This window comes from Plodia interpunctella, chromosome 26, assembly GCF_027563975.2.
Source record: "Plodia interpunctella isolate USDA-ARS_2022_Savannah chromosome 26, ilPloInte3.2, whole genome shotgun sequence".
Lineage (NCBI taxonomy): Eukaryota > Metazoa > Arthropoda > Insecta > Lepidoptera > Pyralidae > Plodia > Plodia interpunctella.
Genome location: NC_071319.1, coordinates 5,199,812 through 5,343,990, shown reverse-complemented (window position 1 = coordinate 5,343,990; position 144,179 = coordinate 5,199,812). Strand labels below are relative to the sequence as shown.

The following is a 144,179-nucleotide window of genomic DNA, read 5'->3' as shown; positions in this document are numbered from 1 at the left end:
TAGCTTTTGCCCGCGGCTTCGCACGCGTGTTTTTCAGTTCTTAAAAGGAATCTAAGTAAAATTTCAGTTATTCTTTTATCGCGTATTCTAATACTGGTAAAATTTATTTATGAATATGATCCTAATTCGTATTTTTTGTCATGTTTAGTTCAATTCCCCGTTACCCGTTACGATTTCCGCTACGTGTATTGTTCCGAAACTTGTCCTGTCCCGTTTCCTGCAAATTGTCCTATGTCGTTTCCCGTAACGTGTCCAATCCATGTCTCGTTACGTGTCCCCTCTCCCGTTTCCCGTAACGCGTGCCGAACATGTCATGGACCTGAACCTCTTTTCAAAAATAGTAAAGTTTCGCATATACTTCCACCCCAACATCATTCCTCATGAGAAGCAATTTTCAAAATCTAGTTATTGCGATATTAGTCTTTCAATTATCTTACGGGAACCTGACCATTTACCGGGATGAAATGTATCTAAGACGTTAACCCGATATATAAGGTACCTACATACCAAATTTCAAGCAAATCGGTCCAGTACATTTCGAGTGATGCGCGTTCAGACAGACAGACAGAAATTTCCAAAACTATATATTCGTCATCTATATCACTAACTAAGTATATTCCATGAAGAATTAAAAAAATATATCCAATGTACAAATTTGGCGTTTCTTCAATTTTATTATATGTATTGATGATGATGATATTGATAATGAAGTATGTTCTGTAGGTTTGTACTTATACGATGCGATCTGTTTATGGAACACATAAAATTTAAATGGAATAAATATGTATTTGTTATAAAATATAGTATCGTTGAGTTAGTATCCCATAACACAAGTCTCGAACTTACTTTGGGGCTAGCTCAATCTGTGTGATTTGTCCTAATATATATATTTATTTATTTATATTTATTTTAATACACATGAGCAAAGTCGCGGGCAAAAGCCAGATGCCCATAGGATGTAGACGTTAACCTTTGCAACCTTATGATTACCAATTTACACACTAAACACGTTAACCATTTGTAGTAATTTGAGGAATGTATATTGGTCTTTGCTAATTTCTACAAAATACATATATATATAAATCCCTTCAGTTGCCGTCGACATTAAGTAGATAATGTTTGCCGTGGGTCGAGCCGTGTGTACAACACCTTATATGTGTTATTTTAAAAAAAGATCACTTTCTGTTTAATGCTTTCTATGTTATTCTAAACGACCGGAAATATTTTTTTTTTTTTGAAATATATTAAATGTACAGACACACTTTTACTGTTTCAAATGTATTGATTAATTAATTTTGGTCTTTAATAATATGAAGGATTCCTTTAGAAATTAAATTTGCATTCCTAAATGGGTGGTTCGCAGAGCGTTTCGACCGCTGCGGCTGCGCGGTCATTACAATTCGTCAATTTTCTTGACGAAGGAATCAGTTCCAAAATCAGTCATTCATAAAATTGACATTACTACAGTATTAATGTACAGTCATATAGTAAAACTCATTCTTGTCTTTGTTAAACTTTGAAAAATTGTAATGACAGCGCGATCGCAGCAATCGAAACGCTCTGCGATCCATCCAAATGCGCGTTACCCTAATTAATAGTACCTACCTATCATGTTACTTGAGAGCAGTTCGTGAGAAAATTAACTCGATTCACATACAAGTAGAATACACAGACGCATATGATCCATCAAAACGGAATGTACTAGAAAGGTCAAGGCCATTGTAGTGCAGCAATTGACATGAAGATATGTATCCGTAGACGAGAGCACAAAATAATATGGTTACAGAAGAGAGGCGGTGTTCTGAACTTCCTTTCGACTAAGATTTTTGATAAAAGTATGGACAAATTATATAAACACATGTATATTTTTATATGTATATTTTTGTTATATATGTGTTTCGAATTTTTGTATATTTTGGTGTTTTGTCGCAGAAGGCTGATGATCAGTGCTAGGTATATTGTTCAGCATAACACTGAGCCTTCACGTTTTGCACGCACATTCCAGTTTTATTTGTGTTAAGTTAGTGTAGTAAAATGTCTTAGGGCGTGTGTATGCAATAGACTGTTCTATTGTATTCTATCAAACTCTTACTGCGAAATTTTTGCATGTTTATCAAAAATGAATGACCAAACAAAACATATGTGTATAAGTTCGCCTTTGAGTCAAGAAAATATGTTTAAGTAAACAAAATATATCCAAATGGTGATACATAATGTAAACTGCTTGCCTTTGTGGTACCTACCTCTCCTAAAAACATAGCACATATGCTGTCTTGCCTCCGTGTCCTACCACCTGCACGCTTGAGTATCTTCATGACGTCACAGGTACTACTTAATCGGTGGCGTCTCATTGGTCTTCACAAATATGATTCGCTGAGCACGCATTTACATTTGAGCAAATAAAGAAATTGAATTTGAGTCGATACGCGAAGAAGAAGAAGCAGTATACGTTTTAGTTCTATATTTTCGTTAATTTGAGTGCAAAGGATGGCACAGTAGGCGGGTCTCTTGTCAGAATCTCTCGAGGTTGAAGAACGATTCGATTCCGGTTCGTGCCAAAACATTTTTACAATTTTTACGACTACTTGGTTCATGACACAGATGTAACAAGAAAACGCTTCAAATAATATTTTAGACTATTCAGTTCTACCAATTTTCTCAAATTGTAACAATTCACGAAAGTTTTGTAAAATTTGGTAGGTAAATTCATTTCAAATTCAAAATTCTTTATTCAATTTAGGATGATATACATCACTTATTGACGTCAAAAAATTACTTAAACTAAGTCTACTGCCAGCTTCCAAAGCGCAGGTGAAGAAGAAGCGGCAGCAAAATTCATCACAACCTTTTCTCCAAGGACATTAACAAAAATAGGTCTTTAAATTAAAAATTAGGAGGACAGTTTACATCAGTATTAAAATGCCAAAATTTGAATGAATAAATAAAATAAAAGTTGTATTTCCAATAAAATTATTGAATATTATTGAATATATATATATGCTTGGGCCAAACATTATTGTCGTTCACATAATCATCAGACTTGTAATATGCCTTTTTACAAAGTGCTTCTTTTATATAATTTCTAAGTTTTTTGTCCGGTAAATCAATAATCTATTTAGGCAATTTATTATAAAAACGGATAAAGTTCCCAACAAAAGACGTTCTAACTTTGGCCAACCGATGCCCGGGGACAAGCAATTTATCTTTGTTAATCAATAATCACCAACTTTTTTAAATAAGTTTCCGGACATGCACATAGTGCAATCGAAAGCACCAACCATGGGCAGGTTGGTGTGCTTTTGACTCTTGATATGTGTTCGTTTGTACTACGGTACAGTCGACAACATATAAACTGTTTGTGTGTCTGAATATCTTTACTAAGTATCTGGGGGCACGGCAGTACTCCAGCAACTCGAGCAAAAAAAGGCACGCCCGTACCATCCTTTTCTCGAAGCAATTCAGGCCAATTTCGAACCCCAATAACTTCGTTGTGGATAAAACAGGAATTTTGTGCATTTTCAGTAACAAAGCAGGTAATGTAATAAACACTGTAAATTTCAAATTTCATTCAATTTGAACCAGTAGTTTAAGAATTTTAACTTTTTAAAGTTTTGTTTTTTACTTGGAATAATAAAGTTTAGTAAATAAATATCAACTTATATCGGTACCTATAGTCTTTTAACTCGAAGATTAACGTGTAACGAACACACAAATTGCACAAATCGTTTTACACATACCATTTTGGGACGCGTAGGAAACATAATGGCTATTTCTGCAATGCAGCCCTTTGATGCGCACATTAATAGTAATAGCACAGCGTGGATTGTCTATAATGTTTATAGAAATAAAATTTTAAACTGACATTGCACAAGGCGAATTCTTCACAGTTATTTATTTGTACAATTTCCATGTTGTAAGACGTGTACACAGTGGACATATCTTTATTATAAACATACATGTACATCAAAAACATTTAAAATACCGAAGAGGGGTTCCTCTTCGGTACTTTCAATGTTTTTGATATACACATCATACAAGATTTTTAACTAATTTCGAAAATAATAGAGATGAAAAAATTAAATCCGAAATCGAGCGGAAATTAAACCAACGCCTCAGTAAAATTGCTAAATTGACCCACTGCTGGGTATAGGCCTTCCGTCTACGCCAACCATCTCTGTCCTGGGCTAACCTTATCCGCTTGTTGCCAGCAATTTCCTTTACATCGCCGACCCACGTAAGTGCTGTATGTCTTACGCTTGAGAATCACAATCAATGAAAAGTGAAAGTATAATTTCTGAATTCACTTTTGTTTTTCCTTAACAATCCATGGCACATAGTCCGGTCTTTTAAGAGGCTTGCGTGGAGGTCGTGGTCTCCCGCCAAAACATCGTTATTATATTTGAAAGGGCAGTTGTCAAAAATGATAGGCGATAACCATGCAAAGTGTAGTAGAAGGAATTGGTCCCGGGTTTTGGCTTTGATAGTTGAGAAAGGAACTGAGAAATTACTCAGATGGTTTCTTCAGCTCATATCTTCCATCAGAATTTCTAGTTACAAAACTTATTCGTTTTTACCGAAAATATGCAAGAACTTAATTATTAAGAACGATCTCCGAGACGTGCTGCATTCACCTGCATTTGCAATGAACTAAATTTAATCGTAGGGTTGTCACATTGGTTAATGTCAGAGAGAACTTATTGCATTCAGTGCGTGAAAAAAATCATGTTTGTGCAGTAAACCTCTGTTGAGGAGCTCTCTAGTCTGGCGCCGTTCCCAGGTGCACCATCAGGCCATGCTTATCATAATAATGCCATCTAAACTAAACGTGTGTACAAAAACAACAATTACAGCTCAATCGGTTGAAGAAGTTAAAATTGAGTTATAATAATGAGGGAAAATCTTAAAATTTTATACATTGATACGAGTAGTATCTCGAGTTAACCCTATTCAGCGCTACTTTTTCGCGTCACGAATCCAGGTGCCGCAATATTAATTTAGGAAAGTCATCATCTTGCAATTTGTTGCTTGTTTGTGATCTCACCGCGTTTATTTTGTGTTTTAATTAATTTATTAACCTAAATAAATAGAGGTTCTCTTTTTAGACAGATAGATGAAGTTATGACAAATAGATAGTGAGCTCTTTAATGCACGATTTATCGAAGAATCGAAGTTAAAAATAGGAATTTAAAAATATATGAGCGCAAATGTTTACCCAGCCTGCCTTTGGGTGGTTAATAAAATGGATTATAGGATACTAGCTTCGGCCTTGTAATTTTTTCCGCGGGAACAGTTGTTTTTCCGTGATGAAAGGTAGGTAACCTATATCCCACACATCAAACTACATACGTATGTAAAACTAGCTTTTGCCTGCGAAAATTACCCACGGGAACAATAATTTATCCGGGACAAAATGAATTTTACATGTATACATATATATTTTATATAAAAAGTAAATTATATACATTCTACTAATATTATTAATACGAAAAGTTTGTGAGGATGAGGATTTGTGTATGTGTGTATGTATGTAGGTATGCGTAATTTGTTACTGTTGCTGGCAACACAAAGTAGAATTATTATTTGTTAATTTTTATAAGGTTGTTTACTCTGAAGTTTTTCGGCTACGAACGAAGTCTGTCATGTGTGTATCCCAAATAGTATATAAAAAAAAAAACATTTATACAGCAATCGAGTCTTTGGAGTTAAACAGTAAGATCATAAATAACATCTTTCACGCAAAATCTACTTAACTTCTTGTAATGAAATTTGGTACACGGGTAGAATGTAAACTGAAGTAACACATAGGGTACCTTTTATTTCGGAATTAGTAAGCTAGTATTGTATATATATCAAAAAAGAAACACGTTTACTAACTGCATTAATACAAATTTCAATTGTAGAAACATGTGTAAATAATTCACGTAGGCAGTAAAGGCGATTGTGGTTGGTGGAAATAAATAGGACTTAATTTGATTGAGTCAAGATATTAATATTATTGTCTGTAGATTATTTAAGGTGTATTAAACATTACGACATCGAGATAGAAGAAACTTTCTCTCTCTCTCTCTCTCTCTCTCTTATATTTGCTTGTTCCATTCGGGACTGTGGCCGCGAAGTCCAAAGTCAGCGTAAAAAATTAACATCACAATTTTAAAGAGTGATTTTACAACCGGCCGCCTGCCTGTCATGTCAACCCTCATTGGGAATACTATAACTGCCGATCGGCGCATTCTGATGAAACCACTGAAGTGCCTCGGATCTGATAAGAAAGGATTTAATAGTGGTGTAATGTTTTCGGTACATCGACAAGCAAAAAGGAGAAATCAATTTTGAAACATTATTATGACTTGAGTTTCCTGTCAGACATTCTAAGTGAGACACAGATATATAAAACCCCTTCTGAACGTATCGGAGGTTAAAAATAAACGTAATATCCGTCTATTTATCCACCATAAAATAATATAAATGATAGATTTAGTATAAGCTTTTCAAGGTCCCATAATCGGTGCATCATTATTGAAGCCATGGTCCAAGGGGGATGAATAAAATTGCTATCCTACCAATAATGACGTAGCTAGGTAACCACATACTCCGGGGCAAAAAATACCTGGCGACCCAGGTCCTACTAATGTTACTGTCCTACCGGGGCGCAGCTAGTATTATAAATGCGATTGTTTGTGAGGATGTGTGTATGTTGTTACTCTTTAATATAATGCATAGGGTAATTTTTTTGGAATAACACAGGGTAATTTTTTATTACAATAAAATGATCAAGAAGTCATCTTCTCTTGCATGTCATACTAAGGGATATACTTGGCAGCTGATAAGAAACAATAGCATTCTACAGAAAGGTCGACGTCACTCGGGTAAAATTAAAGTCCAGGTGGGCTCGAGGCCCCTTAATTTACAGGCCCCGCGCACAACACCGTCTAGTCCATTGATAGTTACGCCGTAACAACTGCAACCAATTCCAAAAGGAGGTCAGAACTAAGGTGCTTCATTTAATGTGATTCCGTCACCATTTATGGGCTGTTCACTATTAATCTTATAAGGTATTGGTCCGGATCCTTAGAATCATCAACAAAAAAAAAAGCAATGAATTACTATTTGATGTCCTCCAATAAATTTGACATTTATTTTACTTCGAATTAGGTCGTCATTAAAATGAGATGAGAAACAATTAAGCGGTAAAATTTAATTAGGCAACATTTACCCGTATGCCAAGAATCAATTTACCTTAAACTTATTATGCCAAGTCCGGTATGCCAAGGAACTAGTAGGACAAAATAAATTTTGCGAAAATAAGCGACTTCCATTAAAAGATATGAAACTCCAAAATTTACTTTCGATTATATCTACTGTCGACTAACCTTAACGTAACTAAAGAAGAAGCGGCGCAACCAACTACAGCTCAGCCTTTTCTTAATATGTACTATTTACTATACTCATGACCAGAAATAAAAGAAATATATAAAAAACCATTAATAAATGAGCTGCTGCCGCGGCAAAAATCCCATGTCTCTCTTTAGCTTCCAATTATAACCACACTACAAATTCAAATTCAAAATTCTTTATTCAATTTAGGATGATATACATACACTTATATTGTCGTCAAAAAATCACTTAAGTCTACTGCCGACTTCCAAAGCGCAGGTGAAGTCTTCTTCACCGAAGCCTTTTCTCCAAAGACGTCAATTTACAAAATGTAGGTATTATATAATCTGTGACAATACTTTAATCACCTTTGACCTGAAACAAACCAAGGAAGATGACCATGTCCAAAATATAGGACATACCCGTAAGGTACCTTTCATCCCTGAAAAATAACTGCGCGCGAAGCCGATGGCAAATGCTAGTTAATAATACTTGTACTCTTTATTATACATACTATAAGGACTTAACCACGACTTAATTGCGGCTAACGAGCTCCTGTATTTATAATTTATGTTACACTAAAACATCCTATGTTATTTTGTAATGCCAACTCAATACGGCTGATTGATATTTTCCGTTTCAAAATCGTGACTTAAATTAAGACAATTAACAAAATATACTTAAAATATTTGTAAATTGTTTATCTTTGATGAAGGTTTTTGCGAGTTTACATTTCGATACCAAATTTGTACAAATGGAGGACTTAAAAACATTATCTACCAAGATAATATTAATAATTATGTATTTTTTTATAAAAATTACAATTTTGACACAAGATTTTATTGTTGTCAGAGAGATCTTATTGCATTCAATGCGTTACATAAAAAACATGCCCTGTACGTATACCGTTGAGAAGTCCCCTTGCCGATCCTAGGTACACCAACAGTTCATGGTTATCATAATAATGCATTATCATCCAAACTAAACGAGTGTACAAAATTTTAGCTCAATCGGTTGGAGATATTTACTTCCAAATTTTGTTGCAAGATTCCACTCGAGACATAGCGACATACATACCTGCATAGTCACATTGCAAGTTAAATAAATGCTACAAGCATTATGAGTCATGTGGTATTATAACAATGTTACTAACGAATAACTATTTATTAAACAAACAATTGAACCCCAAATACAGCCGTCTGACCTCAAGCAATAATTGTATCGGATTTTAATAAATAATTATATCTTTTTCGACCTTTTGTATTCACTTCCGAACCTCATCAATTTACACATCAAAACTGACAGTTGATAATTTTATATATTTATTTTAATTTTATTGTACTGCTTAAAATATTCTGCCGTCTTAAGCAGGGGTGCATCTAGCTTTATTTTTAACTCCCGACGCAAAAAAAGGGGTGTAGTATAAGTTTGACCGCTAAGTGTGTCTTTCTACCTGTCTGTCTGTCTACGTAGCTCATCAACGGGTGAACCGATTTGAATGCGGTTTTTTTTATTTGATAGAATTTTTTTTTGATCAAACGTAGATTTATTTGATCAAAAAAGAACCACCTTAGTTATGTTTGATCAAAATCGGTTCAGCCGTTCAAAAGTTGTAGCGAAATTAATATTGAAAATCCGGGGGTTTTTAAATTTGTCTAACAAATAAACTTGTTCATAATCGAGTTACAATCGTTATCAGGGCAAACTACAGCAATTTTGTTCACGATTCAGAAAAAAGCCTGGCTTGAGATGAATACACAACACATAAAATATTTTTATAACTCCATTCAATTTACGTCCGGGATTAATACAAACATCGCAAATCTTTATTCAAATTTATCGATTTTAATATAACAATCACTTTATTTTATGTTGGTTATAAAAAGGTTTATTTCTCAACTAGGTACTATTATCATAGTGAAAATTTGTTTGTTTGTTACAATCTTCTGGAAAAGAGTGCTATATAATTAAGCATTTTATTCAGAAATTAGACTTTTTTAGTGTTTCTAAAAGCCACAAATTAGGTACTGGCATTTCGGAACGACCAATGCTGAGAACACATGTCGAAAGACGCTCAACTCTGAAGCTATAACTGTGTAAAAACCTATCATACCAGGTGGGCTATTGGAGGGATGGATATAGGAGTACTGTTAGAAGTAGGTATATGTATACCTACTTCCTATACCTATATATGTATATAGGCTACCTTTTATCCCGGAAAAAATAATGTACTTGTTCGCTCACGTGAATATATTGAATCTACGGACAAAAGCTAGTGACTTATAAAAACGCACCATTAAATAAGGCAGATGCAATTATTTGCCATATACTACGCGTTGACAACTCAATGATATTTATGACAAATGCATTAATATTCATATATCTCCTGTGTGTTTATGCGATATTTTTATGATTTTCCAATGAATTGCCTATTTAAATAACTATAAAAGATATTTAATCATATCCTGATTTGATTAAACTCGACTATAACATGTCTATCTAATGACTACACAAGTATAAACAATAAACATTTATAATAGACAATAAGAGTGCGTTTCACCGCTTGCTGCACTGATAAAGAAGTCCATATGTAACATATGTAAAAGTTAGCATCAAACATTGTGTTTCACAGTTGTGTTGGATACGGCTAACTGGCCAATCACTTCACGCCGATTTATCTGGCAGTAAGTTTTTTAAACTTTAGTCAGATTACAATAAGTTATTTTCTAAAAAAAAGTGGTAAGATAGGATAGAGCCAATGTTGCCATCTTCTTTTCCATCCTTTGGAAAGGAAACGTATAATTTACTCTCAAAGCCCTAACTATTAAACTGTCTTAGCTATTTGCATGTTCCTGGTTTCGTTCGGGGTTACGACACCGCGAAGCCTTTCCGGGCCAACTTAAAAATTTTGAAGATTTGGCTGTAATTTGACAACCAGTCTCCTTTATCAACCCTCCTTGGGAATGATATTTTTGCCTATTAACTATCTAGGCTATGTGGCCTTTAGTTACCTCGTGTAATATCCACGGGAACATATGGAGTGGTCCTATTTTATGGCGGAATAACACGCCCTTACTATGAAAACACGGATTTGATTGATATTAACATTGTGAAAAGTAAGTATCGTATTCATCTACTTAATTATATTTTTAATATCGTAATTAAAAGTATATACTCTTTGATAAATGAATTTATGGTGCGTGAGATATCTTCCTAAAGTTAGGTAACAAAATAGTTTCTTATGACATTCAGATATTACATAGTATATTATTTTTTATATTATACCGAGCAAGCAAACAGGCATGCGGCCCACCTGATGGGAAGTGGTCACCGCAGCCTACAGACGCCTGCAACACCAGCGATGTCACACGCGCGTTACCTGCCCTAAATGAAATGAAATGAAATTTTGAAATTTTGCATACATGTATACATGGAGAAGGACATAGGATACCTTTCGTCCCGGAAAAATAAATAATGTTCCTGTGGGCAATTTACGCGGGCGAAACCGCGGGTAAACTGCTAGTTTTTTATACCGCAGTTATAGGAGTTTGAATTTACATACACATTTAGCGAAGTGTCACAAATACACGACAAATAATTGCATGAATTTGCAATTATATGCCCATCCAGTATGATTGAAATAAGTAGTCGTATATTCCAAACTACAAAGTATAAGCTACGGAACCCGCTTAACTTGATAACCACCAATTAACTTAAGCCCAGTCCCAGAACAGTCCATCTTTATGTAACCGTTACATAAACTTACATTTAATTAAACTCGTGTCACGTTGACCTTTGATGAAATAGACAATCAGTGCTATAAAGCAGTGGTGGTTTAGTGGTAAGACGCTCGTGATCTAAAGGTCCCAGATTCGAAACCTACGCTACCATATAAGTTTGTATACGAATGTGTAATTTTCATAGACCACCGCTTGCGGTGAAGACTAATTGTCAGTTGATGATATTATCTTCATAGTCGTATTCCTCATGGCTGAGGGTCGTGGTCATTACGTGGAATGAAACACACACAACGACTTTCTTGGCATTATAATGGAGTGGTTTGCCATTGCCTTCTCCATTTCACACACAAGTTAATAAGAATCAACCAGTGTGCAGGTTTCCTCACGATGTTTTCCTTCACCGGAAGCAAGTGGTGGTCGATGAAAACTACTATACATGAGTCAGATTGGTATACAAACTCATGTGGCACGGGTAGGATTCGAACCTGGCACCTCTTGATCCACAGACGTGCGTCTTAACCATTACACCACAGCCGCTTCAATGATATTAAGATGATATTAATCATGTAATGCTTCGATGATATTAAACAATAGTAAAAGTGATGTCAGTTAACTTTAGGCGGCTTGAATATAATCTGATAATAGTTATAGCAGTGACACATTATTTAGTTTTTTTCTTTATTGACAGTTGTAATAATTAGGTAAGTTGACTTATTGTAATTCTGACTAGCTCACGGATGTTTTTGATGTGTATGTAAATCTGTATGTGATGAATGTTTAGCAATGTATATGGTACTGCTACATCCCGTCCTTTCGCTCGGGTAAAACTATATAAAAATTATAAACATAAACCTACCGCAGAAATCGCACTGTATGCTACAAAACTCCGTTGCGTAGTTTTAAAGATCCAAGCAGACAGCGAGAGGCAACTTTGTTTTAAACTATGTAGTGATTTAAAATTTATAATTTTTGTGTTGTCTATTTATGATATAGTCTAGTGGACGCCGACCTCTCTCACGCACATTGATTTACGATTTTGATCCTTATAGTGTTATAGTATTAGAATGCTCGTGATCAGCCTGCTCGGCTGTGAATCGGCCAAGTCCGACTGCTTTTTATCACTAACACTAAAATGAAGATGAAAACTTTTTTTACAAGTTTTTAATGTGCAATGTATGTCCCGATGTCGCTTTGACCCAATCTCTCGGGTGGAACCTTGTAACTCGAGTTAGATGCGGATATATTCAACTCATTGAGCTGAAATTTAATGTGTGATTAATGTATATATACATATATATACGTACTGAAAATCAGTGTTTCTGTACCTACTAATATACAGAAAATTTCACTGAGATAGCTGAGAGCCTTTTTGTCTTGCTTCAGCACACCAATTTGTTTAATTATATAATATTATTATAGTTAATACTTGTCTGTTATTTCTTTGGTGTCGGTGAAAAATTAAATAAACGAACTATCTATCTATCTATTTACCCAAGATTATATTAAATTGTTATTGTTGTAATTGTTAAAACGCCGCTTGTGTAAAAATTACACAATACTCAATACTTCATATGCATCCTTAATGTAAGTGACAGATCTTTCTTTCTTATATATAATAGAGAAAATTAAGGACCCTTACGGGTGCAGTAATCGAAGAGGAGCTGACTTGTCCATAAAATTACAATATATTGATTCAATTTATTTTAGTAAATCAATTACTCATTCATCATAATTACTATTCATCAAAATCGCATGTAAAAATGTCTAGACTTTGCGTTCTAATACTAACTACTTGAAACGTTAAACAAAATATAGGTTAACTCGTCTACTTTTAAACTCAATGTCTGACGGTAATTGATACACTAAAAACTTAACTGTCATGCCAGATTTAATGCACGATGCTGTTAAATAGGTTTGAGAACTAACAAGAAAATTGCGAGCATTCATTTTAGTGGTCCAAAGACAAAAAAAGTGTTGTCTGTCTGTCCATCCCTCAGTCATCAGTTTAGTATTAGTGTTAGAAAACTTTAATGTTATAGAGATATATACTATTATTGAAGCAGACATACTTATAGAATACATTAGGGATGACGCTCAGACGAGAAAAAGAAAAAAAACTGCACTCCGGGAGTCCCGGCAGAAGTGAAAATTTTAATATTACGTTGTGTACTTTTCATGTCTTATGAATTTTCGATCAGGTCATGTGTCTTGACGCGAGTTTAAAATTTTTTACCCATCGCAAAAAGTGTACAACGCCGCTGAAGTAGTTTTCACTTCAAAAACTCATACAAACAATAACCGAGTATTCAAGATAACAGTTATTAAGAGATACATGAAATGAAATCAGATGGAAACAATTCAGTTACGACACGTAACAAATCCATAGTGAATCTCGATGTGCCATTAAAAATTACTAAAAATACGTGCCAAGGTGAGACTGGGGAAAGGTGCATTGTTTTTTTTAACATCCACTCTATTGTGGCGATGTTTCGACCCCATTGTTGTCGTTTTGTAATTATTGTAATTGACTCAGGGTTAAAAGGTTAGTAGATCAATTCATTAGACGGTTAACTCCGTTGTGCGACTGTGCTTCGTTTGAATAATAATGCAGAAATATAAATGCATAATAAAACAAAAAAAAAAAGATAATTTTATGTGAGGTTTCAATTTTATTATGTTCTCATCAAATTAAATAAGTTTTGTTACAGAAACGATTTTTTTTTTGACACAAAATTTTATTGTCAATGCGTGACAAATAATGTCCGTGCATAAATCGTTGGGGAGTTTCATTGTTGAAGAAATTTCTAGATGCGCCATTAAATCATGCTTATCGTAATATTGAATTGTCATCCAAACTAAACGTTTGAATAAAATTTCAGCTCAATCGGTGATACTTGGAAAAATTACCTTAACGCAATGCTTCGTTTCCTTTGTTTGATTTAACTTTAAAGCATAAAAACACATTTTAAAAACGGTGATAAAAACAGCGGATATGTATAACTCATGTCTTATCTAATTTGATGTAAAAGAAGAACCATATCACATTGATGTGAAAGAAGAACCAGTTCACATTTAAGTAACGTAGGCAGGTTCATATATATATTTTTAAATTGGCACAAAATATCTATGTCTGATAATTTTGATAGAACTGTAATATTTAAGAATATTGTAGACACATGCTACTCTTCCGCTATTGTATACAGTAACAGCATGTGACTGTCTCATTTAAAATTTGATACGAAAACGTGCCTGTAATGGTCTGTCATTTCTGAATAAATCTAAATGACTATAGATGGGTTACAACTTTAACGTGCGCAGAAAAACGAAAAGTCTCTTTTGTCTAAATGTCAGCGGCGCGCGCCAATTGAAATATCAACGTCAAATTTGACGGTGCAACTCACCCTTATTCTACTGAACCACTTCAAAAGTTATTGCCATTCTCAAAATACTTATTATAACATTAAATTTACTTTTCTGCAAACAGTCAATCCATACACATATAGTGTGAATTAGATTGGCATTCCATTCCCGCAATACACACAGCAAGTAACAAGATGTTTCAAGACCATCTCCTTGCATTAACATTAATATTATGTACTCGTTTCCTATATGTATTATATACTTTTAACGTTGCGTTGGTCTAGTGGTTAAGATAGCCTGTCATGGAAAGGTCCCAGGTTCGACTTCTATTACATGAGTGTCAAAACTATCTGACTCATGTAGTCTATATGGACCTCTAATTTGCGACGATCTAAAAAAAATCATGAGGAAATGTAATACATTGTTAGGTTCACCTGGTGGTAGGTGTGTTGAAATTCTGCCACTAGATGTCGGTATTCGTAAAAGTCATGTCGACTTTGAATGAAATCTGACACCAGTGTTAGCAATCCAGAAAAAATCCGAATATATTGGTAGCAGCAGATTGGGAATTCATCATATTTTCTGGATGTTGCGGTGAAATGTCCTTACTCTCTCTTCTGAGCTCGCTTTTCCAGTTGCATCCGCAGCCACGATGCGTCGGAGCCAAGGAGCTGTTTTCCTAATTTTTCTTTTACACTTCGCACGGTATTCAACATCCTCGATTACGTATTTGCGAAGGAAGCAATTAAGAATAATAAATTTTATCCGCTATCAAAATCTTCCATAATTACTTACGTATCATTTGGCATGACGTTTATCATCATATATCAACATCGATAATGAAATAGGCTGAAGCAAGTACTATACCAAATTAATTGCCGTGTAACTACCTACCTACTTGCATATCAGTAGCCTTGTCAAATTGATGTGTAATAATAATAATAATAACCGAACTTTATTGCCCATAAACACATTAGGTACACAAAGAATAGAGTTTAGGTACATATGGAGCAAAGGCGGACTTATTGCTCAGCAATCCCTTCCAGCCAACCTGTGTGATGTGTAATGACGAATCCCTACTAGCGCGTTTGAGCTTATATACCAATCTGACTCATGTATAGTTTACATAGACCATGATGATTCCGATGAAGGAAACGACCTTGAAGAAACCTGCACTATAATTGATAATCATCTAACGTGTGAAGTGGAGAAGGCAATCAATCGTAAACCAGTTAACGCCAAGATTTCTGGAAATGCTGTTAATTCTATTTAATGACCTTGACCCTCGCCCTCAGCCTGAGGAATACGGCTGAATGCACATTTAGTGGCGTAGATAAGATGCGTAACTACGCACTAGTGAACTCAAGTTAACATGTTTACAGGTTTCTTCAACTAGAATGTAAGTTGCCTCACGATCTTAATCAAAAGCAAGTGGAGGTCGATGGAAACTACTATACATGTGACACAAGTTTGATTCAAACGTGGGGCCTGTTCGGACTGGACCACCATCTGTACATCTGTACATACATGTAACAATTTAAAGCCGGAATATAAATGAGTCTTATCACGCAATGGTCTATGCATGTCAAAAGTCCATTGGCAGTCATGGTCAGAATCATAAAAAAACAAGCCGCGCCCCGGGGCTCCGCTCCCGTGAGAATTTCGGGACAAAAGGTACCCTATGTCCTTCTCCGTACTTCAAAGAAGATTCGTAAAGCAGATAAAGCATGAAGAGGTAACAAACAAACTGACATACTTTCGCATTTTTATTAGTTAGGATTAGGATATTCGTGGACTTACATCAAGCTAGATCTTTTCTGGTGGATTCGGCATACATTGCTCGTCAAAAATCGCAATGTACGAATCCGCCCAAGGCGAGCTCTTCGATGATAGTGTACAGCCGGCATGATACAGATGTTACAGTATTATACAATACAAGCTTAAGGCTTGGTTATTAGACCATGTGTTTTATAATTTGGATGAATACTATGAGTATAATACTCGTAACTTACGAGAATAAATTGATATGTATTCCATAAATAATTATATCGTGTGTAACTTACTTATAAGTTGTTCAAACAGTTTAATTTGTAAGTACTGCACGTACTTATCCATATATAGAAATATAGTATGTGTTATAAGTGTAACATAACGCTAATATTGCATGCCTGAAAGGGTAAACTGTTGAAACTATATGTATTGTATGTGCCACACCTTGTACTACACAGTTACTGCAATAAAGATATTTGAGTTTGAGTTTAAGTTTGAGACATGTTGATGTTAGAGTATTGTAGTGAGTCGTTGTGTTGTTCATCAATATAACAAATGATTTTTGTTTTCTCAAAATCGAACTAAAATAAAAAGCATAGTACCTACTTAAATGAAAGGATGGAGTACCTGACATTAATTTGACTATCAAGAATAAGTTTTGTTGCTGTCGATATTGTGGCACGCGGTATCTATTCTATTATACATCTCTGTTCTAACTTAACTCCAAAATGATGTAAATCAATTATCTCGACAAGTTAATATAATAATTGGGTATATCATCATCATTATCATCAAATAGGAGGCCTGAATTGTCGCGGGAAGACCACGGCATGATTAGAACTGATCTATGTGGAAATTTAAATAGGTACGTTTTAAAAAATATATATTTAAATGCTTTTATTGCCATCAGAGAGATCACACTGTATTCAACGCGTGACGAAACAATATGTCAGTGCAGTAAACCATTACGGAAGTTCTTCGGGAGCCGATCTTGGGTGCATCATGAACTTAATTAGATACGAATGTATTGTCATGGAAATTGATGTAAAAAATTTCATCTCTGTGGGAGATTGGAAGGAAAAAATGTGTCTTACAAGATTTGATTACAGAGAAGGACAAGGGAAAATAAATGCTTGTAAAACATGTCCACCATTAGTTGCTTAAAACTCTTAGTAGTGATCAATATATCGTCAAATTAAACAAGTTTCAATGCAAGTAATGTAATAGGTATTTCCTTGCAGACAGATTTGTGGATTCTAAAGCCACAAAACCATAATGTACTTGAATGAGATAAACGACAGAGCGATTAGCGTGGCCGCACATTTCGAATATCGTATGAATAAATATTTGTAACTCAACAAGAAGGATCAAAATTAACCGTAACTTGTCGATAAAAGGCAACGTCTCGGATCCGAACCTTGTGTCTGCCCATTAGTGTAATAGGTTGGCAGCTAGCAATTTGAACCTTAGAGGTCGTTCCAAATTATATGTGTAATAGGTCATGGGCTACGTGTGGCTTTTTGTTCTAGTGCACAGGCTTTATAGTATATTAGGGCCACTGCCATTAAGTATATCTTAATTTGTACATAGTCAAATATAAATCTATATGCATTTAAAATTTTTTTTTCAAATTTTATTTGTTTGTTTGATTTAAATTTCATTGCTTAAGCAATAAAAACAAAAAGGAACAGGAATTCTGATAGCAACGGCGGATTTTTCCCATGAAAGCGTGATCATAAAGGTTTGACTTCTGAACGATTTCGCGGTTATTTCCACAGCCATAGACCGTATACGGTTCGCTTTGCTACCGTTTCTTCTCCCCTTTGTCTTCCGCATTCTTTGTTAACGTCAGACCATTGGCACACATTAAGCTTTGGCACCATTCGGCTTGACGCTATCAATACTTTTTGGCTATCCACAACAGCGCTTAAAAATTGTTTATTATCAGATTTCGATGCGTGTGCGAAGTGAGAGGAAAAAGTAGAAAATCCGATGTTTAAACATCTAACAAAGTAACCATTTACCCGTTGCTTCCGCATCTATTAAACATCGGAGATCCATGAGAAAATTTGGATACATAAATTTGGCCTACAGCTTCTTCAACTTCACATTGATAAATACACACCATAAAAGAAGTCCCGCAGTAACATGTGGAATTACCAATAACATATCGGCCATATTTTTATTGTGAGCGACAGTAGCATCTGAGTGTATTTTTTCGTGACGTGGTCTCTAAATAAGTTATTGTGACTGCTCCGAATTAGTTCTGACAAGGGCATCACGCGAATCGTGTGATAAAACATAGCCGTGAACTATGAAGACCAAGCTGCGAACTTAGCAGATGCTTGATTGCTCCATACTCCAATTTACGGTGCGCAGTGTCGACTATTTTCATATTAAATTTGAATGATTAGGTGAAAAAAAAGGACTCGGGTGACAATTGAATCCACAGTACTGTCTATTCAGGACAGTGCTTTTAAACTAAGCTTTAGAGCATCCCATTTCGTCTTTATTTCATCTCCTTATATGATGGGAAAATCTTAGTAAATGTAATAACATTATTATATTCGTTTTTGATATTAGTATTAGCAACAACACACATAAATCATACTATTATTATAAAAAGCGATATGTAAGCGTTTGTGAGTTTGTATGTTTGAGGCGGGTTCCGAAACTACCGAACCGATTTCAAAAAATATTTCACCATTTGATAATGTACCTTACATTATCCAAGACTGCTATAAGCTACATTTTACCCTAAAATTCCCACGGGAGCGAAGCCCCGGGCAACATCTAGTAACCTATAAAATAGCAGGTAGGTAAGTTCATTTTTAAAATATCTATTTGTCGCACTTACATGAAAATGGGATTCGTTGATTAGTACAGTTAAGTTTTACCTAAATCTATTAAGTATAGGGCACATAAATTAGGTTAGGCTTAAATTTTAATGCCAAAGTGATATGTCAATTTCAAATTATATCAAATCGCACTATACTTTAACGAATGTTTCGTAAAATCTGTGATCAGTGATGATCTAAATTTGACAACTCAACGCGTTGAAGGTTTAACCTATCACGACAAACGGATGGACAAAATGTATGTTCAGTCATTATATCGAACTAGGCTGTGACTACTGATTTGAATTGCAAAGACACAATTTGCTCACCTCTCCGATTTATGATTACGTTTGTCAAGTATTTCTAACTTGGTTATCACAGACGTAGGTTTCTAAAATGAATAGTTTACAGACTTTTGCCCAGCAGTGGGACTTTGATAGCTAGAAAAAATAGGTTAAATATTAGTTAACAAAACTACTGGTTTTCATCCGTCACCTTCTGCGGCCTTTATTCCATAATGTTAGTAGAAAATAACGGGCAAGTGCGAATCGGATCTGTTGTTGTTATGTATTTACATGGTAAGATGTTACAATGAGAAAATAAATGCCTCTTTTATCAACTTTTCTTTTGCTAGTCTACTGGAAATAATAATTCCATAGAAATAAGTACCTTTGTATTTAGTTTTTTATTAGTAAGTTTTATATCTAAGTAGTTTGGTAATGTACCAATAATGTATAAACATGAATTCACGAACATGATTATGGATAATAATTAAAAAAGTAAACAGTTCTAGTAGGTATCAAATTTTACGTTTAAAAAATGTGATAACCGATCAAATAAACACCCTCTAGGGATGTACTAAAAGCATCAATAAAAGGCAAACGTAAGCCAAAACGAAAACGGGCATAGTTTAAACATTTAATTATTTTTTTATAACCTTAAATTACTTTTAAAAATCAGTTACGATTTAATTTAAGATAATAGAGACGCAAGGTTCGGCATATCACGAGCCGAAAATTATATACAGTCGATTAGATATCAAGTTACGGTAATAAAGGCGAATTTGCAAAGGCGATGTTGATGTGATTACGACTGTACTTTACCGGTTACGTGCGTGGCGGAAACCGTAAAGGATGTTACATTTATTTATGTTTTGATTATTAAATTAAAAAAAATATTAATACGATTATCTAATTTTGTATATACATGAGACTGGAGTGGTAAGTACAGGCTTTAAAAAAATCACATATTATTGTATATCATAAATATATAAGTACTAGAGATTTTCGTATTAACATTGAGGTTGAAATTAAATTTATGTTATTCTCCACTGAAATTATTAGGTGAGTACTCGAGACGAGCGCCTCTCCAGTAACTAACATAACTTTAGTGAAAATATACAATACCTACTTTCTTCTAAATAAATTATCTGTTACCTAAATATATATTTTTTTAATTTTCGCTGAAGAATATTGTTGAAATATAGAACGCACCCTATTCTGACAATAGATAAACGTCAAGTCGTGTATTTTTTTCCCGCCTTCTGCGTCTCTCTTCCCGCGCTGCTCTGTCTGTAATGTGCTGGTTCTATTATCACTAATAAACTAAACTTAATTAATTATCAGTTTCTTTAAATATAAGGCAATAATAAAATTGTGTGGTGGCGCTAGTGTGCAGGGTAATCGCCATAAAACTTATTTTTTTCTTAATATAGTCAATTGACATTAGCTGTGACCTTCGATGTATGATTTTGTTACACGAGAAATAATTATTTCCGGCGATTATGCAATGAAAAAATATTTTATAAACTAAAAAATGTTAAATGTGCAGTTTTAATTTAAAACATAGTTTTATGGGCAATTATTACGAAAACACCTTTTTATTTTTTGCCCAATGAACTGCGGAATTTAGATCTTCGTTCACAGACGTATCGAATTTGTCGAAATCCTTGGAAAAACATTCGAGAAAATTTGTAAAATGAACTTTAGCCTGAAAACCGAATTCCAGCCCAGCCAACATTGCTATGGTCCTATAGAAATCGACGTTTACGAAAACACGCTGCAAAGCCTTATGTATTTATACCACTGTTCAATGCATTAACCCATCATCATCTGCAGCCCTCTGTGTCCACTGCTGGGCAAACGCCTCTTTCCGTCTCCGCACACCATCTCTGTCCTGGGCCATCCCCATCCAGTTGTCGCCAGCAATTTCCTTTACATCATCGACCCATCTAGCTGCCGGATGTCCTACGCCCCGTTTTTCCAGTTCTGGGGTACCACTCAGTTACAGCTTTACTCCACCTTCCATCATTCCTTCTAGCCAGGTGTCCCGCCCAATTCCATTTTAATGTCGCGACTCTGGAGACCACGTCTTGAACTTTCGTTCGACGACGTATCTCCGGGTTGCGGTTCGATCTTGTAATTTGATATCGAGCATATACCCATACATTTTATACATATATATAGTATGTATACATCTGCGAAACTAGTTCATTATCTTTTCAACATACATGTCGAATATATTTTTATTGCGACTCGTATACATGTGAATTATTAGATACGGTTTGCATAACATGATTTACAATGATTATTGTGTCGAAAGGTTAGAACAACCAAGTATATGATTATTTCGAAAAAGAAGCTACGCTCAATGCTTGTTTGAATTATGTTTGTTGATCTAATTACGCTAATGTTATTGTGAAATAGTCAGTTAGATTTTGTATGGAAGATACATCGTTAAAGCTAAGTAATAAACAATGACGACAGATAGATAATATTTGACTCAAATTACAGACAAAGAAGTACAAAAAGTGAGAATACTTAAAACTAACAAAAACATACGTAAAAACGAAATCTACCCATTCATGAAAAAATACATATAGCACACTTTAAACGATAGATATGTTTAGTCTAGTTCTGTCAATGTGTGACAAAACATACTTTAGCTTATAGTATGCTTTATTTTTTTATGAAAAACAGGATTAGCCTAGACTTTCTTAAAATAGACCTTATGACCATCTTCTAGATTCGTATCGTAGTGCTTCTGCAAGTGAGCTTGAATACACATGACCAAGCCTACAGTTGATGAGCCAGTGAAATAAGGTTTATTGTGATATGTACCTACTAGGTATACTAAATTTACTACTAATTTTATATTCATTATATCAATTCATATAATAAATGAATAAATAAAAATAAATAAACATATTAGGACAAATCACGCAGATTGAGCTCGCCCCAAAGTAAGTTCGAGACTTGTGTTATGGTACTATATTTTATAACAAATACATATATAGATAAACATCCAAGACCCGTGCCAATCAGAAAAAGATCGTTTTCCATCATGACCCGACCGGAAATCGAACCCGGGACCTCTCGGTTCAGTGGCAAGAACTTTACCACTGCGCCACCGAGGTCGTCAAAACAGTAGAAAAAAAATCCTGTACATTGAATATATTTACATAAAAATAAAATTAGGCGATATAGATATATTAACAGAAAAAGAATTTGAAAAAAGAACCCTGTCTGTTTATCTGTATGTCTGTCTGTTTGTTCTTTGTACACGCTAATCTTCGGAACTACTGGACGGATTCGAATGAAACATGTTTTGTTATATAGCTATTAAGCCTGGGCATAATATAGGGTATAAATTATTTTGAAAACGGGAACACCAGATGAAGAACAATGATGGTACAGCTAAACTATGGGAAATATAGAAATTACGCCTTAACAAAAGTTGTTCAGCCTGATGAGCATTTTCGAAGAAGAGTCACAATGGTCCAGGTAAACTATAGGAAATATATATTTCAGTCGTATAAGCATCTTCTGTATAGGTATCGTTACGTTATGTCTGTACAGTTAAATTTATCTAATCATTTTGACTGCTTAACAAAAATTGTTCGGCCACGCGAACGAAGTCGAGGGCATCAGCTGGTTCTAAATATAAACCAAGCCACGCTTCTAATGAGGTCAGCCATTCGGTTTCGTGATACACCTTTCTAATGGATGGATCATTATAAAGATATATAACACCATATATAGACATCACTATCCATACAAATAAATTCTTAGGTAAAGATATGAACAAAAATTTATTTGCATGAGTAATGAATGTTAAAAGAAATAGCAAAGCCTACATGTTTCGCCAATTGTTGGTGTGCAAAAACCAATAAATGAGAAGCGTAATATAAAATAAGATAAACATTAATAGGACAGTAATAGGTAAATAATATTAACTCCTAAAATTACAACAATTTGTGATTTCATCTAAATATAAATATTAATTAGGACAAATCACTCAGATTGAGCTAGCCCCAAAGTAAGTTCGAAACTTGTGTTACGGGATACTAACTCAACGATACTATATTTTATAACAAAAACATATATAGATAAACATCCAAGACCCGGGCCAATCAGAAAAAGATCATTTTCCATCATGACCCGACCGGGGATCGAACCCAAGACCTCTCGGTTAAGTGGCAAGAACTTTACCACTGCGCCACCGAGGTCGTCATCTAAGTCTATGGCCAAAGAAATAATTTATCGTATAGTAACATTTATCCTTACAATTATAAAACAAAGTCCACTGCCGCGTCTGTCTGTCTGTTCGCGATAAATTCAAAAACTGATGCATAGAGTTTCATGCGGTTTTCACCAATAGATATTGTGATTATGAAGGCTAGGTGTTTATTAATTTATTATGTTTTTACACGAAACCGGAACCGGCCGCTAATCAATCAATAAAGTGTTGAGCTGCTGACTGCAAAACCAAAAAAGCGGGACTGTAAATTTTGGAATCTAAATGGAGACGTCCCGCCGAATTCGGGACGTCTCGGGACGTCTGGCAACGCTGCTAGTAAGTAATCCAATATTTAACCTTTACGTAATATTGCGGTGGATAGCGTAATCTTTCTGTAATTAAACCATCACCGTTATCTAGCGATCCATAGACTGACGGACAGAACATACATGACTTTGACTGACAGAAGTTACGCCCGTCTAGTGAAGATCACCTTCAGTAGTTCTTCGACACTTCGAGTGTGCAACGTATTACATATTTGTACCAACTTTTGTATATTGCAATGTATGTAATTATGAATTGGATAGGTGACCAAAATTATCTTGAGCTATAGGTACTCCGTGCTTAGGAAGCCGCAAGTCCCAGTTGTTTTTGCAATCGTAAATGCAAATGTTTGTAGGAAGGCCAATTCAGTATCAAAATTATCGAAAATGAGTTCTTGAGTTCTTGCTGATCAATTTATTCATAAAAAGCATGCTTTAAGCCAAAGATTTTTTGTCTTGCTCTGTCAATGTCAAATATTGTAAAGTACGATAGTGACCAAATATATACTTTAGATAAAGTATGCTTTCACTTTTTTATGAACTACCATCTAGTTACAAGAAATTATAAGAAAGAAAATTAATTGTAACATTTCTGTTCACAACACTAATCTCTTGTATTAAGCCTCGTTCACACGCGAAAAGGTCTTCAATACGTTACATAAATAAGTATAAAGTGGGAAAAAATATGATTAACAATTAATAAGAGTGTGGCAACACTTGTGTGAACTTTACCAAGGTTGGTGTGTACTAATTTATTGTGGGTTTTCATTGTGAAATTTTGGTACCTACTCAATTTATGAAGAAGACATGTCAACCAAAAATGCGCTGGTTTGATTTGATGACGTCAAGGTTGATACGCGCACTATTGGGTGATCTGATACATTTTTTAACCCCCGACGCAAAAAAAGGGGTGTTATGAGTTTAACGTGTCTGTCTGTGGCATCGTAGCTCCCAAACGGATGAACCGATTTTCGTTTTGTTTTTTTTTTTCGTGTTATAGATAATTTTATCCCGAGCGTTCTGATTTCATTATTCACGAAAATCGGTTCAGCCGTTCAAAGTTGTAGCGAAATGAATATTGAAAGTCGGGGGTTTGCTAAAGTTTGGGTTTGATAAAGTATCTGATAGTCTCTCTTTCTCATCCTAGCGTGTTCTAGTTTACATTCGGAGCTGTGACGCGGGCTTCGTGTTAATCAATTAATTAATTGACGTCCTTGGAGAAAAGGCTGCGGTGAAGTTTGTTGCGTCGCTTCTTCTTCACCTGCGTTTTAGAAGTCGGCAGTAGACTTAGTTTAAGTAATTTTTTGACGTCAATCAGTGACGTATATCCTAAATTGAATAAAGAATTATGAATTTGAATTTTTTTTAAAGATTTGTCTGTGGTTTTACAACCGGCTGCCTGTCTTACGTCAAGTATCCGATAGATATGTTACATATATAGACAGACTATCAGATACTTGACGTATCGAACAGTGGTTAAAAATTGTGTTTTACAAGTATTGGATACGGCTAACTGGCAATCACATCAAGCTGATTTATCTAACATTAGGTAGGTTAGGTTATTTTATCTGTCAGGTTACAATATAGTATTTTATCAGTGTAAAAGCTGATACTAGTCTCACTCCATTGTGTTTTCCATCTTTCAAGTAACTATTAATATATGTAAAAGCTAAAATTACTCACTCATCACAAGAGCGGTCCGCTAAGAAAGGAATTTTGGAAATTTCAAACCTATATGGAGTTAAATAGGTTGTGTTTTTTTTTTGATGGCAAATTAACGCCAGCAAAGCCAGTAACTTATGACCGTCACTATTATTCTCTTTCATTTTGTCATCATCACTCTTTTTCTGTATTCTCTTACCACCTCATATCGTGTAAACAAGCTACGTTAATTCTTCTAAATGGTTCCCTATTTTTATGCATACAATTTTGTCATAATTTGACATGGAATACTTTTACTTATCATAATAATAGTTACGCCCAATATTAATTTGGCATAATGTTTTAGACACAATTTTTTTACGCATACCCACTATTCTAAAGCATGTTGGCGGCGTATGGGTGGCCCAAGGGCCGCCCCGCCGCACTATAGCTTTATGCGAATCAAAATTATGGTAAAATACATTAGCCTAGACTATAATTATGCTTATTGAAAAAACAAGTATGAGAAAATATTATTATGTCAAAAAAATATATGCTAAATTAAATTAGGATAAACAAATTATGTAATAAGGGATCCCCCTTTTGTGACATAATTTTTTTATCCTAATTTAATTATAAATAAACAAAGCTAATCTGGTTTCAACTCATTAACTATAACTGATAGTTAGTTTCTATCGTTGGCTGTTACCTGTTAGTGAAGTGCACCGAACTGCAGTTATATGCTGCAAGTTAAACTTAACCTTTGTCAAATGTTACCCGGTCAGACGCAAGCCGCATGTTTCAATCACAGAGAAATGCGTGGAGCTGTCGCGTTATTTATTTTGGTTTATTATTTGTAATTATTTTTAAAAATAATTCATATTGCAAAGTCACATGATAAAATACAAAGGAAAATGTATTGAAATTTAAAATAATGAATATAATAATTGTTAGACATGTTAATTTTTTTTTATTGACAAAAATTTACATGTGTAATTTGTAGATTTACATATAGAAACGTACTGAATTCCCTAAATTCATATTCTTCTACGCAAAAGAAGAGCTATTCTTTATCAAATACCTACATATCTGTATTAATACAGATGGGTAATTAATATTATACCTAGGTACCTACTGTACTTGATAAAGAGAATACAATACCTACATCTAAATAATAAATTGTATTAAGCTATACTTGTGTACTAATATTGTAAATGCGAAAGTCTGTCTGTCTTTCTATTTCGGTCATGCTTTCACGGCTGAAACGCGACCGATTGTCATGAAATATAGTATAGTATATATAGTTAATGATCCGAGGTCAGACATCGGCCGCCGAGGATAGGATTTGCACATATTTTCCCTTGTATTATATTTACTAACTACTACATTTTACTCAGCGCCCACAACCTTTTAACTAAAGACAAATAATTTCAAAAATATATAATTTGTATCGTCTCCACAGATTCCCTGTGCAATGAATCGTAGCATTCGCCAGAATGTGAGCGTCACCTTGGTCCTGTCTCCGGGCGCTCCTTTCTTCCTCTGTTTATTAACATCGATATCCGTTTTTAACCCCCAACTACAGAAGGAGGGGTGTTATGAGTTAAACGTACCTATGTATCTGTAAGTCTGCCCGTGGCATGGTAACAGCCAAACGACTGAACAGATTTTGATCTAGTTTTATTTGTCAAAGAATTTAATAGAATTTTCTTAGTATTTTTTTGGAAATGTGGGTTCAGCAGTTTGGTAATCACCTACTTTTATAGTTGGACTTCCAAATTTAAACTCTCTCCTTTCTCTACCATATTTTCGTTTCCGCTGATGCATTCCAGACAGATAGGTACGTTGCAAAGATCGGGTTCAGCATAAAATTAAGGATCGGCTTCCAATGAGGAAACTCCTCAACGATTTATTGCATGGGCATAATTTTTTGTTACGCCTTGAATGTAACACGATCGAAAGAATAAAAGCTTGTATCAATAATGATTTGTAAAAAAACGGATTAATTAATTTATTTATACATCAAAATTACCTTGTCTTTAGTGCAAATATTTTTAGACATGTTCAAATTTTAATTATTGATAAAAACAATTATGTTAAACTTTTTTTGAAGTGAAAACTTCTTTAACGGCGTTATACACTTTTTGTGATCGGTAAAAAATGTTAAACTCGCGTCAGGACACGCGCATTACCTGATCGATAACTTGGAAGACGTCAAAATGCACAACGTTAATATTCAAGTTTTCACTTCTGCCGGCACTCCCGGAGTGCAATACGTTTTTTTTCTTTACTGCTATTACTGTTTGCAAAAAAGCCGTTTATTCAAGAACACTAGTGTGATTTTATGATTTTGTCTATAAATCGGTGTCTTAAGTTTAGGCTAATTTATGCAATCTCTTGATTGTGACTATACCATAAACCAGCTACCATTCCCACGGCTACTGAACAAATAGCATCGGTGGTAATATAATCGGCAGATTGGGTCGATGGTCGATTGGGACTGCAGTCCCAAATACCCATGCATATACACTATCCCATCTCATCCCACTAATATAAAGGCGAAAGTTTGTGAGTAACTTGTTACTTCTCACTTGAAATGGCTGGGTCAAATTTTTATTTTTACTATACAATTTGACATTGATAACACATAGTGTACTTTTTATTCCGAATGCGATAGAGCCGAAGAGCTGAATCTTAGCTCTGATTTTTTGATCTATCGCCTGCCTAATGTCAACCCTCTTTGGGAATACTTTTATTGCCTATCAGATTTCAAGACATGTTGTTCATTTGATTAGTCACCTCGGACATACAGGACACCTAGGACATGCACAAAATTATATGGACTGCTCCTATTCTAGGGCGGAACCACACGCCACAAATGCCCAAGTAGGTACAAGATATACTCGTATTTTATATTAATGTATGGTGTGTATCCTATAGACTGGGATATAAACATGAGTTTCTTTCTTTCTTTAGATACATATGAGTTTCTTTCGATATTTCTTCTCAGCAGTGGTCGTTCCGAAATGCTAGTAGTTTGTAGCTTTGATAAACATAATTTAATTTAGAATATGACGTGAAAAAGTGCCTGTGAAGGCCTAATTGTCTGTATAAATGATTTGATTTTAATTTTGATTGTACACGGCTATTTAAAAAAGTTATGTGATCATCCAAGATAATTATTGAAATTGGTCGATCGCGACCGAATTATTAGAGCAAACATGCAATTGCATAACAGTATGTATTTAATATTTTTATAAGTACTTATTTAAGCAGTAAAAAAATACCCCTATGGTAAAATTGTTTTCCTCGTTTTCAAAATATATAGTATTACGAAAAAGTAAATTGGTCCATTCGGAACTCTTCAACCACACGAATCCAGAGACTACTTTGCCGATTGGGACCGAATATCTATCGCGATCCTAATCGCCTCACGACCCCGCAGATTACAGGTGACATTTAAGTTTATCACTTAGCAAATAACATAGCAGAAGTTATTGATTGTCCATCTCTCATTCCTTTGATTTGTAGAGGTATATTAAATTATATCCATTAGCAATCTGGAAATAATAGGACAATGGGCTCCGACGCTCAACGGCAGAGAAGGAACCGGAAACGCTCAGATAAGAGAAAGAGAGAATCAGCTACGATATATTTACAATAATATTTTTAACACAAGCTTTTACTGTCGTCAGAGTGATCTTGTGGCATTCAACGCGTGATAAAAAACCATGTGTAAGAGCCGTTGAGGAGTTTCCTCGACGGGAGTTATGCACTGCGGGACTAGATTCACTATCAGGTCATGCATATCGTAATCATTAATTATCATCCAAATCAAAATTTCAACTTAATCGGTTGAAATAATATTTGCTTCCAAATTGATTTGCAATATTCCACCTCTTTACATATTATTAAAAAGTCGCGATAAATGCAAAAGCTATTGAACGGATTTAAATGCAGTTTTCACTAATAGATAGTGTGATTCCGGAGGAAGGTTTTGATGTTATAAGCCGAAACAGACCGCCTTTAATTAAATAAATATAGTGTATATACTATCTATCAAATTTAGAAGTATGATTAAGAATAAAATATGTTATATTCCATTGTATAATAAAACATTTATTAATTCAAATCACAGAAGACCGTATAATGTACTTACGTTTATATAACACTAATACTCACTTTAACATATATTAAATACACAAATTATATAATAACTTAAAATAATTAAGTACAAAATAATTATAAAATAAATAGTTAAAATAATTTTAAATTAAATGCATTCTATTCTTAAAATTAGATCAAAAGTCAATCTGTACATAAAAATGAAGCTCGTTTTTTGGTTAAATTTATGCAAAAGATATATAATGATATTGATGCTAAAAATATTAAACTGGATGTTGTCATTCAAAAAAAATCGGTTCTTTATACAAATTTATGAAAGGAAATATATTTTTTTTATAATCTTTAAGTTATAAATAAGTTAGACGAATTAAACATTTGTTAATGTATTGGTGATATATATATATAAGAAACTTCATGATAAAAAGCTGTCTTCAAATACTCAAGTTACAACTTAAGTACTTAAAATATATCACACCTTACATACATCTTCACAACTTAAATCTAAAGGTGCGCAAAGACTCATAACATTCCCATCACCAAAAGGGTACAGTTTCGAATGTTAAATGTCTACACAACAGGAAGATTAATAACAGAGGAGGGATTTTAGTTTTAATGTTAAGACTATCGAAAATAAAATTTTCTAGTGGTCTACAAGTCTATTGGGAATAAATTTCCCAATAAAACAACTCAGTATGAATACTAGGACTAAACAATAATATAGACGTCACACATTTGAAACTATCAAGAAGCAAAAGTATTTTCATACCTGAAATTACAACTAGAATTGATCATGCATAGTTTAACGATTGCTACTATTTTAATTATTTATTTATTTTCTCTACACTAATATACATTATAGGATTAAAATAAAACACCGCGACAAATTGAGAACCTCCACTTTTTTGAAGTCGATTAAGAAAGAAAAGGTGTTTGTGTGTATAATATAAACATTGGAATTGCTCAACAAATGTTTGTCATTTAACGAATAGTTGTAAGGAATATGATAGAATTTGTCCAACATAACTGTCCCAAATTCTTCATGCGAACGCTCCAAGTCTTCGCGCACCTTAACAATAAGTTAAGTATTTATTAAGTCAATATACACTTAAGTATAGGAACATCGATCTTGTATCGGCGGGTCACTGTTGGTCGGCGGAACTATGCACCACTGGAAAGAGTGAAATGTATTTGTTAAACCATTTTTGGGTGCAAGCTAACTCTTGTAATAAAACGAAAGTAAGTTTGTTGCCTCTTCACGCTTTATTTACTTAACCAATTTAATTTAAATTTTGCATGAATATTTACATAATGTATCTAGTTATATAGTGACAAAAAGAATCATGACCGTCCAGTAAACCATCGAGATAATAACGCATTGTCATCCAAACTAAAAATGTGTAAAACATTTCAGTTCAATTCGCGTTGAAGATATCTGCTTCAAAATTGAGTTACAAGATTCCACCCGAACATATATTCAAGAAATTCAATTCACGTCACCGTCAGAACATTAAGAAAATGACTGAGCCGCAACGTGCCCCGCTACACTGTCCTAGGAATCTACACACCAAATTTCAGCTTTCTATGCCCAGTAGTTTCGGCTGTGCGTTGTCTGTCATTCAGTAACGCAAAAGTTTATAATAGATGTAGGCTTCTTCGATTCAGGCTTGCCCAGTGAGGAAGTCACCAGGTATTTCTAGATTGTAAGCTCTCTGCAGTATATGTATTCAATTGCAGATTTTGTAAAAATGTTCCTACTATATGTTGCAGCAAATAAACAATTTTTTATTTACGTTTTCATGTATACCTGTTTAATCCTTGCTCATCGGGTACACAAAAGTGTTAGTGGTACTCTCTCCATACATATTCTTCACCGTGCAGCTGTACCCGCCCATGTCCTTGAAGTCCAGAGACGTGATGAGCAGGTCTCCTGACGGTAACACCTGGAACAAATTGGAAATTTTATATTGTACATATTGATTGATCCATACATCCATACTATCCATACTAATATTATGCAAGCACTGTCGCCGAACTCACGACACATTTCAGACACTTGTTTATGAATCCGCCAAAGTTTGGCAAACTGTTAGGCGACAGTGTGGAGCTGGCATTATAAAGAGGAATTTTTTAACGACCTCGGTGGCGCAGTGGTAAAGTGCTTGCCTCTGAACCGAGAGGTCTCGGGTTCAATTCCCCGGTCGAGTCATGATGGAAAATGAACTTGTAAAAAGAAACTTACCCTCATTTTCGGACTGGCCTGCGTGACCTCCTCTCCGTTGAAAGTCCACAGCACCCTGGTCTTCCCGTAGCTGTACGCCCTGCACGGCAGCACGAGACTGGTGCCCATTTCCTGGAATACCTCCAGGTAGGAATATGTTGGGATTGGTCCGGTTGCCCTCTGAAGTAAGGCTTCGAGGGCTGTGATTTCATCATTTGCGTCTGTAATAAACAAGCGTGTTATAAAATATATCGTCTTATAATGCTGCGTCTATATATGCGAATGCGCGAGCAATGAATAGTATTGTATGAGTGCTTTGTTTACCGCAATAAAAGATCAGCAATGTATATCGAATTCGCTAAGTTCGGTGAACTCTTAGACGACAGTGTGGAGCCGGCATTAAACAACTCTCTATCGAGTGTACTAAGAGACATAATATGTATATTGCTGGTTTACATAAACGCACGTCATTGTCAAAACCTATAGAGAACAAAGGGCACGACGGAGCTGCAACATGCTGCGCGGCAATGGGGCATGGCTCCAACTTGACATACATAAAAGTACAAAAACTCCTAGGAAATTATAATCGGCAACAAAATAACTTGGTGTCAATTTGCTTTAATATACTTATAAGCATATATTTCCTAAGTTACTGTTCTTGACATAATTAAAATAAAGTTTTAATTATATTGGTAAAGTGTGTTGTGTTTGAAAGATAATCAGCAAATGCTGATCCCTTACCTTTTAAATAAATGAAATGTTTAAATTGTAACAAAAATCAATAAGCTAAAGATATAAAAACTCATGAAAGTTTAAAATAAAAAATAAAAAATGGTTGCCTGTAAAGTCGGTTTTACGGGCGAAGATTTTACGTGACAACGTCTTTTTACGCGCGCGGCAGACCGATCATAATTGAGTGGGAGAGAGACGCAAGGCATTCGGCGGGCCTCTCTCTCGTTCGGTGACTCATCGTAACGTTACCGGGCGTTACACTTTTTCATAAGTGACTCCCAGCCGCAACCTAATTTAAGACGTTGTCACGTCAATAGATGAAATTGCTTTGCTGTAACGTATTCAATGAAAAATTAGGTACTTCGTACGGAGTACCTACTAACTCTATAGTCTATAGCGACAGTGTACCTATAGCGTGCTCCCATTGCTCAATTGCACTGCGACGTCCTCCATCATGGACGGACCAACGAAGAACAACGTAGAAATTCTTTGAAGTTTCGTAATAATAAACGTATAGCAACGCTCGTCAATGTCAAAACAACGGGACACGATGGAGCTACAACGTACTTACTACGCGTCGCAACGCAACGGAACAATGGGAACACCCCATTTTCTATTGCGGGTTTGTCACTGACATGAGTTGACGTACGTCGAACCTTCATACAATTTGCACAGTTTTTCTGTTTTCTGCGTTGATCTAGAAGCATATAATAATGCTTTTAGGCTTTGTTCCATGGACTGATGTCAACATTTAACGACCTCGGTGTTAAAGTACTTCCTTCTGAATCGAGAGGTCCCGGGTTCGATCCCCGGTCGGGTCATGATGGAAAATGATCTTTTTCTGATTGGCCCGGGTCTTAGATGTTTCTATAATATGTATATGTTATAAAATATAGTATCGTTGAGTTAGTATCCCATAACACAAGTCTCGAACTTACTTTGGGGCTAGCTCAATCTGTGTTATTTGTCCTAATATATTTATTACTAGATGTTGCCCGGTGCTTCGCTCCCGTGGGAATTTTCAGATAAAATATAGTCTGTAGCAATCTTGGATAATGTATCTTTCTAGTGATGAAAGAATTTTGGAAATCGGTTTGGTAGTTTCGGAGATTACCCACCTCAAACATACAAACTCACAAACGCTTACCTCTTTATTATAATAGCATAGATACTATTATTGTAACAGTGGATGTGGCAAGGTCGTCAAAACATTGATTAAAAAATGTACCCTCAACAAACACAGTAGTTGAAGCCATCCTCTCAATCCCGTCAGATGTCGCGACACACGTGTAGATGTCGCCACTCGCGGCCTCGGTCACAATGTATAACGACTTGACTCCTGTGATGCTCGACGGGTGGACGCTCATGATCTCATTTGCGCTTTCTTCATACTGGAATCAGGTGAAAAACTTATTTAATCTAGTGTATAAGTAATGGTCGTTGTACGAAACTTGATACACCAGGTCTTCGTCATCTCTTTGGTTCAAGGCCATCAAGGGGTGGGTCTCAGCTCAGAGAGTTTCGACCGCTGCGGCCAAGATGTCATTATAATTTTTCAAATTTAAAAAACGACAAGATTTATTTTGTACTATTCGACTTTAAAATAATTCATCTGTACTAATAGTAATGTCAATTTTATGAACGACTAGATGTTGTCCAGGGCTTCGCTCCCGTGGGAATTTTGAAATGGAATATAGCCTATAGCAATCTTGGATAGTGTACCTTTCTAATGGTGAAAGCCTCACTCATAAGCCACGAAGTGCCTCAAACAAACAAACTCACAAACTCTTACCTTTTATAATAATAGTATAGATTGATTTTGAAATATTGCTTCCTCAAGAAATTGAACGGATCATAATGACAGCACGGCCGCAGCGGTCGATACGTTCTGAGATCCACGTCAATACACTTACATCAACAATAGGTTCGCCATTCTTCAGCCACTGCAGTGTTGGGGTCGGGTGCCCCATCGCCTCGCACGGCAGCTCAATGCGTGACCCTCGCACCAGCCTGGCCCTCTCAGGTGGAGCTCCAAGTATGGACACAAAGGATTTTAACATCTTCTTCTTAGGAGTTGTGATTACTGAAATATAAAATAATGAAATACATTAAAAATGGTAGCTGAAAAAAATGTCCGTACAGTAAACCGTTGAGAAATCGTCGGGAGCCGATTAATAATTCATTGTCATATTCATGGGTCATATTCATATTTTTTATTCGGTAACCGAGTGCTCAAACTAAATGTGTGTAAAAAATTCCATCTCAATCCCCGAACATACATACTTACATACATTGCAAGTTAAATAAAAGTTTGTACAAAATTGTTGGTGTTATGATAGATAAGTAGTTATGTATTAATAGTATTGGCAGTATCACAAATCGCTCGGAAACTCAATCTGTGTGATTTGTCCTCATTTTGACCTTGCTAACCACTTGGTAAGCAAAAGCCGTACAGCGCACCACATATAATATACCTAATGGTTACCATACACAATCCTACCACTCCGAATCATGTATTTATGTATCAGATCGATCACAATTTAAAATAGGTACCTATTTCGCAGACTGGTGACTTTGCAAGTCAATACAAATCTGAGCGTTGTGAATACAAAATGAGGTTCTGTATCGAATTCTTTACGGTGATTTTGTTTAATATCAGCAAATTTCCCATTTTGATTGCCACAAATGAATGATTTATTACCAATTTTAAATTTAAGATTTTGTGCGTCTAATTTCGAAAATTTAATTAGTGATAAGTTGGACTGACATATTTTTTTGTCACTGGGTATTAGATAGGTGGGTATGTATATTCCAAGGTCCAGAAAAAAGTATCCGTGAATCTTCATCTTCACCCATCCAACTATCACAAAACAATCTTTACTCATATTGATGTGCAAAAGGACAAACAAACACACACTTTTACATTAATTTATTATAATACTCATAAGTACCTACTTAGTATGAATGGACTAACATCCGTCTACAACAGTACTACAATAGTCTGGACACATCCTGTGCAAAATAAAATCGGTTTTATTAAATTTTAATTTTGATTTTTAATTTCGTCAAAAAAATATATATACGTAGCTCAGCTAAGTTACCTATATACTACCTATATACTTTATTGTCAATAATTTAAGAAAACCTTTATGTAAACCAAATGTTAATTTTGTTAACATTTGTAATTCTTAATACCTTTCTATACAATTCAATATTCAATAAGGAAATTGTAATAAAATAATTTAAACATAAAATTCTTTTACCCCTTCGTCCGTCGTTATTTTGAGCAATACTTGATATTTCATATAGTATTCAAATATTCATACTTACTTCAGTTTTGAATTTCATGACTTCCTTTTACGTATATACTCTATTGTATGTTTTGTCACGATGTTTAATGTACATATGCATATGGAATTATGAGGAATATACTTATTTAACTTTTTATATGGATCAATTACCAAAATTCTCGGCAATTCGTGGGAAATTCTCTTGTGAATGTAAGTTCCCTCCTTCTTTACACTTTGTGGGGTTAAATAAGCAATAACTTTTTTATGCTATATTTTTGTCGAATAAACATATTTACATTATTTCTATAGGCATATAGAATGAAATGAAATACGCTTATTCGACAAAAAATATTATTAGTAAACTAATAATAACACAACTATTCGAGTTAAATTGAGATTAATTAACTTTTAGACAAGATATTGTTGAAAAAGCGACCAGACCAGCATATTGCTGTGGAAGAATATTAACTATAGTGCTGATTTTAAGCTGGCTATACAAGCTCTCAGCGTTTTCCCGGGTTCTTCCATAGCCAGGGAGCGTCGGACCTCAGGGTTTAAATAGACTAAATTCGTCTAACAATGGTAAACAAAACCTATTCGTTTTTCAACGCTTTTGACGGGTTTTTCGACAGAAAAATAATAGAATAAATTAAATGGACTCACCATTTGGCTGTAAAGTGTTGTCCAATAAGTTTTTACTGCCAATCAATGCAGCGCTACTATGCGCGCACTGTAGCGACATTAGCGCGGCGGCGAGTAGCGAAACTAAACTGATCATTTCGGCTATTCGATTGTAGATGTCGCTAGTAGTTGAGTATTCAGATGATCTGTAAGGTGAAAAATAAGGGTTATAATAAATAGTCGAGGAGTTCCCTCGTCGGGAGTCGATCCCAGCCGGTTCTGGCTTATCACATTAAAATGCATTTTGCCATCAGAGCTAAAGCCACGTGTACAATTATAACTGACATTATTCTCAAGGAGAGGTTGACTTTAGGCAGCGTCAAAGCTCCAAATGCAGATGCATCTCTCTCTCTCTTGCCACTAGATGGCGGGGTAAGTAGTCGTAAGGTAATGTCAGATGCCTTTAGGCGACTTGAATAAAATCTGACACCAGTGTTAGCAGATAATTATCTCTCTTTCTTTTTGATGAAAGATTTTTTATTGTCTTTTCGCATCTGTATATATATATATACTTAAAAGGTTTTTTTACGAGAACTCCGGTTTTTGGGGCATCACAGCCTAGAATGCAACTTAAAAAAGAGAGAAAGAGATACGGCTCAAGTTTAAAAAAGGCTTTTGTGAGAAGGGTTGATCCTCGAAACTCGACACACTCAAGTTAACATTCTACTCATATAAAGTCATACATACTAATTGTATGTGTTATCCCTTGTATTTGTCCTATGTAGTTTATGATTAAGTAGGTACCTATATATTTTTATTTCTTTTAAATTTGTTTTTTTTTTTCAACAGTTTGTCTAGTTTGTTTTACATTCAATCACAAGCACTGTAATTGCCCTTGTTTTGTAAATTTATTATTTAACATGTGGAATAACGAAGTGGGTTATGTAAGTACTAACACTTAATATAAGACCATTTTGTTAATCTTTATTATATAACTGTTTGTTATTCTTGTATAAATAAAAATAAAACAAAATCATTAACCTATTTATAATGTTTAAGCCCCGACGCACAAAGACGAGTGTTTAACGTTTAACGTGCCTGTCTGTGTCTGTGGCATCTTAGATCCCAAACGGATTTTTGGACAGAACGGATTTTTTGTGTCATAGATAATTTTCTCCCGAGTGTTCTTAGCCATGTTTTATGAAAATCGGTTCAGCCGTTCAAAAGTTGTAGCGAAATGAATGTTGGAAGTCGGGTTTTTTTTTTTAATTTGTCTAACAAATAAACTTATAAAGACAAACAAAACTACGATATAACAAGCTACGGTGCCACGTACACAGACAGACAGACAGATACACCAGCGGTCAAACTTATAACACCCCTCTTTTTGCGTCGGTGATTAATAAAACAATGTTAAATAAGTATCTAAATTTTATCGCACAAAGCTAAATACAATTTAATAAAAAGCAAATATTATTTCCGATAAGATTACTCAAGGCCCATTCAATTCATATCGTCTTGTATCATTATATGAGTCACCATCATTGATGTCCACGAATTCCAGAGTGCTTTTGTGTTATGCAATCAAAATCTGGTTGTATGCGATTCGACAAGTGACTGGTGAATTTATTAAATAACAAGGCATTCCGTTTTGCGCACCAATTCGGACGGCGCCGATGCGATTCACACTAGTTTCTTTGGGTGTATTTCGGTACAGAGATACTCTAGACGAATAGTTAAAGTTTCATATTAATTTTATTGTTCCTTGAATCGTATGAGGCGACTTTCTTTATTGTATACGAAAACTAAACTATACCCCTACTAATATTTATAAATGTGAAAGTTTAAAGTATTCACGAAAAAAATATATACGTAAATGTTTTTTTTTTTTCTTTACAATCTGTTCTTCCTTCCTTCCGTTTAATATTATTATATAAACAATACCATGTCTTTTGAAGATTTTGCGTCAATTTAAATTAAAATAGACTTTTTATGAAATTACTTTCGGTACTGTGAAGATTTGTTAACCTGTTAGCACTCCTAAGAAGAAATAGAGTGTACGCGGATTTGGATGGCCACCGTTTTTAGTTTAAGAAATTGTGGCAACTATGTACGAGAAATAAAACTTACTAATCAAATCTTTTATCTAGATTTAGCATAATTTGTATTAAATCACTTTTGTCGTCAATAAAAAATTGTATTTGATAAAAATGTGACGGTGGCGCTAGTGTGCCAGTTTGCGCCCTCTGGTGGTGTTCTTCGATTCGGCGTTCTGAATGGAATACCACGAAATAATAAGCAACTCATAGAAGTTCAGTGGTGTAGTGCATGCAACTTCCACAATTATCTGTGACCGAAACGGTCACGGATGGGTGACCGAAAAATGATACGACATAAGAGTGTGTTCGGTAACATTCTTGGCAGTGACGTCCCGAAACCAGCTCCTAGGCCTGTACCTATACCCGGAGAGAGACTCCAGCTCTCCTAATGTTTCCATATCAAAAATAGCTTCAATCCAATATTCCTTTTGACGAAAGAAGGACAATTAAACAAACAGATATTCACATTTATTATACGAGTACCTATTATTAGCATAGATTATGTAATAATTCCAATAATATTAGTACGGATAGTATTCTACTTATACTTCTGCTGATGATACTAAAACAAAGGTATTCGGCGATTAGTCATTTTAGACTAAACACAATTTTCAATATGCTACCGTCTCGATCCGCAATATATGTTTATATTATAAGGCGAAGTCCTCACATGCGTCTGTCTGTCTGTTCGCTAATAAACTCTAAAAGTACTGCACGGATTTTGATGCGGTTTTCACAAATAGATAGCGTGATTCCTGAGGAAGCTTTAGGTGTACAATTCATTATGTTTTTACCCGAGCGAAGCCGGGACGGGCAACTAATGCAATATAATGCCATTACAATTACATATCAAAGACGTGATAATATCTCCGTAAACAAGTTTATTTGTTAGACAAATGGAAAAACTTCCGACTATCAATATTCATTTAGCTACAACTTTTGAACGGCTGAACCGATTGTGATCAAACATATCTAAGAACTACCGCATAAAAATTAGCTATCAAATAAAAAAAAAAACTCATCCAAATCGGCTCACCCGTTGATGAACTACGGTGCCACGTACACAGAGGGACAGACACACTTAGCGGTCAATCTTATAACATTCCTCTTTTTGCGTTAGGGGTTAAAAATCTACAAAAAATGAAATAAGTAAATTTGTTTCTAAATTCTGTATTTTTTTAACGATAATTTTAAATTTCCAAAAACAAAAGATGGCACAAACACATTTAATTAATATTGACTTCAATTTCTCGACTTAACTAATTGATTTATTTGTAAATAATAAAAAGGTGACATGTAATGTGTAATTTGTAAGTAAGTTGACAACTAGCTGCCCTCATGTTCTCTGTGCCCTTGCAGGGCGTCATTTGTACGTTACATATAAAAAACATCTTTTGACGACCTCGGTGGCGCAGTGGTAAAGTGCTTGCCTCTGAACCGAGAGGTCCCGGGTTCAATCCCCGGTCGGGTCATGATGGAAAATGATCTTTTTCCGATTGCCCCAGGTCTTGGATGTTTATATTTTAATGTATGTTATAAAATATAGTATCGTGTTGAGTTAGTATCCAATAAGTAAGTCTAGAACTTACTTTGGGGCTAGCTCAATCTGTGTGATTTGTCCTAATATATTTATACGTATTTATATTTACATATAAGTAAAAACTTGAAACTTGTGACTTGCAATAGATAAATCTGGATCTGAATCTAGACAAATGGTTACTGTGCAACCTACCACCATTTCAACAGCCATCTGGTGGCCGTTATGCACTAACTATGTAAACGCCGTTACCCGTTAGATTAAAACGTTATTTTTATAGCGTTATATTAAATTTTTACGAGTTTTAGAAGCGATGGCGGTGTAATGGTTAAGACGCCCGTCTATGGGTCGAAAGGTCCCAGGTTCGAATCATGAGTTTGTATACCAATCTGACTCACGTATAGTTGTTTTCATCGACCACCACTTGCTTCCGGTGAAGGAATACATCGTGAGGAAACCTGCACACTGGTTGATTCTTAACTTGTGTGTGAAATGGAGAAGGCAGAGGCAAACCACTCCATTAATAACCAAGAAAGTTGTTGTGTGTGTTTCATTCCACGTAATGACCACGACCATCAGCCCTCATGAAGGATAAAGTTTTTACTAATTCTTTCTCCATGCTGTGACGCCTTGTAGCCAGGCGTTTAAAAATTGATTCAATTTTGGTTTTAAGACTGGCCGCATATCTGACGTGAATCCTCTTTGGGAATACTGTTATTCATTCTGTTCTTTTTTGTTTTTTTTTTCTTTTATTGTTTCTGTTGTCTTATTATTTAATTATATCTCGGGTTCTAAGTGATATATCGCAATTAAACCTATACCCGATAATTTATACCATAATTTAACCATAATTTTTATATATCAGAATTTATGTTATCTTTCTGTAGACTATATAATATATATCAGTAGACTATCCGCTATGAAACTATAAAAACCACATCAAATTCCATCCAGTAGTTTTTGCGTGATGCGCGAACAGACAGACAAAAACTCTAAAAAATATTATTTCACCTTCTAATATGCATAGATACTTATACCATAAAGATAGCCCGTGACTATTTTTCTTTATTATCTCCTATGTATACATATCCCACTTAGAGTTTTATTATATTATGTATAATAGACTAGCTGATGCCCGCTTTTGTTAAGTCGTCATTTCTATATTATTCCTATAGTTTAGCGGTACCATCACAGTTCTCCTTCATGTGTTCCAGTTATCTAAATCTTTTATACCCTATATGTTGCCCAGGCTTAATAACAAAAAAAATTTATTCGAATCTGTCCAGTAGTACCGGACATTAGCGTGTACAACCAAAAAAAATTTTTTTTTCAATATCTTATTGTGACTCTATCGCCTAATTTTGTTTTTATGTATTTACATACATTGAATACATTTGTATTCGATGTACATAAATGTTTTATTCTACTGTTTATTTAAATATGCATTGATAACAAAATTTAAACAGTAACTTAAAGGCAACGGCGAACTTATCCCATGAGTGGATCTCTTCCAGTCAACCAGGATTTGATAGATATAAAAGATAATTTGTTTGGATGTGTGTTGTATTTCAGAGGTATTGGTTTTTATGACATCAAGAAATATTTTAAATTCCAATCCAGCCAATTATGTCTTTATCCAAATCAAACTGTTTCACACTAATAAAACTAAACAAGTCAAAAGTTCAACACACGTTCAGTAAAATCAATTTTCTAAAATCGCTGGAGAGCGACGCATGAAAAAGAACGTAAATTGAAAAATAATACTAATATTCAGATTGCTTATAAAATATTTAAATTGGTCGATAAAGTAATCAGATCTATGTAATCTAGCTGCATTTTTTTTAAATGACAGATAGTTTTCTGTCATTTAAAAAATGCAGCTTGCAAATGGAAGATATCTTTAACTGGCACATTAGAGAAAATAATTCAAAAAAGTGGACAGACTGAAATTAATTAGACTCGACTACAACATATTCTTAGTAGGTACATTTGACATCACGCAGCTGTGTGATCAAATTAAATTGTTTTATGAATATAGTTCCAAAATTGGAATATTTAAAAAGCCTTCGAAAAATCTTACGCACCTTACACTGAATTCCCGTAGTGTCGAACGAAAATCCGAATTAAAATACGTACCGCGTATAATACACTATCACAAAACACCAAATTACTAACAACAGGGTGTGGACGTCTTTGCCTCACGTTTGAGTATGAAGGAAGAAATGTAGGAGACTCGTATATATACTGTCGGGACACATGGCTACAGATTCCCTGTGGTGGGGGCCGGCCCTACGCGGTTTGGCACGGGATAAAAACTATAAAAGGCGCCCCCCTTTTTTTGGAATAAATATTGTGCGATTGTAAGTTGTTATCAGCAATTTTATCGAAACAAATTAGAAATTTAACATTGAAATTACTAATTTGTAAACATATTATAAGACAAAGTCCTCTGCCGCGTCTGTCTGTTCGCGATAAACTCAAAAACTACTGCATGGATTTTCATGCGGTTTTCACCAGTAGACAGTGTGATTCCTGAGGAAGGTTTAGATGTTTAATTTATTATGTTATTACCCGAGCGAAGTCGGGACGGGGCGTTAATTAATTTATAAATAGAATTAAACAACTCAAATAGCAGTTTTTTGATGATCTTAAAAAATCCTAAAAAAAACATTGTTTGGCAATTTAAATATAGCTATTCCAAAGGTATTAGTAAAGGTAAAGGTTTTGGAAATCACTTTATGACGCCTTCATAAAGTACCCTATGGTGATATTATCGCATTAAAAGTAAATATTGGGATTTTGGTGCCCCCAGTAACCTTCGCCCAGGGTAACAGCCGTGTGCTAGGGCCGGCGCCGTCTGCAGTGAGTGGTGACGTGATGTGAGACAGGGATTTGTAGATAAGACTTTGTGACATTAATTCTGATGCGTGTGATACCTTCATGTTTGTAGGGTGAACTTTTGAACTAAGCTTTAACTCAATTAATCTATGCCGGTTTCAAAAATGGGTTTATTTATTTAACTCGTCTATCATCTCTGTGTAATTTTATCATAATCTGTCTAGTTATTATCGGTTGATTATAAACAACAAGTTTGTTAGACAAATTAAAAAATCCCCCAAATTTCAACATTAATTTCAATACAACTTTTGAATGGCTGAGCAGATTTTCATGAAACATGGCTTTAGAACACTCAGGATAAAATTAACTATGGCACAAAAAAAAAATAAACGAAAATCGGTTAGTCCGTTTGAGAGCTACGATGCCACGATACACAGATACACAGGCAGGCACGTTAAACTTTTAACACCCGTCTTTTTGCGTCGGGGATTAAAACATACGTTTTATATACAATTATATTCACTTCTAATTGAGAAGATTTAAAAAAAATCAATTGTATACTGTACAGACACTACCATATTTAGCATGATAATTTTGTTTTAAATCTTAAATTTAATAAAATTTCTTTTCAATGTACATACATTTCTTTTTAATTATTATACCCGTTTAAATGTAAATGATATATTTTAAACTACCTAAATTCATCAAATTAATTCAGGTATTGATTAGATACGAATAATGAAAACAATTTATAAACTGATCGATAGAAGAGTTCACCATTTGATCAAAATATCAATGAATATATTAAGTACAGTCGCCGACATGTTAAAAACTTCACCCGTGGAACGTCACAATATTATGATGACGCGACTGTACTCGTACTTCTAAGAGGTGTGGTCCAATCGTGATAATATTTTTTTCTCAGTTTCTCCATTTGACCAGACGCACACACGCACAGTGGTTCCATTATACATTTTTCTTATATAATTTATTTTTATAATTTATTTAAGTTACAATACATGCGCAGCATGGTGCACTATGTATTCTAATATAAGACCTATTATAGGTATGTATACACATGTCTGACAAAAATAAACATTATTAATATTTTTTATATGAAAAACACAAGCAATACCAACAAAAATCTATATAGGTTTATACGTGGTAAGGCGAGTCACTACTCATTACAATTTTACACAGTTAATATATTAAGAAAGCATTAATTTACATTTGGCATTGGTTTCTAAATTATTTTCTCACATATAATGTTAGGGTATTAATTCAATATGGATGGCAGAAAATACCCCCACATTCTTTTGCCGTGAACATTGTTTTTTTTTTCATTCATTCATTCATTCATTCATTCATTCTATACGTATAATAAAACTGTAAGTTTCCTAACGGTTAACGCACATTCTCCGAAGACATGAACACTTTCGATTAAATTCTCTTTCAAATAAAAAAAATACAGATTAAAATCGGTTCAGTCGTTTGGCTGCTACGATGTCACGGACAGACATACAGATACACAGACACGTTGAATTTATAACTCGCCAATCGTCATCTACCCCTACTCCTCTTTATATCGTCGGGGGTTAAAGAAAAGGATCGCGCCGTTAATCCATAGCCACACAAATATTGTAAAGAGAAAATATTTATATGTTATTTTTTTTTGTAATGATAAACTTAACATTTGCTGGGCCAATTTTGATGATATTTTACACAGAGATAGACGAACATTTGAGAAGTAATATAGGCTATTTTTATTAGGGTTTTAACCAAGCGAAACCGGGTCGGGCCGCTACTATACTACATGTGATTATATTATGGAAACCTTCACCTTGTATTGGACGTCATTACGTCGTAGACACCGCCCATTAACAATGCAACGGATATACAAAGTTGCATCATTATGTACGGCATCAGCGTGCAAGGGATGCTAAATAGTGGGGTTAGGGTTGTTTGCTTAGTTAAAATTTACAAAAGATAAAGTTGATTTTTTAAAGTGAAAACTTCTTTAGCGGCGTTATACACTTTTTGTGATCGGTAAAAAATGTTAAACTCGCGTCAGGACACGCGCATTACCTGATCGATAACTTGTAAGACGTTAAAATGCGCAACGTTAATATTCAAGTTTTCACTTCTGCCAGCACTCCCGGATTGCAACACGTTTTTTTTACTAGTTTATATTAAGTGTTTATCCTGGCGTTGATTAGTGATTTTATGAAAACTATATATAGGCTATGTCTGCACATAGTAGACAATAGCTGCGCCCCGGGGCTTCGCTCCCGTGGGAATTTCGGAATAAAAAGTGCCCTATGTGTTATTCCAGGTTATATTCTACCCGTGTACCAAATTTGATAACAATCCGGTATAGTAATCCAGTAGATTTTGCGTGAAAGAGTAGAAACATACATTCTCACAAACTTTCGCATTAATAATATTAGTAGGAAGGATTAATGAAAAATAATTATGGGGGGATTCGATTCGAAGTGAGACGCAGCGAACCAATCACATAGCGCTATTGTGACGCAACGACAACCACACCGCATTGTGATTGGTTCGTTGCGTCAGACTAACTCTTATCTCACTTCGAATCGACTCCACAGCAATACGTGAAATGCAAACCCGCACCAATCCCTCAGCTATTAATTATCAACTACTGAAACTGATAGATAGGTAATTTGTTAAATCCATACTAATATTATACAGAGAAAAGATTTGTTCGTGATAATTTTATGGAAACCCACATGATAAAATCCATTATATATAACTAGATGTTTCCCGGGGCTTTGCTCCCGTGGGAATTTTGAGATAGAATATAGCCTATAGCAATCTTGGATAATGTAACCTATATCACTCCAGTAGGTTTCGTCAATCTCTGTGCCAAATTTAATCAAAATCGGCAAAAGTAGTTTTTGTGTTTATTCATTACAAACAAAAATACGTAAATCTTTCTTCTTTAACGTCAACTTAGAGGTAATATGACGACTATAATAAAGGGGATATGGCAACTGTTTTCGTTGTTCATGAAAATATGTGAATTTTCGAAAAAAAAAGAAAGGAAAGAATATTATTTGAAAAATAATGTTTGCGAATACAAATAACGTATTAATTTCTATTAATATTAATATATGGGACTGTTATGTTTATTTATTAAGCCTTTTAAAAATATACGTTTACATACGAATACAAAAAGAATATTTTTATCCCAAGTTGATTTGACCGATCGACCAATTAAACCGCAAAAGTGCGCAGTAACATACAAAAAGGTTTTACTTACGTGCAAATAACTTGTACGCTGATTTGTTGTAGTTGAGCACTTTACTTCCATAACACTTAAAATACCACACATCCAAAATCCATATTCATTGCAATATCACCTCTAATACCACAACTTAAAGGTTAGTTTACTGCACAACTCAAATTACTTGTTTCTGTTCTTTTTTTTTTCAATTATGGTTTCAATCGAATTTCGAACCAAAATCTAAATTTGATTAAAGGATAAATATGTTCAAATAGAAGGAATTGTTATATTATTTCATTACAAAAATTATGTCTTCTCTAGGATGTAATGAAAATTAAAAAATAAACTTGCATCGTCGACACTGGCTGAAAAATTCGGCTGAAACTTTATTTTTAAATCTTGCTTAACCCAATATGAATATTTTGGTCAATCTCTATACGGTGGAATTTATTAATATCACGTGATTAAAATGAATCAGAATTTGGCGCCTCGCTTCTGAGAATTTACGTGCGTAATAGTTTTAAAATTCCGAGTAAGTATAACTTGGAAGAATTTTTGAGTGATCAAATTTAACACACTTATTTTTAAGGGCTTAAGGTTGATAATTGTAAGGTTTTATATTTTTTTAATAGTAAGAACTATGTACACGTGTAGCTTATCTGTATGAATAAACTTGATTAGTTGAATGAATGGACAGAATATGTATTTATGCGATGTAATTTACGACTTGTGATGACATAGTGGCATTCGTAGACAAGCATTGTTTGTGTGTTTGAATGATTTTAAACAGGCAGTTATTGTAGCGTGTGGTTCGCGCCCTAGAATACTAGCGTTCGATATCATTCAGTGGAGGTCTTGGGAGGCGACTAAGAAAAACAAAGCATGATTAGATAAAATAACAACAAAGACATTTCAATATTACAAAATTAAGATTTGGGTTAACAACTACCTCTAAAATATAAATATTCTATTCATATTAAGTATATACCCTCCCGTGGCCATTTCATGGGATGAAAAGTACCCTATGGTTATATTCTACGCGTGTACCAAATTTCTTAATAATCTGTCCAGTAAGGTTTTGCGTATAAGAGTAACAAATATACACACATACATCCTCACAAACTTTCGTATTCATAATATTAGTAGGTTGTCCACAGATATCGATCAAGGTTCTGTGATCATATTTTACTCGTATCAATAAAAAAAAGTTTTGCACTTCGGGAGTGCCGGATGAGTGAGAACTTGAATATTAACGTCGTGCACTTTTGACGTCTTAAGAATTTTCAATCAGGGTCACGTGTCCTGACGCGAGTTAAACATTTTTTACCCATCACAAAAAGTGCACAACGCCGCTAAAGAATAATTTCACTTCAAAAAATACTTTCCAGTGTGGTTATAAGTAACAATTGGTAGCAACTATTAAATTCTTGATAAGTACATTTTCGTGACACAATTAGTAGTATATGAGTCATATACACATGGTATCACAAATTGTGTAATTATGGGCTGGGAATTCCTTATATCTTTCCTGTTAAAATTCATTCATGAAATTCATAGATCTTTATGTCCCGACAATAGCGGGGTAAAGTGCAATGACTTTGATAGGTTGATGTGCAGTCGACTGTACAAATAGGTAAATTTCATGAAGTATATTAACAAGGTTTATCCTTTTAGCAAGAAAAATACCGTTCTGTGAACCAATTTGAATAGCACCTTGGCGTTTCGTTCATTCAAAAAAAAATTCAAAATTCCTTTATTTCGGATAACAGAATCAATTTGTTAGTAAATGAACATTTGGTACTTAAACATATGTTAGTAAATAATAATAAAATAAACAAAAAATAAATAAATAAATATTACATATACTTGCGAGACACTCCGTGCGGATGAGACTATCAGGTCAGTTCAGCTCTACATCACCGCGGAATAAAGTGATCCCTGCGGAGGATTTGTTTAATAACTTACTAGCGGCCCGTCCCCGCTTCGCTCGGGTAAAAACATAATAAATTATACACCTAAACCTTCCTCAGGAACCACACTATCTATTGGTGAAAACCGCATGAAAATCCGTGCAGTCGTTTTTGATTTTATCAGACAGACAAACGCGGTAGAGGACTTTGTTTTATAATATGTAAGGATTATGACTTTACCTGAGCGAAGCCGGGATGGGTCGCTAGTAACATAATTATATACAATGATAACGAAATTTTCAGTACCTACTCGAATTTTAAACACCAGATCATCCTGTTTACAGCCGTCTAATAGATGGCGCCACATTATCGTTATAAATCAACGCTCACTTGATTTGTGTGACGCATTCGTTCAGTATCATCATTTTATTGAACTTCTCAATCTTGTAATAGACTCTTTAATAGTTCACCATTTTTTAGCCTTCGCTTGCGCATCTGCCTAGCAGCGATATACGATTTGTAGGTTCCGTACAATATATGAAATTAAACAAACGAAAAAATTCTTGTGGTATATACTATTCAACATTTATATATATATATATATATAGATACCTACCAGCTGCCCGTCCCGGCTTAAGCCATTAAGGCTTTTAAAACCATATAAAACTCGGCAGATAAAACCATAACAATACATGTAAACCTTCGTCTGATTCAATTTATACTGTTTTAAAAAGCCCGCATCAAACTTCGTTGGTTAGTAGTTTTAAAGAACTAAGCATACATAAGGACAGTCTTCCTTTGTGCAAAAACTTATATTGTTTCTCACTGAGAACGGTACATTTTTTTTGGGTAAAAAGTATCTTTCAAAGGATCTGTTTTATAAGATCATTTTGACACCTAACTACAATCCTAAAAATAAAAATATTGCTTACATTTTTCCGTTTGTGTGACTTTGTGTTTGTGTGCAATATTCATAAGGATGTACAGAAAGACAGCACGCCAATTTTCCGATCTATATTTTAATACAATGTATACATAAATGCGTTATTTTAAAAATCTGTTCCGCTTTCGCGCCTGACAATTATTACCTCTTTCTTTGCTTTCTAACTATACCATAGCCCGTTTCTAAGTAATGCAGAAAAATACGACGACCTCGCAGTGGCGCGGTGGTAAAGTGCTTGCCCCTGAACCGAGAGGTCCCGGGTTCGATCCCCGGTCGGGTCATGATGGAAAATGATCTTTTTCTGATTGGCACGGGTCTTGGATGTTTATCTATATATGTATTTGTTATAAAATATAGTATCGTTGAGTTAGTATCCCATAACACAAGTCTCGAACTTACTTTGGGGCTAGCTCAATCTGTGCGATTTGCCCTAATATATTTATTTATTTAATTGCAAACAAGTGATGGGTTTCTATACCTCGTTCGCATTTTGTAATGTGTTAAGTGCGAGTGTTTAGTTCTGCTGTTAAGTGCTCAATCAGTACATGCTCTGATTAGTGATTCGAGTAGGTACCCTGTGCCAAATTCCATCTAAATGGGTTCAATAGTTTAGGAGTTATTTCTTTACAAACAAATACGTATCTTTTCTGATTATAATATTATTATGACAATATATAGATATTTCAACTATAGACTTAAATACATATAGGATGAGCTTAGTAGAACGCAGAATATTATTAGGTTACCAATTAATATGGAGTAGAAACTAATTTACCAACTTTTAGTGCTAATTCGAAAGTTTGTGAGGATGTATGTGTGTATGTTTGTTACTCTTTCACCCGAAATCTACTGGACGGATTATTACTTAATTTAGTACACGAGTAGAATATAATAGGAATAATATATAGAATACTTTTTATCCCGAAATTCCCACGAGGAGCGAAGCCCCGGGGCACAGCTGGTAATTAAAATAAACACTAAAACCAAAATAATACGCTAAATTAATATCATTAGGTAGTAAAAATATTAGCAAGTACAAGAAAAAGAAGAAGCGGTGGTGGTGTAATGGTTAAGTTCACAGGTCCAAAAAAGGTCCCAGGTTCGAAGCCTACACGTGCCACATGAGTTAGTATAATAATCTGACTCATGTATAGTTTTCATTGACCAACACTCGCTTCCGGTGAAGGAAAACATCGTGAGGAAACCTGCACACTGGTTGATTATTAACTTGTGTGTGAAATGGAGAAGGCAATGGCAAAACACTCCAATAATAATGCCAAGAAAGTTGTTGTGTGTGTTTCATTCCATGTAATGACCACGACCCTCAGCCATGAGGAATACGACTATGAAGAAGAAGTACAAGAATTGAATTAGTACAGAAAATATCCAGATAGGGTAAAAAATGCTAGAATAATAAAAAATTTACGATACCCTAAACCATTTCAAAGTCCAATTTTTCCAGTAACCATACCGAATGATGTTCTAGACTGCGAATACATTTGAATATTTGTTTTTTTATCGCGGCAACTGATTTTCATTTAGAGGTTACTTTGCTTATAAATTTTCCTTTAAACCGAATTAAGATTTAACTAATTTATTTGCGAGATCAAAGGCACCAACCAGCTTTTGATCTCGTTAATCGTCTGATACGGTTAATCTGTTACATAATTTAATTTCTTAATTTTCTTAGTTGCTTAACTTTAGGACTGTCAAAATTTTAGATGTGACACTCAAAATTTTAAAATTTTCAAGATCTTAGTTATTTAATAAAAATAAAAGAAGTCGCGGTATAGATGAACTGCCCCCAAATTTGTTTAGGGAATGCGCGGAAGAATTAACTTTACCATTTACTATTCTAATCAATCAGTCATTAAACGAAGGAATATTTCCCGACCTTCTGAAAATCAGTGTCATCAAACCCGTTCACAAGAAGAACAAAAAGACTGACCTTAACAATTACCGCCCCATCGCACTTCTACCGACGGCTTCTAAGATCTTTGAAAAAGCTGTAGCTGATCGCGTATATAGTTTCTGCGAAAAATACAAACTCTTTGATGAGTGTCAGAATGGCTTCCGAAAAAACCGCTCGACCATTTTGGCAGTGTTTAAATACGTCCAAGAAATATTAAAAACGCTAGACGAGGGTAGATATGGCATTGGAATATTGTTGGATATGACCAAAGCATACGACAAGGTTCAGTATGATGTCCTACTGGACAAACTGTATGGCATAGGTATACGAGGAATCGCCCACAAATGGTTTCATTCTTACCTCAAAGATAGGAAACAGTACGTGGAAATTGAGTATTTTAACCACCAAACAAGCACGGTCCAAATTATCCGATCAAAATGTAAACCAGTCAATTTCTCAATACCACAAGGTAGCGTTCTCGGGTGTTTATTGTTCCTCGTATATATAAACGATCTTCCAAAAATAATCAAAGAGCACTGTGTCCTATTTGCCGATGATGTTTCGATCCTAACATCTGCTCAAGATAATACAAATCTACACGAACAACTTATTAACATTCTTACAAAAACGTCAAACTGGTTGAATGAGCACAACTTAGAAATAAATTATTTGAAAACAAAATTAATGGTCTTCCATCCATACCAAAAACAATCATTAAATGTTAAAATAAGTTTCAATGGGATGAACTTGGAGGTAGTAAATGAATTTACTCTACTGGGTTTAAACATAGATAGCCATATAAACTGGAAGTCGCATATCCAAAAGCTATGTGCTAAACTATCTAAGTTCGCGTATGCTCTCAGAGAGGTAAAAAAATCCACTGACGCTGAAACGGCAATTATCACGTACTACGCCTATGCCTACTCATGGCTTAGTTATGGTACATTTTTGTGGGGCAACGGAACCGACTGTGATAGAATATTTACCCTACAAAAGAAACTTGTGCGCATAATTACAAATACACAACAAACGGACAGCTGCAAACCTTATTTTAAAAAGCACAAACTCCTAACTCTGCCGTGTATATACATCCTACAAGCATGCAAATTTACCCGAAAATATCCCGAGTTTTTCAAATCGCGGAAAGATATGGTAACCAAATACACACTCAGACATCAAAATAAGTTGCAGCTGCCTATTTCACGCCTCCGACTCCACTCAACTAGCCCCCTAGTAATGTCTATAAAAATCTATAATCAACTCCCAAACGCCGTTAAAGAAATAGAAAATATCAAAACGTTTTTACAAAAAGTTAAGGAAATCTTGATTAATAAATGTTATTACACAATTAATGAATATTTAGAAGATAAATTTACACAATAAAAATTAATTCAAATAATTAAAATACTTACTTGAGGATGAACTTTTGACATTAATTTTATTAATATTATTATTATTATTGACTTATCAAAAATGTATGACTGATAATAGATTATGCCTAAAGATGAAACATGAAGTAATTTATACTTATCAAAAATGATTAAATTTAATAGATAAAATTTATTCATGTTAATAATGTCACTTTACACTGACAAAGGTTCTCTAACATCGACAAATGTGGCCCTTCTCCCATTGCAGCGCCCGTCAGGGTCCTTAATTGCTACTATTTTTATAATGAAGACCTGTATTTGACATTAAGGAAGCAATAAACAATTTGAATTTGAATTTGAATTAATCAGTCCACATTTCGATAACAATTTTAGCTTAAGAACAACAATTCCTGTTTACATAATTTATTGTGAAATTTTGCAAATTCTATAGGCAAATTTTCAATTTGCGTGTAGTTCCCTGTTCCTGAATACGATAACTCTATTATCCTACCGCGAATTACATACGAGGCGACTAAGGGATAAACACGGGATAAAATACCTTGACAGCTGATAGGCGACAACAACAATCCCAAAAAAATAATTTATTTTATTTATTTATTAAATACATAAATATTATATTTTATTTATTTATTTATTGAATAATAAATTGACGTCACATAGGATGCCGATCGCAAAATCACCGCTGAAAATCCGCTACAAAAATTTAAGCCTTATTTGTAACGTGGTTTCCGGGTTTTGGGGCGTCACAGCCGCTAAAATAAAAGGGAAAAACGCGCGAATGAGACAGAGGAATGCTAAGGGCCTCGAAGGATGTAGCTAGTTACGTTCAATTAAATATAACATATTTGGGGTTAACTTTGACGTTAATTTTAACCGGCGCGCCGCCGTCGTTTAGATAAAACGGCGTATTTTATACGCAGGTTAAAATTAACGTCAAAGTTGACTGGTGCAACGCTCTCTTGTAAAATCCATATTTGATACTTGACGTCTTTACGGAGAAATCAGCGGTGAATTTGTTTCACCTGCGCTTTGGAAGTCGGTAGTAGTCTAGTTTTGAGTACATTTTGACATCAACAAATGATAACTGGTGGCAAAAATAGGTACATTTTTTGTATGTATGTTTGTAACGCGATAACTTTCGAACCGTTGGTCCGATTTTCATGAAATTTAAAAGGTATGTAGGATCTGCCAATGGAATTTACGGGCAATAAAGTCGGTTAAGCCGTTTTTGAAATATTCACAATTTTGTAAAATAATATTGTGTTCGCGTGGTCTAAGTTCGCGGCGAACAATTAATATTTTTGAATATTTTTGAATATTTTTGAATTTGAGAATGTACGTCACGGCCACAACTATTATAGCTATAAAAGGGAAGGAAAAGGACGGGCAGGATGCGCAAAGGACGCAAAATATATATTGTTATTGTAGGTTAGGGTCCTGCGCAATATCTAACAAGATTAAGTCGTCAACATGTCAATTTGATTCTATTAGTAATTGAACAACAAAGTTGCTTCATTCATACTACAGTTGTGGGAATCGTATGGACCATAGGTCCCTGACTTTCCATTGATCCGTCTCATCTTCGCGTGTTCCCTGCATTTGGGATAAGTTACATTAATTACAATTTATAAAAAAATAAAAAGGGAAACTATTTTAATAGGAAGAAATAATATTATATTAGTACATATTTATAAAAAAAAAAACATTTTACAATCTTCATTAAAATGCTGTTTTCATCAAAATGGACATGCTCAACATTGTGTCCTGGCATGAACCAGGATGCTGGTGTTTCGCGAATACCAAAATATGTATACCTAAACTATATTTATAAGTATGCATACTCAACGTAAGTGAATATACAATTTTAAAGACTGTGCTGTGATTTCATAACCTCTTGCCTGTCTGAACTCAACCTTCCTTGGGAATGTTATTGCTGTCTCTCAGCTGTCAAGGCTATATGTCCCTTAATCGCCTCTAACGATATCCACGGGAGGATATAGAGTGATTCTATTCTAAGGTAGAACCACACGCCACAATGCAGAACATTTATTAGTGACTAAATGGGATTTTGGATTATTACCAATTATATTGTGTATTTGTGCATAATTGGCTTTTGTGTACAGAGCAAATGTCTGTCAAATCAGTATTAACAACAGCTGTATGCATCAGTATTGCAACGCCCAGGGGCTTCGCTCCCTTGGAAATTTTGGGATAAAAAGTTCCCTATATGTTATTCCAGGTTATATTTTACTAGTATACCAATTTTCATAACAATCTGTCCAGTAGATTTCGCGTGAAATATAACAAACAGATACACAGACATTTCCTCACAAACTTTCACATTTATGTTATCAGTAGGTTTAACTAGTAGGATATTTAGTTGCTATTATCAAAATAACATGGTAAATTTTAGCCTGCAATCCGTATTTCAAGCCTTTGTCTTAACAGAGAAGTGAGTTTTAGTATTTATGTTAGGTAATTCAGTTAGGAAATATGTTCAGCCTCGTTCCGTAAAATTCGATCTACCATTCCCATCACAAATCGTTATTCACTCTCAATTCGGCTAGGTCGGCTGACCATTCGATTTAACTTTCTGAACAAAAACAATGCAAGTTTTATTAAACTTGCATTGCATTACTGTTGCTAGGAAAAATTTGGTTAAGTTTTTCGTAATGTTAATTGTCAGATACCTTTAGGCGACTTGCGTAAACAAATCTGATACCAGTATTAGCAATTAACACAATAGAAAAGATGAAGTCTTCCAGTTCCCATGAAATTTTCCACTTCGTTTCCGTTATCATAACATGCATTATTATGAAAATATATTATGGTGCCAGGATCCACTCCCAACGAGAGAACTCTTCAACGGTTTAGTCACGCGTAGAATGCACTAAGACCTACCGACAATAAAAACATATGTCAAATATGACTTCTTTTTCGTAAAAACTTATTGTCATTTTACTCCAGTGGTCTTATTTGCCAGTTTTGCGTGGGCTAACTCAGATCGACCATTAGTTAATAGGTACATTTGTTAACAAATTAATAACAATAATGTTAAATATGGCGCCCCGCAGTGGGTGCTACAGCTCGTTTGAGCTTGTTGCTACTCTGTGGGGAGTAATCATTAAGCACAATTGGTTGTTTTGATAACTAAGTGCCCAATTCAATATAAAATGAATTAAACTTTTTTTTATAGTTAATTGATTTGGTGTCTTCATTTCATAAATGGTTTGTTTGTTCAATTTGACTCAATTTATTCTGTAAACAACTTAATTTCCAAAAAAAATAAATCTTCTCCTTAGAAATATTAAAAAAAAAATCCTCTGCCGCGTCTTTGAAGTCTTGAACTAATATTAGGAAACTTATTTTTCAAGTTTTCACTTCAAAAATAAGACTGATATGCCGTTGACCGTACGCACAATCTACACGTGTTTAGACTCTCCAACGAAGAAGTAGTTCCTTCTCAATGATTCGTCATACATTGCTTGTTCTTATCTTGTGTCAACGCATAGCTTGCATTAATACAAAGCAGTCTACGTCGAACTTTGTCATCAACTCAGGCATCACAAGCCGGATATATGCCTAAATAATTTGACGCGATGTGATAATTATTGCCATATGAAATAATTGTATGTTTTCATATGACAAGAATTTAAGTTATAGTTTAGATAAACAACAGATGATACACGTGTACAATTTAAGATGATAAGTGCCAGCACGAGTTTTTGAGAACACTTACCTTAGTGTTATTGAGATGTAGTACAAACTTTTATGTACAAAACTTTTAACACTTCAAAAACAATCACGCAAAGTCTTCCTTGACGGATTTCGATAGAATTGGCTACATTGGGTAGAATATAATCTGGAACAGCTAGAATACTAAATAATATAATAGATAAATTAAGATAAGCTATTTTTTTTAGCGCATTTTTTGTTCAATAGCTGTGAGTTTTTTTTTCTAAATAAATACTGTACTGGGTATATTTAGCCGATGTGTTTTATACGGAAATTGCGACGGGAGCTAAGCCACAGGCCGCTGTTAGCATAAAATATATTCGGAAAACACCACGAAGATACAATATCACCGCTAGAATTTTATAAGTATATAGAATAGACCGTTTCATGGGAATCGCAGAAAAATAGTATAATGAGTTCTAAGCATTTCTTAACAATAGATGCGAACCTGTGTTGCTATGTGGTTACGTCGCCCAGAGTTAGGAATTTATAGAGCTGGCAATACAATTTCTCCCATGTTATGATATACTTACTTCAATACGAAGATTTCGTCAAGAATGAATCAAAACACACTAGTGTTTTGAACGCCGCCGTGGTCTCTCATTTGTGTTTATTAAATTGTTCCGTAAACAGTAATCAATTTGATTATCCTGTTTTATAAATAAGTAAAGTACTAGTACAATGTTAATTTTATAAATGTATATTGAAAAAAAATAAATTCTTTATTATTAAAAAATATATGCGACACTAATGAAACGCTACACGCCGCTTTCAAACAGTCGTGAAATTCACCCGCCAATGGTTTGACAACTAGGGATACCGATGACAGTTCGAAGTGGAGACTAAAATGTTGAAAACCGGACCTTGGGCTCCGACGCTCAACGGCGGCGGGAAAACACTCAGATGAGAGTAAAAAAGAGAGAGTTATACTGAGAGTGAGAGAGATATGTATGTATTACCTGACTTTGTGTTCTAGAGATTGTTGTTACAATGAATGAGAAATTTCAGAGAGTACTCTTCAAACTTTATTACATCAAGTATTTAGCGTTAGTACTACATTATAAAATAAAGGCCTCTGCCGCATCTGTCTATCTATTCGCGTTAAACTCAAAAACGACTGTACGAATTATCATGCGGTTTCACCAATAAATGTGATTCCTTAGACAGTTTTATATTCATTAGATAGTGTATAATTTTACTATTTTTTGTTGGTTTTAACCCAACGTTTAATGTTTGTCCTTTTAAAAATTCACGGCACTCAGTCCGGTCCTTTGAGAGGCTCTTTGGAGAGTTTTCACGTTGTGTAGGTCTCCCGCCAAAACCCGCGTTATCATTATAGATTAGGGGATTAGGGTTTAGGTAAGCGATTAGGGTTCGTTACCGCACAAATGAAATTAAAATATATATGAACCTTAAGCCCACAGGAAACCCTAAAAGTTACCAGAAGACTACGCGGACACATTCCCCATAATTATCTCTAACTACGTCACCAACTAGCAGTTTATCATGTCACCAGGAGTTGACACACCCACTCGGCCCAAACGGCTAGTGAGGGGGGGAGTTGATTGACTCGTCACTTTATAAATGTTGTCGATAAATACGTATTAGTGATGTCCAAACGCGCGAACTTAAATAGCTCTTACAATTTGATTGAACAGACAGACAGACGCGACATTGGGACTTCTTTTAAATTTGTATAGCTATCAATAATATTGTTGATAATAATTTGTTCAACCGTTGAAAATCTTTAAATATTTATCCCAGCTCCCAGTACATAAACTTTGCAAAAATCGAATTCGCGCCGTTTCTAAATCTATGTCAAAAATGTTGTAATGGATTTACGCCTGCACCTTAAACCATGCCTAGGCCTGTTTGATATAATTTATAAAATTGTACCGCCCTCAAATATGACCACATCATATCCTCCCATAGATTACTTAGAAAAGATAAGAACAGCATTAATAGCTGATAGACAATAACAGAATTCCTAAATAGGGTAGACGTTAACGGCAACCAGCCGTACTACATAAATACAGCTGAATCTTTAAAAAATAAAAATTCTTCGTGGACTCTGGGCTTCATAGCCGAGAACGAAACCAGATACGCGAAGATGAAAGAGAGAGCTGAGCATTCAATGAGCGAGACTTGTGATGTGTCACTTTCGATAACATCTGACCTGACTTTTATCACCGCGCGTGCTCACTGATAAAATCAAATAGCGTGTGCCTTGCAAGCTTCCTGATACACTCTTCTGTTTCTTTTCACGAAATTACAATACAAATATTAAACGTAAGAATTTAAAGTTTATTAAAATTTTACAACCGAATAGAAAACAGTTCATTCGCCACTCAATTAAAAACAAAAAGTTTTGTTAAAATAATATACCTAAATATAAAATTAATTAAATAATCATTAAACCCACGACATTAGAAAAATGTTGACAACAATATTGAGATGAAAAAAATCTGGAATCGAACGAGAATTGAACCCACTTCTCTGCCTTATGGGACAGTGCGTATTTGTTGTACATCAAGTTTTCTAAACGTAAACTACTTGTTATATAAAAAAATCAATTAAAATGTTAAGAAATCCCAGACTCTGAAGTTGTTGGTATCCTCTCATCTGCTCGAAAAGAGGTGACGACAAATGGCCGAGCATACATTATACACACAGACACGTTAAACTTATAACTGTCGTTTGTCGTTGTGGGTTAAAAATCTTTTACTAAAACTAATTTGAACTTTTAACCAGTCTATCAGCGTGCGTAATAACGTTTTATTACACTTGATACAACAATTAAGTATTATAAGTACTATAATCCCTTGCGATAATTGACATGCTCACACTTTCACAAGTGCGCAGATTTAGTCCTTATTGTCTATCAGAAGCATGAGTGTATTAGGTGTGAGGTTCCCGCACTATAACATGCAGTGGATGTCGTACGAGACTATTAAGTCATATAAGCCTTGACAGGTGTATACAACGACTGCATTCCCAAAGAGAGTTGGCGTCAAGTAGGCCACAAAATTAATAAAAAAACCCGAATTATCTGAGAGAGCTAAGTCTTATTTCTCAAGATTCAAACCAATAACCTATAGCCGATTCATTTTTAGGAAAATTTGAAATTCTTTATTCATGTAATGATTTAAACACATAGTAGATATTTAAATTAGAAAATTTCTAAAACTAGTTAACATTACAGCATAAGCACAATTTAACACGCATTTCTATCAGAATCGATGTAGAAAATCGCGATCGCGAAATCACGCGCAATCTGCAAATAACTATGTATGTAAAGTCACATTATTTACTGCAAAACTGATAATACATATAGGTACCTAAGCAACGGGGCAAGAAGCGAAGGCATTCCTCGGACTTCGCTCGCGTATTATACACGTCTCGTTTGCGATAAATTATATTTATCGATAACCCATTCGCATCACTAGTGCGCGCTCGATTTTGATTGACATTGTGATGTTGTGATTTTGCCACGTGCAAGCCTAGAAAAAAAAGTTGTCCGTGTAAAAAAAAATGACACATGCTTATGGAATACAGTATTTTATGTATTTCACTATAAAGTAAATATCGTGGTTGTGCTTATCCTGTCATCGCGGTTAGGTAAGTTTTTATTTATTTAACTACATAACACTATAGGTTTTTCATCATAAATATTCATTCGTTTCAAAGTAGGTACCATTAATTTTATATTAGTTTTATAAAAATGCTTCATAAAAATACTTATAAATACCTACCTATTTTGCTCATGGAATCATTATATGAATATATACGTAGGTACATAATTAGGTCTTATAAATTAAGTATTTAATTCAATTTTAAGTATTGTATGCAGGTATCCTCGCGATGTTTTTCCTTCACCGGAAGCAAGTGGTGGTCGATGAAACTACTATACAAGAGTCAGATTGGTATACAAACTCATGTGGTACGAGTAGGATTCGAACCTGGGACCTTTCGATCCACATGCGTCTTAACCATTACACCACCACCGCTTCTTACTAACTTGAACTAACTACTTAGTATTTCCGTAACCACGTGGTTTAAACATGATGTAACATACACATTATTTAACTAATTGATAAAACTTAACTGTCTCTATCGAAGTTACTATCGTAACTTTTTTATCTTGGCGGATCATAGAAGGCGTAGCTAGATAACCTTAAGCCTTTGTGCACAAAAAATACTGGGGCCCCGACCAAATCAATCTGTTCAAGTTCTAGTGAAAATGAATACTGATTATCTATACTATTATTATAAAGCGATTGTGAGTTTGTATGTTTGAAGCGGGTAATCTCCGAAACTACCGAACCGATTACAAAAATTCTTTCCCCATTAGAAAGGTACATTATCCAAAATTGCTACAGGCTATATTTTATCTCAAAATTCTCACGGGAGCGAAGCCCCGGGCAACATCTAGTAATATTACTATAAATAAGTAATATTGTGAATGGTAATTATTATAATCAGTATTAAATTAGTACCTAGTAAATTCTGAACTTGTCACTGGTATTCTTTATATTGGTTTAATTTCACGGTTTTGAGTGTTAGAACTATATTAGTCTGTTTATTTTTTTGATAAAGAGCACATAAAATATGTAAGAGTGATTATAGTTCTTTGCACTTAGATACATCTGATTCGTAACCTCAGCCAGATTTCCGAAAGAATAGACCTGTTTCACATGTTCTCTGAGCGTAATTAATAAGAACGACTTCGTATATCAAATAATATATAATAAATATAAAAAAAAAACTGTCAAATTGCAAGAAATTAACGTACAGATTGTTTGATTAAAAAGAAATATATTAAATCTGTTTAGACTCTGTCGATATTTAGTTGCATTTTTATTTTATGTTATTTATTAGTTATCACAAACTTTCGCCCGCGCCTTTGCACGTCCGCTCGCGAATCATTTGTCAATATTTCGGATTCCAAGTAACGTGGAGATGAATGAAACTACGCCAGATTTTTAAATTAGACTAGTTTTTGCGACACAATAAACACAAACATAAAAAAAAAACGACCACATATATTTTTTTTCTTTAATATCTCCTATGTCCAGACATAGCCAACATACATTTTTATTATATGTATAGATATTAATTATTATTGTACTTTTCCTATAAACCTATGTAGTTACAGGGTAAATTCTAGGGTAGTCCAAAGTAGTCCTCACACGTGGAATGTGCCCTACATTCAATTACAGGTCTATATTTGCCTATGCTTTCGTCTAATTTCATCCTACTTCCTACTAATATTATAAATGCGAAAGTTTGTGAAGATGTGTGTATATTTCTTGCTCTTTCACGCAAAATTTACTGGATCGATTGTTATTAAATTTGGTACATAAACGGACAGAATATAACCTGAAATAACACATAGGGTATTTTTTGTCCCGAAATTCCCACGGGAGCGAAGGCCCGGGGCGCAGCTAGTCTTTTATATTTCATAGACGAAGGGCATTTTACAAGATTTTAATTAACTTGTCATTATTTCTTTATTTTTATGTTTATGTTATTTTAAAATAGCAGAATAAAATTGTTTGTTCGCATGGAATCTTGTAAATCAATTTTGAAGCTGTGTTTCGTTTCTGTAAGAGATGTCAAAAAACTGAAGTCGGATTCCGTGCGGATATGGCTAATTTGTATTCTGTAAAACTCACTCGAACACTAGCGCTACAATTGCGGGTGCGTCGGCGAGTTGAACTAAACTCACACCAGAATTTTGACAAATATGTATGAGAGGACGTGCAAATTTGCATTCTGTAAGAAAAAACGTCAAAGAAGTGAGTTTTTTGAAAGATCCACTAGCGCTGGCCAAGTGATTGCGGTGCGTAGTGGAACTCCCATGACAATGTCGAAATTCCGCTGCTTCATATATCTTCAAGCGATTGGCCTGAAATTTGATATAATTTTATTTTGGTTGACAATGCATATTTTTATGAATGCAAATCCTGATGATTGACTAAAATTGACTCCCAACAAGGCGATTTTCCATCTGTTTAATTCACGGACATGATGTCACGCGTTTGATGAGACATTATTTCCCAGTAAAACATAAAAATCTTATGTGAAAAACGACATTGTATAAAACTTGTTTTAGACACGCTTGTTTTGGAATATGCTACGCAGAAACTATGAATTTAACTACATAAAATTACTTTATGTTACTGACACTTTCGAATCCTTCGGTATAAGAATTACGGTATAAAAGTTTTGAACGAATTCTTCTTCTAATTTTTAACTAGCTGTCCCGATCCGTCTTCACGCGGATAGAAACATCCTAAACTTTCCTCAGGAATTACACTATCTATAGTCCGCTGCCGCGTCTGTCTGTCTGTTCTTGACAAATCCAAAAAACACTGCACGGATTTTTATGCGGGTGTCACCAATAAGTGGTGTAATTCCTGGGGAAGGTTTTAGGTGTATAATTTATTATAATTTTTCCCGAGCGAAGCCGGGACGGGCCGCTAGTAAACTTCTAAGTTACAATTGCAAATCGATTGCCGATAAGATATTACTTCTATGCTCTCATTAATTTGTAGTTTGAAGGTAACTTCACGACCCTGAACTGAATATGCGGCGGTCATTGACCCTCATTCCATGCTGGTCTAGAGAAATACTCAATCACAGAATATATCAGCAACTTCTCCCCCGTACTGATTGTAAATGTTAAATAAGGGAACGGGCTATCAACTAAAGATTTTGTTAAGAGTGAGAACTTGCTACTTGAACTACTTGTTTTGAATGGACTACCCAAAATATCTGCAGTTATATAGGCTCGTAATGATGACCATCAAGGAAATACTACTCTCATTTATTAATACCAAACTAGCTGTGAAGGTTGGACATATAGATGCACGACTGATTTTATAAGGGTTTTACATTAAATGAGGATTTTCAAATTGTGTAACTACTTGGAATGTTTATTCCAAGTAGTTACACAATTTGAAAATAGATATGTTTATATCTACTACTCTATAATCTATCTAGTAAATATATAAAAGAACAAACTGAATGACTGACTAACTGACTGACAAATCAACGTACAGCCTAAACCGCTGGGTCTAGAAATTTCAAATTTGACACGTAGGTTCCTTATGTGGCCTAGGGGTGCACTAAGAAAGGATTTTTCAAATTTCACCCTCCAAGGGGGTGAAAGGGGGGTTCAAAGTTCGTATGGGGAAACCAGATTAGTTAATTTGTTTTGTTTGAAACTTTACAGGATTACTTCTATCAATAAATGAATAAATACGGGTCTCCGGATTTTTCAAAAAATTACCCCTAAATGGGGGAAAAGGGGCTAATAAAGTCAAATATCAACATGGGTATTGTTTGTACGGTTTTTCGGCTCGCTGATTACGAATAACACAACGTATTTGAAATCTAACGTGGTGGAAGTGAAATACCATCATCCCTATTAGGGTGGAATGGGGTTGTTGTGATTATATCAAAGCCTGGGTGTCGTCAGTGCAAACGTCGCGCGCATTACGTCGTCCATTTTACAGCAGACGAGGTGGCGTGTGGTTCCGCCTTAGAATAGCCACTAACCACTCCAAATCCTCCCGTGGATATCGCACGAGGCGACTAAGAGACACAAAGCCTAAACAGCTGATAAGTAACAATAGCATTCCCAAGGAGAGTTGACGTCAGGCAACCAGCCGGATTTAAAATCACAGCCGAATCTTTTGAGGTTTCTTTTTACTGATCTCGGACTTCGCGGCTACACAACCCCGAATACAACAGGGAACTAGCAGATATGCGTGGAAACATTACGCCCGTGGGGACCTCTTACCCATAGACTTTTTAGTTTATTTGGTAAAAAGCTGGTCATGTTATTGAGTGACCTGGTGGATTCTTCGCGCAAAGAATGGTCCCCAAGTCCTGGATTCGATTCCTAGCGCGGAATATTTCACAGATATTTGACTGCTTTTCAACGTGCGTGTTGTTAGTGTATCTGTGTTTTTGTCGATCGCACCCGCGATATAAGCTTAGTGCTTAGTGTGCGCGTTTGAATGTTATTCTTATAAAATATAACTAGGCTACTTTAAACTAGAGAATTTCCAAAATCACAAGAAAGGTACAAAGAACGTGATATGTCGTTCTGTTTCGACAACGTTTCGACCTAAATTACTGTCACATGACCATTATAATATCATTTTTCATTAACTTAATATAAATTGCTGACTGTAATACGTAGTACTATGTTGGAGTCGGTATGGCTGGCCTGAGTCGCGGCTAGGGTTGCCAACTATACGATTTTTATATAGCTTTGTTCGATATTTTAGTGAATTGTTATAACAACAGCCATTTAAACGTCCTGCTGAGGGACTGGCCTTCTTTACGTCCCATAATCCACCACTCGGGCCCATTGCGGATTGACGGGTTTTTACGATTGCAAATACAACCGGGACCAACGGCTTTACGTGGCTTCCGAAACACGTTATTGTTATAATAGGTAGGAAAATAATTATGTTTTTACACTTTTATCTCTAAACTATTATACAAAAAAAAAAGGAAACCGTATCACTCATGCGTCTGTCTATCCTTCCGTCCGACACAGCTAATTTGCTCCGAATCTACTGGATCGAATCAGGTGAAATTTGGTAAGATGGTGTAATCCTATGACCCGAACACTAAGCCCGAACACAAATAAACAGAATATATATTTTTTTTCAAATAAGAATAATTTTTGGTTGGCAAATTATATTTTTATTGCAAAAAAAACAGTTTCGATGTTATTCATGGAAAAGACGTCTGACTACTTTGGTTACGGTAAATAATAATTAATTTCAGAAAAAAAAAATTGATTGATGCAACTAATTGTTTCAAAGTTGAAAATAATTTCGAGCGTCACATCCCCGAATATAACCAGTTATACGGGAAGATATTATAAGAGAGAGAGAGAGAGAGAAAGAGAGGACTATTTTCCTCCAAAACAATGTGACGACAACCCTAGTCGCGACCTATATGAAATCAATACTCGATTGAGTTCTCAAGAATGATTGTAATAACATACCGCAAAATGATTATTAGGTAATAAGCAATGAGGTATTGACCTTACTGATGTGGCTACTGATGAATACAAAATGTGGAATGCGCTAAATAGGACTACTCATAACTAGCTTTCGCCCGCGACTCCGCTCGCGTTATAGTCGATCCCTCGAGAACAGTACTTTTTCCGGGATGAAAGGTGGTGAGGACCCTATGAGGCCTGATACTAGTAGAAGGGACAAATCCAACAAGTGCAAATTTGTTAGCAATTATTACCTATTTTTTTAATATATATTTACATTATAAGTAATTAGTTTTTAGAGATTTTATAATATTTCAAAATGAAAATACTTACCAATCAAGTTTCAACAGTATAGTTCTTATAGTTCGGAACAAAGTGACGACGGACAAACAGACAGACATGACGAATCTATAAGGGTTCCGTTTTTGCCATTTGACTACTTACGGAACCCTAAAAATGAGACGGAACACATGACACCGACACCGCAACGCTTTCAGCGCAGAGCAGTTTAAGATATTACAAGCCTTTATTTAATGTATGTCCGTATGTCTTATTCCTAATGGGGTGGAATCTTTCTCAACGGTTTACAGCACGAATATCATGTTTTTGTCACACATTGAAAACAATCAGATCTCTTTTAACGATAAAAACCTATCAGATCTTTCGGTGATATTAACAAAACACGCCGCCGATCTATTTTTAGATCTTAATATCTTAATTAACTCATTATTTGAGTTGATATATAATAAGTAAGTATATATATTTTTATCCTAATATTATCCTTAATCTAGGGAAAACTTAAACGAGCACGTACGATGTTCTAATAGCTCTACAAATGAAGAGGAAAAATGAGATTCTTAATTATATCTATTACGTATATAAAATACTATTTTACAAGCTTGCAATGGATTATCGGGTGAAATTTTGTAACTCAATTTTGAAGCAGCTACATCTTCAACCGACTGAGTTAAATTCTTGATGACAATGCATTATATTGTATTTGTAAACGTAACCTGATGATGCACCTAGGAATGGTCTCCGACGAGGGAACTCCTCAATGTTTACTGAACGGGCAAGATTTTTTTGTCACGCATTGACTGCATTAAGTTGTCTCTGACAACAATGAAAGCTTGTGTCAAAAATGACAGTTTTGTAAAAAAAAAATATTTCTTTCCGCGTTGAAAGTATTCTCACCTACCGCCGTTACTATACTTTCTAAGAATCGTGAGTTATTATTGTGTCCATTACTCCAGTAAGCAGTATTTTCTTCGGAATTCATTATCTGACCACATTTGAAGAAAGCTAGATTGCTTCTTAGAATAGATAACATGTTAATCTTAATGTTAGTTTAATGATCGCAAGACTTTTTTTCTTTATTCTCCCCTTTCCGCACTTTTACTGTACAAATACAAAATTAAAAAACCAAATTAAAATTTTCAGAAACGCACGGCTGCAAAATTGATTTCTATCTTTCTCGGTGGCGCAGTGGTAAGGTTCTAGCCACTGAACCGAGAGGTCCCGGGTTCGATCCCCGGTCGGGTCATGATGGAAAATGATCTTTTTCTGATTGGCCCGGGTCTTGGATGTTTATCTATATATGTATTTGTTATAAAAATATAGTATCGTTGAGTTAGTATCCCATAACACAAGTCTCGAACTTACTTTGGGGCTAGCTCAATCTGTGTGATTTGTCCTAATATAAGTATTATATATTATTATATAAGTATTATATATTATTATATAAGTATTATATCTAATTTGCTGCAAGAGCTGACGACGGTTTCCGAACAACTGAATACACATTTTACAAGCATAGATCGGTTTTTGGGAAAAATCGATTCAGCCGTTTGTCACGGACAGACATACATATAAACTCCTCGTTTTCTGTAGACGGTGATTAAAAATCGTAAAATGACAAAATCGAATTCCAACTTATTAAGTGTTAACTTATCAACTTAACAAACATATCAAGTTCACTTATCAAATTAAGTGGGTCCTGATACCACACGTATATAATACTAACTGCGCCTCGGGGCTTCGCTCCCGTGGGAATTTCGGGATAAAACCCAATGCGTTATTCTGGGTTATATTCTACTTATATTCCAAGTTTCATAACAATCCGTCCAGTGGATTTCGCGTGAAAGAGTAACAAACATGCATCATACCAAACTTTCGAATTTATAATATCAGTAGGATATTCTTAGTTTTTGCTACTAGATAAAAGGAAATGATACAAATGTGGTACTCAATTTGCACCCTCTTAAGAACCCCGACTTTCATCGTTCACATGCCATTTGGCATGCTTGTGCATTTCCTTCCGACTATTTGCACACAAGTTGTGCTTTCCAGCTTATTTATACTTACGATGCGACCGGCATTCGAACTTGACGCCCTCGGAGCAAATCAACGGTCACAGAGTCATCAACAAAGACGTAAAATGGAATTGAAATGACGGTTTTTCCCTATTTTTAAAGTCTTGCTACATTTTAGGGTACTGTAGTAATGGTTTTACTGTATCCATTTGATTGTATACCCACTTACATTTTGTTTAGCTCAACTATTCTTAGTTCTAACCAGATCGGGACACCGTGTGAATATAATTCGAATCGAAAGAATTTCATATTTTTTTTTACAAAAATGCGTATATGTGTATGTGAAGTCTAAGCTTTAGAGTTAGAACTAAACTCGACTAGTGCTATCCTATGATGTACTAACGTTGGTATAGCACGCCCCAGCTGGGGCATGCGAATTAAACCAATAGAATTTCGCAAGTTTTGTTCGAAACTTCAGTTAGGACAATTTCGATTTCTTTTTCGAACTTTTTCATCTCATTATTATTTTCAAAAATTAAAATTACATTAAAATAATCTTATTTTCAAAAATATAGTTATCAGTTAGCATAGTTTAGCACAGCTCCTGTCGAGGCTGGCCCTTAGAGTCTTAGTAGTCGTAACTAGGTTTATCGCGTGACTACAGTGTGATATACATCATATACTATAAGGTCTTTTTGACCCTGTCAATCTCGAGTCAGTGTCCTATGCGTCACACTTCCGTCGGATTTAGGGTAACCAAGCTTCAGATTTCAGATAAAAACTCTCACACTGTCTCACTTAACTATTCATTTATCCTTTACGCCTTGAAGCCTACAAAAAAATATGGGTTAGTCAACTGGAAAGCACATGTAAAATTTATGGCTGAGGAAAAAACCAAACGACTTATTTGGTAAAATCTCAAAATCAAACTCAGTTCAATTGATCTGAAATAAATCGCATTCATACGAAAAATTTAGTCGATGGTACGAATTTGCGATGGTAGATCAGTTTAGGTTGAGTGGATCATGTTAGATGACGGTAAGCCTTCAGGGAAAACACACGACGCAAACCCATCTCTAATCGGGACAGGTGAAACTAAATAAAAGCTTGTAAAATTGGCCACCCTAGCAACAATAGAGGAAGACCAACTATAGGTGGAGTTAACCCATCTGGAATGTCGCTATCTAGGTCAACGGCAAATGGTCTTAGACCAATTTACACTTCTTAGATTGCTTCCACAGTAGTTCTGGGAACTGCTGAGATTTGTGTGAGAATGGGTACTGATTGGCCTGATATATTAATTGATAGATAGATAGATAGATCGTTTATTCCATAGAACATGGTAATACAGCGATGTTAAAATTATAAGGTCTATTGCGACCATAGATGTTTGTATAACAAGATTCCCGTGTTATTAGAAATTAAAAAAATAAATGTCTGATGACTGACATTGACATAAATTAATGACACATTTGAAACAGGAAATATATTCTGCCTATTAGGCATAGGAAGGTTAAATTATCTTATAAACAGACATTAACATTTATAAATGTAAAAAATGTGTTTGTCTGTTTTCACGTCAAAAAGGAGTAACGGATGGAGTTGATTTTTAGTGTGGAGATAGTCGGAGAGCTGGAGAGTGTTATGGGCTATTTTTTTCCGCGGGCGGAGCCGCGGGAAACCGCTAGCTAGAATATAAATATCATCTGCTTCATATTGTTGTCTTTAAAATAAAAGAATAAGGTGTAAAATACTGCTGTTTTCTATATGACATTCTCTCACATCGTCATGTGTTACATACAGGACTGTGACGCCACAAAGCCTCGTGACAGCGTAAAATAAATCATTAATGTTTTTAAAATTTAACGGTGATATCACCACCGGTCCCTTGACGTCAATGATATAAGATATAGCAGCTGCCTGAGCTATGTGTCCCTTACTCGATTCGTACGACGTTCGCAGTAAGATATGAAGTGGTCTCATATTCCAAGTCGGAACCACAATACAAATGACTCCAATACAAATACTCAATGCAAGTAATTATTACTAGTACTTTATTACTTAGTAATTAAAACTATATAGATATGTCAAAAAATACTTATCACTTAAATTTCAGAGAGTCGACAAAAAGATTCCGTTTGAAGTAAGTTGTTGCTAATTTAATTTAAAAAATGACCCGACTTCTTTTAAATGACTCGAAAAAGTCTCATGGTTGCATATGACTGAAAGTGGATATTTCAAATCGGTTATTTCCAGTCGGACTATTCGCCCATATTCGCCCATCTCGTACTCGACGTAATCTGATAATTCCTGACACACATTCCTTACAATAATTCAATTGCACCGGCTATAAAAATGTCAAACAATTTCCGCGAGTCGTGTGCGGCCACTAAACTTGCGTTAATGAATTCTAGGTCGAGTGTCAAGCGTAACGGATTTGTTGCTTAGCAACTAACGCTATTTAAAAATATGGGCAGCGTGAAAGGGCAATATGTTGTGACTATAATTTTTTTTTTATTACTTGCTTTGAAATTTTGAAATAAATATTATTGAATCAGAGAATCTTGCATTCGTTTGTATTATTTATGAATAATACAAACGAATGCAAGATTCTCTGATTCAATAATATAACATAGTATAAAACGAGGTCGCTTTCCATTGTCTGTCCTTATGTAAGCTTAGATCTTTAATATTACGCAAAGGGTTTTGATGTGGATTTTTTAAATAGATATTTAGTGTTATTCCTGATAATGCTTGAGGTGTATAATTTATTATTACCTCAGCGAAGCCGGGGCAGGTCGCTAGTTATTAATTAAAAACGTAATCGTAATCTGCAACAGAAGAAGAAAGTTCTGTTTTAACTTAAACAAATAGGTATAGTTACGAGGCATTATTGTAAGAATACCTAAGTTTTTTTACGAAAATGTCATTTTTAACACAAGCTTTTCTTGTTGTCAAAGAGTTAGAGTAAACAGTTGTGGAATTCCTTCGTCAGTAGCAGCAATATTTCTGAGTGTACCATCAGGTAATGCTTTCCATAATAATCCATTGTCATCCAAACTAAACATGTGTACAAAATTTCAACTCAATCGGTTGAAGATATTTGGTTCAAATTTTATTCAATAGAAAATACTTACATACCTACATTGCAAGTAAAAGCTAGTCAAAATTCAATGTCTGTGTTTTGTGAAAGGAGAAAAATACAGTCCCATTTTTTTTTATTAAGGTATTTATTACAATACACATTACATTTTATATCATTGACATAGTCAAATTTTATCATATAAATGAACATAGATATAACAAGCGTAGAATACAATTCATTCAATTATTATAATTAAACAACTTCAAACTGCTCGTTAAACTGAATAATAATGACCATATTAATTATTTATTGATATGAATAAATTAGACATAACTGCCGGTCGTAACAATTATACTTTGGACTTTAATTATGATGTTGATATACTACCATCGTTATAATTAATTGTCACACATTGAAGGTACATCATTTTAATTGTATCAGATACTAGATTTCACCCGCGACTTCCCTCGTATTAAGTACCAAATAAAAACCTCAACGTAAAACTTGCAACCCCTATTTCAACCCCTTAAAGCTGGAATTACCAAAATTCCTTTCTAAGCGGACGTTTCCAAGTGATAATCTACTATCATGCCAAATTTCATCTATATTGGCTTAGTTGATTTTTAGATTTCTTGATGACTTGCGAGTATACATCTCTATATAGATTTAATTTGTACTTTGATATTGGAAATTTGGGGCTGGGTATAAGAAACTCATTCGTAGTAGGTATAATAATAGAAATTACAAAAATAAAGAAACAATTAGGCAATTCATGTCTTAAAATTATATGGAAAAAAAATTCTTCATCTTCATATAAAATACTTAGGTACAAATCGAAGGTAATAGCTTTAAAACAAATGTCTATATGAAAATATTCCGCGGGAATCGATGATTATTATTTTAAAAAGAGGGGTGTTCTGAGTTTGACCGCTAAGTATGTCTGTCTGTCGGCCTGTATGTCTGTCGACGTTGCACCGTTAGCTCATCAACGGGTGCACCGATTTAGATGCAGTTTTTTTATTTGATAGCTAATTTTTATGCGGTGGTTCTTAGATAATATGTTTGATCAAAATAGGTTCAGCCGTTAAAAAGTTGTAGCGAAATTAATATTGAAAGTCGTTTTTTTTTAATTTGTCTAATAAATAAACTTGTATAATATGTAAGGCTATTATGTACATATAATTTTGATTTTTACATTTAATAAAAAAATTTTGACGTCAATAAGTGATGTATATCATCCTAAATTGAATAAAGAATTTTGAATTTGAAAATATTTGCTGACATATCCAGTTTCGTGGCCCCAAGGTCAATATAGCGGGAGTGGCCGGATAAGGAAGAACATAATATCCTATTACGAGTTATTTGTTATTTGTGATAATACATTATTTATTGTTTATTAAAAAAATATTAGCGTGATAAATGTTTCTTATGTGTCTATCATTATAACCTAATTCGGTGAATCTGTTCGTTTAATATTCTAAATTGCCTGAAACTTCCGGTGAAGGAAAACATCGTCAGGAAACCTGCACTACAGTTGATAATTTATCTTCTAGTATGTGAAATGGCGAAGACAATATGGCCAAGAAAGTCATTGTGTGTTCCATTGGGCGTCGTCCGTTTCGTATAAAGGTTGGTCTCTAATTTCACTTCGCCTTACATTATTCGTGATGTAAAAATATAGTCTCGCCTAATTGATGTTTCCGCGCTATAAAAGTTTAGCTTAGCAATAATGAGCTCCAATTTTGGAATTTCTATTAGATGTACTAAAGTTAATTGGCGTTTATTTTTATCATTAGATGTAACGATAACCTAGTGTAATTATGGTTGTGATAATTTTTTCACATCTGATAATTAATATATAATATTTATAATATATATATAATTTCTAAATATTTTATTTTACAATAATATCGGGCAAGTAAAAAGTCTATCGCTTTCTCAATAAGTCGGCAACGCACCGGTGACCCGCATTAGATTGCCGGTGCCAACGGGCAAAGGTGTTTGCTTACCGTCAGGCGACTCGCATGCTCGATGCCCGCTATACCTACTATAAAAACGCGATAAAAAATCAGGGAAATCAAAATTGGGCGATACTCACCTAAAATTACTAAAAATATTCCAAACACTTTTGTGCTAAAAACTATGGAGCCCATTGGTTCTGACCATTATTAGGTCACAGAGGTAGCTAAATACTTTTACATAATTTTTTTTCTGTTTCTTATGTCATATTATGTAGCAAGTCGTATGATTAAAACTAGGACCCTGAGCATAGGTCACGAAGACAGACAGATAAAACTACTGTGTGACTACTATTATCTCAGTGCGTACTCAGACTGCGTATACCGTATTTTTGTGTTAGTATGCATTTTCTTTTTAACCCCCGACGACAAAAGAACCCCTCTTTTACGCAGTAATTGTGTTCACTTAATAATAGTAAAATCTTTAATATAAATATTGTATTCTTTGATTACATATGTCTTGAATAGTTTCTTTATTTTGTCAATTTTAAAAGTTTAACACTGAAAATAGGGATAAATACAAAACAAGGAATAAGCCAGATAATATTTTCTATGAGGACCATTCGTCTCAACCAGTTGACGACCTCGGTGGCGCAGTGGTAAAGTGCTTGCCTGTGTACCGAGAGGTCCCGGGTTCGATCCCCGGTCGGGTCATGATGGAAAATGACCTTTTTCTGATTGATCCGAGTCTTGGATATTTATCTATATATGTATTTGTTATAAAATATAGTATCGTTGAGTTAGTATCCCATAACACAAGTCTAGTACTTACTTTGGGGCTAGCTCAATCTGTGTGATTTGCCCTAATATATTTATTATTTTATAAGAAGCTAGTTATAAGTTTAACGTGCCTGTGTATAATATATGTATTACTATCTGCGCCCTGGGGCTTCGCTCCCATGGGAATTTCGCAATAAAAAGTACCCAGGTTATATTCAACCCGGTGTACCAAATTTCATTACAATCGGTCCAGTAGATTTTGCGTGAAAAAGTAACAAACAAACATACACACGTTTTCCCGTGGCTCTGGCCGCGTTAATTTCCTACGTGCTTCAAAACAAGAAGATAGGTTAAGTAGGTACAGCGTTAAGAGATAACCGACAAACTTACTTTCGCATATGAGTTAGATTATAATTCTGTATGTCTGTTTGTGGCATCGTAGCAGCTAAACGGCTGAAACGATTTGGATATTTTTTTAAAATTAGAGAATTTATTGTTCTTAGTAGGTACTAGACGTCTTATTATTATATATTGTGATTTGATGTGATTTTAGCTATGTTTGCAAAATGTTCGTTCAGCTGTTTGGAAACCGTTATCTCTTGTCTAGCTGATGAGAAGATGCCAGCAACCTTAAAATGTTTTACCTTAATTTCTTTTATAAGACCGAAATTTGTCAATTGACGCCTTTGGAGAAAGACTGCGGTGGAGTCTCTGGCGCCGTTTCTTCTTCGCCTATACGCTTTGGAAGTCAGCAGTATTTTTGACGTCAATAAAGTGATTTATGATATCGTCGTAAATTGAATTAAAAAAATTGAATTTGAACTTCGGATGCGGGGTTTACTTACATTTATATTTATTTAATTTTTGTTATATTAATGTTGTAACTTGTAAGGCAAATACACATTTGCAATTTCATGGATTGTGACATCACCAATGACGCGTGTGGCGACCTCGACATAATTGTTCACTATCACAAAACTGATAGCCATGACGAACGTGTAATTTATCCCAATTAGTTAAACATTTTGATAAAAACCGTTGGAGAAATTGTCATTATTATAACGGGATCTAATATCTACGATTGTTTGGTTTCATTCTTTAGGGAAAGGTCACACATTTTCCCAAAGAATGAACTTTAATTTTGAATGAACTTTTGAATGAATGATTTTATCTATAGAGTAGTGGGTGAAGCCGGTTTTCACTTTTAGCACGGTTAGCACTTTTTCCAATCGGAAAGCGGTGTCTCCAAAATATAATAATTTTTGGAATGCCTCAACGGCTTCTTCTTGGGTTGAAAATCGATGACCACGTCATTTTTCATATTGGTGCCAAGTCAGGGATATATGACCCGTTAATTCCACCGTTCCACCCTTCAAATATCTTGTCGTTTTGCCCGAAGTGTGACAGCTTGCATTGGCTTGATGAATGATTCTGCATTGTGGATTGGTCTTTAATTTCTGCAAAGACTTCTGGCAAAAATATACCACGATTAAACTCACTATACTAGTGATACACAATCATCTTCCATGGTGCTTAATTCCCAAAAGTCGAGCTGAGTTCACGCGACCGCTGTTGTGTTAGACCACTTTGATAATCGTAATTAAATCATCGCACGAAAATTTCCATTGTGACAATGATACGCAATTTTTAACATCGCGCCAAACAATGAAAGCAATTTACAGTCGGACGAAACAAACTGCATTCTACAGCCAAAGATTTCCATTTTCAAATGTAATAATCGCTTTTTAAATATTAAATTATTACCTATGGCTAGTGGCCAGTTCCGGATTTTTGAAATAGCAGATCCCGCATGTAATTATTTGTTTAAGAAAAGTAGTCATGCGAAAGATTTAAAAAATCTTACATTAGGTGTTACGTATCGTTTAACCTTAACCCACTCGATAAGAACCCTCAATTTGGCGTCGTGGGTTAATAAAACAACTGTTACAAAGTCATCTTGGTACTTACGAGTACATTGCGGGCGGCCACTAACCCCACGCCCTTTAAAACTAGCCTTGAACGACTTGGCAACACATTGACTTCAATTAATATCTGCTGGACAGTGTATACTTATCCTTACATTATTATAAAACCAAGTTCTATGCCGACGCGTCTGTCTGTTTATCTTTTCGGAATAAACTCAACAACTACTGCAATTATTTTCATGCGGTTTTCACCAATATATACTCGTACTGTTGGCATCTGATCAAATATATCTGATAATCATTAAAAATCAAAACCATTTGGTGTCATTCAATAACATGTATTCACATCAACTTATCAATAACAGAGTCTTTTACTTAGGTACAGTTTTTCCATTAAAAATATTACAATTACTTCTCTTTCAACAATACAACGTAAAAAATGGCGCCTCGTTTTTACACAGATAATATATGCCGGCCGGCCGGTATGGGTTTTAAAAATCAATGTAACGAATTTCAGTAAAGGGATCATCAACAAACAGTTGACAGCTGTCAGTGCAAATAATCGGTAATGTAAAAGCTAACAAAGTATTGTTAGCTTACTAATTTTATCTTAGTGTAATTAAGTAGTAACTTAGTGTAATTACTGAGAAAGGTTTACGTGTAATTCATTATGTTTTTACCAGAGCAAACCGCTAGTTTCCATTTTGTGGTTCCGCCACACGCCACAAAATTTTATTTGAAAACTATCGGTACCCTATAATAGGACCACTTATCTTGCCATGGATGTCGTACGAAGCTACTAAGGGACACATGGCCTAGGCTGTTAATAGGCAACAATATCATTCCCAAAGTTGACGTCAGGCTGGCGGTTGTAAAGTCACAGTCGAACCTTCAAAATGTTAAGGTTATTGTAACCACAAATATTACATTGCATGTTTTACAGAAACGATGGTTATTATAATAATGATGAGTGTATTTAAAGGTAGAATTCCTCTAAATAGAGGCATATAACTTTAACATTGGCTGCGATTTACGAATGCTGCAAATGCTGACGATTACAGTATTGTCATTGTCGCGGCGTGTCAAACATGAAACTAAACGCAGCGACGGGAAGGGTACGCGTCGCGTCTCATTGTTTTTTTTTTAATTACTGTACTGATGTAAATACAGTTATTTTTTCCAACACTATTTGGTATTTTACTGGATCTCAAACAGTCATATTTCCTGATTCTTATCTCTTCTGCCGTTCAAACACGCTTTAAAGCCATCCAATCCGGGACTTGGTATAGCTCTAAAAAAATACGTCAACACATTCAAGTAAGCTTTTTCTGTGGCCATGCTGATCGCTTTGTCGTTGGCCTCTTTCAAATCCTCCAGTGCGGGATGTCGGGAGGTTAGGACAGGACAGCAGATGAGCCATTATACAGCACCGCAGTCACACAAGTTATTCAATCCAGCGATAGCACACAAAGGTCAACGTACCAACGGCCAAATTAATCGAATAGTAACTGATGGAACGAAGTCAATTGCGTTGCATCACGGCCCGCCCAGTGATCGCAGTTGCATTCAATTGTCATGTCAGATGTCAATTGCCGATTGCAGACCGCACGGCGGCGATTGCGGACTTTGGATGTAATGGCCGCCTGTTGCTAAGCTCTCAACTACTCTCAAGTACTAACTGTTGATATGTATATAGAACTTGAGACCCAAAAAATTAAACACCGAGAGCCACTTTCTGTTTCATTCGAATCGCCAAATGTGCAAAACGTGTATTCTTATCTGTCGCAAAGTTGAGCAAAAAAAGCGGCACGGCCGTACCATTCTTTTCCCGAATTTAAATTTTACGTGTCAAGTTTGAATCTTAGTTGTGCCACACTCTGACGACCTCGGTGGCGCAGTGGTAAGGTTCTTGCCACTGAACCGAGAGGTCGGGTCATGATGGAAAATGATCTTTTTCTGATTGGCCCCAGTCTTGGATGTTTATTTATATATGTATTTGTTATAAAATATAGTATCGTTGAGTTAATATCCCATAACACAAGACTCGAACTTACTTTGGGGCTAGCTCAATCTGTGTGATTTGTCCTAATATATTTATTTATTTATTTATTCTGACTGTCGTTATACTTCCTCCGGCCAAGCAGTAAGCAATACGTAGCGACTATAGATAAAATAATTGACGTCAGATTTTATTCAAGTTGGCCAAAGGCATCTGACATGACGTTTACTACCGACATCTAGTGACAAGTAGGCTCACACACTAGTTAACATAAACTGTTAACTAGTGTGCAGGTTTATTCATTATATTTTCCATCATCGGAAGCAAGTGTTATACAAACTCATATGGCACGATTAGGATTCGAACCTGGGACCTTTAGATCCACAGGCGGGTGTTTTAACTATTACACCACCACCGCCTCAATATATGTAGCTCCTAAAATTCCCAAAGTTCCCTTTCTGTGCTATGCCACCACTAATACTAGTATGATTTTGAGTTATCGAGGCATTTCCATGCATCTATAAATGGGTTTACGCCCGGTTACTTCCAAACAGCCCGGCGCAAAACCAACCATAAAAAACCGGAAAAAGAACTGGGCGTAAACCCTGCTATGCATCCAATTGCCGTGTCAGATGTGAATTGTTGCAGACGGCACGGCGGCACGCTCACCTCGCACTTGCGGTGAAACTGTTAACGGTCTGTAGCTTTGAGAAACAGTCTTCAACTTAGAATATGACGCGTAAAAGGACTGTGAAGTTATCAGTGATACGCAGGTCAATGGTCTGTCAACTACGGATGCTGAAGTGATCCTGGGCTCAACTGGGAAGCAACCGGGAAAACGCTAAGATTCTCATCTTAACGTTTGAGAGAGATGACGTGATAAAGTGACTATGAAGATCTAATTTCTGAATAAAGCCTTGACTTTCATTATCTTTGGATAAACACAGTTCTTCCTCAGCTGCAAAGTATTGGAGCCCAACATCCGATTTCCTATTGTTTTTCCTCAACTCTCACAATCTCGGTCCTTACGCACGATATCCTACTCGAATAGCCAATAACTTTTTGAGTAGCCATATTCAGCTTTTGCGACACTTATCTTTATCTAAAATTCAGTCTGTTTATAAATAACTACCTAGGTTGCCGTTGGCTATATTTGACCTCGGATTTTTAACTATATCTATACCAAATTTTATCAAGATCCACCCAGGGATTTGGGGAAGCGTGACTAACGGGCTTTTATGTACATATTTCATGACCGGATACAAACATTAGGCTATAATACGGTTGGAGTTACGGCAGCTAGTCTATATTATACATATCCATACTAATATTATAAAAGTAAAAGTAAATTGTATGTTACCACTTCAAGCTTTATCTACTAAACCAAGAATTTATAGCTAGACGTACGGGGAAGGACATAGACTAGTCGAAGAAGCCGCAGCCCGGCCAAAAGCTATTCCCAATAAGCAATTCTCTTGTTTATATTAGCAAAACAAAAGATTATGACGTTGTCTATAAGTTTCTCTGTCTACGGAACGTGGCAACTAGCCACTGACGTATCCAACACGTGTATGGAGCCCATGGGAAAGGATGATCAAACAATTGGCACAGTAATTGAGCCACGTATGCCACGTGGTGTACAATTAGTTCAGTCACGAGTTTGTTTAAGGTATTTTTAGATTCACCGGTCTTAAGAGCGACGGCGGTCGAATGGTTAATACTAGTTGTTCGCCGAGAACGTAACCTCGCGAATACAAAAAAAATTGATGAGATTTTACAAAATTGTGATTATGATATCGAAAACGATTTAACCGATTATGATGCGTGGGGCATCAAAAACGGTTAATTAGTTTTCGATTTATCGAACTTAAAAATTGTATTGACATATCCTACATTCCTTTTAAATTTCATCTAAATCGGACTAACGGTTCAAAGCTATCGCGTTACAAACAAACATACATACATACAAAAAACGTATTTTTTCCCCAAGTAGATGTTATGTTAGCTATATTCACTTGTAAATTTCTAGGCTTCGCTTGTCTATGTTCAAAGGACGCGGGCATTGACAAGTAGTTTTCGTCCGCGACTTCGCCCGCTTTCATTTCCCACAATTATTTTTTCCGGGATATACAGTAGGTAGTCTACGTCCTTCTACTTACTCTATATGCGAAATTTCAAGACGATCGGTTGCGTAGATAAAACCTGAAGAGGTACCAAATAAATAAATAAATAATAAATTAATATATTAGGACAAATCACACAGATAGAGCTAGCCCCAAAGTAAGTTCGAGGCTTGTGTTATTGGATACTAACTCAACGATACTATATTTTATAACAAATACATATATAGATAAACATCCAAGACCCGGACCAATTAGAAAAAGATAATTTTCCATCATGACCCGACCGGGGATCGAACCCGGGACCTCTCGGTTCACAGGCAAGCACTTTACCACCGCGCCACCGAGGTCGTCAAACAAACATACGATTAGTTAGGATATCTCAATTAAATTTAATCATTTTATTTATAATAAATAGAGTACGGAGAAGAGTGAGTCCAATGGCCAATGGCTCCAGTTCTTCTTTCATTCTAGAAAGAAGAAGTACCTACTGGTCCCATTGGAAATTCACGCGGGCGAGTGTTGGAATTATACTCGTTTTCAAACTTCGATACAGATTCCCAAAAATAGTCTGTATTTATGATGACTGGTGACAAATGCGTCAGAATAACCTATATTATAAATAAATATAATAAATAAATTTATTAGGACAAATCACACAGATTGAGCTAGCCCCAAAGTAAGTTCGAGACTTGTGTTATGGGATACTAACTCAACGATACTATATTTTATAATAAATACATATATAGATAAACATCCAAGACCCGGGCCAATCAGAAAGAAAGAAGAAAGAAAGAAAGAAAGAAAACATTTATTTGCCAAAAACATGAGTACAAATAGTCAAAATGAATTAGACCTACACGTTTTACCGAATATAGGTATGCAAATATAATTAAATAAAGAGGAGCATGCTATCCACTACAAATCCAAAACAAACTATAATGAACTATAATGTACTATACTAGCCCTAAATTCTATCCGAGTCTATCATTAAAGAAATCATTTAAAGTATAATAACATTTATCAGTTAATAAAGACTTGAGGTGCTTTTTAAATAGATTTAAATTTAAGCTTTTATATTGATTTGGAATTTTGTTGTAAATTTTCGGTGCCATACATACTATGCTATTACCGAGTAAAGCAGTTTTTGATGGGTGCATGCATAATCGATAGATATCTCGATGATTCCTCAATACAACATCAGCTAGACGAGGGAATAAATGAGCATTAGTTTTCACAAATGTTGCTACCTCAAGTATGTAAAGTGACGGAAGTGTAAGAATTTTGTGTTCTTTAAAAAACGGCTGACAACTATCAGTGCTTTGGAGTCTAAACATTGCGCGAATACAGCGTTTTTGCATTTTAAAAGCTATATCCTTATCCGTCGAATTGCCCCAAAAAATTATTCCATATCTAAGTATTGATTCCACTAAACCATGATAAGCTGTAAGAAGCGCTTTTATGTTTAATTCATTTGAGAGTTTAAATAGTACAAACGCCGAACTACTAAGTCTTTTACTAAGACCATCTATATGGGGTTTCCAGTTTAATTTAGAATCTATAGTTAGCCCTAGAAATTTTGTTGAATCAACTTCTTTCAACACATGGCCTTGATATTCTATTTTATAATTTTCCGTATCAAGCGGTCTTTGACTAAAATGCATTATATTGGTTTTGTCAAGATTTATCTTTAAATTATTATTATCAAGCCATTCAATTATGCATGTTAAAGTTGCATTAATATCTAATTGATAAATATTTACATCATTACATTTTATTGTTACCGTGCTATCGTCCGCAAATAAAGTCATATTATGTTTGGTAGTGTTTGGAAGATCGTTAATATATATTATGAAAAGAAGGGGCCCAAGCACACTACCTTGTGGAACACCATATAATACAGAACGTTCAGTTGATAAGTAATGTTGTTCCGATTGTGTTTTAGGATTGAATTTTGAAATTTCTGTTAACTGTTTACGATTAGATAAATATGATTTTATTAAATTTAACACATTACCCCTAATTCCGTACGCTTCTAACTTGTGTAATAGTATGTCATGTTGAACATAGTCAAAAGCTTGTGTCATATCACAATATATAGAGCATATGGGTTTTCTGATGTTAACTTCAGTTAATACAATTTTCAAAAAATCATAGATGGCCATATTTATATTTTTATTACGACGAAACCCCTTTTGTTCATTACACAAAATTTTTTTATCTTCAAAATAGACGTTTAATTGGTTGGAAAAATGTTTTTCATAAACCTTTGAAAATATAGAATTTAAAGCTATAGGTCGATAATATTGCATTAGTTCTTTGTTATTTTTTTTTAATAAAGGTTTAATTATGGTAGTTTTTAAGTCTTGAGGGAAAACACCAGCTTCTATACTAAGGTTTATTAAGTGACTAACATGATGACATATATGTTCATTTACAGCTTTGAGTATTTTGGTTGAAACACCATCATACCCAACACTATCCGTATTTTTAAGTTCTTTTATAATTTTGTAAACTTCCTCTGGTGAGCATGGTGCCATAAACATTGAATGTTGTCTATGGGTAATAGCAGATATGGTATTGGCTCGACTTCTTTTTTCTGGTTTGATTTTGTCAATGAAATAATTATTAAATGAATTAGCTATTTCCTCTGGATTTGTTATATAGTGATTATCAACTTTAATTCGACTTATTGTTTCTTTTGGTATGTTTAGTCTAGCTTGATTTATAATTTGCCATGTGGTTTTTGATTTGTTCTCGGACGTCATTATCTTATAATTATTTTGACTTAATTTTGTCAATTTAATAATTTTTTTAAACTGTTTCGTGTATCTTTTGTAATTTATTTTATTATTAAGAGTAGGCTTTGTTCTAAACTTCCACAAAAGACTTCTTTTCTTTTTACTACAATTTCTTAATCCTTTGGAAATCCAAGATTGTTTTCTATAGACATTGACTATAATCCGTTTTTTAGGAAAACATAAATCATAAAATAATATAAAAACTTCTGCAAAACTGTGATACGCAATATTGGGGTCCACCGTATTATATATTTCCGAAAAACTTAAGCGTTTTATGCAGTCTATAAATTTATTAATATTTTCGACACTGTAATCTCGCACTGTTCTACGCCAAAACTTAAATCTTACAGTTTTTATAATAGGCAATTTAATAAGCTGAGCTGTGTGATCTGACAGACCGAAATCTAACACTTCCGTTATACAATTCTTTTTGAAATTATGAGCAAAATTATCAATACATGTCTGGCTTACTGGTCTAGTGACTTGTTTCAATGCTAATTTTAAATCATAACTATTTAATATACATTCAAATTCATTTTTTTCCTTAGTATTTTTCAGATTATCAATATTAAAGTCCAGCAATTATTAATTGTTTTTGACTACATTTCGATATACCGTTTAAGACTTGTTCCAACTTTTGGAAAAAATCATATATATTTTTATAATCTGGCACCCTATATACAAAAAGAATATTAAGTTTATAATCAATTAACTCAACCGCACAACACTCGAATGTACTAGGAACACAATATTTTTTAACATTTATTTCTCTCCACTTATGCTCTTTCTTCACTAAAATACACGCTCCTCCTCGTTTGGAATTATTTCTACCGTAACAAGCAGCTAAATTATAATTATGTAAGTTTAGGAAGGTCTCGTATCCAGTCTCCATGAAATGTTCAGTTATGCAAATGATGTCTACGTCTATTTTCTTATCAATGAGTTCTTGTAAAATAAAAAAGATCATTTTCTATCATGACCCGACCGAGGATCGAACCAAGGACCTCTCGGTTCAGTGGCAAGAATCTTACCACTGCGCCACCGAGGTCGTCAAGATTATAGCATATTATAATGCAATTGCCACATTATAACGGATTTTTATATGTATGTTGATTTATTCAGTCGATAACTACTCTAAATAAGGACTTTTGCTTCTTAGAACTTCGAAAGTTAGCTCTTCGTTCTTGGAACTTTGTCTATGTATATTACAAGCTTTTAACTTGAAATGTATGTACAATATGAGGGTTACTAGGTTTGTTTGGATGGAATCTTGCAAACTCAAATTTAATGCAGATATCTTCCGTCGAGGAGTTCCATCGTCGGGAGCCGATTTTGGGTGTGTAATCAAGTCGAGCATATCAGAACAAAGCATTGTTATCAAACTAGACGTGTATACGAAATTTAAGATCAATCGCTTGAAAAAAAAAATTTTGCAAGATTCCAATCGAAGAATAGGTACACAATGTCGTTTTATTTTCCATCGCCAAGTAATATTTTTGGCGGTATTACATTTTGATACAATTTATTTGTGTCTAGATATAAAATTAATCGGTTTTTTGTCTGTCTTCATCATAAGAGTTGAATTTCACGAGCGTTTTGAACGCCGCCATGGGCTATCATTAGTGTTTATTAATTTGCATACACAGTGATCAATTTAATTATCCTATTTTATAAATAAGTAAAGTACTGGTACAATGTTAATTTTATAAATGTTTAATTTTTAAAAAATATTCTTTATTAAAAAAATGTGCGACACTAATGAAACGTCTTTATTAATATAAGATGAAACGCTACCCGCCGCGTTCAAACAGCCGTGAAATTCACCCATAATATATTCCTTATGATTTATGGATTTAGGTTCGTGGTCATCACGTGAAATGAAACACACACAACGGCTTTCTTTGCACCAAGTATGTATGGAGTGGTTTGCCGCAAAATAAATTAGAGTTAGCAAAGTTGACACAACTCCATTGTCACACAGTAGCCCCCTATGACATTACGTCGGCATACATAAACGTGTACTGACTGACGTACATGCAAATTGGTCCCTTGAAATGCAGTCACTAGTCGACCTAGTTCTGGGAATATCACGCCGTTTTCACTTAATCGTTTATGATACAGATTCAGTAATACAGTAGCAACAGATAGCAAACCACCATCCTGATGTCGTCAAGCCAGCTTTTGTTTGGCTATCTTCTTCTTCTATGGGTGCCTCTCTAACTAGTGAAGATCAGCGATTAGCATGGTGAAGTTCTTCTTGTCCTTAGCTCGGGGGAACAACTCAGCTGCGCTCGCTATCCCGGTCCATTCTCGAATGTTCTGCAGCCAAGATTTTTTCCTTCCTCCAAGCTTTCTCTTCCCAGCGAATTTACCCATCATTATTACTATTGTTTGGCTATATGTTGTACTGGATAGGGATAGCCCTGGACAGAGATGGTTGGCGGAGACGGAAGGAGGCCTATGCCTAGCAGTGGGTCACGGAGCGCTGCAGATGATGATGTTGTTGTACTGGTCCTGAACGATCCGGACCAGACTGATACAACATACAGCCAGACATTTTTGTTTTCTATGTAGATTTTTTATTTCGTTTTACGCAAGAAGTGGACGTCAACTAATTGATATTGTATGGTCATCAATTCTAATATTATAATTGACGACAAAAACAATAATATTGTGTTCCAGACGTTGCGAAAACTTATTGACGTCATTAAAGTGACATATTGTATAGATGCCTCTGTCACAATAGATAAATTAAACAGATATCTAGTCAGTAAGCATTTTTGTGGACGATGAGCCCACTTAATTTTATCATCTGTACTCGTATTCCACTGAATCAATGGTACAGTCGAATAAGTTGTACACTTTTTTTTGGTATATGAACTTATTCTCATTTGAAATTATGTTTATTTTATTACCACGAAATTTGAAACGAATGAAGTTAAAGAATCGAGTTACGAAATTTTAAAATACGTAGGCTGTATTTTAAAATTTTCACACTCAGAGATCAAACATGGAGATGAAACATTGTATGAAAGGCGCACCCGATTTAATAGCTTGTCTTATTTTAGTTTCCTTTATCCAGAAATAAACGGGTGTTACCTTCGTCTTAGTCCGAATGTCCCGATTCACATATAAATGATATCACCAGGCAAATCATGCGCATTTTGGGACAGCTGCGCATATCAATGCGCATACAGCTACTCTATAGGCGTATAGGTATTTTTATAAACGACCTACTAATATTATAAATACGAAAGTTTGTGAGGATGTATGTGCGTATTTGTGGTAGCTACGTCCCAGCTAAGAAACTTATTCTTGGTCATATTCGTTCGCATGTTTTGCACGTAAAATCTCCACTTAAAACATCTATTATCGCATATTCGGTTCTGACGTAGTTTATTTTGTAATAACGACAGCCAGACGCCAGATAAATAATGTGAGATAACACTTATCTTTTTCGTAGGGGATAAAAGAGCTCGGCTTTATCACGCTTTGTTTAGGGGCGTGGCAAGTTGACGTCTGGCGGACGGCAGTTCGTAAAGTAAATGTGGTAATTTTTTTACGACGACGCCGCCGACGGGGAAAACCGGAAACATCTGATGATGAGAGACAGGAAAAATGTAAATATATTTTTTATATTAATTGCCTGCAACTACATAATTTTGACGACCCCCGTGACGTAGTGGTCACCACGCCCGTCCGCCATCTGACAAATCCTGGGTTTGATTCCCAGCGGGCAAATGTTTTTCACCTGTGATCAGACATATTTGTCCGCGTTTCTGGGTGTGTTGCGCCCGTTTTTGTATTTGAGTCCATGGTATCCGCGATACGAGCTTAGTGCTCAGTGCGGCTCGTTGAGTCTTCTCCGTTTATTTATTTATGATATTTATTTCACGCAACACATTGTAACCCCATTATTGTCACGTTTTCTTAACATACAGTGGCAATCTATTTAACCTAGAAAAGAAATGGAGTCATGAATATTGATATCCCTAAAAAAAGCAGAATGTAACAAAACGATGATCTTTCTTTTATCTGCGTGTGTTCAACTGTTCACGGTTACATTTTCGGCTGTGATACTCAAAGTCCGGGATCGCCCATTGAAATATAAATCCTATTTATTTTTTATGGTTATTTGTGATCTTACAACCGCATGTTATCTCATGGATAATGTAGTTACTGCCTTTCAATTATTAAGACTTTTAATTTCGCCTAGTACGATATCCACGGGAGGTAGAATGATCCTATTAGATATACTCTTGAATGAAGAATTCGTACGAGCTTCGGCGCGACAATGCGGCTACAATAACATTATTTGTACTAAGAACCGTAACTCAGAAGGTATAAGTTTTCAATAGCATTTCTTCCGCATTTAGTCGTTTTTAACCCCCCGACGCAAAAAGAGGGTAAGTTTAACGCGTATGTCTGTGTATCTGTGTCTGTCTACGTCATCGTAGCGCACAAACGGATGAACCGATTTTCGTTTTTTTTTTTTTGTGTCATAGATAATTTTATCCCGAGTGTTCTTAGCCATGTTTCATGAAAGTCGTTTTTTTATTTTAATCATGTATGTATATATCTTGTGTATACTTACATAGTTGTTGTTCTTCAACGGTTTCAAATCAATAGGCGGAGTATTGAGTCTTGTAATTAGCATTTAAAACTATTTAAGTAATTAAATATAATATATGTTAACTTTACCCTATATTCCACTGTGAGACCCCCAATAGTTACTGCACATTTTGTAGCAGCCGTCATGTCCATGATATAGCTAGTAACTCAAAGTGTTTCACCTTCGCTGGTGTCACGTAAACCAGCGAATTACGTAGGTAAATAGCTGTAGTGCTTCTGTCTGGGTCTTAGCAGAAAGGGCATACACTGGAGGCGCTGCCTTGGCGTCGTCAAGGATATGCGTGACAATGGCCTGAGAATCTGTGTACGCTGAAGAAGTGGAGTAGAATACATAGGAAAGCGGAAACTTTGACGCTATATTGCTGAGAAATAAATCAAAAAACCCACACCTAAAAGAAATGATTTGACTCGTTCTCATAGTCTAATATCGACGCGCAAAGAAGATGTTCGTTGTAGTCTGTCCTAATCTTTTGCGTTTAATCATACTTACTATTTTAACTTATATTATTGTTCCAACCATCACAAATATTACACGTTCTTGCCGGCACGATGATTCAGCATTCCCCATAGAACAATTATCATCATTGACGTCATCAATTGCAAATCCATCTCTGATTATCCCAAAACTGTTCACAAACAGGCAAAAAGTTTGATATTTACAAACCAGTTTGGTGAGAGGCTTACGTCATATTACGTCTTAGACAGCTTTTTGCTTTCATCTCTTTCTTTTTTTTACTTTTTGCATGACAGGTATTGCGCAGTTGGGAAGAAATGCTTTGTGATCTATTTTTCTTTTTGTTTGACATCTCTCGGTTAACTTATTTAGCATTTAGAGGTAGGGTTCGGTACATAAATTTGAATTTCAACATACATAAGTTCTCTGCGATCCAATAATCAATCGTGATATCATAAGTCAAGCAAGTCGGGATAAGACGTAATTTAGGAAGCTAAACATGCATTCTTATGGTTAGGCTTAATCACTACATTGTAAGTTTTTTAAGCAAATACTTGAATATCAGCCAAAAAGTTTTCTGATATATTATTCCTACTAGTTAGTAGACACAACGTAGTGGTTTAATAATAATTAGTTATAAATAGTAAACATGTTGTTTTTTTCAGTGAATTGATCTGGTGTATAACACAATCAAATTTAAAAAATATATATAACATACCTAAATGTTCCTTCCTCTGAACACATTTGAAATTGTTATTCATAATCATATCAACCCTGGGTAAGCATGGGCTTCCTTCCTTAACGCCAGTTTAATCTGTTCTGACCTATTCGGTTTTTTTTATTGCTAGCAATATTGTTTACATCGCTGACCCATCTAGCTGCCGGATCACTCCGTTATAGTTTTACTTTACAAATTCAAATTCAAATCATTTATTCAGAAATTAGACCTTCACAGGCACTTTTTCTTGTCAATTTTTATATTTATAGTTATTTCTCACAAGCTACAAACTACTGGCATTTCGGAACGACCACTGCTGAGAAGAAATGCCGAAAGAAACTTATTTGAACAGTGTTGGTCCCTATCATGCCAGATTGGCTTACCGTTATTGTTTCTTACAATGTTTTTTTTTCTAATAATATATAAAAGTACATAATGTACATAGTCAAAAGACCTTACCTTTACCGTTACCTTCCATCGTTGCATTTTCTTTTAAGTATTAACAGTTTTAGCACTATATTTTATATTCTGTGTTTCATAAATAAAATATTACATACTAAGGTACATGAAGTGAGTTCCACCACACACGACACGAGGATCTCTAAACTTTTAAAACCAAGACGCACTTTCCTTGGTTTAAAACCAACCAATTAAAAAATCTACAGAAGAGAAAGCAGTATTATTTGTTTAAATTTATTTTAACACAATTATATAGTTAAGTATATGTATATTAATTCTGACAAAAAAGAGTTATTTATTTGCCGTATTTCTTTTAATGCACTTTAAATTTAAAATATTGTGGGATTACATAATTTTTTTAAACAAATTTTGACATTTTCAGTTCAATGTTGTGCAATAATATTTTCACCCATTCTTCTTTATATCGGAATTCGTAAGTTTTACTCATATTAGGCATCTTTTTTACAAAATTTGCTATCAATCTCGTCATGTCACTCTCTCAATATAATTCTGATAATTTAAAGACTTGGCAAGACATTCACTCCCTCATTCATAATCGGATCTACCATATTAAGTATATCCCCAAGATTTGTTTCTCCAATGTCATCATCAAAGATTGTTTCTGTAATTTTGTGTTTTTGTTCTCTGAACTCCTGAACTATAAAAAAGGAAACTTTATTATTTCCCAGCCTCATTTCGATTATTAGTCTCTCTCAGTTCATATCAACACTAACTATATCATTTAATACTTCCTTATTTACTTCAAATATCTTCTGCAATTTCTTAATTTTTTCACCTTGTCCTTCACAACAAGTTCGCGACACACCTGCTGTGGTTTTTTCCCGCCTTTTTTGGTCGCCATCTTTTTGTTAACATTTTAGCCGCCGCGCTGGCTAGCCAGTCATGGTAGAATTTATATTACGTAATCGAAGAAGTATGTCCCCGAATAAACTGGATAAGGTGCCAGATTAATTTTTTGCTTAGGTCACTTTTTATATTTTTTGTAGTATCAAGTGTGCCGCTACTATGTAGCAGACCACACAGCTAACAGAAAGAAGTATGCAGGCGTGTGACGGGTCGTTATTTTTTTTAATATTCTGTCGAAGCCTTGCTTGGACGCTACGTAGACTTTACTGCTTAGCCGGAAGAAATATGGCGACAGTCTTAAGGACCGTGCAGCCGAAAGAGTATAACACAAAGGGCTCCCAGGTGGGAACGAACCTCGGCTTTGGGCGTTACTCGTAAAAATGGCCACAACGCGGTATATTGCTCAAATGGAGAGGCGTCTAGGTGCTGCCGGGCGATATCGATTGTAGTCTGAAGATGTCCTAACATCGGATCATAGAATAATCACTCCCTTTACTTGAGTTGTATGAGGAGCTCGCGCGGTGACATGGAATGGCAATGAAATCCCAAGCATATTTTCGTAGAATTTTAAGAAGAGGGCCCTCAAACCACACGCATATAAAAATAATCTTGATTATAAAGTCTAAATAGCAAAATGTCCAACAAAGCGAAACGTGTAATGAGAAATCTGCCTAGCTAGCTAATAACCCATGTAGCAAAACGTCTAACTATGAAGAGATCTATATAACAAAACAATTATCAATGGTCGGTCACGAGATGTATAACCAAAAAGTATATTATCTTGAGCACAGTCGTGCTTTTATAAAATTGCATGTTAAGCTGTTAGTCCAAGCACTACAGCACAGGCTAGTAGTAATTAAATCTCACAAGTCTACCGCATGTATCTATAGAAGATATACAAGATCTGTGTAATAGTTTTTTATTTGGTCTTTCAGAAACTTTTGATTGGCACAAACACAAACCAACACTCTCCTGGTTTCTTGCATTTTGCTGCACTAAAAAAGTAATTCTGGCTACTAAAATCTGTATTTTACGCCTCAACTTCCTTGGCAGCCAGTAGGTATAATCATTGAGATGTAACAAAAAAATCAAGGTTGATTTGAGAATACAGTCAACAAAAGTATATTTATAACAGACAGACAGAATTTAATACATTAATGACAGCATACTTACATAAATTTATATAGAGGCGACCTCTGTAGCCGGACTGCTACACTGGACGTCCCGGGTTCGATTCCCGAACAGGTCTAGATGGAAAATGATCTTTGTCAGGTTGACCTGGGTCTTGGATGTTAATCCATATATGTATTATGTTATAAAAAACAAGCTTTTGCCCACAACTTTATATGTGATTAAAAATCCATTTCCCGTGGAAATTTCAGGAAATCCCTTCTTAGTACTCCCCTACACTCCCCAAATCATCTACATGCCAAATTTCAGCTTCCTACGCCCAGTAGTTTCGGCTGTACGTTGTCTGTCAGTCAGTCACTCAATAACGGAAGAGTTATATATTGATAATATTGTTAAGTTAGGATCCCATATCACAAGTGTCTCTCAAGATTCCACCCGAACATACATTGCAAGTTAAATAAAAGCTTGTAAAAAATTATATTCACGCCAAAGCCGCCTGGTAAAAGGACTAAAATCGAATAGTTGAAGTAACACATTTCGACACACAAGAACCAATACCCACATAACAAATGCCTTGACCACAAGACCTGGGCAGACAGTTGTAAAATATTTATATTCCCCTTTTGAATACAATCTCTTATTTAACACGTTGTAGTATATGGGAACAATAATAATATCAAAGTAATATGTTATCCCGAAAACTTTACATGATACCTAGTTTAAAAACCACAAATAGGTACATCCTCTTTTTTTACTCTGATGCAGAAAGCGAAAATTCTTAATACCTACATGCCGTTTAGTTCGTAACTTTCTATGTCAAAATTCTTAAACTCCATTTTCTTTTTTCTCCATTGATTCCGCTTGGTCACAAACCCGCGTAATCAATTATTAACCCCAAATTGTATTAATTTGGGGGAAATACGCGGGCGAAGCCGAGGGCAAAAGCTAGTAATATAATAATCTTCATTTACCAGAGACAAGTACATCGTTTCTTAGCCTAAAACTTTATTAAATATTAATTATATAGGTATATATATTTTCCTTTTATCAGCACTTGATCACAATCATAATATGTTTCAGTATACCTTTTGACCATGTACTTTATTGTGTACTTACATTGTTATATTACTGATAAAAAAATATACATAAATTTATATTTAAAAAATGGTAAGCCCTTCTGGCATAATAGGGACCAACACTGTTTGAATTAGTTTCTTTCGGCATTTCTTCTCAGCAGTGGTCGTTCCGAAATGCTAGTAGTTTGTAGCTTTGGTAAACATCATTTAATTTAGAATATGACGTGAAAAAGTGCCTGTGAAGGCTTAATTTCTGAATAAATGATTTGATTTAGATTTTTAACATTTTTGAAAATTAAGGAAAAACGCAAAAATTGACCTGTAACTCAATAGACGTGATTCGCTTGCCTACATCATTACATTACGAATACTGGGGCCAGATTTTGTTCAGAAGTCGCCTAAAGGCATCAAACGTAACATCACGATTACCACCACCATACCATTTGGCAATAGAGTCCCACTTTATGAGAGAGACATTTTATGAATTAAGCTGTGGGCTGGAGTTCAGGTCTCCTCACTATATCTTCTTTCAACGGAAGTAAACGTTTGTCTAAGACTGCCATACATTAGTCAGATTGATGTACAAACTCATGTGGCACGAGTAGGATTCGAACCTATGACCTTTCGATCGATAGACGAGCGTTCCACTACCACTTCAATTTACGTATTTTACTGACCATACTATATCAGAGGATACAGAATATAATTGTGTACTTATTTAAAATCTAAATTGAAAATTTAAACATAATTATACACCTCAAGTATTACTAAGGTCCAAAAATTGAGTTATAAATTTAATCTCGAAACTTTCGCGTTTAGGAAATATGTTTTTTATTACTGAACTTATAAAAATCAATTTCGCTTATCACGACGAGCTCGTAAAGTACGAATAATCGTTGCTTAACAGATTTTTAATGACAGGTTATTGATTCGGAATGATTTAATATGTGATTAAAATATTAATGTCGTGACTTCCAAAAATTGCATGAGTCATTTAAACACCTGTTTAAATTAAAATTAGACGGAAGGTGGACTCAGTGGAGTGAAATACACACTTGATATCTTGTTTTATAATTTGGATGAATACTATGAGTATAACACTCATACCTTACGAGAATAAATTGGTATGTATTCCATAAATAATTATATCGTGTGCAAAGACAAATTAGTTATAAGTTGTTTAAACAGTTTAATTTGTAAGTGTATATAACGCTAATATTGCATGCCTGAAAGGGTAAACTGTTGAAACTATTGTATTGTATGTGCCACACCTTGTACTACACAGTTACTGCAATAAACATATTTGAGTTTGAGTTTGAGTTTGAGACAATATTAATGGAGTAGTGTATGCGATTATTTAGTCTTGCGACACTAGGTGCGGTAGGTAATCGTGAAAAGTCATGTCAGATGCCTTTAGGCGATTTGAATAAAATCTGACACCAGTGTTAGCAATAATACACTCGATAAGAAAGACGAAAGAAATAGTGTTCTATACACTTCCCTAATAGTGAGCAGGATTCCTCACTATGTTTTTTGAAGCAAGTGATGGTTAATAAAAACCTAAAAGCTAAACCTAGTTAAATTAGTGTAAAAACTAAAATGACATGAGTGAGATTCGAACCTGGGACACATGCATATTAATATAAACCTTCATCCTATTCTCCATGAAATAAGGCAATTGTAAACCTAACTAATATTATAAAAGCGAAAGTAAGTTTGTTTGTTACCTCTTCACGCTTTACCTGCTTGACCAATCTTCTTGAAATTTTACATTCACGTAGTTTGAATGTCCTTATCCATATAAGGATCCTTATATGAATAAGGACATTCAAACTATTTCAAGAAGATTGGTCAAGCAGGTACAGCGTGAAGAGGTAACAAACAAACTATGGGCAATTGCATCCCCGAAAAATAAATGTTCCTGTGAGAAATTACGCGGACGAAGCCGCGGGCAAAAGCTATATATGAAATAAATGAACTATGACTAATGCTCGTCAAGGGTCAAAATGTAGATTATCAACGTATTACGCAAACGCAAGTGACCGGAACAGTGAATGAATGAAGTGGCCTTCACCGTGAACTCACTCAACTAAGGGTTCACCATTAACTGGGTAATGGGCGTCGTATTAGCACAATTATAGGTACTATAGGTACTGCAGAAAACGTTACAGAAGTGCTTAATAGTAGAAACACAAAGATAAAAACTATCTATCTTAAAAATTACTTACAAATACTTATAAATTAAGAATATCTAAAGAAGGCCCCTAGGCGAGGTGCCCATCATACGGGCAGCATTCCAGCGCTGAAAATTGGAAATTAGCTGTACGAGATGGTTACCTGTTGCCTCCCTCAACTGTTTGCTGATAGTATAGTGAATATTTTATATGAGCCGTAGGCGAGGAAACAAGTGCATGTGTGTAGACGAGAGTTATGTTGAGAGTTGTGATGAGAGTTATGTCGAGGGTGAAATATCGCTTTACTGTCGAGGGTATATTTAGCTTTTCACTTCGATTGCGAGGAAACGCGGACGTCTGTTTAACTTGACCAATTAAATTACTGTCCAATTTTTTGCTCTGTAAAGTTTTTCTTTTGTATGAGACGACCACTGCGCTAACGACGACCTCGATAGCGCAGTGGTAAAGTGCTTGCCTCTGAACCGAGAGGTCCCGGGTTCGATCCCCGGTCGGGTCATGATGGAAAATGATCTTTTTCTGATTGGCCCGGGTCTTGGATGTTTATCTATATATGTATTTGTTATAAAATATAATATCGTTGAGTTAGTATCCCATAACACAAGTCTCGAACTTACTTTGGGGCTAGCTCAATCTGTGTGATTTGTCCGTATATATTTATTTATTTATTTATTATTATGAGATTATTGATTTTACTCTCTTGAGCAAAAAAGAACGAAAACGAAGATTTCAACTTTATGGCTAAGAGCGTAGAATCTAATTTTAGTCGGCTTAATCGTAAGGTCAGACTTTACGAGCATGAAGAATTATGTGACAAATTTTATTTCTCGGTGCACAATAGAAATCAATAGAAGAGTTACCAACGACCAATGGTCTGGCATTTAGGGATAGGACAGACAGACGCGACTTTGTTTTTTAATATGCAAGGATTGGTTCTATATTTTCACTATTTTGTGCGTAAGGGTTCTGCTCTAACTAGGTAATAGCCGGGTCTGAATGATCACAATTCTATAATTGAAAAAAATGTCACGAGTGATGTATGGGCGACCTAGTTAGATCTGCAAATCTGAGGCGAGTAGGTACTGACTGTTAGAGAAATAAAACTTAATGTCGGTCTGGCGGTCTTGTCGATTATTGCCAGGGTTTTTGCATTCAACGCGTGACAAAAAATTATGTTTGTACTGTAAACCGTTGAGGAGTTTCCTCGTTGGGAGCCGATCGTGGATGCACCATCAGATCATGCTAATTATCATCATGTCATGTCAATTGTCAATTTCTATCCCTTTAGAAACCATAACTAATTTATAGTTATAGTTTCCAAAGCGATAGGACTTTTATATTAGCGGCCCGCCCCGGCTTCGGTCGAGAAACATCATAATAAAATAGTAGCTTTTTTATTATAATTATATATTTTTCTGTACATACCTTAAATATTTTTGTAACCTGTATGGGTCAAAAGCCCTTCTAACACCAATATGCAAGATTTTTATGAAAGTTAAAACAAACAGATCTACATTCGAACTAAACATTTGCAAAGGACCCTCGAACAATACTCAAAAATGTTAAGAATGCAACTTGTGTCAATAATCTTGAATTTCTGTTAGCTGTTGTGTGGCGCAAGTTATGCACTGTCATTTTTAAGCCCCGACGCAAAAAGAGGGTTGTTATAAGTACCTTACCTGTAAGTGTGTCTGTATGTCTGTGTACGTGGCACCGTAGCTCAACGGGTGAACCGAAAGAAAAGAAAATAAATTTTTTATGCGTTGGTTCTTAGATATGTCTGATCAAAATCGATTCAGCCGTACAAAAATTGAAGCGAAATGAATATTGAAAGTCGGGGTTTTTTTTAATTTGTCTAACAAAAAACTTGTATTATTTCGTTTGAGCTTAAAAATTAAATTATGTTATAATCTCCATATACATAATAATAATTATTATTTGTTTGTATATATTGTGTTTCTATATTTAAAAAAGAATACAAAAAACATGTGCTTTTCAGTAATGTTGTGTAAATATAGAGCGTATTCCGTCACGTTGACGTCCGTGGACGGCTCAACGAAGAAGAACTTAGAAATTGTATAAAGTTTCAACGCATAACAACACACGTCAATGTCAAACCTATAGAAAACAACGGCGCACGACGACGGTGCTTCGACGTACTGCGTCGTCACAACGGAACGATACTAAGCAATGGGAACACGCTCATATATGTAATCGTTTCAAATGTTTGCTTTTTAACCACCGACGCAAAAACACCAAAACACCCCTCGTGTTTAACGTCTGTCTGTCTGTGTATCTATGTATGTTTCTGTGGCATCGTAGCTGCCAAACGGATGAACCGATTTTCGTTTAGTTTCTTTTGTGTCATAAATAATTTTATCCCGTGTGTTTTTAGCCATGTTTCATGAAAATCGGTTCAGCCATTCAAAAGTTGTAGCGTAATGAATATTGAAAGTCGGGTTTTTTTTAATTTGTCTAACAAATAAACTTCTCGATTTGGCCCAAACATGACTCATGAAGTTTAGAAATCTCTCTCAGGTGTTTAAGATAATAATAATTCGCCCATTAATATTTTTAACGCGGCAATAAAATGAGAAACGAATAAAGTATTATATCTCTTAACTTGCGACCCAGAAATTTTAAACCAGTTATGTTTAACTTGCCGAGTAAGATCGGAACGTGCACGGAAAAGTTCCGTAATCATTTTTTAAAATATTTGCTGATTGATATGTTGCTGAGTACGTCATTTTGATGTAATCATTAAAATTAGCACAGCTGATAATGTTCAATGTTTTCATTACAATCTTTACAGATTTTCTCATTACAAAATCATGTCAAATTCCTATTGCGCGCACGCTTCGTGACGCGTTGTAACAGTGTTTTCAACCTATCTCTGTCGCTGAGTTTAAGTGCGAAAGAGACAGACGAGTCGACCATTTCTGATGCGACTGATGTAAGCTAATCTAATCACGCAGCGGATCCGCGGATATTCTATTTCTCTATAATAAAATTCTATAATGTGATACTTAACAACTTATCTTTCCTTACAAAGTCCTCTACCGCGTCTCTCTGTACGTATGTCTACCTGTCGGTTCGTGATAAACTCAAAAACGATTGTACGGATTTTTACGCGGTTTTCACCAAGAGATAGTGTGGTTCTTGAGGAAGGTTTAGGTGTTCAATTTATTATGTTTTTACCCGAGCGAAGCCGGGACGGGCCGATAGTAACTTTTAAATAACACTGTCAACACTCAAGTCCAAACTTCTGTTTTTTTGGATGAGCGTCACTGCGATGTTAATTATTCAACCATGCAAAATCCACTGGACGGATTTCAATGAAATTTTGCACATGACTAGAATTTATCCTGAAACAGCACTTTATTACCATAATTACGAGACTGGCGTCCCGTGACCTAGCCAGTATATAAGGCATTATGATCCGTGGTTTTCCTCATTTCACTAGAGACCCCTAAAAAGTTTGGCTACCGTGAGTGACTCATGCTCAAGTCATAAAGAAATGGCCGCCCTAATCACTGTAGCGGCAGATATACTATGTGACTGCTTGAGTGTGTACGTGCCTTTATGTGTAGTGATTGTTGTGGTATAGCCTTTATATAGTCGGATTTTAGAGAGAGCGGTGAGTTTAAATGTTTACAAATACTTATATTATACTATTTATAGTCTGTGGCGCTACCGTTTCTGTCCCAATGGGCAATTTATACTATTATTATAAAGAGGTAAGTTTTAAACTACAGAACCGAATTTAAAAATTATTTCGTAGGTACATTATCCAAGATCGTTATAGGCTATATTTTGTCTAAAAATTCTCACGGGAGCGAAGCCCCGGGCGATATCTAGTAAATAATATTCACGCTCACAATAATTTTAGAATCATCTTCAATCGTTAACAGCTATTTAAATGTCCCCACTGCTGGGGCACCGGCCTTCCTTATGGATGGGTAAGAATTTTGCGGGTCCATTGCGGATTGACTGCAAATACAACCGGGACCAATGGCTTTACGTGGTACTTTAATTTTGATCACCCATCCATTGACCGGCTATTGTGAGAGTGTCTTAACCGCCACTACCACAGACCAAGCGCGCTAACAACTACTCCTCAAAAAAATTTTTTTCAAATATAAAATAAATTTTCATCTGACCAAGTTCTATTGTTATATTAGAAAAATCTGTGTTTCTCAATCTGTGGGTCGCAACCTCTTGGCCTCGGTGCCTTACGCGGGGGATTGCCGGTAAAATGAAAAATAATCAAAATTCTACATGGTTCTACACGCCAGGAAAACAATAATTAGACACGCGCAAGCTGACTTCCAAACCAATAGGTGTCTAATTATTGTTTCCCTGACCTTTCTTTCTTGTTTTCTTGTCCTTTCCAAACTCTCGCGGCTTATTGCAGAGTACCTACCTACACTATGCTTAATAATAAATATTATATGCCTAAATAAAGAAAGTCTTTTAATTATACTAGTTGTTCGCCGCGAGCGTAGACCTCGCGAACACAATTTCATTTTACAAAATTGTGAATATATCAAAAACCACTTAACCGAACTTAAAAAATCTATTGACAGATCATACCTTTTAAATGTCATCAATATCAGACCAACCGGTTCGAATTGTAGACCTCACTCACTCGCTCGGTCAATTACTAATGTTATCTTTCTCTTTCTATGGCCCAATAAGGCCAGAAATTTTGAATCTGTAAAATCTTATTCGAAAAGTTACAAAAACACTAATATAATTTATTCAACGTTATTATAAAATAAATAAATAAATAAATATATTAGGACAAATCACACAGATTGAGCTAGCCCCAAAGTAAGTTCGAGACTTGTGTTATGGGATACTAACTCAACAATACTATATTTTATAACAAATACATATATAGATAAACATCCAAGACCCGGGCCAATCAGAAAAAGATCATTTTCCATCGTGACCCGACCGGGGATCGAACCCGGGACCTCTCGGTTCAGAGGCAAGCACTTTACCACTGCGCCACCGAGGTCGTCAAGGCGTCGTATTATATATTAACCTTAAAATCATTCCTCCTCTGGCTCAGTGACACCAAATTGTATGTTATCCTCCGAAACGAGAGAGCGTCATAGTTTTCTGTTCTGCGCATGGAATTAGTAGGTAGCTACAAAGTACCTACTGACTCAATTCATGGTTCTGCACTATGGTTCACCAGCTGACAGCACATCAATCACAATCACCAAATCAGCCTCGACAGTGTTGCTCCAGGTGTATCTGGTTCTAAATTAAAAAGAGGATTTCCAAAATTTTTACACCATTCAAATGGATTTGTTATACATGGTCACACATGATTTTAAACTAATTTTTCCATCTCATTATTATTTTCAAAAAATTTTACACCAGTAGGAAGATATTTTTTTCCAGATTTACAATGGGGTCTGACGACGTCGGTGGCGCAGTGGTAAAGTGCTTGCCTCTGAACCGGGAGGTCCCGGGTTCGAGCCCCACCCCGGTCGGGTCATAATGGAAAATTATCTTTTTCTTATTGGCCCGGGTCTTGGATGTATATCTATATATGTATTTATTATAAAATATAGTATCGTTGAGTTAGTATCCCATAACACAAGTCTCGAACTTACTTTGGGGCTAGCTCAATCTGTGTGATTTGTCCTAATAAATTTGTTTATTATATTTATTTATAATATAGGTTATTCTGACGCATTTGTCACCAGTCATCATAAATACAGACTATTTTTGGGAATCTGTATCGAAGTTTGAAAACGAGTATAATTCCAACACTCGCCCGCGTGAATTTCCAATATATTTTTAAATATAATATAGTTGAGTTAGTATCCCATAACACAAGTCTCGAACTTACTTTGGGGCTAGCTCAATCTGTGTGATATTTATTTATATATTATTATTATTTATTTACATTTTATCCCGATATTTCCTCGGGAAGCCCCGGAACGCAGCTTGCGAAATATGTATAGAAATCTTTCGTTTTTTGTAGGTTTCCAGCAACAACTAATAGTGAGAGAAATAGCAACACAACAATTAGAGTAAGGTCAGTCTTCTGGGAAATCAGCACGGAGCTTTCAAATGCATTGGAGCTTTTAAGTTTAATTCAGTACCAGATAAAAGCACTACAATTAATTGCTTATGCAAATATTCCTTACGCCCTCCGTGGCGTGGTGGTGACCCCGTACGCTGTCTAGAAGTGCTTCGATTCCCAGCGCGAACAAATATTTGTATTTGTGATCACTGATATTTGTCAGCGGTTCTAAGTGTGTTGTGCGAGTTTCTATGTCTTTGTCCGTCGTAAGTGTGGACTGTTTAGAGTTGTCCATTTGAGGACCGTGAAAAGCGGACGCGAAATAAAAGGAGAGCGGCCCCTGGGCTCCGACGCTAAACGGCTGACGAAGAAACCGGGAAACCACTCAGATGTGTGTGTGAGAGAGAGAGAGAGAGAGAGAGAGAGTTCAATATTTTCTATTTATTTATTAATAAAAAAATGTTTTACGTTAATTATTCTATCGATGTAATTCTCAAACTTAAAATTATTTAATTAACCTATTCATAAAGTCAAATCAAATCTAAAAGTTTGCAGAATCCATACGCATTCGGTATATTCTATACTGACTTTAAATGGTTTAATTATGATTTAATGGTAGCTATAATATCTGCATGCTTTTTGTCACGTTTTACCACCTGATGCACTTACTAAAGCCATAATTTAATACAATGTCATAAGTCATAGAATAACTAATTTCCATAGAACACGCACCACAGAATGATTTCTTAATACTAAGCTACAGTTCATAATTACGCCCTTATAAACATTTGACTGGATCCAAAGCACGCCATGCGGAATGATTATTGTTATAATGACTTATAAGTTACATTCTCGCCTCTGTTATATTGTACTTATCTACTAATTTCAAGTTCCCCACTTGATAAATAAACTCCATTATAATTTCACCCGTTTTCTGCCAAATTATGAGCATATGCCTTCTCTTCTTCTCTTCGCGTACGCCATTCTTTTCTGCCCTGTACCTGTCTGAAACTATTGATAAAATAAATATATTAAAATTATTCATGCTCTGAATAAATTTTTAACGTTATTTTCGTATAGGAAATCCACGCTTCGCAGGACCTATAATGGACAATTACAATAATTTAACAATTATTAATTTAAAATAGAGCAACAAATTCGAATTATTATCAGACCTATAGTGAGTTAGTTTGTGTTCGTAGCCACTTTGTGCTTCCGCAAACTCTCGCTCTATTTTCTATGCCATCTATAGCTATTCTAATTTTAAATACGAGCAGGGACATGCAACATTGCATCAGACTAGTGGCGTGTCTCTCGCGTGATGTTTTCTGACGCGCCTATTGGTCGGCCCGGCTTGTTCAAGAGTTATACGGCGTGACGATTGTGATTAGACGAAGGGCTCGGAGGAAATGGGGCAGATAATGGTATTGCGGGCCCCTTGTCTATGAATGAATTCATTATGTTAGAAGGTTATAAGAAGTTTAAGTGCTATTCAATCCTTGGCTCATATTTTGTCTTGTCTCAATTGACTAGAATTAAAAATGTTAAACTCGCATCAGGACACGTGACCGAGGAAATTCGTAAGACGTCACAAATGCACAACGTGAATATTCAAGTTTTCACTTCTGCCGGCACTCCCGGAGTTCCCGTTTTTTCTCTACATGTTTGCTGGCGAAAAGCCGCCCACAATTACTTCCACGCATTCCTTGTATTTGTTTTCTTATCAAATGTTTTTAAGCCAACCGACCATCGTGTCCTAGGCCCTCTTCTTTTCCGGTATCCGTCGGTTGGAATCCATAGAATCTATGTGCGTCATCTCTGTCATCTCTCAGACTGATTGTGGCAGATGTGACCCGCTCAGTCCCACTTCAGTCTGCCGCCTTTGTTATCACGTTAACAATGTTTGTTATCGTACGCAGCATGGTGTTCCTCACTAGAATTTTCCTTATCTCTATCTATATTATTATTATAAAGAGGTATGCGTTTGTGAGTTTCTCAGTTTGTATGTTTGAGGCGGGTAATCTCTGAAACTACCGAAACAATTTCAAAAATTATTTCACCATTCGAATGATACATATGCCAGATTGCTAAAATTCCCACGGGAGCGAAGCAACGGGCAACATCTAGTCTATTATAAAACAAAGTCCACTGCCACGTCTGCCTGTTCGCGATAAACTCAAAAACTGATACGTGAAAACCGTAGGGTTTTCACCAATAGATAGTGTGATTCCGGAGGAAGGTTTAGGTGCACAATTATGTTTATAATGTGCGAAGCCGGGACGGGCTACTAGTAACAATAAAAATAAATAAAGACTTTAATGAGACCAACGACGTCGACAAAGCAACTCGTCGTCCTATTATAACATATCTATCTACAATTTTGACTCTAAATGAAGAAGTATACTTTAATAGTTAATAAAGGCGTGCAAATGTACTATATCTAAAAGCTAGACCGTTGCAAATTTATCATAATAGTTGTGGATAATAGAGTTTCGAATGATGACGTAAACAGAAGTGAAGAATCAGCAAAGATAACGGACGGCATTTCCCCAATTTCGTCCCAAAATGTTGGACCGGTTCTAAAATCACAATCAAATACTCCAAAAACACCCACTCGAATGCTACCGGGAACACGCAAGAACAGAAGAGAGAGAAAACAATAAATCCAACTTCAGACACACCATTGAACAAAACGAGACAGCGAGCTGTCCGCAAATTTATTGCCAATGTAAAATATGTCTACACTGGACGTATTAAAGCTCAGTTTCAATGAACGTGCCACCTTGCCGGATGGCAGCGGCGCGGTGCAAGACCATGCCACTTCTATTTCGATTGTTATTTCAAATTCTATTAATGCTCTAGTATCATTGTAGTAAGATAGCGTTTAATGAATGAAACGGGTTCGTTGACCCGGTTATCAGTAAAGGTTAAATGTTTACGGCGATTCATTACTGCCACATGTGCGATAATGTTGAAAACCAATTCAGTAAAACATAGACTTTTGCGTGTATAGAGTTGACATTTTATAGACACAGTCTTTCTCTCTCGCTCACTCTCCAGATGTAGTTTCTCGATGTCTAGGCTACCTACGCGAAAAAATAACCAAAAAAGGCTTAATACAGATCACGTCTTTATGCCTTACGGGGTAAACAAAGCCAAAAGTTGCGAACCTCGATTACCACGTATAAGATAAAGTGACCTGTAGAATACTATTGTATAATATTTATTGTATGAATTCCCTCATTATTCATACACTAGGTTTATATAGGGTTTCTACAAAAACAAGGAAGTGACGACATCATCGTAAATGTTATTATAATTACTGATTCTATTTTTAAACCACAAACCACAAGGTCAAAATATACCACAGTTATATTCCCCTTATAGTAACACTGGCGGATCAGACATAAAACAACAGTGCAATGCTATGGGCGCCCGCGCCAATGTAAAATTAAATTAAAATATTTAAAAAAATATTGATAATTGCCATAGAAATTATAAGCTGGATAGTTTATTGGGACCGCGGTCCCAATCACCCAAGCACTTTAAAAAGTTAAGCATTTGGGACGAGTTTATTTTGAGAGGAGATTGGCAGCACACCCACTATATGTATTTAGTTATCAAGTTTAGTCCGTCTTTTTACCCAAGGCCCCTCGCTTGTATAATCCAGCACTGCTTAGTAACAAGCTCTGCCTATAATTAATCGATAAATTCTCCTTAAACCATCTGATACTGTACATTGTATCAATATTAATTAGTAACATAATATCTACATGTCTATCAATCAATTCATTTGAAATTAATAGATTAGATATGATCAGTTATATAAACTGAACGATAATTAGTACTAATAGAAATTACTGTGTATAACATCCTTATTATATATACACGCCCCTGGGAATTTCAGGATAAAATTACGGATCAACACTAGTCTCGAACTATCCCTCATAGTAAACTATTCGTAGTAAAATTGTTGTTGTGTTCGCGCGCGGCGAATGGGCGTACACACAAACTTTCACCCCCATTTCAGATCTCAGGGCAGAAATTTGATGAAAAGGTGGTCTATGTTTGTTCTTGAGTTCTAACAATATTGTTAGAACTCAAGAACAAACATTTTATATTAGAACAAACATAGATAGGTTTTCAGCATAGCAATAACCATATATCGCTTTACGGAGGCATGTGGTATTTCGTACCTTATAAATATTACGTGGGTTACCTGGGAGCAGTGTTGGTCGTAGGCGAAGTAGCCACTGTAGACACCTCATTGATCAAAGGTGCGCTGCTGCACCTTTTCAATATGTTAAGAGCATCCACATCAATTATCTTCCAGTAATCATTCGTTCATTGACGTACTATGTACTTATTCTTCATAGTCGTATTCCTCATGACTGAGGGTCGTTACGTAGAATTAAACACACATAACAACTTTCTTGGCATTAGTAATGGAGTGGTTTGCCATTGCCTTCTTCATTTCACACACAAGTTAATAATCAGCCAGTGTGCAAGTTTCCTCACGATGTTTTCCTTCACCGGAAGCAAGTGGTGGCCGATGAAAACTACTATACATGAGTCAGATTGGTATACAAACTCATGTGGCACGTGTGGGATTCGAACCTGGAACCTTTTGATCCACAGGCGGGCCTCTTAACCATTACACCACAACCGCTTCCATGCTTGTAGTTATACACATCAGAAATGTCAACGTCGCATTAAAAATGTTCCTCAAAATCTAGCTTAGTTTTGAAAGCGTGAATGACAGACAGATGGACAGATTTTACATTTATCTGGATCGGGATTTAAATCGCATCACCTAACAACCAGCCAGTTCCAGTTGACTACATACAATCAACAGCTTACCAACCTAGCTAAATATAGCCGTTATCACCGCTGCATAAGACCCATGCCGTGTAACTTGACATGACATACACTGTACGTAGCAACTAGTGCAGTGTGACTAATATGCCTCTAGATCTTTAAACTATCCAAGGATTTGGTTCAAACTGTTCCTTATCAAGCCGTCGGGTAAAGTAAGGAAAATACAGAGCTTGGCTCTTAAAAATTTTATTGGTGGTTCTCAGAGCGATTCGACCGGTGCGGCCGCGCTGTCATTACGATCTGTCAAGTTTCTTGATTATGGTATCATTTCCAAAATCGATTTATACTACCTACCTATTACGTATTATAAAGAGGTAAGCGTTTGTGAGTTTGTATATTTGAGGCGGGTAATCTCCGAAACTATCGAACAGATTTCAAAAATTCTTTCACCATTAAAAAGGTGCATTATCCAAGATTGCTATAGGCTATATGTTATCTCAAAATTCTCACGGGAGCGTCGAAGTCCCGGGCAACATATAGTAATTAATAAAATTGACATTTCCACAGTACAGATTTATTAATTTAAAACTAATTCTTGTCTTTGTTAAAATTTGAAAAATTGTAATGGCGTCGTGGCCGCAGCGGTCGAAACGCTGAGAACTCTTAAAAATTAGTTTTCTAGGCAGGTTTTTTTTTTGTTAATCTATATTTTCAAACGACATCCAAAAATATTAATTAATTTTTACCTATTTCAAATAAAATTCTGTTCTGGGCGGCATGAATATTGGTTTAGAAATTTCAAATAAATTGTTAAATAAGTTAAAATAGGCATTTTAGACACAAGCTTGTATTGTTGTCAGAGAGATCTTATTGTATTCAATCATGTCCGTGCATAAACGTAAACCGTCGAGATGATTTATTTTCAAGAATTAATCTACACAAAAAGGATAATATTGTAAAGCAAACTCTGTCCTCTCATTATTTTAGCATCTCTGGATACGTGACCAATCTCACGATCGCGATACAAACGGACAGACGACGTGGCGTCGTTCTAATTAGCGTGTACCAACGGCCTAACCAGCTCTTAAACCTTATCCCTTTGTAACAAGGTCGCAATTCACTTGTATCACAATTTGTCAATGATTTGCAACATTGTAGTACTTTTCGAATCGTATGTCAAAGTGATATGGTTGTTATTTGCTTGATGTGCGTTTGTCAATGCAGTGGGATTTTTTCTGTTGCATTTAGAAGTCATTGCAGGAGTTTTGTAATTTTCCTAGAAGTAATAAAGATTGTAATAAGGCCGGAGGGCTGTGTCGAGGTTGCTTATATTAAGACGAGGAAAAGGAATAATTGATCCGGCAAATATATTTCATTTCATATGCGGAAAGTAGTGTATGTTAAATGAAAAACTAGAGATTACAACTAACGTGCGAAGTGGAGACGAAATAGTAGGAAAGTGTTCAAAGCTCCGACGCTCAAAGGCTGAGGAAGAAATCGGTTTCTTATATAATTTTAAAAAAAGATTTATATAATTTGATCTTAAGACACGCGCTTGCGTGGCAACCATCATCCATGACATTGCAAACTCCGTGTTGCACTCCGAGAGTGCCGGCAGAAGTAAAAACTTGAATATTAACGTTGTGCACTTTCGACGTCTTACGAATTTTCGTTTAGGGTCACGTGTCCTGATGCGAGTTTAACATTTTTTACCCATAACAAAAAGTGCTCAACGCCGCTAAAGAAGTTTTCACTTAAAAAATAATTAAAAAAGATAATGCTACGACATTTCCCACCAGATTCCACTTTCTTTCGTCTATAATTAGGCTGCACGGTAATGTTGCTATTATTCTTTATACAGCGGTCTGCAAATAGCCCAAATGAGCTCTGTAAATGTCTTCTTGCTTAGAAAGTGCAAAGGAATGCAGTATTTGGAAAACAAAGATTGCAAATAGAACTGATTTGTGAAGGAATTCCGAGGATCGATTACGTCTATAGAGCTAATGGTTTTAAAGAGAATAATTATTTTTACAAAAATGGCAATTTTGATACAAGCTTTTATTGTTCTCAAAGATATCTTATTGTATTCTAATGTGTGACAAATCATGTCCGTGCAGTAAACGTTTGAGGAGATCCCACGTCTAGAGTCGTTCCTGGGTACACCGTAATTTTTTGACGTGACAACGTCTTAAATTAGGTTGCGGCTGGGAGTCACTTATGAAAAAGTGTAACGCCCGGTAACGTTACGATGAGTCACCGAACGAGAGAGAGGCCCGCCGAATGCCTTGCGTCTCTCTCCCACTCAACTATGATCGGTCTGCCGCGCGCGTAAAAAGACGTTGTCACGTAAAATCTTCGCCCGTAAAACCGACTTTACAGGCAACCATTTTTTTAAAGTATTACGGTAACCTATGAATTTATCTGCCAATCTGCTTTCTAAATGACGACCTCGGTGGCGCAGTGGTAAAGTGCTTGCCTCTGAACCGAGAGGTCCCGGGTTCGATCCCCGGTCGGGTCATGATGGAAAATGATCTTTTTCTGATTGGCCCGGGTCTTGGATGTTTATCTATATATGTATATGTTATAAAATATAGTATCGTTGAGTTAGTATCCCATGACACAAGTCTCGAACTTACTTTGGGGTTAGCTCAATCTGTGTGATTTGTCCTAATATATTTATTTATATTTATATTTATAAATTATTATTACTTCTTTTAAGATATTTTATTATTTTTTAATGATATTTTATGGGTACTGGTAAAATTTTTAACATAGTATTAGTACTATTTATAACTTGAAGACGAGCATCCCTTCCATAGTTGCAGTGTGGAGGTGTCAATGACCCCACCGATGGAATGTATATTTTTCATACATTACCATCCGGTGCACTGTTTGATTTCTTCCCCTTAGGCCTGATACAGCTTTACTATCATTTTAAATAGATTTATTAGTAAACTATATATATATATATATATATATATAGATTTTGCCCGTGGTTTCACCGAATTTCACTGCGAAAGCTTAATACACATGATTTTCATAGAAACTTTCAAACCCCGTCACAGTCTTTTGGGGCTTGATTTTTGAAAAAGAAAGTATTCGTAGTAGCCTATACCTGACACCTTATCAACCCCTTTAAAAACTATGAGCTAATATACAAGTTTGAGTGTAGACTTTGATCTTCGGTTAGGCCAGGTGTATGCACCACTGATAAGAATGGGCAGAACACGCATATCGAGGTGTAGAGAGATGAGCCCGACTGGGTGCCTGAAGGGGGAAAGACATACAGAAACCGAGAAAGGAATTAAACACGTTGTGGTTAATAAAAATTGCAGAATATAAATTACATGCAGAAACGCTTTACAAAGAAATTTCCGCACGCCTGGTCGATGTCTCTGGGGATCCAAGGGCTGCAGTGACTATTTTGGCCAACATTTGAGTTTGGCCTTACAAAGAATGAAAAAAAATGTCGCCAGCCTTCTGGCGACATTTCCTCTTAATCTGGGTAATCTCCGAAACTACCCAACCGATTTCAAAAATTATTTCACCATTAGAAAGGTACATTATCCAAGATTGCTATAGGCTATATGTTATCTCATTGCCATAGGCTATATATTCCTACGGGAGCGAAGCCCCGGGCAACATCAAGTTAAAACGTGTTGCACTCCGGGAGTGCCGGCAAAAGTGAAAACTTGAATATTAAAGTTGTGCACTTTTGATGTCTTACGAATTTTCAATCAGATCACGTGTCCTGACACGAGTTAAACATTTTTTACACCATCACAAAAAGTGCACAACGCCGCTAAAAAGTTTTTACTTCAATAAATGAGTTAGACTGGTATGCAAACTCATGTGAACCGTTGGGGCTACTATCAGTCTCCAAGGATAACCCACCAACAGACCTGTGCAGACCGTAATCTTCCACATCACTTACCACAAACAAATCTATCGATATATTACAATTTGCTTACGTTTTCTTTCATCGGTGAACGAGGATTTTCTAACGAATTTAGAACAAATAAATTTTAGTTTGTTTGTTTTCTGTAAGATCGCTGTCGACCGTTGAAAGATCTGGTCTGTTTTAAATAGAAGTTTATCTTGTAGATGTTTTGAATCTATGAAGTTGAAATTTCATTATATATATATTTTTTATTTTATGATATTGTACCTTCATACTTTCAGGGTAATGTTTCATTCAATGCACACATTTTTACAATATGTTCAGTGCATAGAATACATCAACTTGCATTACACTTAATTGAAAACATGAAATTTCAACTTAAGTCCGATAGATATTTTTGAAAATAAATTATGTCATTTGAGCACAGATTTCTTTGAAAACAGTTCAATCAACCACATCGGCATATGAACTTATTTATTGTCAATATATCACTCACCTGACCGTTTTCTTGGTTGCCACCACCGCCATAGAGCGTCGGAGCACCGGGTCCGCTTTTCATTTTCTCCCTTCGCGCGATCTTCGGCATCCCTAATTATCAGACCATTCAGTGTACTTGGCTTTGGCCCTTCTGTCAGGACCAGGCTGAAGCGGTATTGACACATATATTACATACATTTGTTCCCTACGTAATTTCCTATTTGAGGTATGTATCCTTATCCTTATAAATTATAAAACAAAGTCCACTGCCTCGTCTATCTGTATGTCCGTCTGTTTGCGATAAACTCATAAACTGATGCATGGATTTTCATGCGATTTTCACCTAAGTATAGTGTGATTCCTAAGGAAGATTCAGGTGTAGATGATTTATTATTTTTTTACACGAGCGAAGACGGGACGGGCCGCTACTTGACAACGTACAGTCTGCCACAGAGAAATCTGACCCCCTAAGAGATGGTGTTCAAATGGCAGGGGGGGGGGGGGTCAGATTGCTCTGTGGCAGACTGTACTCTAATGTTTAAATTTCATGGGAAAAGAAAAGAAACCGAACAAACAAAAATGCACATCCATTGCCGTAAAATATTCAGTGTACCAAGAATACGACATTGAGAATTAAAATCGTATGGCCGAATCAAGGATAAAGTCGAATGAAAAACATAGTACCGTTTTCTCGAAATGTCTCGGAACTTTTTGTATAATTTATATAGTTGGTGGTCACAGAGAGAAAAATGGGTTGTACCCATAATTTTCCCATTTTTCTAGAACTTTTCGCGCCATATGAATGTACTAGCTTTTACCCGCGGCTTCGCCCACGTGAATTTCCACGGGAACAGTTATTCCGGGATGAAAGGTCATTGTCTAACCCTATGTCAATCTCCACACTTCAAACTACATGTATACAAAATTTCAAGAAGATTGGTTGAGTAGATAGAGCGTGAAGAGGTAACATACAAACTTACTTTCGCATTTATAATATTAGTTAGGATTTAGCTATCTGACTCATGTTTTCATCTGCCACCACTTGCTTCCAATGAAAGGAAACATCGTGTGGAAACCTGAACTCATGACTTCAGCTATTGTGTAAAATATACAAAGCATTAGCTACCAAAAACTTGCCACGAAAATCCTCACCATGATTTAGGAAAGAACATTTTTGAGTTAACTTGCTGTTTACCCGCGGCTTCGCCCGCTCAAATGACGGATTTGACGATAACTTTTTTTAATGAAACGAACTTTAAATGTTTTGCAGATTTAAACCAAATCAATTGGTGAAAGTTTTAAGTAAATTGGTTCTGCACTTTCGGAGACAAGCGTGATCATACATAAAGACAGACAGACAAAAAATTTAAAAAAAAATTTTGCTTTCTATTATTCTTTTTAAGTGTGTCCCTCTATCCATTTCAATCAAAAATACTAATTGTACAGACAAAATATTTTGACTGTTTTATTATAATGTGGTACTTTTAGATAAAATTCGGAGTAACTTGATACTTAATGTATTTTTGCTCTGTATTCTGATTCTATTGCGCAATCAATTGTAATTCTATATATTGTACATGTACAGCAGCCTTGACAGATGTGAAAAAAAAAATTAAAACGCAATTGAATATCAAGTATTAAAGAAAAAAAAGAAACATGAATTTTGTCCACGGTAAATAAACAAATATTTAAATAACATAAAATATATACAGATAACAGTCTACTGTAGACTTCGGGTTTGGGTTAAGCAAACTTGCGATGTGCAAACATTTTTTATTTTATTTCGAGTTTGCCAAAAACTAAAGGCGCGCGTCTCCGCTGTTAATTAAAAAAAAAACTTTAGGAATTAAAAGCAGTATACAAATAATCTAAAATGAATAAAAATATATTTTGTTTTTAATATTCGACAGTTTATTTTTTAAACGAATCCCGGATTTCGGGGCATCACAGCCGATAATGAACACGCTCCGAGGAGATAAGATACTTGAGAGTCTGACCTCTCCATACACTAAACCCTTTTTTTTCTGTAAATTAAGACTAATAATTTATTTTATTGACGTGTTTAGCAAAATGTGAATTACTAGCTTTTGCCCGCGGCTTCGCCCGTGTTAATTTTCCGAGATGATTATTACCCTATATCCTTACCCATACTTCAAACAACATGTACGCAAAATTTCAAGACGATTGGTTGAGTAGATAGAGCGTGAAGAGGTAACAAACAAACAAACAAATAAACAAACTTACTTTCGCATTTATAATATTAAAGTAGGATCAATTTAACAGGTCACATTTGACATTTCGTCCAAATTCATAAATGTAACCTTGTAACGGAGGGCGCACAATATTTATTGTTACAAAATCAGATCTACAAAAAATTCAAAGATGAGGGGTTTATCCAAAATCTTTGAAATTAACAATACTAAAAAAAGAAGAAATTTTTTGACAATTCTAGCTCAGGCTTTAGGCTGACATATGTCAAATGTGACTTATTAAATTGGTCCTACTTTAGTTAGGATTGGGATTAGTATTAGGATATGTTTAGGAATAGGAAATAAGTTAGGATTATCGACTTCTACAATTCATTTCTTGCTAAACAGGTGACCACAATAAATACTATTATCACCGAAATGTGATATGTTGGAAAATGTAATATTTTATTTCCATAGTATTTACTTTCATTGAATAATTTTACTTATTCCGCGGAATCATACAAGACTGAATAACTTATCTGAATATTTTGTAAGTGAACAATAATCACGATTACCTTCACACTGCGCCTTCACATCAGTGCTCAGATACATGTTAATTTTTTATCATGACGTCATAAAATTAAGTTACCACAAAAATTTTAAACTAGAAATCCAAGATTCTGATTCATTGGCGCACACCGAAAACGACTGTGGTCAGACTGAAAATGTAGATTCGAACAATACTTGATTGATGAATAACAATCCTTGATTATACCACAACCGTTTTAATATATCTATATAATTGTAACTATAATCGTGTAATAATTGAGAATCAGTTAAAAAAATGGATTGCACTCCGAGAGTGCCGGCAGAAGTGAAAACTTGTATGTTAACGTTGTGCATTTTTGACGTCTTACGAATTTTCGATCAGGTCACGTGTCCTGACGCGAGTTCAACATTTTTTATCCATCACATAAAGAGCACAACGCCGCTGAAGAAGTTATCACCTCAAAAACCAAGATAATTCGCGTCCTCCATTATTAAAATACGGATTTCCGGTAGAAACACTTAGACATTCGCAGTTGGCAATAGCTACATTATAATAAGCTGTATACTTGTTTTGTTTCTATTAGCAGTGGCGAATTTATTAGTAGGCTGGGTCAAGTTAGAGCTTAGGGTGGAAGATTTTCTTCTTCATAGTCGTATTCCTCATGGCTGAGGGTCGTGGCCATTACGTGGAATTGAACACATACAAGAACTTTGTTGGCATTAGTAATCGTGTGGTTTGCTATTGCCTTTTCCATTTCACACACAAGTTAATAATCAACCAGTGTGCAAGTTTCCTCACGATGTTTTCCTTCACCGGAAGCGAGTGTTGGTCAATGATTACATGAGTCAAATTGGTATACAAACTCATGTGGCACGAGTAGGATTCGAACCTGGGACCTTTCGATCCACAGGCGAGCGTCTTAACCATTACATCACCACCGCGTGGCAGATTTTAGGGGTCAGCAAATTTAAAATTAGGTCTCACCACATCACCTGTCACATTGAGAATTGGCTGGCTTGATGTCAAGGATGCTAAACCCCGTGTGAAGACTCACCCTAACTAAACACAAGTCTTGAAGTCGAAAATAAAGTATATACTTGATCATAATTTCATGTCATCCGATCTGTCGGACAAAAGAAGTCAGACCGCGTGGCCAGTTTATCATTATAAAGCACACTCATCATATAATCTGAACCAATATATCAATTGTCTGAATTTATTTTAGAAGGTTTTAAGCAAATTCTCAAGAAAAAGTTGGATTTTTCGAGGAGGATGAGGGGAAGGGGAGGTGGAGGCAATCGATGATTCGAATATGTGATTTCGAATGTGATTTTTTTTCGAATGTGTCAGAATTTTACACCTATTACGTAACTATGTACAATATTTTCCAAGCTTTGTGCGATACCTATTTAGCCAGTTATTTTCATCTTAGGATATATTGGTATTTTCTTTTGCAATATGCTTCCATTTCATAAGAATATCATGAAAGTAATGAAATTTTTTCTCTTAGGCTGAGTTGCACCGTCAAATTACGTAATACGTAAGTACGTTAATTTTAACCGGCGCCCCGCTGACGTTTTGACAAAATGGCGTATTTTGCGTATTTCTGCGCAGGTTAAACTTAACGCCAAAGTTGACGGTGCTACCCACCCTTAGAAGTAGTTTAATAAGCAATATATTTATTAATTTGTTTCTATTAGCAGTGGCGAATTTACCAATAGGCTGAGTAGGTTAGAGCTTAGGGTGGCAGATTTTAGGGGGCAGCAAATTTAAAATTAGGTCTCACCACATCACAATTGAGGAATTTAACGTTTTTAAACAACGTTCCTATTTGCGAAGGTATATTTCGGTTGCGGTGCAGGGACGAATGACATGACCTCTAGTTAAAGAGCGCCTGGCCGAAATGACAGCTCCCCAATAAGAAGGGGCGGCAAAATTTGAATTGCCTACTGGCAGCAATTGTATTGATCCGCCACTGTCTATTAGATTATTTAATTACTCACATATTTTTCGTATTATTTACTTGAATGAGGAATTACATATTAATTTCCAGGAATATCTTTATCATTATAAAACCTAGGAGATGGTTTCTGTTATATTGAAATTCCTTATGATTTAGAATCGTGGTTATTATGTGGAATGAAACACAACGTAATGATAATACATTGTTATCCAAACTACACATGTATGTGAAATTTCTGTTTCGAAATTGATGCAAAATTTCATCCGAAAAACATAGTGACATTCACACTAGCAGTCCGTCCCAGCTTCGCTCGGGTAAAACCATAACAAGTTATATACCTAAACCACAGATTAAACAATACTTCCTGCTTAACCTTCCTCTAGAATCGCTCTACCTAATAAAAACACCCGTATTACAATCTATTGCATAGTTTTATATATTTAAGCGTACATAGGGACAGACAGACAGCGGAGAGCGGCTGTGTCTTATTGACCGAGCGAGCGAAGCGAGGGAGATCTACAATTCGACTTAGGGCAAAAACACAAATTTTGTATGTATATAATTGTAACGCGACAACTTATGAACCGCTGGTCTGATTTTGATGAAATTTAAAAGGTGTCAACGGAATGTTTAAGTTCGCGATGCATCAAAATCGGTTCAGTCGTTTTTGAAATATTCACAATTTTGTGAAAATTTATTGTGGTCGCGAGGACTAAGTTCGCGGCGAACAACTAGTATTAACTAGTGACAGTATTAAATAATGAGCTACATAAATATGATGGAAGAACGTTTAGTTCTGAAACCCATCAAAGAACACACCCTTGTTCACACTAACAATATATTTTCAATTTAAATGCCCATACTTCTTCCATTTTACAATCCAATCTTAATAAAAAACTGTTTGCAGAAAAACTGGCGCCCGGTGTCTGTCTCGTCTCAAAATTTAAATATGGAATCATTTAACATCTGTCGGCCATTTTGTAATTCAATTCGACGTTTGGAAATCGAACGGGGCCTGAGGGGTGCGCCTGAGTCGACCTGAGCTTCAGGATTATTCAATTTTACGATACAAATCCAAAAAAACATATACTTACAAAATGTGATATATATAATTTATACCTAACTTAAAAAGGTATGTAAAGAAAACGCGCGAATGACGTCCTTAGCGATATTCTAGGAATTTTCCATTCATAATGTCACTTACCACATTATTTCAAGGAAAATTCAGTTTTTTTTTTATCCCCTCCGTGGCGTATTGGTCACCAAACGGCCGTCCGCCAACTGGTGCAGGGTTCGATTCTCAGTACGTGCAAATATTTGTACTTGTAATCACAGATGTTAGTGCTGGCCATCGAGTGTTGTGAGCGCTTCGATCATTGCAGCCGCGCTGTTATTACGATCCGTCAATTTTTTTGAGGAAGGAATCATTTCCAAAATCAATCATTCACAAAATTTACATTATCATCATAATCATTCATAAATACACACATATATATTAGTAAAACGAATTCTTGTATTTGTTAAAGCGCGGCCGCAGCGGTCGAAACGCTCTGCGAACAACAGTATCCATTTATGTATTTAATAAAAGGTTGCTATAGACATTGTGTTACTTAGCAATATTACGAAGTTACAAGATACGATTCTCAATAAAGTACCACAATCTACAGTCTAGAATATAATGAAACTTTCACCAAATTCCCAGCGATTGTTTACCTACTTTATCCCCACGGGGACGAAGTTGCCTAAAATTGCCGTGTTCTTCATTGTACTTTCTGTTCCACCCTAATATTTATTAATATATACTATTTGAAAATTATGAACTGAAAATTTAAAAATTGGGGTATGTAAATTTAGGTGTTATAACCGGCCGCCTGCTTAACGTCAACCCTCTTTAGAAATGCTATTGTTTCCTATCAACTACCAAAGCTGTGTAGCGATTATAGTGTATATTCAGTTATCTGGAATACGTGCTGATCTAAGGGTTAAAGATAAACATAATGTGCTCAGCGACATCTCCTCTGACGCTTGTTGTTAAAGTCAATCAAGGGAAAAGACTATAAAATAGACATTTTTATGACAGATATAATCGTGCAACCACTGTCTACAAGATATTGAACTATTACACCTACTTTAGAGCTACGCCTTCAAGATTTGTAACTCTGTCTACCCCGTAAGTGATGGGAATTTATTATATAGGATAAAAAAGGTAAAAAAGATAAAAAGAGATAAAAGATATTTTATTTGCAATAACACGAAGACGATACAGAAACTTATTTGCTATAACATGAAACCTGAAAATATGACATTTCATTTTTGTTTAAAAAATGTTTAGACGGGGAAAGCCAAGGCTGAAATAGACAGATTAAAAGCGGAATCAACCTTCGAATTGAAGAAACTCATTTAATAGTCCTGCCTTGACTAAAACTTTTGTCTTCGCAACAACCTAGCAGATCAAACACTCTTAAGGCGAATATTGTCTATATTTAGAATTTATTTGTAAAAGAGGGACTTTCGCTGAAGCCATTGTGACATTAATGTCCGGAGTCGAAAGGAGCTGTGCTACTCGTATGCTAGTAGTAGTAGTTTTGAGCAAAGTAGAATTTATTCTGTAAAAAAGATACGAATGTTTAAACCTAAACCGTTACAATAATATATTTTTTGCCAAACCTTATTCTATTTATAAAATTATATTCTCAAATGAACCGATTTTGATTTAGCTTTTTTTTATTTGAAAGATAATTTAATCGGGAGTATTCTTAACTACATTTGGAAAATGGAGTGAAGTTTCTTAAATTTTTAATTTTGTCTTTTCTTTCGTAAAGTATATAAGAAAAGGGTTTATGTCGGTTTGTTACCGACAGTTTGCCACGTAGATATTCGTAATTTCCATACATTTAAAGTAGATTTACCGTTGTACGTTCAGTTGGACATAGAAGTTGACATTAGCGATTGGACCATGGGAACATTTTTTGATAACATTTATAGAAAATCGGGTATAATCTTAACAAATGGAGTGACGACGGCATAATTACGGGAACAATTAGATTAAAAAGAATTTTAATAGTAAACTTTTAGTAAAGTAACTCGTGCGGTATGATGAGTAGGATTCAAACCTGGGGCTTTCCGGTCGTCCTGACCACCGTACCACACTATATGTTATTAAAAATATAATTCCAACTTATAGTCATTAAATCAAACAGTTTTATATTAACTATAGCCTCTTTTGCCGTGTTGAAATTTCAACGCAATCATTTTGTAAGATATTAGTACACGCCCTAAAGTTAATAGTAAATGTTGGGGCTGTATATTAATGTTAACCAAGTTATTTATATTAATTCGATGCCATAAAACTGAATTATTTGAAGGTGGTTTAATATTAAACATTAGCTGTTGTCCGCGGCTCTGCCTGCGGTGAAATTTATCGTGTTTTTTGTACAAGCTTTGATACCGAATTGCAGCCCGTTGTGGTTTGATTTTTTAATAAAATAACTATTTGCGTCCCGGGGCTGCGCTTCCGTGGGAATTTCGGGATATAATGTACCCTATGTGATGTTCCAGGTTATTTGTTTACTTTTATTTTTTAATCACACAGATTGAGCTAGCCCCAAAGTAAGTTCAAGACTTGTGTTATGGGATATTAACTCACGATACTAAATTTTATAACAAATACGTATATAGATAAACATGCAAGACCCGGGCCTATCAGAAAATATTCAACCCGTGTAGGGTTGAATTTCATAATCATGCGTTTTCCGTGAAATAGTAACAAACACACACACATGTTCACAAACTTTCGCATTTATAATATTAGCAGGATTAAATAAACTTTTTAAAAACTAGCTCTTATTTTTCTACGCAAAATAAAATAAAATGTTTCTTTTTCTGATTGAAAAATGTTATTATCAACTTGTAACGTCAATACACTATTTATACTCGCATGATACTAGCGGCACGTCCCGGTTTCGCTAGGGTAAAAACACAATAAATAATATCTTCCTCAGGACTCACACTATCTATCGAGTCGAGATACAAAATAAATTGTTATGACGTATGTATGCCTTTCATCTTTCTCACTCTTCATTCGGAGCTGTGACGCCACGAAGTCGGAGACAATAAAACATAGAATTTTATTCGGACAGTCGAATAAAATTTTGGACAAAAAATTATATGCATTTTCAATTTAAATCTCTTATCATAGCGCTATGCAACTAACTTCTGAATTTCAAGATGACGGACTGAATGCAGCTCGTTTACTCGTTGTAGGGTTCAGTACATCGATATCCTAACAAATACATATTATAATCTAGCTTTTATGTAATTACCACCTCGGTGGCGAAGTGGTAAAGTGCTTGCCTCTGAACCGAGAGGTCCCGGGTTCGATCCCCGGTCGGGTTATGATGGAAAATAATCTTTTTCTGATTGGCCCGGGTCTTGGATGTTTATCTACATATGTATATGTTATAAAATATAGTATCGTACCCATAACACAAGTCTAGAACTTACTTTGGGGCTAGCTTAATCTGTGTGATTTGTCCTAATATATTTTAACCGCGTAGCCGCCCGCGTTTCCCACGGGAACAATTATATTTCAGAGTACCCTATTTTCCGTACTTCAACTTGTATGCGAAATTTCAAGAGGCTGTGCAGATAAAGCCTGAAGAAGTAACAAAAACATTTACTTTCACATTTATAATGAGTAAACCTTAGTTTCACCTGGGTGTAGCCAGCTGAGACTGCACCCAGGACTAGCCGCCCAAACCTAGATGTAAAAGCACTTCGGGGTTTAACGTAACATATACTAACTGGCTTGCCTGTAACTGGCAAGCAACAACAATCAATAACAAGCAATTTGAGTTATATAAAGAGCATGCAATATAAAGGCGACTTTATACTCCAGTAAGAGTTATGCGGGGAGTGTAAAACCATATGAATCAGGGGACGTCAATCATCTACCTAACATGTGATAACTATAGTTTAAAAGATTATCTAATGAATAATAATATTCTAAAGCCCACGTACAAACAGATTAAATCATAAGAAAATCCGTTTCGCTATTAGCTACAGAACCCTAAATACCTCATCGAGAACGACTATATAAATGAATCTTCACCACAGTATAGCCCATTTCGTCCTGAGTCCCGGACGGTACCCGACATTAAAGTGACACAAATTCAAACTTCGAACACAATATACGACAAGATTATTTATTTAAAATCAAGTGTTCCGTTTTTTCTGCGGCCAGTGTTCTTAATTTTATTTTATTTTTTTTTGTTTAATTATTTATTTTTTGTTTGTGTTTTTGGAAAACGTGCTTGCTGCGGTTTTTCAGGTATTTTATTTATTTTTTTATCTTTTGGAATTTGTTTTATTACATAACATAATTTATATTTTTGTTACGCACGTATTCGCGATAACATATTTGGAATTCTTTTCTGTAATGTGTAACCAATATGTTCTATTATTATTTTTTAATTTCATAAATGAATGAAAAAATACGATGAACAAAAATAATTATCGTATGAAAATATATTGCTCACATATTTTCATACGAAATTTAGTAGTTTTATAATCTAATCTAAATAAAGTCGATCAAGCTAGGTCCCATGTCTAGGGAAATCATTGTTTTTCTATATTTTCCAAAAATACCAAGCGGTCCTTAGTCGTCCAGGTTAACTGCATGACAATTTCGGAGTCGAGGGTTCCTTAAATGTTTAATTTAGTTTTTATTTCCAGTAATTAATCGTTATTTCTTGTAACGTTCGTCGAATAATCATTAATTGATTAAAGGAATATAGAATCTTCTTTTTTCGAGTATGTTTATAAAACTGGTGTAAGATTTTGTTCAAGTCGCATCTGACATGACTTTTACGACTGCCTACCGAAATATAGTCGCATGTAGTCGAATACACTCTAGTGAACTTAAACTGTAAATCAGTGTTTTCCTTCATCATAAGCGAAGGTGGTCAACGAAAACTATTATAGGTACATGAGTCATAGGTATTGGTATAAAAACACATGCGGCATGTGTAGGATTTAAACCTGGGACCTTTCGATCACAGGCGGGTTTTTAGGTAACGATGGATCACGTGCCACTGCGCAATAAACGTTTTTTTTTTAGCAAATAAACGTTTTTTTTTTCTTTTCTTTTTCTTTCTTTCTTTCTTCCAATACTCTTCTTATATGGAGCTATACAATTAAAAAAAAAAAACGACGATTATCTGATGATAGAGAACTTTTAGCGATAGGGTTCCTAGAACACATTTTTTTTAGGTTTTAAGAAAAAAAATTGTCATGATAGCTTAATTATTAGATAACCCCATTGAAATTCTCAATCACGGACAGTTGTTGACACGTGAAAATGGTTTCGTACCAACATACCGTCCTATCATAAATTCTACGATTTATGATGTTTTTTGGCGGTTTTGACTCTCTCATGTGATTACTTGTGTTTATTTAAGACTAGCTTTTACCCGCGGCTTTGCCCACGAGAATTTCCCACGGGAGCAGTTAGTTTTCCGGGATGACATTTTCGGAATGCCGTGTAATCCCTGTTCCGTTCCGAAATGCCAGTATTTCGTAGGTTTTTGAGAAATGCTAAATATATAATTTTATTTTTGACATGAAAAAGTGCCTATTAGGAACTAATTACTTTAACATTGAATGCTTTGTTATAAACTTTTAATTTTGTAGCAGTTTGCATTGTCATCCAAACTAAATACAAAATTTCGTCTACACTTACAAAATTTCAGCACAATCGGTTGAAGATATCAATCGATTGGTCTGAAACTTCGTACAGACGTTTAGTTTGGATGACAATGCATTATGTATTATGATAAGCATAACCTTATGATGCCACCAGGAATGGATCTCCTCAACCGTTTATGACTTTTTGTCACGCATTAAGATTGAATGCAATAAGATCTCTATGACACTTTGATAACATTAAAACTTGTGTCAAAATGACATGTTTGAAAAAAATACTTTTTTTTTTCAGTTATCTCGCCAAGTTAGAATCTCATCAGTATTATCATAATGCTACAATCCTTATTGCTCGTCGCCGTGCTATCAGTCAGCCGGGGATCAAACGTGAACAGAAACACGGCCATTTTTGTGGACAACAGAATAAGACATAATGGTAAGTCAGCTCTTCGCGTTTAACTCTATACTTGATTGCTCATAGCTGTGTCACATCTACTTTGGTCTAGTGGTTAAGGTGTATTATTAGGATGGAACTATAGCCTAGTTGTATTGTACGCTTAGTATGGATGTGTTTTAGGATGGAACTAGTTGTATAGGACGCTTAGTATGGATGTGTTATATAAAAATATGGATTATACATTCAAGAATCACGTGCCCCGTTCAAATTTAGCCGGATCCGGGTCAAACCTAATGTATGTACATGTGTTTCAGTACAGAACCGCAATCTGATCCGAGTTAGCAAGTCAATGCTCTTCGTTAAAATAAAATAACTTAGTGGCACAGTAATTGTACCTATTAGTGGGATTGTAGGTGCTCCCAAAAAAGTTGAGACAGACACAAAACAAGTTTATTTGTTAGACAAATTAAAAAAAACCCCGACTTTCAATATTCATTTCGCTACAACTTTTGAACGGCTGAACCGATTTCCATGAAACATGGCTAAGAACACTCGGGATAAAATTATCTATGACTCAAAAAAAAACTAAACGAAAATCGGTTCATCCGTTTGGGACAGAATACTATGATGTTGTACTATGATGTTGATACACAGACACGTTAAACTTATAACACTCTTCTTTTTTTGCGTTGGGGGTGAAAGAGAAGACACTTCTTTCTTCTTTGTTGAAGACACTGCGTTTGTGAGTTTGTATGTTTGAGGCGCGTAATCGCCGAAACTACCGAACCGATTTGAAAAATTATTTGACCATTAGAAAGGTACATTATCCAAGATTGCTATAGGCTATATCTTATTTCAAAATTCCCACGGGGGCGAAGCCCCGGGCAACATTTTAAGGTATAATGGCGCCAACACGGGCGTCTTATTTCACTCACACAATCATGCGTTCGTCGAAATTGTGGCAGTGTGCATAAAAATATATTATAAGAAATAGGGTAATTTTCAAGCATTTTGGTTTAAGGAACTTTTGAATAAAAAAATCTTTCCAAAAATACTGCGCTTTAGTTTATGTAAAATTTTATATATATATATTCTTAATATTTCTCGTATTATTTTATTTGTTTCTACTCTTCAATTCTACGAGTATGTTATTTAATAAATATAACTAAATAAATATATACATACATATATATTTATTTAGTTTTATTTAACTTACTTTGGACCAACTCAATCATACAGATTGAGTTGGCCCAAAAGTAAGTTTAGAAATAAATTTAGTATCGTATAACTCAAGTCTCGGAGTTATACGATACTAAATTTAGTTCTAAATCTCAATCATTTCTCCCCACAGCCATAGCACCAAGCGAACCGCTGAAAGTATTCGCGCTATTCGTTCGGCCGCGGCCGTTCGTTGCGCACGCGCCGGGCACGTCCGTAGAGCTCACGTGCGAAGCGTACGGCTCACCAGCGCCATCTATACACTGGTACAAAAACGATGCTCCCGTTTACGAGGTAATGTTGTATTTATTTATTTATGTACAATACATAGTTAACCATGTAAATATTTAACTAAGTACTATTATTTGTATAGATATTTTTTTCAAAAATCAAAATAAATGGCTTTGGCGTGTGTGTACGTTTTTAAACTTTGTATGAGAAAGAAATATCTTTTATTTCGTACATTCGACTAGTAACAACAACATGATAACATATATTCTAAAACAAAGTCCTCTGTCGCTTCTGTCTGTCTGTCCTATAAACTCATAAGACATAAATTTAATAGGTATATATTGGAATATATATATATTAAGCCGAACGACGCCGGGACGGACCGTTTCACTAAAAGTGATCTTAATAGCCGTATACGATATCAAAACATAAAATGAACCTTATTACCATTACAGCACGACTTAGAATCAAACGAACACATCGACACAAACCCTGAGTCGCTCGCGAGGGTGGTCTCAACCCTTCTCGTCACGAAGACTGAAACAGAAGACCTTTACAGATGTGTGGTTAAGTCTGGGGGGAGGATGAAGAGCGCCACGAGTAAAGTTTACAGATCAAGTAAGAATCTATTAGATCTAGGTCCTCTTTCTCCCCTTCCTTGTAAAATATTAAATTGTAATCTGACAGATAAGACTCGATCGACTAAGATCTAGGTACCTATTGTTTAAATGGTTTTGATATGGTTTTAGCCTGATTTTGAAAATAATAAGGAGATGGAAAAAAATCTGGAATAGCACTGTCCGGGATAGACAGGGACGTGGGTAATTTTCCGCTCGATTCCAGATTTATTTCATCTCATTATTATTTATATATTGTATTAAGTATCTGGGGGTACGGCAGTGCCCCCGCATGTCGAGCAAAAAAGTGGCACGGCCGTACCATACTTTTCTCGAAGCAATACAGGTATTTAACTTATTCGTGGTCAAACAGGCTACTTCAAAAATAAATGAATCCAAAAGAAATAAGGGGCAAACGTTTGTATTAAAAATAAATGCGATATATTTTTGCAGTGCGTGGAGCTGCGGGTAACTACTAGTCTTATATAAATAGTAAAGTACCTATTTAACTCTACAATCGCTGTGCAGCGCCCGTTTAAAAACAAATAGCAAATACACAGTCTTAATGTGTTTTCAACGTTATAAAATTTCAACAGGCGCTAAGTTTCTTCCTACTCCCCAGTAGATGGCGACGGCGGCACGGAGATGCCCGAGCGATCCCGACTCAATCCATTAGCGCCACGGATCCTAGTTACCTACAAGGCGTACGTGGACCAAATCGGAAACAGAGTTGTATTACCATGCCGTGTCCGAGGCCATCCTAGGCCACACATAACTTGGACTCACAGGGGGATGATGGATACAAAGGAGGTTATCGTCAAAAATGGACCCAGAATGAAGGTACTTAGTCTTTCATAAGTATATTAATTTCTTCCATCCTACGTAACAGATAATTTCATTGGTCTAATTGATTAGTATACCCATTACACACAAACGAAAGAAATTAAATGAAATGATATTTATTAAATAAACAAAACTTTGCTACATTGCTTATACAATTGGTCCCACACTAACTAGGCAACATGCATGTCTGTCTATTGTTTTCTTTCCTTTCTGTTCTAATCTGTTTATAACTTTTTAATTTACAAAACAAGAATCTGTAATTGGCATTAAGATTAACACTGTAATATAAAATGTAATTTTGTTCAAGTGCTGTGTTGATTCTATGATAAATAAATAAAAAATAATAAAAAAATTATTATCCGTCATATTGGTTCTTATTTAAATTGGCCTGTTAGTGTGGATCAAATCTCGTATGTTAAATTTGATTTGGCAGCGTCATTCATCTGAAATTTAGCACACACCTTTGGCACCTACCAAAATGGCAAACTAACTTTCCCTTACGACGGACAGCGCCATCTTGTGACGAGTATCAAATTCATGCTATACTTACAATTTGATTCAAAATTACCTCTACACAAGACAAGGCCCATATTAAAAACAACACCTAATGCCAGTTCTACACTGTCGCCGAATTCTGGCACATGCCGACGCGAATGCGTGAACATTTCGTAGGTACACAGTACGAGTGCTTTTATTTACTACCACAATAAATAACTAGCAATGTAGGTATAAAGAATCTGGCAAAGTTTGGAAGATCGCCTTGCGTAATATACTGACAAAGATCCAATATTCAACCTAACCAGACATGTAAGTCTTATTACTTGAACAGTGATTATAAGACCGATTTCATTTAACCGTTGGTTAAATGAAAGTCCGTGAACTCGGTCCTTGCTACTTTAAGGGACGGTTGCACCAGTCAACTTTGACGTGGAACTTTAACCTGCGCAGAACAACGCAAAGTACCTACTTACGCCATTTTATTTAAGGTGAGAAGTGGCAGTATCGCGATGGATAGGTGTCATATAAATTATTTTTTTATATCAACCACTAAAATTCGGCGCCGGCGGCATGGCGGTTAAATAACTTAAGCTGTCAAAGCGCAAAAATTGATACCTAAGTATTTCAGTCTAGACAATTTTTTAAATTGTCGTTCCAGGTGCTAAGGTCAGGCGAGTTAGTGCTTTCACCCCTGCGTTGGACCGACATCGGCAACTTCACGTGCCGAGCGTCCAACGTGTTCGGCGAGCAGCTCGCCACGACCTTCGTGTATCCAGCTAAAGTAAGTACCTTGTACAAATACTTCATGTAGATATAATTATCCTGTGTTATATTTTTTGTGCATGAAATCAACACTGGTGTCAGATAATTACTCCAGTCGCCTCAAGGCATCTAACATGACTTTTATTAATTCCTAACACATAATTTTACATTTAGGTACTTTTATCAGATTGCTCGCTTCTTTCATAATAATGATAAGTGCGCCTTTGGACTCATTTTGTTTTCGGATATTTATATTACAACTTTCGGATATTTATACTACTTTTCGGATATTTATACGACATTGTCCTACTAATAATATAAAAGCGAAAGTTTGTGACGATGTACGTGTGTGTGTTTGTTACTTTTTCACGCAAAATCTACTGGATGGATTGTAAAGACGTTTGGTACACCGGTAGAATATGACTTGAAATAACACATAGCTAGTAAGTATTATATAATAGTAAGTGTTGGAGACATATTTGAACGACAAAGTTCCTCCGGCCGTGTCGTCTAGAATTTTAATATGTTATCGGGACGAGACGATCGAGAGTTTATTATTTCGACGGGACGAAAATCAGTGGGTTGAACTAAGAATATACCGCGAATTATTATATCAAAGCCATTCACATGAATGTGGCTATAGAAAAAACTTTTTCAAGTCGGTATTTTATTTTAATTCAGTTTATTATTACAATATAAGCAATACGATGATGTAAAGCAATTTTTATTTTATTTCAGCCCGAGTAACGATCCTGTTTGTGGTTACAAGCGTCAATTATACTTAATATGAAGTTCCTGTAATGACTAAGTTTATCATAAGGAAACTTTCCTTGAACGCGGAGAATGCTGCCAGTGAAGCATTTTTGTAAATAGCTCGCGCGCGCTCTGTACTCTCGAATATTATCTCGATGAGTATAAAAGTTACATTTCGTTCGTTGAATTGTGGCCGAAGTTAAATACTTTTTTTTTTAAGACAACATTGTGAAACAATAAACAAAAATTGGGATGTTACGCAATCAAATATTATTTTTCAAATGTGGTATATCGTCCCATTGGAGGTAAATGTTGAGGGATGAAACATCTACCCATACAATGCATTTTTTTTATCATTTGAAAACTTATTTTACTGCGCGTTTTAGAGTCGCTTATCTGATTTGTAGTCTGCCTATTTTTTTTTTTAATTTTATTGTTGTATTATTAAATATTAGATATTAAATTTTAATAAACGACATCTTTAATGCCGAAAAACAATGTATTATTTAAATGAATTTAACACATGTGATTATATGAAAATACTTATTGTGTAGACTGTGATTCAATATTGAAATACAAATAAATATTTCGTACAGTGTTTGTTTTTTTAATGTTATTATAATCTCGCTCATAGCATTCCCAAGTAATATTGACTTCCAACAGGCGGCCGGTAGTAACTCTATACTGCCGAATCTTCAAAATTTTAAGGTTCAATTTTAGATTTTTAAATTTATAACCATATGGATTATGGATTCAATAACATGTCCTTAATCAACGTCACCTTATCAATAACAGAGTCATTTACTTACAGTTTCCATTAAAATATTACAATTACACACAGATATAAGAACATTACGATGTTCATTATATCTGTGCAATTACATCAACAATCATCAAATTCTATACTTATAAGAAAATTTTATACTTATATTACACCAAAATTTTCATTTTTTATATTGTATCAAAATCTATACTTATAATAAAACTGTAACTGGACTATGTCTGTACATAGGAGATATTTACGAAAAAAAATTTATAGAGAGGAATGTTTAGGGTCACTATCACTAGTATATACATACGAGTAAAGATTGCCGCCTCACGCGCAAAAGATATAAACTTTTTAAATTGAGGTAATGAATGTCAGCAAAGGAATCACTACCAAACTGACAGTTGACAGCTGTCAGTGGAAATAATCGGTGTTGTAAAAATAGGCAAGCTATTCAAGCTAACAATAAAATATTACTTACGAAAAGAAACTCCACGTAATTCACAATCGACGATAAAAAGTAATATTTTTTCAAGTAACTACAATAAAATTCGGTTCGTATTCACAGTTCCTATACCGTAGGTAGTAAACTTGTTTAGTTGCGTTCTACGTGAAAAATACATATAGTTTTATATTGGTATTTGAACCATTTTTACATAAAATTAACCAATTTTTTATATATATTTATTTACTGGACGTAGAAATCAAATAAACGATGGATCCATCAAATTAAAAAGTGGAGTGAAGTGATAACCTATTACATATGTATAGACCCAAAAATATAGTTGTCTCGGCGTCCAATACGAATTTGTGGCTTTCGGCGTCGAGACTTTAGGTTCTTGGGGCAGAGGCGCACGGGGAGTTGTACAGAGAGCTCCGCAAACGGCTGAGGGAGGCAACAGGCGCGATTAGCTTTCTCGCACAGCGAATTTCCATTGAAAGTCAGCGCGGAAATGCTGCATGTTTGATGAGCACCATGCCTAGGGCCTTCTTTAGATATTTTTAAGATAGATAGTTTTCAGTAAATTAATTCAATTTTTTGATTGAATGATAAAATATAATTTAAAAAACCATTCGAAGAGCAGATAGGTATTCATCATCCAATAACTTACCTATTACAGATGTGGTTGAAGATAATTTTGAAAAATATACGGCGGGTATCAAAAATATATCATAAGCCGAGAACTTATTTACTTTTGTTATTATTTGCAATTGTGTGGATATATTATACTTTACGAGACGAAGAATTAAATGAAGACTTCGATTTAATTGTCCGGTATGTCAACAAATTATACAATGTAATTTTTGAAACAATATATTCGTCAGAGAGATTTCGTTAATTTCAACGCGTGACAAAAAAAAATATGCCGACCAGTGAAGCGTTGTGGAGTTCCTGATGGAGTGGAGGCCGACCCTGGATGCATGCATATCATAATAATGCATTGTTATCCAAATTAAACCTGTGTATAAAATTTCAATTCAATCGATTGAAGATCATCTACTTCAAAATTTCATTAGTTTCATTTAGTATCAGCCCTCACACTAGTACATTTGTACCAAATTAATGTCATAAGGTATTTAAGACATTTTTACATAATACTCCCAGCTGAAAATTTCCCCGAAATTCCCACGGCTCTAACGGAAAATACCGTTTTTTACACGCGTAAGGAATTAAACGCTTAGTTAAACATAATTTATCTGATCGGTGGACTGGATACGACCCTAATACCTCGCAACACGATATTGAACAAAGTTTTAGGAATTCTATTAAATCTGGAATTAAATGTGATTGTGAGGATGTTCGTTGCTCAGTCACGCGAATCTTCTGGTCATTAACTTACTTTAGGGATAGCTCCATTTAGTGATTATACAGGGTTATTGGTATCAAACGCAAAACCTCCTAAAGACTACTTGGGTGCATCAACACAAGCAACTTTTATTCTACGACTTTTCGTGATTCGTACTTTCTTTTTTTTTTTCATAAAAAAAATACAATCTAATTTGCGATTCTACACATATGTAATAGCCAAGCAACCACGAGTCAGTACAGTAGCGTTATGTAGCGGAATCGAACATGAGTTAACGTTTTATAGAAACGACATTAAAACTAAAAAAGGAATTTTTTGTATTTATTAAAAAGTAAAGTAACAGCTTCCTCAATAAAAAAAAATCAATTCAATCGGAAATTTCAGTCGAATGCATCAATCGATCGGACAATCCATTATGAATTCGCTTAAAATATACGAAAAATTTGGTGAAAATTGACGTAAAAAACTTGTATCTTTTGAATAAGAATATGAGCATAATGTATTCAAATATTCATTGTATTCATAAGACAGTGATTACATTGGATTTCCATCAAATATATTTCTGTTATATTCATAGTTCATAGATTCAAAGCTAGAGCGTGTCCCATTGCTCAGTCCTGCTCCGTTGCGACGAGGAGGAGCGCGTTCTCATTGCTTAGTTGTGCTGCGACATCCTCCGTCACCTTGTCATCCGTTAAGTGTGGGTTTGCCTTTCACTTCTCACCATCGAATCGATTCGAAGTGAGACGCAGCTAACCAATCACAGTGTGCCATTGTGACGCAACGTCAACCACACCGCAATGTGATTGCGTCTCACTTCGAATCGATTCGATAGTAAGAAGCGAAATGCAAACCTGCACTTAACCCATCAACGCAGAAGAACGTACTTAGAGCGCGTTCTCATTGCTCAGTCGCGCTTCATTGCGACGCGCACCACGTTGCAGCTCCGTTGTTTTGTATAGGGTTTGACACACTGACATGCGTTGACGTACGTCGAAACTTCATACAATTTCTACGTTATTCTGCGTTGATCCGACTGAGCAATGAACACTTATTCGTTTATTTATGTACTTAAATAAAATTCCTTCCTTCCTTATTGTTGTATTTCTCACGACTGAGTGTCGTGGTGGATTACGTGAAATGAAACACACACATTTTCAAATATCAGGAACGCCGAGAACAACCTCAAAGAACAGCTGAAGTTTGACAAGGGAACAGGCTGCAAAATACCACAATTGAACCCATTCAGTAAAGAAGCGACGCAGTACGATGAAGATCCACCCAAAATCACATGCAATAGCAAAGATTGGGTGAAATGCTATGTATGTTGTTATCTTTTATCTAATATTCCGCCATAGAGTAAGACCACTCAATATTCTTCCGTGGGTGGGGATAACTGGCATCTGATAGGCAACATATTCCCAAGGAAAGTTCACGTAAAAGAAAATACAATCACAACAGAATCTTCAATGTTCAGTTTTACTCTGGATTTCGTTTGAAACTAGAAACACGCGACGATGAGACAGTAATCTCAAAGACAAAATTATTGCAGTTACTTACGTTTCTGAAAAGGTACAGGTACATTTAATGAGTCGCCACCAACATAAGGTTACCAGAAAAGGGTTGCGTGGTACCGAGTGGAATGGGGGGATCGATCGACCGTGTATTGCTTGCGCTGGCGTCCCTAAACAGAAAAAAAGTACTTAACTTAGATTGTTTCCAACAATAAAAATATCTACTACTTAATTCAGATAATATTTCAGCTATCCGAATGCAGAGTAATAAATGAGATCCTAGATACCTTTTCGGATGTAATGTGTACGTACAAAGACATAATTTACTTGAATGATTTTTCATATATTTATTCGGATGCAAAGGAAATACGTGACAATGGAACGTATCACCTGAAGAGGAGTGACCACGCCAAGGTGATGTGTAGCGGTCGAAGAAAAGGGTAAATATTAAGATCGTATTACATTCATCAAATCTTCATTTTTAAAGTAAGCTTATGCTTATAAAATTAGGTTCGCTATTGTGTGTTGTACTTATGTTTTATACAAAAACAAACAAAACGTATAAAAATACAAAAACTTATTGTGAATATACAACATATACAAATAGGGAAATTGATTCTAAAAGCATTCTCTTCCAGCTAACCACTAGAAGAAACAGAATAAATTATGTAATTATTTACTAACATCAGAAATGTATACTTTAAAAATAAAAATAAATTCTCATAGAAAAAATATTTTAACCTCTGTTTAATAATTTTGCTAAGAATTAATTTAAAAGTTTCGCATTTTTTTCGTAGAGTTTTTTCTTTCGTACCATCGAGATGGCTAGGCAACGTGGCTGGTTTCCGATCTGAAGTCAATCGGAAAATCCCACCAAAGGGCCGGGAGAAAACGATTAATATCATGATGTTCGGTTTCGATTCCACTGCCAGAATCGGCTTTATACGTCGAATGCCTAGAAGCTACAATTATTTGAGTTATGTTCTTAATGCTACGGTACTTAAAAGGTTAGTAGTTCTTTTCATGCCAGCTACACACTATTTCCGTGTATCTCCAAACACGGACAGGTGCCGACGCGAATGAATGAATATTGCGTAGTCAGTATAAGTACTATTATTTACAGCAATGAAAAATCAGCAATGTGTGGCGAATTCGCCAAGTTCGGCAACCTGATCCGCGATAGTTTGGAGCTGGCATTAATACTTAGCTGCAACGTACTTCGTCGACGTAAAACGTTGCAATGCGTTGCATGACTGAGGAATTGGGCATTGCTCTATAGCTTGTATAAAATGTTTATTGCATGTGTAGGCCATCATCTATGTCAAGTTTTAAGTAATATTCCTGGTGTTTGCCAATTCCAGCTACAACATAGTAGGCGAAGGTACGAAAGGAGCACTGTTTCCGATGTTGACCGGGAAGAATATGTATGAGCTTCCAAACACGAGGGTTATGGAAGGAAACACCAGAACCTGTGATGTATATCCGCTGTTATTCTACAAATTGAGAGACGATGGGTAAGTTAACTTTATTGCATGAAAACAAAATGAAACAAAAAACATAGCTGTGTAAAAGTATTATAAACATTGTAATTTCAGTTACAGAACAGCATTTTTCGAAGACCGTCCAGAGATTGGCGCGTTTCAATACTGGGTGAATGGTTTCCGGCACCAGCCAACCGACCACTACCTTCGAGCCTTCTTCCAAGACAGATCTATGTTCGGAAATAAATACTGTGTTGGGGATACGCCGCAGTACAAGCTCATGATGAATTTGACCAATCAGGTATAATTTCGGCTTATTAAAAAATCCTCTTAGTCGAAAGTTTATGGTCGAGAGATCCAAAAAATCTCAGATCTTCTAGAAGATCCCAAACAGATTTTTGTCCTATTCTTCACATATCCACCAGGGGATTACACAATATGATTAAATAATACAATTTTTGTTCAGCTAACAATAGATCCACATAACGTTAGTAACAATTTGACGCCCACTAAATATTACCGCAAGTCAGTCATTCAAACGCAAGCTATTTGACAGCACCAACAACAATCCACGGGAACATTAGATTTCTCGGGATGAGAAAAAAAGTTCTATGCTTCAGTGATATTGGGGAGTTAAAAAATCTTCTTGATGATGTTTATTTTCAGTTCATGCATTTGGATGGCAAAAAGTTTATCTTTACATTCGTCGTTGATATTACTCACGAGGACTTCAACGTTATCACCACGGCTGATGATGATTTCCTCGAATTCCTCATCAGGTTCAATAAAGAAGGCCACCTGAAAGATACTCTATTGGTGGTGATGAGCGACCATGGACCTAAGTAATTAATTTTACTTAGTTTTAAGTATTTTTTTGACGTCAATAAGTGATTTATGTTAAAGAACTTGAGTTTGGACTTCGAGTTTTTAAGCGCAGAATGCTTCAAAACTCGAATCCAGTATACTCTAGCGTTGAACATCGAATGTATTATTATTGCTAACACTGGTGTCAGATTTTCTTGAAGTAGTTTTTAAGCATCTGCAATGACCACATTGATCGTAGTCAACTTAGTTTAACAATAAGCAGGTGAGCTACCATGAAACATAAAAACGTAACACGTCGTTCACGTTCTATCTTTTTTTACACGATTCGCACATGTTATGGATAAAGAAACCTCATATGGACATTAGTAATGTGCTAAGTGTATGTAGGTTTCGTGGTAAGCTTACATGTTCCAGGATCCCTCATCGGTCACAAGTGGTGGTCCATAAAAACTATACATAACTCAGATTAGCGTGTAAGATCATGTATAAGACCTATATTTGTTTAATTGACATCCTTGGAGAAAAGGCTACGGTGAAGTTTATTGCGCCGCTTCTTCTTCTTCCAAAGCGCACTTTGGAAGTCGGCAGTAGACTTGGTTTAAGTAATTTTTTGACGTCAATAAGTAATGTATATCATCCTAAATTGAATAACGAATTTTGAATTTGGATTTGTGACAGGAGTAGATTTCGAACCTGAGATCACAAATAATCTCAACAACTGGACTAACACTGCTTCAAAAATGTTCGCTGCTCAAATCTGTAATCAATGTACGAATTTTTTCTAACAGATATGCTCAGATTCGTAATACACCTCAGGGTCGTCTTGAAGAGCGTCTACCATTCATGTCCTTTGTCTTGCCAGAGAAACTTAAAACAGAAAGACCCAATGCTCTTTTAGCCTTGCAACGGAATGTAGACACACTAACAACGCCTTATGACATTCACAAGACATTATTGGATGCTGTAGGTCTAAAGGAATATTGGAATAACTATATAGTTCCTGGAGCTGATATTCCCAGGGGCATGAACTTGCTAGAACCGGTAAATTGTTATGCATATATATATATATATATATATATATATATATATATGAAAATTAACCTCTTGTTGAATCGAATTTATCAACAGTTGTGGAAACAAAGGCCTTAACCCAGCAGTAGGACGCAAAACAGCCTTCGAAAACGTACCTCTTATTGGATAGCTTTACACCTGAGATGATGAGAAAGTCACTTTGTAAAACAACACTTGTTAAACAAATATACAAGAATAGACAGATTGCTTTGGTTTTACAACATCTACCTTGACACTTTGTATGAGGGAGCCTATGAAGTTATATGGAAATGGTCTAACTCGTTAGCTACGCTAGCCCATAATCTTTCCCTTTTAAGTACAATCAGGGCCTGTTTTACCACTGTCTGATAAAATATCATATTGTAATCTGCTATATAAATCAGCTTGAAGTGATTGGCCAGTAAACCCTACCCAACACTTCTCAATCAATCACAATTTGGAAGCTACCTGTTTCATATGTTACATATAGGCTATCAGATACCATATCAACAAACGGTGAAATAGGTACTTAATCTATAAAATCTTGCAGATTCCAGCGACCCGTTCGTGTAGCGAGGCGGGTATTGAGCCGCACTGGTGTTTGTGTGCTCAATGGGAACACGTGACAGAAGATGACACCCTTTACTTCAGAGCAAGCGATGCTCTGCTAAACTTTATCAACGGCCTGACAGAGCCAGTGAGGTGGGATGATATTTTTATATTGTAGTCACCATTTGTAAATTCAGTCTCCAACAGAAAATGACCCAATACAAATCAAACTATTTATTTCAGATGTCCACGTGATGTTAGTAACCATATAACATACACTAGTGTTAGTAAAAACATATACTTAGTCTGGCCATAAATATTGTTACAATAAAAAAGAAACAAAATATTACATTTGAATTTGGAATACGTTATTTTTATATGATTTTTCATTGTCTTTTCTTATTTTAGCGCCAATACATTGTACAATATTTTGCGATATTTATGGCTAGACTAGGCATACCTATTTTTTTTTTTTTGACGTGACAACGTCTTAAATTAGGTTGCGGCTGGGAGTCACTTATGAAAAAGTGTAACGCCCGGTAACGTTACGATGAGTCACCGAACGAGAGAGAGGCCCGCCGAATGCCTTGCGTCTCTCTCCCACTCAACTATGATCGGTCTGCCGCGCGCGTAAAAAGACGTTGTCACGTAAAATCTTCGCCCGTAAAACCGACTTTACAGGCAACCATTTTTTTCAATCACAGGTCTAAATGTTTTAAACGTACGCTGACCAATATCTCGTGGGTCAAACAGTATGCTACCAATAGTCAAATGGTTACCAAGAAGATATATCAAGTCAAGGTAAGCATTAAGGAGTAAAATTAGTTTTTGATAATATTACTTTACTTATTCTTGTGCATTTTTCTTCCCCACTTCCCCACGGTCTTCGACATTCTTTATAGTCTGCCCACTGGCAAGAGAATATTGTCCTTGACGACATCAAGCATGCACTTTTGGGATTGCCCCTTCTGCCAGGACAGAGGAAGCAATATTGTTCTCTGCGTAACTTGCTAGTTTTGCTAGTTTACATCTTGTAAGGGAAGGAGATGCCAAAGAATTTGAAAAGAAAAACTAGGATAGTGGACCCTGAGCTCTGACGCTCTATGGCGGCGGCGCGTCTGTGGATCGATAAGTTCCAGGTTCGTATCCTACTCGTGCCAGATGAGTTTGTATACTAATCTGACTCATATAAGTATAGTGGTTTTCATAGACCACCACCTGCTTCTGGTTGACAGTTTAGTTCACTGGTGTGTATGCGACTACCTACCACTAGATGGTGGTAAGTAGTCGTAAAAGTCATGTCAGATGCCTTTAGGCGACTTGACTAAAATCCGACACCAGTGTTAACGATCACATACTCGATATGGTGGTGGTGGTGGTGGTGGTGGCGTAAGTAACCGAGAAAACGCTCAAATATGAATAAGAGACTATTCCGTAAAGGATAAAGTTCATTCATCATCAATCATCAACAGCCATTTAAACGTCCCCACTGCTGGGGCACAGGCCTTCCTTATAGATGGATATGGAGTATGGACCAAGACACGTGGACCCAATGCGGATTGGCGGGTTTTAACGACTGCAAACACAACCGGGACAAACGGCTTTACGTGTCATCCGAAGCACGCAGGAGCTCAAGATAATACACTTTTGGTCACCCATTCATTGACCGACCATTGTGAGACTATCACGGCGCCATTAAGCTCCTCTAGATGTGATACTAGGTATACAGGGTATCTAACTCATAATCTTCCAAAGGCGCATAAGGTACACTACAGACTAACATATTTTGTTCTATGACTTTTGTCTAAACGTAATAAATACAAAAAAGTCGTTTTTTTTTAGTTTTAATGTCGTTTCTATAAAACGTTACCTCTATGTTCGATTCCGCTAGAGTTAAGACGTGTAAAATCGCAAATTAGATTGTTTTTTTTTTTATATGAAAAAATAAACTACGAATCACGAAAAGTCGCAGAATTAAAGTTGCTTGTTTTAGCTCGCAAAACCTCCTAAAGACTACTAGGGTACATTTACCCTAGTAGTCTTTAGGAGGTTTTGCGTTTGATACCAGTAACCCTGTATAAGGTATTTAATTTTTATTACAGGTAACCCTAAACCCGGGTGCAGGTGACTTCGAAGCTACTATGACATACTGGGTCGAAACGGATAAATTTGAAGTCCATCTCACCGATATCTCGCGTACTAATAAGTTAGTATACTGCTGTTCTTGTTATCTAGTTTCACTCGCCCGTCTGTCTGTAATCCAATCTTAAAAAGTTTTATTTCGCCGGCAGAGTTGAAATTTTTCACGCCGTCCATGACAATTGGTGCATTATTACGTAAAGCATTACCTAAATGATACAAACTATGACGAAAATACTTGTTTTTCAGGTATGGGAATCAACCTTCTTGCATATTAAAAACGCACGCGTACCTTAGCCCGTATTGTTACTGTCGGTGAAAAAATTTTTGTACTTATTTGACGAATATTTGAACCAGAACTTTTTATCAAAAGTTTCAAAAACTCATTGTCAAAAAGGCGATTTTGTATTAAACAGCAGCGACCAGGTGTTAGGACACCTATTCAAGTCACTTTAGAGTGGATCTTAGATCGTTTCGACAGATGCGAACGCGCATCAATTGCAATTTTTCAAAATTTTCTTCGTCCGCGTTTATTACGTGCGTCCGGTCATAACTTATTTTTGTCAATATCTCCAGTTCTAAGCAACGTATCGCGACAAAACCTGTATCAGATTTTAAATAAGACCATCTGCTATACCTACAAATGTGAAAACCGCATCATATTCCATCCAGTAGTTTTTGCGTGATGCGCGAACAAACATACAGATTGACAAAAATTCTAGGAATAAATGACCTCTTATTAGACAAACAAAGAACCACCATATTTTTATTTATCTCCTATGCAAAGCGCCCTTACAGTTTTATTATAGTTGATTTTTTTTTATTTTACATTAATTACAAATAGTTCATAATTTGAATTGTTATTTATTTGAATTTTTATTACCAATTCTATATGGTGGTATCATTTTGACATACATTTTAATGGATACATATTAATATGTAGGTAGCTAATTATTTAATTTTAATTTATAACTATTTTAATAAAACCCATGTGAAATTATAACTTTGCTTTATTTATATACAATGACGAGTAAATTGCATAACTACTTATTAATACTAGACAGACAGACGAGAAAATGTTCTTCCTTATTGTATATAAGGAAATAAGAAATATATAAAAATACATAAAATATGAATATAAAGAACCATATTTCAGTTCCCTCTTTAAAAATAGATATAAAAATGTATGTATATAACATTATGTAATTAAAAATGTATATAATATAATAGTAATTAATGAGTATTAATTACCTAATAAAATGTTATGGCGACTGACCTTTCAAATCCCACGTAGGAAATAAAATAATTTATAAACAAGTTAAATACTTACTTTATTATTCATAAAAAAGTGAAAGAATAATTTAAATTAAAGTATATTGTCACTATCACGCTTTGCAGAATTTGGTATTAACAGAAAGAGACAAAATATACTTTAGTTTAAAGTACGCCTTACCTTTTTATTAATAACAAGGTTAGTTCCCAATTGATTGTCTTGCCATATAAGTGAAATATTTTTCCAATATTTTCTACTTTGTCATAACTTCTATTCTATTAAGCGTTTAGTCTCGTAACATGGCTCATAATCCTTTATTCAAGCGTTAGTCGTTTTATTTATCACAAGCAGAATTCATTTAAACAAACAAAACAAATCCCGCCAAAGTGACGTTTGAACACATAATTGAGCTTAAATTAAAACTAATAAAAGAGCGATTACACATTAACGTATTAAATTCAAAATTCTATTTCCCGTTATCTACCCACGTGTCAACATAACTAATCGCAATGTGGTCGCTCGCTTCACCGATTGGTCCCCTAATAAGGGCCGCCATTTTGAAATCCGCCATCTTGATAGCCGCCATTTTGGTAACCCTGCCCACGGCCCGCGTAGCCACCAGCAGAGCCGACGTCTTCGTATGATATCTTAGGTCTGTATCCGTTTTGATCTGCTTCATACTCAACCGTCTGAAAAATTAAACAAATACTTAGCATACACGCAAGGACAAAAATTATAAACTGGAACACAAACCGGTTTAAAAATTTCCACTCTCACCACCTTGATAGTTAAGGCTGAAGTAGACGAAGGGGAAGCGATTCCACCACGGCCTTTACGTGACGTATGTGCCCCTTCCATTATAGCTGTGCCCAAGTTGATACGCCACATCTATATTTTGTATGTACGCTGGCCTTTTATCTGTTTGCGATTTCTTCTAGGCAAACATTTGGTACTTAGTCTGGACAATTGATACTCAACAATAACATTCCCAAGGAGAGTTTGACGTTAGGCTGGCGGCCGGTTGTAAAATCACAACCGAATCTTCAACAAAATTAGGTTATCATATGTTTATTAAACTTTATTGAACGAAATAAAAACAAATGTCGAACTTAAAGGTAACAGTATTCTCATCCAGCTGTTAGGAGATACAAGTCTGCACCGGGCTTCAAATTCAAATTCAAATTCAAATCATTTATTCAGAAATTAGACCTTCACAGGCACTTTTTCTCGTCAATCTTTATATTTATAGTTATTTTTCACAAGCTACAAACTACTGGCTTTTCGGAACGACCACTGCTGAGAAGAAATGCCGAAAGAAACTCATTTGAACAGTGTTGGTCCCTATCATGCCAGATCGGCTTACCATTATTGTTTCTTACAATGTTTTTTTTTTCTTTCTAATAATATATAAAAGTACATAATGTACATAGTCAAAATATGTAGGGCTTCGAAGCATCACAACCCCGAATGGAAAATGCGGAGATGAGAGAGAGAAATGTAGTTGATACCTGTTTCCTTCCATCAGGCAGCACAACGTAATAAAGACCTTCAGCCCTGTCGCCCTGACGAGACTCCCTATGTCCAAAGTCGTTTCCGGACTGCTCGTCCTTCACTGTATACTCGAAATTGTAGTTTGCTGGCTCCTAGAATATACCGAATATTTGAAATTAAGAGTATGTACTTTGTTACGTGAGATAACATTGAAAACATGTTGAGAAAGAAACCGGTATAACGCTGAGCGAACACGAGAGAGAGAGAGATCTTGTTGCATTTAACAAAAGAATGTTTTTACAATTTGTTACTTACATCTTCAATCCGCTCGACACTGTACTATGTTCAATATTTAGATTGAGTGATCAGATAATACGAGTAAACAGCAAAAGGGTCAGGTTACTGTCCAGTGTAGATAATGAATGATAACATGACTTTATAGGTGAAGATCATCTAAAAATAATGTAGATATATTTCTTATAGTCGCCATCGTATCTTAAAAAAAATAATGATGTTTTACCCGGCCCCTGGGCTTCGTGGCCTTACAGCCGCGACGGGAACCAGAACGAGGTAGATATCTTCACTTCACAGCAAGCAAACAGGCATGCGACCAACCGCAGCCTATTTGAATGCTATATATTCCAAATACTTAAGTATCTTTTAGAAGCTGGGGTGGTGTAATGGTTATGACGCGCGCCTGTGGGTCGAAAGGTCCCAGGTTCGAATCCTACTCGTGCCACATGAGTTTGTATACCAATCTGACTCATGTATAAGTAGTAGTTTTCATCGACCACCAATTGCTTCCGGTGAACTTAACTTATTAACTTGTGTGAAATGGGGAAGGCAATGGCAAACCACTCAATTAATAATGCCAAGAAAGTTGTTGTGTGTGTTTCATTCCACGTAATAACCACGACCCTCAGCCACGAGGAATACGATTATGAAGAAGGAAGTATCTTTTGTAATTTTTCCGGGCTATGAAATACATGTCATACATACCCCATTGGAACCATCGTCGTTGCCGCCATAGCCTCTGCCTTGACCTGGTGGGAGATACGCGCGGCTTTGAGCTCCTCCGAAATCCGTAGCAGCCTCGGAATATCGATTTTCGCCACCTGAGAATAGTTTCACTTCTTTCTGATATCTGACAAATAAAGTAACTGCTAGATAAACCTACCTATGTACCAGTTAGCCTTATCTAACACTTGTGAAACACAATTATTAATGCTTTCTGTATGTGAGTCAATAATTTAAGCAGCGTCACAGGCCCTAATTCTATTTAAGTTACTATTTTTTGCTTTTAAAAAAATAGAATTATAAAAAAGTTATTCCTAATGTTAGCTAATAATCTTTCTATTAAATAATTAAAATATATAAAGTCATATACTATATCATGTAAATATTGGTATTTATTTACTAATAGACTCTATTGTCACTGGACCAAAAATGACATGTGTCAAAGATTCTTCTTCTAATTTTAGAGCTATGCTCTTGTCGGTGGAGTATACACCACGCCTCTCTATCCTCGGCTTGCAAGATCTCGATACGACACAACGCCTGCCTTCTCTTTCAGTTGGCTTGCATAACTCTTCCCGGTCTCCCTGGACCTCTTCTTCCTTTCCTTAAATAGTTTTAAATAAGGCGTCGTGTCGTATCAATCACTCTTCTTCCCCTTCTATTTTCTATTTCTGTCAGCAGTCTTCTCTTTTCGTTTATTATTTCAAGCACTTCCTCATTGCTTTTTCTCTCTGTCCAGCTTATTTTTTCCATCCTTCTCCAGTACCACATTTCAAAGCGGCTAATCTGTCGGTATCCTTTCTAGATATTACGAAACTAAATAGCTAATACTAGATGTTAATAATGTCTTTTCCTTCTTCTAACATAAAAAAAAGACCTCCTCACTTCCAAAAGCTGGCGCTCCGTATTGCTGTGAAGGTGCGTTCACACCAGGGGCACCGTACTGCTGCGATGGGGCGTTGAGGTTTGGTACCCCATATTGTGTGCTTGGGGGCCTGGCACCTAAATAAAGAGAAAATGTTAGTGCATAATAATGACTTCAAATAAGTTGGATTTGTCAAGGATGATATTTTGTGCCAATGGTCTGACAACTAGGGTTTCCGAAGACCGTGCGCAGTGGAAGAGAAAAAGTAGAAAAGCGGACATGGGCTCCAAAGTTATATGCCTGTGGAAGCAACCAATAAAACGCTCAAAGGGCTTAGTGCAGTTTTCATTTCTCTTCTCACCATCGAATCGATTCGAAGTGAGACGCAGCGAACCAATCACATTGCACCATTGTGACGCAATGATAACCACACTGCAATGCGATTGGTTCGCTGTGTCTCACTTCGAATCGATTCGATGGTGAGAAGAGAAATGAAAACCAGCTAAGCCCACATGAGGGACCGATTTTCGTATATTTTTTCAACAATTTTAGACTACTACTAGGATCATCATTAAATTTACAACAGGCAATGTCCATTTAAGGAGTTAAAAATGATATCTATCAATAGTTATTTAATTTCTAGGTTGCCTTAACTGCCTTAAAGGGCAATTATTTTTACGTATTTCTAAAGTCTAGACAAGAACGTACCTTGTCTGCCCTGGTTACCAAATCCTGGGGTGCCATACGTCGACGACGGCCTTGCTGGTGGGCCGTACTGACTAGAAGGCTCGGAAGGAGGTAGATACTGCGATGTTGGTCGGCTGTTCCTACTTGGAGCTCCATAAGTGGAAGACGGTCGAGATCTGTTAAAATATATATCCTTACTTATTCAAAAGAAGTTTCCTACTGCGTCTGTTTGTTAGTACCTCTTCACGGTCTATCTTTTGAAATTTTGCATATATGTTGTTTGAAGTATGGAAAAGGACATATGTTTGAAGTATGGAATTTACGCGGGCGAAGCTGCGGGCAACAGCTTTTTTGTACATTACATTACATTTATTGTACTTTTAGTCCCAGATTTCATTCCTGATTATTCATATGGAAAAGACTATTTATTTCAGATTTTTCTCTTAGATACTCTTTAGTTTAGTACCTATATCTATAGAGAGTCTAGACTAAGACTCTATTTAGACACAAGTTTAGTTCTATAAATGTCATTTCTTCAAAAAATCCTGAATCATGGAAAAAGATCCATCGATGGTTCTTCAAGATGGATTTTAATGGACGTAGGGAAACGTCGTCCTGTATATTGTATATTACCTGAAAACGGCGTCCGTCTGTCTGTTCATCTGGTCGTTTCTTCCTGGAGGCCCGTACGTTTGTGAAGGGAAACTGCCACTATTGAACCCTTGCTGTGGGGGCAAGTACCTGTAATTAAAAATTTATCATCATCAGTTTTTTTTTATGTTCCCACTAATAATGTTATGGGGAACTGGCTTTCCTTAAGGATGGGCAATTATATGGGCTATGTCGTTCCGGCGTGTGGTTCCGCCCTAGAATAGCACTGCATTATCTTCCCGTGAATGTAGTATGAATAGGAATGTTTTTACAAGCTCTTATTTAGTTTCACCTGTCCCGTCTTGTCTGTCAAATTAAATCAAATCTTTCACGTCGTCGCTTCTGTTTCCATGACAATACATTATTATGATAAGCATGACCTGATGGTGTACCGAGGATCGGCTCCCAACGAGGGAATTCCTCAACGGCTTCAACAGTCAACAGCACGGGCATGGGTTTTTAAATTCCTTGTTTCGTTAAGTGCCACAAGATCTCCCTGACGACAATAAAAGCTTGCGCCAAAAATGTATTTTTTTTGTAAAAAAAACTAGTTATTAAAAAGAAGTAACTTTTTTGCCTAGCCTAGTGTGGGACACAATGATCATTTGATGTACTGTAAAGTCTCTAAAATGCATGATTTTTATGTCTATAAATTAATTATTTTTCTTATTCTGCTAGGCTTCGAAGTGAGTTTGATAAATACATAATACTTGACTGTACATTCAATAAATGATATATGATATGAATATGTAATTTTAAGTACATTTACCATGGAGCATAGATATTTTCTCAGAAGAGCCAACATGCAAATTAGCAGTTGAGTACGGAAAATCAGTTTTAGTGGTCACTAAATGGGGTCTTATTTGGTCACTAACCAACTCTTAATGACAACCGCAACTTATGATAAGCTTCAAAGTTTCGTAGGCCGCTTCGTACGCGTGAAATTTACGATTGTTAATCTTGTAAAAAAGTACAATTTTGTTACCTGCTGTCTACAGGCGGTTCCGCTATCGCCGCCACTAATAAAGCTAATAAAATGACGAGTATCTGAAACGAATAATATATATTTTTTAATTGTTGAAAGAACACAAGGTGAGGTGATAGTGAATCTCGAATATCTCGTGAAAAATTTCGTTCTGGTAACCCCTGATTGCTATCGTTGTCCTAATAGAATTTTTGGTAAATCATAATTTGAAAAACGGATACCTCTGAGCCGTACTATATACTATATCCATATTTAATATTATAAAGATAAAATATCTGTATTTTTGTTTCTAATGATTAAACTCAAAATCTATTGGGCGGATTTTGATGAAATTTGGCACAGCTACGAATCCTTCCGGAGCATAATAGGCTACTTTTTATGGTTACCCGAGAGAAGCCGAGACGAGCCGTTAGTCCATCTGTATTATCATTTATACATGTGGTTACAATGGAAATTTTGGCGAGATTAATTTCGATTTCGGTTTTTTCCTTGTATAATTTGATAAAAATATAAACCTACCTTCATTTTGACTTATATTGACCACACAACAAGTCCTGCAAAAAAAAGAAAATTTATGTACTGTAAGTACTACATACCTATATTAAGAGAAAATTGAACTATTTTATTTAATATCTACGTATTATGACGTCATAGGACATCACTGTTTAACAAGTTCCGTAATAAATTATTCTTTTTTTAACATTGGAAAAAGTATCCGATTTGATAATATCAGTCGATACATGTATCGTATAAATAATTTGAATAATTAAAATTGAATTATTGTGTGCTCACATTAAATTGGTGTTTATATATCACACTTAACTATATGTTAAAGTACCTGACATAAAATTTTATAATGTGTAGGCCTATGCCCAGCTGTGGGACACCACAGGCTAATAAAAAACACTAGCTATAAGTGTGTTATGTTAAATAAATAAATATTGAGACACAAACACACTCACTTAGGTCTCACAACCTAACTGTATGAACTGATGGCACTAGTATGATGGACATATTATTTTCCTTTGCCTTATATACCTTTATGAATGATTATCCCAACTATAATGTGCATCCATGCAAATTAAAGTTATTACAGATGTGGCGCCCTGCTGCCAACGCGGCGGAGAGACGACGAAAATGGAATGTTATTATAGTACCTTTTTGGTTTCCATACCTCTAAAGGTAAAAACCATTACAGAATCACTTCTTTCTCCTTTTATCCGTATAAGTGTTGACTGTCCATCTGATAGTCTATCAAGAACCTTTTTATATGAGCACTAGCTTTTTCTCACGGCTTCGCCCGCGTTAATTTATCTGCGAAAACGGAACAGACATAATTTTCAAAGTTTCACCCCCATTATAGTCTTTTGTAGGTTGAATTTAGAAAAAAGAAAGTAGCCTATATTTGAACGGGGATC

General features: G+C 35.4%; 4 protein-coding genes across 12 annotated transcripts; 2 read left to right on the top strand and 2 right to left on the bottom strand.

Annotated features, from left to right (window-relative positions):
- Positions 1-30,418: 30,418 nt before the first annotated feature.
- Positions 30,419-46,933, bottom strand: LOC128681123 (neural/ectodermal development factor IMP-L2-like). Of its 3 annotated transcripts, none has more exons than XM_053764756.2 (7): positions 46,307-46,933; positions 36,592-36,755; positions 34,552-34,721; positions 33,867-34,029; positions 31,928-32,127; positions 31,493-31,628; positions 30,419-30,856 (listed from the first exon to the last, which is right to left on the bottom strand). In XM_053764756.2, the coding sequence occupies exons 2-6, from the start codon at positions 36,704-36,706 to the stop codon at positions 31,497-31,499; spliced, it is 780 nt and encodes a 259-aa protein (XP_053620731.1). In that variant the 5' UTR covers positions 36,707-36,755; positions 46,307-46,933; the 3' UTR covers positions 30,419-30,856; positions 31,493-31,496. The 3 variants fall into 3 exon arrangements, with proteins under 3 accessions (XP_053620731.1, XP_053620729.1, XP_053620730.1); XM_053764754.1 differs by lacking the exon at positions 46,307-46,933 and adding an exon at positions 42,270-42,404; XM_053764755.1 differs by lacking the exon at positions 46,307-46,933 and adding an exon at positions 42,322-42,402.
- A 12,596-nt stretch (positions 46,934-59,529) lies between these two features.
- Positions 59,530-126,258, top strand: LOC128681124 (neural/ectodermal development factor IMP-L2-like). 4 transcript variants are annotated; one of them, XM_053764758.1, is made up of 7 exons: positions 59,530-59,779; positions 120,637-120,777; positions 122,090-122,250; positions 122,643-122,805; positions 123,427-123,644; positions 124,804-124,926; positions 125,646-126,258. In XM_053764758.1, the coding sequence occupies exons 2-7, from the start codon at positions 120,675-120,677 to the stop codon at positions 125,652-125,654; spliced, it is 777 nt and encodes a 258-aa protein (XP_053620733.1). In that variant the 5' UTR covers positions 59,530-59,779; positions 120,637-120,674; the 3' UTR covers positions 125,655-126,258. The 4 variants fall into 4 exon arrangements, with proteins under 4 accessions (XP_053620733.1, XP_053620734.1, XP_053620735.1 ...); XM_053764759.2 differs by lacking the exon at positions 59,530-59,779 and adding an exon at positions 97,240-97,335; XM_053764760.2 differs by lacking the exon at positions 59,530-59,779 and adding an exon at positions 118,761-118,971 and having other exon boundaries at positions 123,430-123,644.
- A 589-nt stretch (positions 126,259-126,847) lies between these two features.
- On the top strand, positions 126,848-136,780 carry LOC128681114 (uncharacterized). 3 transcript variants are annotated; one of them, XM_053764736.2, is made up of 14 exons: positions 126,848-126,980; positions 127,548-127,702; positions 129,403-129,556; positions 129,998-130,188; positions 130,546-130,755; positions 131,110-131,262; positions 131,344-131,530; positions 131,896-132,071; positions 132,843-133,095; positions 133,655-133,806; positions 134,358-134,454; positions 135,157-135,417; positions 135,756-135,859; positions 136,042-136,780. In XM_053764736.2, the coding sequence occupies exons 2-14, from the start codon at positions 127,548-127,550 to the stop codon at positions 136,109-136,111; spliced, it is 2,163 nt and encodes a 720-aa protein (XP_053620711.1). In that variant the 5' UTR covers positions 126,848-126,980; the 3' UTR covers positions 136,112-136,780. The 3 variants fall into 3 exon arrangements, with proteins under 3 accessions (XP_053620711.1, XP_053620713.1, XP_053620712.1); XM_053764737.2 differs by lacking the exon at positions 126,848-126,980 and adding an exon at positions 127,053-127,162; XM_053764738.1 differs by lacking the exon at positions 135,157-135,417 and having other exon boundaries at positions 136,042-136,665.
- A 4-nt stretch (positions 136,781-136,784) lies between these two features.
- LOC128681118 (pro-resilin-like) lies at positions 136,785-143,773 on the bottom strand. Of its 2 annotated transcripts, none has more exons than XM_064436849.1 (9): positions 143,724-143,773; positions 143,281-143,315; positions 142,762-142,823; positions 141,759-141,866; positions 141,147-141,301; positions 140,459-140,575; positions 139,556-139,671; positions 138,574-138,708; positions 136,785-137,754 (listed from the first exon to the last, which is right to left on the bottom strand). In XM_064436849.1, the coding sequence occupies exons 2-9, from the start codon at positions 143,284-143,286 to the stop codon at positions 137,605-137,607; spliced, it is 849 nt and encodes a 282-aa protein (XP_064292919.1). In that variant the 5' UTR covers positions 143,287-143,315; positions 143,724-143,773; the 3' UTR covers positions 136,785-137,604. The 2 variants fall into 2 exon arrangements, with proteins under 2 accessions (XP_064292919.1, XP_053620723.1); XM_053764748.2 differs by having other exon boundaries at positions 143,600-143,763.
- Between the last annotated feature and the right edge of the window lie 406 nt (positions 143,774-144,179).

Bases quoted from the DNA above. Each gene is read 5' to 3' on its own strand.
- LOC128681123 (XM_053764756.2), bottom strand. From the start codon at position 36,706: ATGATCAGTTTAGTTTCGCTACTCGCCGCCGCGCTAATGTCGCTACAG. The intron at 34,722-36,591 runs GTGAGTCCATTT...TTTATATTTCAG, and splicing joins CAACACTTTACAGCCAAATG to TAATCACAACTCCTAAGAAG. The intron at 32,128-33,866 runs GTACATTTTTTA...TGTTTATTACAG, and splicing joins AACTACTGTGTTTGTTGAGG to ACGCAAATGATGAAATCACA.
- LOC128681124 (XM_053764758.1), top strand. From the start codon at position 120,675: ATGCTACAATCCTTATTGCTCGTCGCCGTGCTATCAGTCAGCCGGGGA. The intron at 122,251-122,642 runs GTAATGTTGTAT...TTACCATTACAG, and splicing joins ACGATGCTCCCGTTTACGAG to CACGACTTAGAATCAAACGA. The intron at 123,645-124,803 runs GTACTTAGTCTT...TTGTCGTTCCAG, and splicing joins AAAATGGACCCAGAATGAAG to GTGCTAAGGTCAGGCGAGTT.
- LOC128681118 (XM_064436849.1), bottom strand. The intron at 141,302-141,758 runs GTAATATACAAT...ATATTTTAACAG, and splicing joins CAGACGGACGCCGTTTTCAG to ATCTCGACCGTCTTCCACTT. The intron at 139,672-140,458 runs GTGAGGAGGTCT...AACTATTCTCAG, and splicing joins CGGAGCGCCAGCTTTTGGAA to GTGGCGAAAATCGATATTCC.
- LOC128681114 (XM_053764736.2), top strand. From the start codon at position 127,548: ATGTGGTTGAAGATAATTTTGAAAAATATACGGCGGGTATCAAAAATA. The intron at 133,096-133,654 runs GTAAATTGTTAT...AAAATCTTGCAG, and splicing joins GCATGAACTTGCTAGAACCG to ATTCCAGCGACCCGTTCGTG. The intron at 135,418-135,755 runs GTACACTACAGA...TTTTTATTACAG, and splicing joins ATCTTCCAAAGGCGCATAAG to GTAACCCTAAACCCGGGTGC.